This window comes from Trichomycterus rosablanca, chromosome 3 (genome assembly GCF_030014385.1).
Source record: "Trichomycterus rosablanca isolate fTriRos1 chromosome 3, fTriRos1.hap1, whole genome shotgun sequence".
NCBI classification, from domain to species: Eukaryota; Metazoa; Chordata; class Actinopteri; order Siluriformes; family Trichomycteridae; genus Trichomycterus; species Trichomycterus rosablanca.
This window is the reverse complement of record NC_085990.1, coordinates 2,809,003-2,953,181: the sequence shown is the minus strand read 5'-3', so window position 1 is coordinate 2,953,181 and position 144,179 is coordinate 2,809,003. Positions and strand designations below refer to the sequence as shown.

General features: G+C 41.6%; 4 protein-coding genes across 5 annotated transcripts in view; 1 reads left to right on the top strand and 3 right to left on the bottom strand.

Moving 5' to 3' along the window:
• The window catches only part of mroh1 (maestro heat-like repeat family member 1), a 52,587-nt gene extending 50,454 nt beyond the window's left edge, over positions 1-2,133 (bottom strand). For both annotated transcript variants that reach the window (XM_062992437.1, XM_062992439.1), the window contains exons 1-2: positions 1,945-2,133; positions 1,606-1,690 (exon numbers count right to left, since the gene is read on the bottom strand). In XM_062992437.1, coding sequence (XP_062848507.1) covers positions 1,606-1,636 — 31 coding nt within the window. In that variant the 5' untranslated portion in view covers positions 1,637-1,690; positions 1,945-2,133. The remainder of the gene's footprint in view (positions 1-1,605; positions 1,691-1,944) is intronic.
• A 34,610-nt stretch (positions 2,134-36,743) lies between these two features.
• scxb (scleraxis bHLH transcription factor b) lies at positions 36,744-46,167 on the top strand. The gene is made up of 3 exons (XM_062991563.1): positions 36,744-37,298; positions 42,047-42,073; positions 46,030-46,167. Exons 1-3 carry the CDS (start codon positions 36,744-36,746, stop codon positions 46,165-46,167), a joined length of 720 nt encoding a protein of 239 aa, XP_062847633.1.
• A 21,993-nt stretch (positions 46,168-68,160) lies between these two features.
• Positions 68,161-96,602, bottom strand: csnk2a1 (casein kinase 2, alpha 1 polypeptide). Its single transcript, XM_062992436.1, has 15 exons — positions 96,494-96,602; positions 86,948-87,046; positions 82,983-83,040; positions 80,140-80,268; positions 77,641-77,752; positions 77,413-77,514; positions 75,762-75,812; positions 75,402-75,461; positions 74,646-74,729; positions 73,370-73,480; positions 73,179-73,280; positions 71,139-71,239; positions 70,905-71,053; positions 68,811-68,900; positions 68,161-68,734 (listed from the first exon to the last, which is right to left on the bottom strand). The coding sequence occupies exons 4-15, from the start codon at positions 80,238-80,240 to the stop codon at positions 68,613-68,615; spliced, it is 1,185 nt and encodes a 394-aa protein (XP_062848506.1). The 5' UTR covers positions 80,241-80,268; positions 82,983-83,040; positions 86,948-87,046; positions 96,494-96,602; the 3' UTR covers positions 68,161-68,612.
• Positions 96,603-106,911: 10,309 nt separating this feature from the next.
• Positions 106,912-121,979, bottom strand: ptp4a3b (protein tyrosine phosphatase 4A3b). The gene is made up of 6 exons (XM_062991704.1): positions 121,777-121,979; positions 119,024-119,559; positions 117,381-117,473; positions 111,324-111,454; positions 108,827-108,901; positions 106,912-107,508 (listed from the first exon to the last, which is right to left on the bottom strand). Exons 2-6 carry the CDS (start codon positions 119,126-119,128, stop codon positions 107,391-107,393), a joined length of 522 nt encoding a protein of 173 aa, XP_062847774.1. The 5' UTR covers positions 119,129-119,559; positions 121,777-121,979; the 3' UTR covers positions 106,912-107,390.
• Positions 121,980-144,179: the final 22,200 nt, after the last annotated feature.

Genomic DNA, 144,179 nt, shown 5'->3' with positions numbered 1-144,179 from the left:
TTATTTACTCCATTTACTGGATTTACTCTGTGCTGGAGATGCTTTAACGCTCGAATTTCCAATCAATGCAAGAATCTTACATTAAAACAATAAGGAATAAATTATATTGCAGATATCTTCAGCCACAAACCCAGTCGAACTTTGCATACTATTTCATATTAATGTAAAACAAATGTACACATGTAAAATGTAAAATTATGTATGCAGCCATGGAGGAATTAGAATGTAGAACCCACAGGCTACAACAGTCAGGAGTTTTACTAGTCACACTAGTAATCGCCACGCTTCCTAAGCATTCACATCTTACATAAATACAGTTTATTACCACACAAGTCACCAGAATTACAGCCTATATTTTTATAATCTAGAGCCTTAAACAGCACTGTGTACATGACGTTTTATTAAACAGATTAAAATGTGAACTAGAGAGAAGCGCATTACCCAGCAGTAGTACGTTAAGGATGTCAGGCGATGCCATGAAGCCCTTCTTCTTTCTGTGTATGACCCGAATTACAAATCATAGTTCCTTTTTAACGTTCATGACCAGCCATGTGACCTTCAGCCGGCCGATAGCGAGAGATAGCGATGAGGTTTATTTCACATCACCGAACACAAACGTCAAGGACTGCTTGATGATGAAAGGTCTCGGACCGAGACGCAGGCCGTGGGCGTGAGACTGTACCCACAGGGCAGGGGTCTGACACAAAGCAATTCAAGGAACCCTGGGTGGAACCTGCCGGAAATGACATTTCTAATCAATCTGACAATTAATGGATGATCTGTGAACCCTTAGCATGCCTAAATCAAAGCGATTAAAGCCAAGGGCCTTCCTCAGGGGCCCAAAAATGGCAACTATGTCATTCCAGGTACAGAATCCAAACCTCTAAGCTACCACCACCTCGTCCACTTCACCTTCGAGGTGTTCTATTATTTAATTTCATAATTAAGCACCTTTTTATCCTGGTCAGGGTTGCAGTAGCTTCTCAGACACAGCCAATCACGTCTGTGTAGACGCCCGGCCGGCCGATAGCACCGCTGAGATTCGAACCCAATTTAAATGACATGTTTAACCAACAACATTAACTAACGGCTTGACGACTTGACACCTAAATCGAAGTGATTAAGGTCAAGGGCCTTGCTCAGGGGCCCAAATATGGCAGCCTGGCAGTGGTCACCAGTGATCTTGTGATTCCAGGTACAGAATCCTAACCTCTGAGCGATTGGCTACCTCTTTATCCTGGTCAGAGTTGTGGCTTCGGCCGTCCCCTTCTCAGCCACAGCCGATCACGTCTGTGTAGACGCCCGACCAGCCGATAGCACGGCTGAGATTCAAACCCTGATCTCAGAGGTAGTGGGATAAGAGTAATAGACCGCTGTGCCACCCGTGCACCCCTTTCAGATAGTCTGAAATATTAACTGCGAATGTCACTCCTCAGAAATGCTTTATTAAACAAAATGAGTCCAAATTCTCACAGACAGACTCCAAAATCTTGTAGAAAGAGTCTGTTTTAATGCCCATGGGTTTGCAAATCTCTCAGTCAGGTGTCTAACTACTTCTGGCTTCCTCTTTAGGTGTACCCAACACACCCACAATGAGGTACTCACGCTGCACGTCGCTCTCCTCGATGAGCCCCATGTCGCCGCACCGGAGATCATTTATCCATCCATAAGTGATATCAGCTCGACGGCGCTGGAAAACACAAAAACACCGGAATTTAGGCGACACGTTAACGCACACCGTTAAGCTCCTGCTAGTCATGTGACTCGTGCTTCCCTGTCGTGTATCCATGTAACCAGGATGTAACACATTTTCACAAATGCAAAACCAGTCAGAACACCACAAGCTACACTGACAGCTAATGAGCTAGCTGTTTACTTCCACTTTCTCATCATTTAAATAAAATTAAATATTAAACACTTATAACGCACTCTTCTTTACATTACCTTCTCTTCCTACTGCAGTACTCACTGGCTGGTTTGGCAGGCTGGTCCTGAGTAAACAGCGAGGCGGAGCATAATAAATCCTCAGCTTTTCCTGCGTCTCTGTGCTTTTACTACATTATACTAAATAATGAACCAATTAATTAAAGCCGCAAAAGTGAAATAAAAAACAAAATCTAGATATCTGTCGGAACTGAAGTGTTGTAACGTGTGTCGTGGTAAACACCGACGGTCATGTGCTCCTGGACTACCGCTCACACAGCATACTCAGCATACTACCCTACTAAACAGTACGCAGCGCGTCCGGGTGCATACTACTTTCTCCTACTATGTAGTACGCTAGTATGCACGGTAGGACCTCCTCCTCGATTAGCCTGAACGTAGCAGGTGGGCGTGAAAGAATAAAACTAATAATAAAGAATAAACAACATTTAATATAAATAACAAAGAATTAACAGCATTTATCAAAAATAACACTAAAGAATGAACAACATTTATCTAAAATAACACAAAAAAATTAACAACATTTCATTCAAATAATAAAGAATTACCATTTAACAAAAATAACATTTAACTAAACAATTAACAATATTTAATACAAATAATAAAGAATAAACAACATTTACTAAAAATAACACAAAAGAATTAACAACATTTATCAAAAATAACACTAAAGAATTAACAATATTTAATACAAGTAATAAAGAATTAACATTGTTTAACAAAAATAATAGAATTAAAAACATTTAACATAAATAATAAAGAATTAAAAACATTTAACAAAATAATAAAGAATTAAAACATTTAACAAAAATAATAAAAAATTAAAACATTTAACAAAAATAATAAAGAATTAACAACATTTAACAAAATAATAAAGAATTAAAACATTTAACAAAAATAAAAAAAAATTAAAACATTTAACAAAAATAATAAAGAATTAAAACATTTAACAAAAATAATAAAGAATTAAAACATTTAACAAAAATAATAAAGAATTAAAACATTTAACAAAAATAATAAAGAATTAACAACATTTAACAAAAATTATAAAAAATTTAAACATTTAACAAAAATAATAAAGAATTAAAACAGTTAACAAAAATAATAAAGAATTAAAACATTTAACAAAAATAATAAAGAATTAACTACATTTAATACAAATAATAAAGAATTAAAACATTTAACAAAAATAATAAAGAATTAACTACATTTAATACAAATAATAAAGAATGAACAACATTTAATACAAATAATAAAGAATTAACAACATTTAACAAAAATAATAAAGAATTAACTACATTTAATACAAATAATAAAGAATTAAAACATTTAACAAAAATAATAAAGAATTAACTACATTTAATACAAATAATAAAGAATGAACAACATTTAATACAAATAATAAAGAATTAACAACATTTAACAAAAATAACACTAAACTAAATAATAAACATGTATCTAAAATAACAGAATTAACAACATTTAAAAAAAATACAAAAAAAGTAACATTTAACAAAAATAACATTTAACTAAAAATAACAACATATAACGAAAATAACGCCAATGAATAAACAACATTAAAAAAAAATACCACTAAAGAATTAACAATATTTAACAAAAATAACACTAAAGAATTAACAACATTTACTAAAAATAACGCTAAAGAATTAACAAATAATAAAGCATTAAAACATTTAATACAAATAATAAAAAAATTAAAACATTTAATACAAATAATAATAAAGAATTAACAACATTTAATACAAATAATAAAGAATCAACAACATTTATTAAAAATAAACTAGATAATTAAAAACATTATTATTAGTAGTAGTATATAAATTACAACATTTAACTCAATTTTAACTAATGTTATGTTATGTAACTTGTGTTTTACCCGTAGGAACTGAATTAATAAATCCTGTTAATTCAATGTATGACAGAACTTTCACTCTGTGACTAAAAAGCTGGGTTCAACCCAATTAACCTCTGAGATCATTTTATTATATTATTTTCAGCAACCACTTTATTACATGTTCACAGACACACTACAATGAGTGAAGACTGTTATAGGTGCAAGGGGGACATGGTTTTGAAATGGAAAGTCCACAAAGCTCCTTTAAAATGACAGTGTTGAGGTGAAAGCACATTCAAGGATCGGATTCTGGAAGTTATTGAGTCTGAACGAACGTTTCTTAAGGTCAAAAGTTTGTAAGAATTTTGCACACAATAAACAGTATTTAAAATAAATAAATCTTAAAAGACGTGATGTGAAAGTCCATCTGTTACTGTGAACAGAGAAGTATTATTTTCTTCTATTTAAAATTCTGCTGGTTCACTAGAGTTTCTCTCTGATCCTATTGGCAGGAAAGTACATTACACTGTAGTCCGCCAAAATCAGAACCACATGTAGTTCCCCGGCTCGACGTATTCGCTCGGATTTAAACCTGTAGATGTAAAACGACCCTAAAGATTCTTCGCTTCTGGCTTTGATCGCCGGGTTTTCGTTCCATCTGCAATCAACGGAGAATTAGATCTGATTTACACTGAGGGAAGCTAAACAGCTTCAGGCAGCTCTCGCATGCTGGAGAGTCAGGAGCGTCAGGGGTGTCGGGGGTGTCGGGAGTTTATTCCTGCCCGTGCCAAGGGTGTCAAATTTAGTTCTTGGATGGATGTAGCAGAAGAGAGACGTGTTTTCTATCTTCTAATAATTTCATTAAGCCTTTTTAATAAGCTAATGAGTTAAAGCAGGTGTTTTTAATGCTAACCTCAGTCCTGTGGACCTCTAGGACTGAAGGCGTCGACCACTGATCCATACAGTAAGACAAATTCAACCTTCAACAGCCATTCATATTTTTCAGGTCATTATTTCACTTCAACCTTACATCACTTTTATCTAAATTATGACTGAATACATTTCTCAGGGGCCCAACAGTGGCAGCTTGCATATTTCTTCCTCTACAGTGCATAATATCATGGAAAGATTCAGTTGGTGCTCAGGTGACATCTCAAACCTGGATACCGGAGGGGATTCCTCATAACTGCTGCAATTACGACCTCTGCTGGCTGATCGATGCAGGTGAAAAGAAGCGGTTGGCTACTGTGTGTGTTAGTTACGGCTCTCCTCGGTCGGGAGTGGAGCTCAGCAGCAGTAGAGGGGAAGCGAAATGCACACGGGTAGTTGGATACGACTGAATCGGTCAGTATAGTGTAACAATCTGTTACTGGGCAGTACTGGTTAATGATTAATGCGCTGGTATATAAGTACTGGTGTATGCAGGGTAGAAATTAGTTAACAGCAATAAAACTTAGAACCAGCAAGGCGACTTACAGTACTGTGACAGTATACAGTCTAAGCAATGAAGGGTTAAGGGCCTTGCTCAAGGGCCCAACAGTGGCACCCTGGCAGTGGTGGGGCTTGAACCAGCGGCCTTTTGATTACTAATCCAGTACCTTAACCAGTAAGCTACAACTGCCTGTAAACAAGGACCAGTTTAATTTTCCATACCAGTCTCAGGACCAGTCTCAATCTTCTATGGGGCAGATGTAGCCTAGCGGTTAAGATACTGCCCTAGTAATCAAAAGGTCACTGGTTTAAGCCCCACCACTGCCAGGTTGTCACTGTTGGGCCCCTCAATTGCTCAAATTGAATGTAGTCAGTGATAAGGGCAGTAGGGCATTTGTAGCCTAGTGGTTAAGGTACTGGACTAATAATCAGAAGGTTGCTGGTTCAAGCCCCACTATCACCAAGTTGCCACTGTTGGGCCCCTGAGCAAGGCCCTTAACCCTCAATTGCTTAGACAGTATACTGTCACAGTACTGTAAGCCACTTTGGATAAAAGCGTCTGCTAAATGCTGAAAATGCAAACTAACAACAGTTAAGTATGTGGCAGTTGTACCTCAGTGGTTAGGGTACTGGACTAGTTATCGTAAGGTTGCAGGTTCAAGCCCCACCATCACCATGCTGCCACTGTTAGGCCCCAGAGCAAGACTCTTAACCCTCAATTTCTCAAATTGTGTTCAGTGATAAGGGCAGTAGGGTAGTTGTAGCCTAGCGATTAAGGTGCTGGAATAGTAATCAAAAGGTCAATGCCAGTGTTGGGCCCTTGAGCAAGGCCCTTGACCCTCAGTTGCTTAGACAGTATACCGCCATAGTACTGCAAGTACAGCGTCGTACCAACTTTTGAATGCTGTCAGCAAAACCGTTTTCGGTTGAGCTCATAGCCACTGATGCGCCGCTGCTTTCACATCATCATCACATGAAAATCTTCTTTCTCTTAAAGCTTCTCTGAACGTCCAAAAAGGCTGATGGAGCTAAATCCGGACTATAAGCTTCTCTCAGTCTCTCGGTCTCTCATCGGTTCTGTTTTTGCATCATCCGTGTAAAATTGGTGCAGATGGAGGTGTTACCCGACCCCGGAGCTGTTTGTTCAGCTGAAGGAGTGGAGAAAGGCTCTCGGCGGACGCGTCGTCCTCGTAGAGCAGCACCCGGCGGTCTGACGTCCAGCTGATGCCTGATGGGAATTCCTCTGTTTGTTTTTCGTGAGCTGCCTCGGGCGGGATTTCTACGGGTATCAAGACGGGGGAGAATTAATTACAAGTGAAAAGACAGATGTTCGTTTATGATTTTGTCTGTTAAGCGTGGAATATGCGCGCTCTTTAAGGTGAAAATAATAGCTAATCACTGACCAGTGTGTATTTGTGGACACTGAAAAAGGTTTTATCATCTAATAAATACAGAGAATCAAAAAACGTCGAAGACCACACCCTCTTTTTAAGTCCCACACAGCAGACTAGAGACCAATTTTGTCTGCTGCACTGTCTGCACTGCCAATTGTGCCCGCTAGGGGGCGCCCAGCCAAACAGTAGCTCAGAGAGTACAGAATCCCAGCACTGGTGCGCTAGCGGAATATCCCCAACATCCTTTTATTTATTATTCATAAATCTTTATTAACACCTGGAACTCTATCTCGAAACGTTGGGCATAAGGCAGGACTAACATCTGGACACGGCGCTACTCTGTTAATCTATTACACACTAACTCACACCCAGCATTTAGAGTGATTTTGTGAGGTGGAAGAAGGCTGGAGTAGACAGATAAAACCTTCACAGACACAGAGGTTGCCATAACATACTTTCATTAGGGATGTAACGATGCACCACTAGACAGTTAAAAATCGATTCACATGTGTAACAATTCAAATCGGTTTACATGTATAATGAATCGATATTCACTTTAAACAGAGGGCGCTGGAGCAGGGTTGCCAGGTTCGGAATTTTTCAGCCAAATGTATTTATGTGAGGATACTTTCTTTATTTGTATTATTCATTTATTTAGTTAATGTGGGATTTATTTCATTTCAGTTTTTTTTTTACACAAGAAGGGAAACGTGCAGCATTGTTTAGCATAGTTTCTACCTCAGAAATAAAAGGGACATTCATTATTTAGGTAAATAAAAGATAAACACAAATACAGTATTTTATTTTATTTCATTTTAAGAGAAATAATAAAAGGAAACTTTGTCATCGTTTGTCTCCAATTTCATTTTGTTTAAAAAATCAGGAAAAAATCGTATCGTGAACCCAGTATTGTGAATCGCATCGCATCGTGGGTAGAGTGTATCGCTACATCCCTGACAAAGTGCTGGTACCAGTTGCAGTCAAACCTCGGTTTTTTTCTACCTCGAGTTTCGAATGCTGACTCGGTTTTGCCAACGTGAACAAAGACTCGTGCGTCCATATCGGGGGTATCCCTCTGCCTTCCTCGCCGCCTTCCATACGCCAACAGGACTCCTCAATGAAGGTAAATGTGATGTTAAATGTTCATTTATCCATTTCATTACTTAATTATAATAATTTCTCATTGTTTTCTGTATTTAAAACTACATTTATTCTCTATAAAATGTATTTTTTGTTAATATTTTTGCCTTTCAGGAATGCATTAATTGTATACTTTATTCCGTATGGGAATTATTGTTTCGGTTTTCGTATGTTTTGACTTTCGAACGGCCTTCTTGAACGGATTATCGACGAAAACTGAGGTACCACTGTACTAGCGAACCTTTCAAGAACAGACTGACCAGATGAATTATTTTTATGCAACAGCCCAAGATTTATCCCTCCTAAACCTACCAGCACTCAATCCAAGAAGGGATAAGCGACCATAAAACCGCCTGTAATGTCTGATTGTGAAATGTCCCGGTGGAATTTGGCTTGTAAGAAAACAATGAGATCAGAATTTTGAGGTCATTCTGAATAACAGGTGAATAAAAAGTCTCAGCTCTGATTTCTCATCGTTTATGATCCTCTGTGTTGTGCTTTAATTCAGGGGTGTCCAAACTTTTCTTGTTGGGGGCCAGATGGAGTTTCTACCTCCATGTTTCTACACTGACTGTCCATATAGAAGCACTTTGTAGTTCTACAATTACTGACTGTAGTCCATCTGTTTCTCTACATGCTTTGTTAGCCTTTTTTCATGCTGTTATAAATAACACCACAGAGCAGGTATTATTTAGGTGGTGGATCATTCTCAGCACTGCAGTGACACCGTGTCCACTCACTGTCCACTCTATTAGACACTCCTACCTAGTTGGTCCACCTTGTAGATGTAAAGTCAGAGACGATCGCTCATCTATTGCTGCTGTTTGACCTTCATCAGTGGTCACAGGACGCTGCCCACAGGGCGCTGTTGGCTGGATATTTTTGGTTGGTGGACTATTCTCAGTCCAGCAGTGACAGTGAGGTGTTTAAAAACTACAGCAGCGCTGCTGTGTCTGATCCACTCATACCAGCACAACACACACTAACACACCACCACCATGTCAGTGTCACTGCAGTGCTGAGAATGATCCACCACCTAAATAATACCTGCTGACCATTGAAGAACAGGGTGAAAGCAGGTTAAAAAAGTATGTAGAGAAACAGATGGACTACAGTCAGTAATTGTAGAACTACAAAGTGCTTCTATATTGGTAAGTGGAGCTGATAAAATGGACAGTGAGTGTAGGACAGTGAGAGCGCACTGCCCACCACCCACCTTAGAAATTAGCCAATCATGTCCATGCCGATGCCTGACAGGCCGATAGCACTGTTTAGATTCGAACCCTGGATCCCCAGATCTCAGCAGTAGTGAACTGTCTAAAGATATGAATAAGGATTGGGTTTTTCTTCAATACAGTTTTTCTCCTTTTATTCCTGAGTGCCAGTCCTAGTGCTTTGCTTACCAGAAATACAGACCTTAACCATGGCCAAAACAATTAACTGTCTATTTTATTACATTTAATAGCTTATGATTAAGTATCTACCTAATTCATGGGCCGTGAAAAAGCAGTTTCCTGTGTAATATGCAATCTGCTGTGAAATTCTAACATTAAGGTTTGTGTTAACCATTTTAATGTTTTTCATTTACGTAGTGTTCAAGTGCCTCACGTTTACTGGTTAATCTGCACTAGGAGGCATCCTAGCAATCCTACGGCAATTCAGTTAGCAATCACTTAGTCAAAATGTCCAAGATGTCGAAGTAAAGCAGCTAAAAACACGACTCAGGTAACTGAGTTTGGAAAACTCACAACCAATTCTGTGGATGAAAACACAGACGAGAATTTTGGTATTTGAGACAGAACATGAAGCCTCACACCATCGCTGGATGTTCTAGGTTTACATTCAACTATTAAGGGAGCTGTGCTGTGTATCGTAGCTCCATTTATTCTCACCTACACTTTGACGAGTGCAATGCAGCTCAGCGTTGTGTTCGGAGAGACACACCCTGAGAGCACTCTTTTCTCATCTCTGTGCAGGCGCCATCAATTACCCAGCAGAGGTCGTAATTGCACCAGTCATGAGAGAGACCCCATCCGGCTTAGTCCCGCCCATATCTGAACAACAGGCCAATCGTTGTTCATGTGGCCGCTCAGCCTTAGCCGGCAGGCAGAGCTGAGATTCGATACGATGTATTCGAGATCCCAGCTCTGGTTCCAGCGTGTGTTTTTACCGCCGCACTACCTGAGCAGCCAGCTCCATTTATTCTTACATTTAATGTACGAGTGGAATTTAATGACTGATGTGAAATGTGGCTCTTTTCTGTGACTTTTAAATCACATTTTCCCGTGAATTTAGAAGGGCCGTACTAAACAGCAGTAATTATTGACAAATACAGTCTAACAGTATTGGAGAACCATGGTCTAATCTTTATACACCATGTGGAAGTTTGGACTTTGGACCCTGACTGGGCCGAATGACAGATTATGTGCCGATGGGAACCAATAAACATTTGCGTTCGGGTTTTTCACCACGCCGTTATTGCGCAGGACATTTTTCTTCCTGAGCCGAGGTACGTCAGGTTATGTACAAACTACAAATCCCCTGGCACAGACCGCTACTGTTGTGTAAAGCGGTGTGTGATCATGGATGGATTACAGCTGCTGCGGGGGAGTCCGGTGGATGTTTCGGGCCTGATGTAAGCACCACACGAAGCACCAGTAAGAGATGGAAGGAGCAGAGAGGCGTACGTAGGGATGTGGTAAACGACGTGATAATGGATCGATCCCTGCGCTCGTTCACGCAGGCTGCCAACGTAGGATAAACATCCTGAAACCCTCGTTTTACACCGGGCATTTAGCACAGGACGATTGGGCATGTTGACATGTAACTTCTGCTATACAGAGAAGACAGTTAGCTGGTTTTGTTAATTGATTCTCATTACACTGTCCTGCTTTTTACCCTACATTTAATTAAAATGTATTTTACACTAACACACCACCACCATGTCAGTGTCACTGCAGTGCTGAGAATCATCCACCGCCTAAATAATACCTGCTCTGTGGTGGTCCTGTGGGGGTCCTGACCATTGAAGAACAGGGTGAAAGGAGGTTAAAAAAATATGTAGAGAAACAGATGGACTACGGTCAGTAATTGTAGAACTAAGTGGAGCTGATAAAATGGACAGTAAGTGTAGAAACAAGGAAAGAAATAAAGAAATAAAAACACAACAAACATGTTCGATGATTTTCTTTATTCATAAAGCAGGTAAGAATGTGAGGGGATGGGTGAGAACACAAACAAGGGGTCTGAGCAGTCAGCAGGAGAGGGGATCCTCACAGTGTTAGATGTTCTGATGGTAGGGGGGCGTGTACGGTGGGTAGGTTCGGGGACGGGATGATTACGATTGTTTAACTGATGGGTTAGCATCGCTACACATTCTAATGAGTTTTTCTAGAGCAGGACACGCCCCGTTTCGGTCAGTTTTCAGCTCCTTAAGATGTTGATTTATCGTCGACGGGGTGAACTGCTCATCGTCTTGTACCTCTGTCTCCGCACACACACTCACACACACACACACACACACAGCCTAACAGACTAGCTTGTAAACCGAGCCAGGCGCTAAACGCTCACCGGGGACGTTACAGAACTAACAGTGTTAAACGACTGTACAGTCAGTGGTCGGTGACTATATCAGCTCGAAGCAGCTAATGCTGACACCGTTAGCACGGCGAGCGCTCGCGTTAGCTGGCCCGGTTTGCAAGCTAGAGAGTTAGGTAGGAGCTGGAGAGGCCGTGCTAGCTGGCTACTCCAGCATTAAGATGAGGCGAACCTCAATGAGATCAGAGCTAAAAGACAATGAGCGGTTCACAGATCGGTCAACAATAAACGAACAAGTAAAGCGAGCGGAAAAGCCGACGGAGGGAGGAGCGTCCTGCGCTAGAGAGGCTCGGGGCGAGTGGTTAGCCCGAGAGCACGTGAGAGTCATGAGCATGTGTAGCAAAGCTGGCTAAAAACATCACGTCGTTTAAACCAAAATATAATGAGATATAATAGAGAATTTAAAGATCTGGGCCGCTGGATCCCCCTGACTCCTGCTGACTGGGGTTTTGAGGCTCTGGTCAGTAGCAGAACGGACCACACGAGCGGTCATATTCATCGACGAGCCTCCTGATGTGCGCCAGCTTGTACTGGAGGTAAAAGTAGCGAGTGCAGTCTGAAGTGTACTCTGGGTGGCGCTGCAGACACACAGAACGTTTCCGTTCAGCTCAGGTTTAATAATCGGCGAATATAATCAGCGTGATGTGTTTTTATATCTGAACTCACCTGTAGCACATCCTGGTATTCACACCATATCAGAGCACTCGCCTCCTGCACAGGGAAACGATTCAGAGCTGTTTATTATCCACAGAAAATAATCCACTTCATTTAAAATAACAATACGAGGTTATATAGTCCCGCCCAGTATAGTCATATACAATTCCCTGTTCGTATTTGACCACTTTTGACCCAGGAGGGCTGTGATTAACACACTTTCCCTCCGACACATGTGCATATGCTTCGTATGGAGATCTGTATAGCGCACAGAGAGTCACGCAACGACCGCAGTTATCCCCCGTCTCAGTGCAGCCCCATTAGTAGCAGTTATGAGGAATCCCATCACTGTCCATGTCCGCACTGGTGGGCTAGATAGTGCATATGTTTCGTTTGGGGATCTGTATGGCACACAGAGAGTCCCGCACTGATCTCCATTATCCCCCATCTCAGTGCAGGCCCATTAATAGCAGTTATGAGGAACCTAGACATTGTCCATGTGTGAACTGGTGGGCTAGCGAGAGCATATGATTCATATGGAGATCTGTATGGCGCACGGAGAGTCTCTCATTGTCCAAGTCCACACTGGTGGACTAGCGAGCATCACTGCCACACCCCCCGAGTGCCCAATACAAGATTCTCTCACATTTGTTAAGATCTGTTTAACATTTAGTCTAGAAAGAATTCATCAGGAGTCCTGACCTGAAACTGCTCGGATCCCGGAACCATGGACCTGCGCTGTTCCTCTCTGTAATGAAAGTGCTGCAGGGTCCTTCCGATCCGAGCGTACAGGAAGTTGTATTCGTCTTTAGCGGCCATGAAGTCGGCTACGTACTGTTCCCTCTGTTCCAGCGATAACACCGGAGTGTACCGACTGTGGAGGACAGAGAGAGCAAAAGTTTACACACCCCGGGGTAGGACGAGGACCACGGAGCGTGAGGAGTTATGAATAGAGTCGAATCTGACTCACAGTCTGTATGTGGGTATCACAGGGCGGGGCAGTGGAACCGGGTTAACGCTGCTTGTCGTGTCTGTGGAGAGAACAGAGGATGTAAGACGTCTAGACCTTGTACAGGTTCATTACATCAGAACCAGAGATTTTCCTAAATCCTCACCTGCAGCTGGGTAGTGGCTTCGCTCCGCCGCAGGGCGTCGCCTTTTGCGGGCTCTTTTCTCACCCTCGGCTTTCCTTCTCCGCCCCTGGCCTCTTGCTTTTCTGCTCTTAGGCTCATCGTCCAGCTCCGACAGATCTTGCTCTATTTTGATCGGTCTGCTGTCGTCCAGCTCTGGCAGATTTTGCTCCTGTTTGACAGGTTTGCTGTCGTCCAGCTCCGACAGTTTTCTCTTTTTGTTCCGTTTGCCATCGCCTCCTGCCGGTGAGGCATCGGCGGAGGGAAATGAGTATGACTCGGTGCTGGGGGGGAAGGCGTGGCTGGAGGAGCCCTCGGATGAGCATGGAAGGGTGGCGGCCGTGTCATGGTCTGCGCTGTTCGACTGAAACGACATTAATAGACGTTAGTGAAGGAAATGAAATCGCTTTGCTGTATTGAAATATAGTTTCGTATTGTGACGAAGGTCAGGTGGCACGGCACGGCAGTGCAGTAGGTGGCGCTGACGCCTCACGGCATGAAGGGCCTGGGTTCTGCTCTGTTCTTTCTGTGTGGAGTTTGCATGTTCTCCCTGTGTCTGTGTGTGTTTGTTTGTCTAAGCTTTTCCTCACACATGAACCCTCCCAATTTTTGCCCCACAAGCCTGGATTTCACCTCTCAGCTCAAAAGGTTCGTATTAACATTAATATCCATTAATATCCATATCATGATCATATTTATCTCTATAATGAACCAGGCTGGTCGGTGTTTATCGATCGGTTAGCGCCCCCCTTTCATTAATCACAGGTCAAGGTCATTTGGAACTACAGTTGTGTTTCCTTACCAGCAGTGATGTTTGTTCTGCAGCGTCGAGCGACAGTAATTTGTGAAGTCTCTTCACTTCACTGCAAAAGAAATAAAAAAAGGACTGAATTTAATCAGAAGCCTCCGTTTACCCCCACATGAGTTCAGGTCGTGTCTGTGTGCTTACCGAGCCACCTTCTGCTCCACCTGAGCCATCTGAAAGTAACGGGGCCATTCGCCCAGAACCTTGAAGAACGCGTAGTCCTTCAGAGACTGAGAGACAGAGAGACAGAATATATTGTAATACAGGAAGCTTTTTGGCTCTCGGTGCAGAGTAGCTGCTTATTTACACACAGAAACCTGTTAGTCTGTGAAAGACGAGTTTTAAGAATAAAAATCACGTCGATTTAACATTGTTTGAAGCCTGTGTTGATCTAGCGAGTGATTATTAGAGTTTATTCGATCTCAGAAGCAGCACGAGGCCTTACAGCAATATAAAACCTTCCAACCCAGTAAAATTCACTTTAATTTCCACACAAGCAGCTTAAACTTCTATAATAAATAAACCATCACAAACTGAAGCTGATCTAACAGTTCTGACCTCGTCCATGTCGGCCGACCGCTAGTGATTTAGTTCTTTTGGTTACACAGGTAGATAAACGTGCTGCTCTCTGCTCAGTGCTTCAAATGTAAATGAGCCGGTTCTGTAAGAGACCCGAGTCTCAGCATCACAGAGTTCCGAGGGTCTTCGGTTACCGTGGAGATTCGGAACTCTCAGGTACAGCTACAGCATCTACAGTACAGAGCCCCACACAGCTGAGCTGAAGGGTCTGGGTTCAGAGCCCAGGCTTTTTATTTACTGTTAAAGATTAATAAATCAAATCAAGTTAAAGTTTATTTCTCACATACAGAGTCATACACAGTACAACCACTGAAATGCTTCTGTAACTGCTCGGCCACATTAGTAATTACAGTAATGGAAATAATAATATTACTAAAGAAATATAAAAGAAGGTGTAGAAAGCAATTTAAAGTTAAAAAAAAAAGGAAACAAATGTGCAAAATGACACAAAACTGAACATAATAATGTGCAACATAATGCTGTAAAAGTTGTGATTATTATGTACAAACATACACTGATCAGCCATAACATTAAAACCACCTCCTTGTTTCTACACACAGTCAATTTTATCAGCTCAACTTACCATATAGAAGCACTTTGAAGTTCTACAATTACTGACTGTAGTCCATCTGTTTCTCTGCATGCTTTGTTAGCTCCCTTTCACCCTGTTCTTCAATGGTCAGGACCCCCACAGGACCACCACAGAGCAGGTATTATTTAGGTGGAGGATCATTCTCAGCACTGCAGTGACACTGACATGGTGGTGGTGTGTTAGTGTGTGTTGTGCTGGTATGAGTGGATCAGACACAGCAGGGCTGCTGGAGTTTTTAAACACCGTGTCCACTCACTGTCCACTCTATTAGACCCTCCTACCTAGTCGGTCCACCTTGTAGATGTAAAGTCAGAGACGATCGCTCATCTATTGCTGCTGTTTGAGTCGGTCATCTTCTGGACCTTCATCAGTGGTCACACAGGACGCTGCCCACAGGGCGCTGTTGGCTGGATATTTTTGGTTGGTGGACGATTCTCAGTCCAGCAGTGACAGTGAAGTGGTCAAAAACTCCAGCAGCACTGCTGTGTCTGATCCACTCATACCAGCACAACACACACTAACACACCACCACCATGTCAGTGTCACTGCAGTGCTGAGAATGATCCACCACCTAAATAATACCTGCTCTGTGGGGGTCCTGTGGGGGTCCTGACCATTGAAGAACAGGGTGAAAGGGGGTAACAAAGCATGTAGAGAAACAGATGGACTACAGTCAGTAATTGTAGAAGTGCTTCTATATGGTAAGTGGAGCTGATAAAATAGACAGTGAGTGTAGAAACCAGGAGGTGGTTTTAATGTTATGGCTGATCGGTGTATATATATACAGTATATGCTAGTTTTAATATAATCCTTACAATGCTTTAAACTTAAATATCTGATTCACTACAAGAGGGAAAAATGAAGATTGAGAAATTAATTTGTGCATTTAATTAATCGGTTTAACCACACAGTGTTGATGTTTTTTATATAATTGTTCTTTTTCTCTTCTCTTATTTGGTGATGGATTACGATGGCAAAAGGTCTGAAGTTGGTAACGACTGCAGAAAAAAGTACCGCTGCAGTTTTTCTTGCTTTTTAAATGACAAAATGACATTTGTAATTAATTTGGGGCATTTTTATAACATCTATCCACACAGAAACAGTTTTGTGTTTGTACAGCTGTTCATTACTACTCCACTTCTCCCGGGAACACTCAACACTTACTCACAATATGAGCAAAATATGAGTTAACGAGCTCCTGGTCAGTTTTGCTAGTTTGTAAACTTGTAAATTTCTGTATTTTATAATCTGGTGTTGAAATGATCGACCAGTCTGGTTTCAATCTTCCATGAGTTCGTGTTTAAGGTTCCGGTATCACCGTGTTTAATACATGAGGTCAGCACATAAAGTTCATATTATTATTATTATTATTATTATTATTATTATTATTATTAACCTTTATTTAACCAGGCAAGACATTAAAAACACGTTCTTATTTACATTGACACCCAAGGGAAGAGAATGCAAAGAGAAGAGTGAAACATCACACAACACGTCTAAAACACATATAAAACAATTAAGTATAATTAAATATGCCTATAATTAAATCATTTTAATTGATATTACACAATACGCATTGCTGTTAGTCTTGTATTTTAAACTTATCTCCATTATTATTTTTTACTAAACTGATTAATAACTTGGAATGACCAGGACAACACCCCGATCATACCTAACACAAATATGTACAATCATTATAACTAGTACAGTTTAAACTGGTCTCTCTCACATCCTCACGTACTGCTTTTTCTCAGTTGTGGGGTGGATTTTCTCTCCAGTATGGTGTTCATGGAAAGAGTAAGGGAAGGATTTGTTAGTATAAAACCCCCCAACCCACTTCAGGCCATTTCCTTTAGAGTTAGTTTAATGGACTGCAGTTATCTAAACACTATTAGAGGAGACCGGTGTGAACAGGGACGTATCGGGTGTTTAATTGAGTGTTTCATGACTTTAGTGTTTATTTCTGCTTTATAAATCTGTCACAGTTCACAGCGGCATCGAGTTTATGAGGGTAAAAGTAAACAAATAAAATACAGGCATGTCATGAGAGTCTGAATCCTGCTTCCATTGTTGTTATTGTTAATATTATTATTAGTAGTAGTATTAGTATTATTTGTAGTAGTAGTAGTAGTAGTAGTATTAGTAGTGGTAGTTCTAGTAGTACTAGTACTTCTAGTAGAAGTTTTAGTAGTACTAGGACTAGAAGTAGTAGTAGCAGTAGCAGCAGTAGTAGTATGAACTCTAGTAGTACTAGCAGAAGTAGTAGTGTTAGTATTAGTAATAGTAGTAGTATTATTAATAGAAGTAGTAGTAACAGTAGTTCTAGTACTAGTTCTAGTAGTAGTTGTAGTATTAGGAGTAGTAGTAGTAGCAGTAGTAATAGTAGTAATTCTAGTAGTAGTAAGATTTGTAATATTACTAGTAGTGGTAGTATCAGGAGCAGTAGTAGTAGTTCTAGTAGTAATACCAGCATTATTATTACTAGTAGTGGTAGTAGCAGGAGCAGAAGTAGCAGTAGTAGTAGTTCTAGTAGTAATAACAGTATTATTATTACTAGTAGCAGTAGTAGTATTTGTAATATTAGTAGCAGTATTAGTTTTCCATTGAATCCACCTGTTTAAGTGCTTTACATATAAAGCATTAACATGGACTGGTGACCTGTCCTGAGTGTTTTCTGCCTCTCACCCAGTGAATCAGACCCACTGTGACCCTGACCATGATGAAGCAGTGGTAAAACAGACAATGAATGAATGAATGAATGTTTTTTAAGCTGTGATGATTATTTTTTCTGTGGGTTTGATGAAACACAAAGTGTGAAGTTTATCCTTTTATTGTTATAATAATAATAACGATAATAATAATAATAATAATAATAGACACTTTACGATATATTAAGTAAATATAAAAGCTCTATAAACTATATAAATATAAACTGTATCACTGAGAGAATTTATGGGACGACACCTCGGGCCAGATCATCATCAGTTCATCTGACCAAGGTTTACAAATTTCACATTTTATTATACTGGCATCTTTCTAGTTTCTAGTTTCTTGTTTCCTACATGAGCTCTTAAACTGGATGTTTTACTCCAGCGTGGGTTTTGGCGGAGAGGACGGACGATATTTCATTTCATAGTTATAGAGCTCTAATAAACAATAAAGGTCACGGATGGGTTGCTGCAAAGTTTTTTATTTTTGGACGTAGCTGAACAACCGTCTGTGTTAGTGTTGAATCAATAAGAAATGTGGACATTATAATAATATGGACAGCTTTAATTCCATGAGATATCGGAGTGTGGGAATTTGTCCCCATTTCATTAAAAATCATCGTTCAGTGTTAAACCCCATCATGACCAGTTCACCTCACTTACACGTCTTTGTACAGACACGAGGAGAACATGCAAACTCCACACAGAAAGGAAACCTGGGAATCAAACCCAGGACCTTCTTGCCGTGTGCTACCATGGCGCCCACTTTTGGTAATACAGTGTATAAATATCATACTATATATTGACCATGTTGATGATGCTGATATCCGTTTTGCTTAGCCAGCCGAGAATGCTAACCATCGAGTATCCAAAAAGACAATATCAGACAATATCAGTTCTAGTAGTAGTAGCAGTAGTAGTAGTAATAGTTTTAGTAGTAATAGCAGTAGTAATAGTAGTAGTAACAGCAGTAGTAATAGCAGTAGTAATAGTAGTAGTAACAGCAGTAGTAATAGTAGTAGCAGCAGTATTAATAGTAGTAGTAATAGAAGAAAAAAGTATTTGTAGTAGTAGCAGTAGTAGTAATAGTAAAAGTAGTAGTAGTTGTAGTAGTAGTAGTAGTAGCAGAAGTAGCAGTAGTAGTACTTCTAGTAGTAGCAGAAGTAGCAGTAGTAGTGGTAGTAGTAGTAGTAGTAGTTCTAGTAGTAGCAGTAGTAGTGGTAGTAGTAGTAGTAGTAGTAGTAGTTCTAGTAGTAGCAGAAGTAGCAGTAGTAGTAGTAGTAGTAGTGGTAGTAGTAGCAGCAGTAGTAGTAGTAGTAGTAGTAGTAGTGGTAGTAGTAGCAGAAGTATCAGTAGTTCTAGTAGTAGCAGAAGTAGCAGCAGTAGTAGCAGTAGTTCTAGTAGTAGCAGAAGTAGTAGTAGTAGTAGCAGTAGTAGTAGTAGTAGTAGCAGTAGTAATAGTATTATTAATAGTACAGAAAGGACACCCAGGACCTTCTTGCCGTGTGCCACTATGGCGCCCACTTTTGGTTATATAGTGTATAAATATCATACTATATATTGACCATGTTGACGATGCTGATATGCGTTTAGCTTAGCCAGCCGAGAACGCTAACCATCGAGTATCCAAACAGACAATATCAGGTTTTAAGACGAGGCAGAAGGTTAATAAACGTCCAAAACCCAAAAGCATCATCGTAAGCCGTATTACACTGTTGACACAACCCGTGTAGACCTCAGAACATGATGGATCAGCCATGAAGAAAAGAAGAAGAACGGCTTCCAGACCTGCTCATGGTTTTCTGTCTGCTCGTGTTGCCACTGGCAGCCTGGATGAGAACATCTCACTTCTCACGAGGAACCTGATTGTCCACGCATGTGTGCGCCCACTTTACGAGCGCTGTAGACAAAAGTGGCGGCAGCACATTTCATCTGCTGGACCGAACTTCTGTCTGCTGTCAGGCTGATGTACGCAGTGTGTGTTCGAACCCGAGCGTATCTGCACCGGAGGAAATAAACCGGGGAAAACTCTTCCTTTAGTGTGGTAGAATGAATCAGAAGGTCAGTAGCTCGAGTTTCGGACCTTCAGTGTTTAAAGCAGAACAAACACGGAACCCTGAAGCTGAACCTGCAGACCCCCTGCAGCAGTGATGTTTAAACTGAGCACGACTTCTAGACTTAAATAAGCAGAATTATTATTATTTTAATTTTAGAAACCTGTCTGGTCATGTGAAGCAGGTTAGAAGGTCCCAAAAGCAGCACATGATGCCACGTTCTAATAAGATGTTTTTGGAAATTCCCAGGTGGAGCGGTCTAGGGTATGTAGGGGAGTAGAAGGGTAGGGTAGTGGGTAAAGTAGGGTAGAAGAGGAAAGATTAGAGTAAAGTAGGGGAGTAGAAGGGTAGGGTAAATTAGGGTAAAGTAGGGGAGTAGAAGGGTAAAGTAGTGGTTAAATTGATTAGAGAAGTAGAAGGGTAGGGTAGGAGTATGTAGGATAGTGGAGTAGAAGGGTAGGGGAGTAGAAGGGTAGGGTAGATCAGGGTAGGGTAAATTAGGGTATGGGAGTAGAAGGGTAGGGTAGTAGAAAGGTAGGGGAGTACAAGGGTAGAGTAGGGTTAGGTAGGGGAGTAGAAGGGTAGGGTAGTGGGTAAAGTAGGGTAGGGTAAATAACAGTAGGATAGGAAAGATTAGGGTAGGGTAGGGGTAGGGGAGTAGAAGGGTAGAGTTCAGTAGGGGAGTAGAAGGGTAGGGTAGTGGGTAAAGTAGGGTAGAGTTATGTAAGGGAGTAGAAGGGTAGGGTAGTGGGTAAAGTAGGGTAGAGTTATGTAGGGGAGTAGAAGGGTAGGGTAGTGGTTAAAGTAGGGTAGAGTTATGTAGGGGAGTAGAAGGGTAGGGTAGTGGGTAAAGTAGGGTAGAGTTATGTAGGGGAGTAGAAGGGTAGGGTAGTGGTTAAAGTAGAGTAGAGTTAGGTAGGGGAGTAGAAGGGTAGGGTAGTGGGTAAAGTAGGGTAGGGTAAATTACAGTAGGGTAGGAAAGATTAGGGTAGGGGTAGAGGAGTAGAAGGGTAGGGTAGATTAGGGTAAAGTATGGGAATAGAAGGGTAGGGTAGTGGGTAGAGTAGGGAGTAGAAGGGTTAGGTATAGGGGTAAAAGGGTATTGGGAGTAGAAGGGTAGAGAAGAAAAGGGGTAGGGGAGTAGAAGGGTAGGGTAGCTCAGGGTAGGATAGATTAGGGGTATGGGAGTAGAAGGGTAGGGTAAATTGGGGTATGGGAGTAGAAGGGTAGGGTTAGGGGAGTAGAAGGGTAAAGTACATTAGAGTAGGGGAGTAACAGGGTATAGTTAGAGGTAGGGGAGTAACAGGGTATAGTTAGAGGTACGGGAGTAACAGGGTAAAGTAAGGGGTAGGGGAGTAACAGGGTATGGTTAGGGGTAGGGGAGTAACAGGGTATAGTTAGAGGAACGGGAGTAACAGGGTATAGTTAGAGGTATGGGAGTAACAGGGTATGGTTAGGGGTAGGGGAGTAGAGGATTAGGGTAGCGTAATGGAGTAGAAGGGAAGAGTAGATTAGGAGAAGGGGAGTAGAAGGGTAGGGGTAGGGGAGTAGAAGGGTGAAGTAGTGGGTAACGTAGGGTAGAGTTAGGTAGGGGAGTAGAAGGGAAGAGTAGTGGGTAAAGTAGGGTAGGGTAGATCAGGGTAGGGTGGATTAGGGTAGGGGAGTAGTAGGGTAAAGTAGATTAAGGTAAGGGAGTAGAAGGGTGAAGTTGTGGGTAAAGTAGGGTAGGGTTAGGTAGGGGAGCAGAAGGGTAGAGTAGTGGGTAAAGTAGGGTAGGGTAGATTAGGGTGGGGGAATAAAAGGGTAAGGCAGATTGGGGAAGGGTATTTTAGGGTAGTGAGTAAGGTAGGGTAGGGTATATTGGGGTAGGGTATACTAGGGTAGGGCAGATTACAGCCACACACACACACATTTGTGTATTTTTTATTTCAGTGGTCGAAGTGTTTTTGTATAAATTCCACGTCAGGTTTTATAAACCATGTTGACAGGTGTTATTAATTCCAGAACTCTAATCGACTCGGATTCCTTTAGTTTCACCGTTCGAACGTTTCGTTGCTTAAATTACGGAGTTTCACTGAATTTTCTGGCCCTGTGAACACGGCTGAACCCGGGTGCCAAAAATCATAAAGAAAAGCGAGCGTGAAGCCAAAGTCAGAGCGAGACCAGACGTAACTGCGCATTACGCTCCAGTTATTTCCCTGCGTAATGAAACGAAAGCTGATTACCGAAAGCTCTAATCTGCACTAGCATGAGCTCACAGCCAGAAGTACGAGCTCATGCGTCCTGCAGTGGTGATGATATAAGCCAGGTACCAGGTAGCTACTGCTTACACTACAAACTACCACAAGCAACAATCTGCACGGCTCTAACAGATTCAGAGCTGGAGTCCGTCACAGAGTAAAGGGGGTCTGGGTAGGATAGTGGGTATAGTATGGTAGGAAAAGGTAGGGTAGGTTAGGGAAGTAGAAGGGTAGGGTTATGTAAGGGGTAGAAGGGTATGGTAAGGGTGTGGGTAAAGTATGGTAGGTTAGGGTAGGTTAGTGGGTAAAGTAGGATACATTAGGGTACGGGAGTAGAAGGGTAGGGTAGGGTAGTGAGTAGGGTGGATTAGGTTAGAGGAGTGGATAAAGTGATTAAGGGTAGGGTAGATTAGGGTAGGGAAGTAAGTAAAGTAGGGTGGATTAGGGTAGCGTAGGGAAGTAGAAGGGTAGGGAGGGGTAAAGTATGGTAGATTAGGGTAGCATAGAGCAGTAAAAGGGTAGGGTAGGGTAGTAGAGTGGGCAAAGTAGGGTAGATGAAAGAAGGGTAGATTAGGGTAGCGTAGGGAAGTAAAAGGGTAGGGTAGAATGAGGTAAGGGTAGAGTAGGGTATGGGGAGGACAAAGTAGGTTAGATTAGGGTAGTGAAGGGAAGTAGAAAGGTAGGTTAGGTAAAGGGGTAGGGTAGGGTAGATTAGGGTAGCATAGAGCAGTAGAAGGGTAGGGTAGGGGAGTGGGCAAAGTAGGGTAGATTAGGGTAGTGAAGGGAAGTAGAAAGGTAGGTTAGGTAAAGGGGTAGGGTAGGGTAGATTAGGGTAGCATAGAGCAGTAGAAGGGTAGGGTAGGGGAGTGGGCAAAGTAGGGTAGATTAGGTAAGGGTAGATTAGGGTAGGGTAGGGGGTAGAAGGGTATGGAAGGGGTGTGGGTAAAGTATGGTAGGTTAGGGTAGGCTAGTGGGTAAAGTAGGATAGATTAGGGCAGGGGAGTAGAAGGGTAGGGTAGGGCAGTGAGTAGGGTGGATTAGGGTAGGGGAGTGGATAAAGTAGGGTAGATTAGAGTAGGGGAGTGGAAGAGTAGGGTAGGGTAGGGAGTAGGGTGGATTAGGGTAGGGGAGAAGAAGGGTAGGGTAGGGAGTAGGGTGGATTAGGGTAGGGGAGTGGATAAAGTAGGGTAGATTAGGGTAGGGGAGTAGAAGGGTAGGGTAGGGTAGTGAGTAGGGTGGATTAGGGTAGAGGAGTGGAAGAGTAGGGTAGGGTAGTGAGTAGGGTGGATTAGGGTAGGGGAGTAGAAGAGTGGGGTAGGGTTGGGTAGGGGAGTAGAAGGGTAGGGTAGGGAGTAGGGTGGATTAGGGTAGGGGAGTAGAAGGGTAGGGTAGGGAGTAGGGTGGATTAGGGTAGGGGAGTAGAAGGGTAGGGTAGTGAGTAGGGTGGATTAGGGTAGGGGAGTGGATAAAGTAGGGTAAATTAGGGTAGGGGAGTGGAATGGTAGGGTAGGGTAGTAAGTAGGGTGGATTAGGGTAGGGGAGTGGATAAAGTAGGGTAAATTAGGGTAGGGGAGTAGAAGGGTAGGGTAGGGTAGTGAGTAGGGTGGATTAGGGTAGGGGAGTAGAAGGGTAGGGTAGGGTTGGGTAGGGGATTAGAAAGGTAGGGTTGGGTAGGGGATTAGAAGGGTAGGGTAGTGAGTAGGGTAAGGGTAGGGTACATAAGAATAATGTAAATTGGATTCATTTGTTCCAGACCCCCAGATTGTTGCTTATTTAAATCTTTATGATAAAACGTAATTCTTAATATTATACATAATAGATATAAAACCAGTAAATGTACATGAAATAAATAAAAATTTAACTGCACTTAGCCAGTGTTTAAAATACTATAGATATATTTATACCCCCTCCCCAGGATTCCCCTTTACCCAGAACATTCATTTGATCTGGTGTGAGTGGGTGGGTGCTGCGGCACCTGGAGCAGGAATACGAGGTGTTCTCATCAGAAAGAGTGAATCAAGAAGACAGAACTGTTCAATTAAAACAAAATAAAAGCATTGTTAGCGAGGCCGCCGCCCGGTTCCAGAGCTCCACTTCAGAGGCCCTGCGGTGGACTTTACAAGGCCAGGCTGAAGGGCCCGGATGGTTCTGCCCGTTCCAGCTGCCCTCGTTTACAAGCCACACTTCAAACGCAGGGTCCCGACTCAGACCACACCCGGCACCTCATGGAGTCGGAGCGAAGCCTGAAGGGTAACGGGTCAACTGTGACTTTTATAGTGGAACAGGAAACCTTAACCTGTGTGTGTGTGTGTGTTTGTGTGTGTGGAGGGGGGGTTAAAGTCTCTGCTAATGGGGTTCAGACTCGACATGGCTCACGGTGACAGGTGAAATGTGGTTTAGCTCGGGGGTGGGGAGGGCAAATCTGAGGGGTAATTAGTAGTTAAACATGTGGAGGTTAATTACTCTAATTACTCGGATATGTTTTTGTGTACAGGAGCCGAGAGCAGACGTGAGAGGAAACCTGCTGGAGATTAAAATCTGTGCAGAGGAACCATTGCTTTGTTTTGATTAATTAGTAGGTGGATAAACAGACAAACAGACAGACAGACAGACAGACAGACAGACAGACAGACAGATAGACAGACAAATATAAAGATTGACAAACAGATAGATAGACAAACAGATATTATAGATAGATAGACAGGCAGACAGAAAGACAGACAGACAGGTAGATAGATAAATAGATTGAAAATAAATAGACAGACAGAAAGACAGACAGACAGACAGATAGACAGGCAGGCAGATATATTGATAGATACAGACAGACAGACAGACAGACAGACCGACAGATAGATGGTAAGATAAATAGACAGACATATAGATAGATAGATAGATAGATAGATAGATAGATAGATAGATAGATAGATAGATAGATAGATAGATAGATAGATAGATAGATAGATAGATAGATAGATAGATAGATAGATAGACAGGCAGATAGACACAGACAGATATATCTATTTATCTATATATCTATCTGTATATCTATGTCTGTATGTATCTATCTATCTATCTACAGTGTATCACAAAAGTGAGTACACCCCTCACATTTCTGCAAATATTTCATTATATCTTATCATGGGACAACACTATAGACATGAAACTTGGATATAACTTAGAGTAGTCAGTGTGCAGCTTGTATAGCAGTGTAGATTTACTGTCTTCTGAAAATAACTCAACACACAGCCATTAATGTCTAAATAGCTGGCAACATAAGTGAGTACACCCCACAGTGAACATGTCCAAATTGTGCCCAAAGTGTCAATATTTTGTGTGACCACCATTATTATCCAGCACTGCCTTAACCCTCCTGGGCATGGAATTCACCAGAGCTGCACAGGTTGCTACTGGAATCCTCTTCCACTCCTCCATGATGACATCTGGAGGATCTGGACAGCTGGTGGATGTAAGACACCTTGAACTCCTCCACCTTCCACTTGAGGATGCGCCACAGGTGCTCAATTGGGTTTAGTCCATCACCTTTACCTTCAGCTTCCTCAGCAAGGCAGTTGTCATCTTGGAGGTTGTGTTTGGGGTCGTTATCCTGTTGGAAAACTGCCATGAGGCCCAGTTTTCGAAGGGAGGGGATCATGCTCTGTTTCAGAATGTCACAGTACATGTTGGAATTCATGTTTCCCTCAATGAACTGCAGCTCCCCAGTGCCAGCAACACTCATGCAGCCCAAGACCATGATGCTACCACCACCATGCTTGACTGTAGGCAAGATACAGTTGTCTTGGTACTTCTCACCAGGGCGCCGCCACACATGCTGGACACCATCTGAGCCAAACAAGTTTATCTTGGTCTCGTCAGACCACAGGGCATTCCAGTAATCCATGTTCTTGGACTGCTTGTCTTCAGCAAACTGTTTGCGGGCTTTCTTGTGCGTCAGCTTCCTTCTGGGATGACGACCATGCAGACCGAGTTGATGCAGTGTGCGGCGTATGGTCTGAGCACTGACAGGCTGACCTCCCACGTCTTCAACCTCTGCAGCAATGCTTGCAGCACTCATGTGTCTATTTTTTAAAGCCAACCTCTGGATATGATGCTGAACACGTGGACTCAACTTCTTTGGTCGACCCTGGCGAAGCCTGTTCCGAGTGGAACCTGTCCTGGAAAACCGCTGTATGACCTTGGCCACCATGCTGTAGCTCAGTTTCAGGGTGTTAGCAATCTTCTTATAGCCCAGGCCATCTTTGTGGAGAGCAACAATTCTATTTCTTACATCCTCAGAGAGTTCTTTGCCATGAGGTGCCATGTTGAAAATCCAGTGGCCAGTATGAGAGAATTGTACCCAAAACACCAAATTTAACAGCCCTGCTCCCCATTTACACCTGGGACCTTGACACATGACACCAGGGAGGGACAACGACACATTTGGGCACAATTTGGACATGTTCACTGTGGGGTGTACTCACTTATGTTGCCAGCTATTTAGACATTAATGGCTGTGTGTTGAGTTATTTTCAGAAGACAGTAAATCTACACTGCTATACAAGCTGTACACTGACTACTCTAAGTTATATCCAAGTTTCATGTCTATAGTGTTGTCCCATGAAAAGATATAATGAAATATTTGCAGAAATGTGAGGGGTGTACTCACTTTTGTGATACACTGTATCTATCTATCTATCTATCTATCTATCTACCTGTCCGTCTGTCGAGCTATCTATTTATCTGTCTGTCTGTCTGTCTATTTATGTATCTATCTATCTACAGTATATATCTATCTGTCAGTCTATCTGTCTATATACATGACAGAACATTGTAATATATATAAGAAAAGCACAGGTACAAAATACAGATAAAGTGACAGCGCACTGTAAACAAAACCAGTATGAACAATTTGCGTCCACTGACCAGGTTAACTGACCAGGTTAACTGACCAGGTTTACTGACCAGGTTAACTGACCAGGTTAACTGACCAGGTTAACTGAGCTGTTTGTTTTCACTCCCCCAAGTTGCTGAAATGCAATAAAATTCAGATGAAGAAAATAAAAGTGGTACCTGAATCCTGAAACCTCCTGACAGGCACTAACACACTTCTTACCCTCATATTTAATCCTGCAGGACCTGGTAACGTCCAGCCTTAAAATCCCTGAATCTGTTTAGTCCCACACTCAGTAAAATAAATCGAACCTAAACTCCGTTAGTGGGGAGTGAAGTTCAGTCTGGTGTTACACAAGCAGATCAGGTTCTGAACTAATTCACTTTAGTGTAAGTGCTTTTCATTTAACTACATTGTTTATAATACAATTATTATAGAGCACACCTGGGCATCGTACGGGCCCCGGGGCCACATCCGGCCCGGGGGAGGTCAGTGGGGATTAGAAATCCGACGTAAATAAGTCTACATCATACATGAAATATAATAGCATTGTTTTTATTTTGAAAAGACGTGTGTGTGTGTGTGTGTGTTCAGCTTTTGAGTGTGATTGACAGAGATTGATGGACATCTGAGTGTTTATGTACTGAAGTTGAGTGTAAAGCCGTGTGTTTAGTTTATGGTGAACAGACCGCTGTGTTTAAGAATTATAAATCACCAGAGAAATACAAGCACAGATAGACGGACGGACGGACGGACGGACGGATGGACAGACGGATAGACAGACATATATGATAGATAGATAGATAGATAGATAGATAGATAGATAGATAGATAGATAGATAGACAAATAGATAGGCATTTATTAAAGACAGACAGTTGATAGTAAGACAGACAGACAGATACAGTAGATAGATAAACCCACGAAGACACGGGGAGAACATGCAAACTCCGCACAGACAGGACCCGGACCACACCACCTGTGGATCGAACCCAGGACCTTCTTGCTGTGAGGCGACAGTGCTACCCACCGAGCCGCCATGCCGCCCCTGTAATAAAACAATGATGATTATTTTATATTTGATCTGATTTAAAATGTAAATATAATCTAAAGCTGTAGTTTATTTTTATTTATTAGTATAATAATTAATATTTGTTCAAATCTAAGCAGCATGTTATTTTATTTTAGTCGAGTTAAATTCCTTTAGATTGTTTTTTTTTTATATAATTTATCATTTTTAATAATTAAATTATCCCTAGATCTGAGTTTACTGACTTTATTTAAACAGAAAATCTTAGTAAATCATGATTCACATAAAAACAGATAGAGCGTTTTTTAAAAACGAAGTCATCAGAAGTGTCAAAGACGATCAGACGGGCACCGAATTCCTAAGGTTGAGGAACGTCTCACTTTTTCCACCCGTCAGGCTCGGCGACCTGCTTACCGTCTGAATTCTTTGTCTACTGAGTAACAGCACAATTACAGCATGGAATTTCGGCGAGGACTGACTTCATCCCTGTTCCTGAAATAGAACGACTGGAAGTCGAGAGCGAGGCCGCGGATAGGCAATTACCGCGAGGGTTCAGACCAGAACGTTCGGGTTGCCAAATTATTCCTCTGATTTCCACTGAAGATGACGCTGACCTTGTGAGGGTTTGTTTCCGTCCCGCTGTTCCGTTTACGCTCGTTTCGTCTAGTCGACGTGGTTTAATCTTTCAGAACTGATTATCCGCTTTAAAACGACTGAAATCGTACGTTCTCTTCATCCTGCGTTACGACCAGTAGTGTATACAGTATAAAAGTACAAGTATCTTACCAGAAACTTACTTTAATAGAAGTAAAAGTCTTGAAGTATCTGATGTTTAATGTAGTTAAGTTTCAACTTATATTATATCTGATAATAATTTATTTGTTTATTAGGATTTAAACGTCATGTTTTACACTTTGGTTACATTCATGACAGAACACGTAGTTACTCATCACACAAGATTCATCAGTTTTCAAGTTTAATATCAAACACAGTCATGGACAATTTAGCTCCCGGAGGAAACCTACACAGACACAGGGAGAACATGCAAACCCCACACAGTAAGGACCCGGACCGCCCCGCCTGGGAATCGAACCCTGGATCTTCTTGCTGAGAGGCGACAGTGCTACCCATCGAGCTACCGTGCAATTTTCTGATATTAAATGCAGCGGTAAAAACACACGCTGGAACCAGAGCTGGGATCTGGAATACATCGTATCGAATCTCAGCTCTGCCTACCGACTAAGGCTGAGCGGCCACATAAACAACGATTGGCCTGTTGTTCAGATATGGACGGGACTAAGCCGGATGGGGTCTCTCTCTCATGACTGGTGCAATTACGACCTCTGCTGGCTGATTGATGGCGCCTGCACAGAGATGAGAAAAAAGTGCTCTCAGGGTGTGTCTCTCCATACACAACAAACAAAGATTTTGAGTTTAGGGGTCGTTGAGTTACAAGGTATCACTGTATAGGGAAAGTTCCCCTGTTAAGGTGGTTTATAGGCTTAGTGGCTTGAGCGGTAAAACCTCATCAAAGTGTGAATATGAGACAATTCTGAGTTTGTGTGGAATAACCATCCACGTGTATCTGTGTTTATCTGGATTCTCCTCCCTGTTTCACTTTTTAACTTGTGTTACAGCTCCAGCTTCTGAGAAACGGTGAGAATCAGAATCAGCTTCTCCCAGAGTCTAAAACGCTTCTGGTTCAAAATAAAGCTTAACGTGGTTTAATGTAGTAAAAGAAGGAGACAGGAGCACTAAACTTCTCTTCATTATTACTGCTCATAAGTTCCTCCACTAATCACATTCCTCACTCGCTGTTTTAGTTTAATATAAAAGTCTATATAAACACACTGAAATACAATTAAAAACTGTTAAAAATCAATAAAAAATTAAATAAAAGCTGCACTTTAGTTTTACTTCTTTGTTGTTTCCTTATGCTTCTTAATCATGGAGATGCTAGATCTTGGAATACCGTATTCCGCTCGGTACCGGCGCATTCACAGGCAGTGCACAAATGGTGAAAAAAGAAGAAAAGCGCAAAAGCTATTTTGTCACTTCTCGTGTGAATGCGCCGGTACTAAATGGAATACGCTATTTCAAGATTAAGCATCTCCACGATTAAGAAGCATAAGGAAACAATAAAGAAGTAAAAGCTAAAGTGCAGCTTTTATTGATTTTTAACTGTTTGTAATTGTATTTCAGTGTGTTTATATCATATTTGTGTTATTTTCAGTGTATAAGAGTCAAAAACAACCTCATTATTTTACATGAGCCTAAAATATATGCAGGTCCACGGGAGCATGGACGCATTAACAGGTTTCACAAACATCCTTATGGGAAAAAATACCTTGAAACTCCCAGAACCCACTGACGCTGAGTTTCAAGGTACCGCTGTACTAATATTCTTAGTAATATTCTAAGAGGCGACTTTAACTTCTATTAAAGTACATTTGTGGTAACATACTTGTACTTTTATACTTTATACACCACTGGTTATGACAGACGGACGTAAAATCCGTCTAGTCAGACGTGGGTGCGTGTGGACACGGCCTGTCCACAGCTGAGGATAGACGGTCCCGTCTCTGATCCCGTCTCTCAGCGCTCTGGTCGTCCACCCGGGCCGTAATGAGCCGCTCGGGCCGTCTGTAGTGCTGCGCGACGAATTAGTTCTGAACTCTGACAGCAGCCCAAACCCTGGCAAAAAAAAAGAGGGGGCGTCTCAATGAACAGCTTTGAGATTTCAACAGTGGAAGGGAAGGAGGAAGGAAGGTAAGCCGGGGGAGTAAAAATAATAATAATCAGACGCTGGCGGCATCGCTGGGCTACTGGCTTCATTCAGATACGGAGTGACGATACTCTGCTGACAGGAAACGTGTGTTCAACTGTAAAATAGACTCCTGAATTTCCAAAAGTCATTAGTCACTGCTTTTACACAGAATGTATGAATATAAAAGAATATAAACATCAGGGGGTTTAGTAGCATTCACGCTACCTTCTGTAGAATGAAACCCGAGTCTGTTTAGTGCTGGGCGATGAAACGGTCTCGATTTGTATCATGATAATCATTTTTTTTCGATTAGGATGATGAGCTTTGGACGTATTTTTGTGTCTCACTAGCGCCAAAAAGCCACAGAAAGCAGGAAAGCCAGCGTAGGGCCTACACAGAGGTCACTAACAGGCGGACCGCGGTCCGGGTCCGGACCCAGAAGCTGTCCCATACGGACCCGGACCTACAGCCAAAACAGAAAGTTATGATTTGAAACCTGACGGAGCGCTTCTATTTTAACCGGCGCAGCTTCTGTAGTCTTTACGGTAGCGGTTTAGCGGATGAGAAAACGCACAGACCAATCACGTGACACCACTCAGCCAATCAAGTCTGTGCATTCCAGCCGGTAAACACAGCGACTCTACAGTGCAGACAGATGAGAGAGTTAGAGGCGAGTTACATGTGGAAAGATGGTGGAAAGAAAAAGAAAGATAGAGAACGTAGAAAAAACAAAGGGAGAGATACAGACGACTGTGCAGGAGAAAGTTGAGAAAAAGACGAGTGAGACAGGAGACAAATAGCGCTCTCCAAAAAAGAAACGTGTACAGCGAAATTACAGCATTTAATCCGTGATGGAGAGACTCATTTCTGTTCTTACTTCCCACTGGAGCACAATTTATTTTTATTTTCTCTTAATTTGATAAGAGAAAGGTTTGATAAGGTGGGACGGTCCGGGTCCTCTCTGTGTGGAGTTTGCATGTTCTCCCCATGTCTGTGTGGGTTTCTTTCGGTGCTCCGGTTTCCTCCCACAGTCCAAAGACATGCAAGTGAGGTGAATTGGAGACACTAAATTGTCCATGACGGTGTTCGATATAACCTTGTGAACTGATGAGTCTTGTGTAATGAGTAACTACCGTTCTTGTCATGAATGTAACCAAAGTGTAAAACATGACGTTAAAATCCTAATAAACAAACAGACATCTGATTTGACAGTCAGTTATTGATTACATGCAGATGTTGATACAACTACTAGGCTATTTATATATAATATATATCAATATATATGTTTATATGTTATATCTGTTTATATGTTTTTATATATATATATACTGTATATAGTTTAACATTCTGGACCTTTGCTTCAAGAAATTTTCTCTAACTGGACCTCTTTAAATTTTAGTTGAATACCCCTGGCCTACAAGGTGAGGAACAGAGCTTAAACAGCAGCCAGATAGGAAGCCCAAAATGCAAAATATATTGCCGTCCAGAGCTGACACAGTCTAAACCCCAATACTAAACTTCTCTCACATGACTAACCAGGGTGTGCTGACCATAAACTGACCAATAACGGGTGCTACTAGTGTTTTAGAGCTGCAGCTTAGCATTTCAGACCTCTGACTAAGGAAAAAAACACCCCCCATGGACTGGACAATTTTGGGAGAGTTTTTGTAACCCCGAGTTCAGTAAATGATGTCATAACATCACAGTTACTCACACCATCAACACCAGTACAGCTGCACCAAGGGTGAGTGGTGACGTCTGTGTGTTTCTCTACACACAAACTCACACACACACTTGCACACACACATACAGTACTTACATGCACAGTCACAATATACAAACTCACACACACACACACATGCACAGTCACAATATACAAACTCACACACACATGCACAGTCACAAACACACACACTTGCACATACACACATGCGCTAACACACAAAACTCACTCACAACCACACACACACACACACTTGCACATACACATACACACATGCACACTCACAAAATCACAAACACACACACACTTGCACATACATACATGTACACACACACACTTGTACACACATAATACACAAACTCACACACCTGTACACACACACACTTGCACATACACATATACACTAACACACAAAACTCACACACTTGCACATACACTTACACACAACTACACACTTGCACATACACACACATACATATATACACTAACACACAAAACTCACACACACATGCACACATATGCAGTCACACACACACAACCACACACACACAACCACACACATGCATACACACAATACACAAACTCACACACACTTGTACACACTTAATAGACAAACTTACACACACATACATTCATATACACAATGCACAAACTCACACACACATTTGTACACACACAACCACACACATGCACATACACATAAATACATGCACTAACACACACAAAACTAACTCACATATGCACACACACAATACACAAATTCACACACACTCGTACACACGCACACTCATACACACACCCAAACAATACGCACAATACACAATACACAAATTCACACACATACTTGCACAAACACACACACACACGCATACACACAAATACACAAACTCACACAACCACACACGCATGCACACACACAATACACAAACTCACACACACTTGAACTTACACACACACAACCACACTCACACACTTGTACATACACATACTGTACATACATGCACTAACACACAAAAAACAGACTTGTACATACACATACATACACACACACACACACATAGCCAACACAGTCTTGCTCCCTGAACTCTAACAGCTCCAACACACACAACTACTCAGTGACTAGATCACTTGCATCTTTGCACAATATTATTGAGTATGTCTGCTGCTATATGAACTCTATGCTGCTAATTCTGTATCAGAAATGTTTTTACCTCACTTATCATTTACTCAGGACCATGTACTGATCAGTGGTGATTTTTCTAAGACTGCAAGGGAAGCTCAGCTTCCCCTAAAATGTCAAAAATGAAATAGTGAAATATGTACAGTTGTGTTAACATTTCATTGACTACAAATGCGTTAGAACACGTTCATCTCGAAGACGAGTTTGTTCAGAATCAGCTACTTATCACAAATGGACTGACTCGATTTTGTTAACTTCTCATACATTCCCGTAGCGTCAATGCATTTGCCCGCAGAAGCTGAGCGTCTCTTCACTTCAACAGGGCTGCATGGAACAGTTTTTTCATGGCTTCGAAACTCACCGGTCATTGGATAAATGCCACGATTCTGTCCCGCCCCCGGCCGTTGAGCGTCTCTGGGGGGTGAATGGAGCTGTGGGCGGGTCTGGACGCGGCGCTTCTGCAAGATGATTGGAGGATCAGTCGAAAGGCTGAATCCCGTTTTGATTGACAGCTATTTGCTGGCCATTGAGAGGACACTGGTCAAGTCCCTGGAAAAGACGCCTACTCGGTACGATAGGATCACAGGCCATTTTCTTGAAAAGGAACGGAGGGCAGAATTTAAGTATAAATAAATTGACAAATTTTATGATGTAAGCCGACAATGAGCTTCCCCTCTTTGAAAGACCAGCAGCCGCCACTGGTACTGACCAACACTACACTTATCCTTAGATTAGAAATGTCTCTGTATTTATTGTACTGTTTTTTATCTGCACTGTGTCTATTGTGTTGTTGTGTGCTGTGTTGCACCCTGGTCCTTGTACTGGAGGAACGTTGTTTTATTTTGTTTCAGTATGTACTTGTATAAAGCTGAAATCACAATAAAAGCCTCTTAAACCTTGAATCTTGTAGCTTGAATGCTCTGAGGTCTGAAACATTTCAATGTCCAGTTCTAACAGTTTGAACTTGATGATTTTTTGAGCGATTTATTGCTAAATGAACGCAATACTGAACGCATCAACTCTGTATTATTGACGTCTGTAATCAGGCAATCAGACGAAAAAGAGTATTAACAGCTACGATTAAGTCCGAGTGTTTTGTCAGCAGTGTTTAGCTCCCGAGAATTGAAGTTCGGCTAATAGCTTAGCTACTTGAGGCAACACATGGTGAAACGTGACATAAAGGTTGATTAGCGTCCTTCTCCAAGCACATTCGCTCGGTCCATTACGCTAAACGCGCTGCAGTTTTAAAAGATCATCAAGAACACCAAGGTGCGCCAAAGCCCAGAGTCAGTAGCTGTAGGTCAGTGAAAGAGGCTCAGTGGGTGAAAACTGGCGACGGCTAATTAGGGAGAAGAAAAAAGAACATAAACATCATTAAAAAATTAGCCCACCTTTCTTCATTAGTACTCATTTAAACCGCTGCTGTGACATTTCCAGAAGTATCGTCCACTCTTCGGCTATAAACCCAGCCATTTCTTTCTCACCGTCTGAGTCATTATGGCCTCCAGTGATCTTCTAATCACCGAGCGGCCGGTGAAACTGGAGCCGGTGCGCTCACGCTGGCCCGAATCCGTCCAGCTCTGCTCTCCATCTACGTTCAGAACCTTCCAGTTGCCCTTGAGCACTTCCTTTTTAATCAGTGCTGATGTAGCGCCCGGCCAACTGCTCGTTTTCCACATCCAAAAGTGGACGCTACATGTAATATCAGCTTTCATCAGTGCAGCACTGAATATTAAATACTGAACAGGATCTGTGCTGATTGCTGATTAGATGATTAAAATAATGTAGCTGTTGTACGTTAAAAATTATACCAAAACAGTTCATAGAATGTACAGAATAATGGAAATCTATCTGTCTATCTATCTATCTGTCTGTCTGTCTGTCTGTCTGTCTATCTATATATTTATCTGTCTATCTTTCTGTCAGTCTATCTATCTATCTATCTATCTATCTATCTATCTATCTATCTATATATATATACTGTATATATATCTGTCTGTCTGTCTGTCTGTCTATCTATCTATCTATCTGTCTATCTGTCTATCTGTCGATCTATCTGTCTATCTGTCGATCTATTTATCTGTCTGTCTGTCTGTCTGTCTGTCTGTCTGTCTATCTATCTGTCTATCTGTCGATCTATTTATCTATCTATATCCACTGATGTGCCGCTGCTTTAACATCATCACATGTAAATCTTCTTCCCCTTAAAGCTTCTTTGAGCTCTCTCAGACATGACCGATTAATACCCCCCCCCCTCCCCCCACCGCTTATAACCACGATATAAAAGTAGGAACTGGAACCAGCACGACCATGTGACCAGAATAAAGCTTTAGTGCGAATGAATGAACAAACGCACAACAGATCAAGTCCTATTTTCACCAGCGTGGTCCAACATTAAGCAGAAGTGGCTCCTGCGTTCTGTACCCAGAGCTACTGCTGTTTCTCACCGGATTAATAATTGAGGCAATTTCGGAGGATGGAACGGTCACATGCGAGAGCGACCATTCATCCATCCCGTTTCGAGTCTGGATTTTGCGTTACAGTGAGAGAGGGGGAGCGGAGCCCAGCCCCCCCCCCAACACACACACACACACACACACACACACACACCCCCACACACACCATTACGCTTACTCACACACACATCCACGCACTATAAAGCCGAGGCATAAGGAAACACTCAGCCGTAATAACACGTGGAAGCGTTGAGGGGATGAACGCTAGTGCACTTACACTCTTATTTACTTACTCACTCGGTCTGACTGCCGCTCGACTCTCCGGTCGCTCAATAACCAACTGTAGAAGAGGAAGAACCATGAAATTATAACTCGATCATCATGCAGTGACCAGCAGCACAGGATCGCTTGCAGACAGTCATGGATTTACGTTATCTGAGTGTTTAGATGATAAACTGGACTTATTTTGATCTGGTCTGAGATCATTTAGAGTTTTGGGCAGAAATAAGGGACGCAAACAAGAATCCTTGCGAGTGGAAAGTAGGACCGGCTGATTTTGAGAGACTGAGCAGGTGAAGATGTCCTTCGCCATGGTTCACCCGTCTCCCGCCCGCTTTCTTTACTCGGACATCACTCCTCTCTCCGAGGACGACGAGAACGGCAGCGAGAGCTCCGGATCCGACGACAAATCCTTCCGTCTCTCGGCGTCCAGCTACGCAGCCGACTCTCGCAGACGGAAATGCGCCCACAAACCGGCGGTCGGCTGCGTGGACCGTCGCTCGCCCGTCCCGGAGGTCCCGCAGCGCAACACGGCGAACGCTCGGGAGCGGGATCGGACAAACAGCGTCAACACGGCCTTCACCGCTCTCAGGACGCTCATACCCACGGAACCGGCGGACCGCAAGCTGTCCAAGATCGAGACCCTACGGCTGGCCTCCAGCTACATCTCTCACCTGGAGAGCGTACTGTTAGTGGGGGACGGGTGCGCTGATGGCCAGCCCTGCCACAAAAACCACGGGGCTCCGGACGGCCGGCTCTTTAACCCCCAGAGGACCACGGACCCGAGCTCGGACTCAGAAAACTCGCAGCCCAGACAGATCTGCACCTTCTGCCTCAGCAACCAAAGACGGCTGGTAAGTAGCAGACAGTCGGGTAGGTTGTATATATATATATATATATTACAGCATAGTTCTTTTATTTCATTTTAATCGACCATGTTATACTGGTCAGGGTCACGGCACTGGGAAACAACGGTGCCGGTCCATCACAGGGCTTCGGCTACCCACCCTCCCCAGACGTAGCCAATCAGGTCTGAGTAGACGCCCTGCCTGACGCCATCCCAGTGCTAGTGGGCCAGCGTTTTTTTTGGCCGCTCCACCCAAGCGCATCCCAATATAACATTTTATTCACTGGTGTTCTTTTCAATTATCAGCGCAGATTCATTAGAACTTCTTAAACTGGTTCCATCCAGGCTTCATAGAACCTTGGTGCTTTTTAGAGAACCGGCTGTGTTTGCACCCGTTTTTGGGAGCCAAGGATGCGTCATCGACGGTGGGTGTGGCACAATGGAAGTAAACAGTAGAAACGTAATGTGGGAGCGTGTAGATTACCTGTGAGGATTTGAGCTGCTGTTACAGATGTTCGTTTCATGCAAAAAAAGCATCGATCAGCTATCAGTGTTAAAAAGGTACATGAAACGGTACATGAAACGTTTTCATTTGCAGACGTTGTAGGGCAGTTGTAGCCTAGCGGTTAATGTACTGGACAAGTAATTGAAGGGTCACTGGTTTAAACCCCACCAGGTTGTCACAGTACTGTAAGTCACTTTGGATAAAAGCATCTGCTGAAAATGTAAATGCAGATGTTTAGTACACAAGTAAAAGGAAAACTAGCAGCCAAATAGTCAGTGTTTAGTTTTTTTAGTATTTGTATACTCACACAAAAATGGACGTTTATATTTTTAAGTTTATTTTATACTGTAAACTTTACAGCCAGTGTTGATTTCTCTCCTCTAAAAGTTAAAACGCCCACAAATGACGCCACGGTTCGCTCTGAAAAACTCTAGATTCTTTGGTTCCAGGTGCAAACGAACGTTCACAGTTAGGAAGTTTTTTTTTATTTTGGTGGAACTGAGCTGGACAGTTTTAAAATCAAGTTCACGGACTGTAACAGAGTCTGTTCCCCATTGGTCGGGACCCCCAGAGGACCCCCACAGAGCAGGTCTTATTTAGGTGGTGGATCATTCTCAGCACTGCAGTGACACTGACATGGTGGTGGTGTGTTAGTGTGTGTTGTGCTGGTATGAGTGGATCAGACACAGCAGCGCTGCTGGAGTTTTTAAACACCTCACTGTCACTGCTAGACTGAGAATAGTCCACCAACCAAAAATATCCAGCCAACAGTGCCCCGTGGGCAGCGTCCTGTGACCAATAACAGCAGCAACAGATGAGCGATCGTCTCTGACTTTACATCTACAAGGTGGACCAACTAGGTAGGAGTGTCTAATAGAGTGGACAGTGAGTGGACACGGTGTTTAAAAACTCCAGCAGCGCTGCTGTGTCTGATCCACTCATACCAGCACAACACACACTAACACACCACCACCATGTCCATTAAAGAACAGGGTAAAAGCAGGCTAAAAAAGCATGTAGAGAAACAGATGGACTACAGTCAGTAATTGTAGAACTACAAAGTGCTTCTATATGGTAAGCGGAGCTGATAAAATGGACAGTGAGTGTAGAAACAAGGAGGTGGTTTTAATGTTATGGCTGATCGGTGTATATAGCTAATTCTTCTAAATCACAATAGAAGCCTTGTCCTCTAATCGCCTTGTGCCTGTGTGGTGTCCAATTAGGGTTGAAAATGTGTGTTGACACGTTTTCCTTGGACCTTAATGCTCCAGAACACCGCCAGAACGCTCCAGCCAACGTTCAGGGTTCGTCTGAACCTCCAGTCACCCTTAATTTCCAATTTCCACCACAAACTTTAAGGCTTTTTGCGACTAACAGTGGAAACCACATGTTTGTGTCACACTTTCCACTCAGATTTCATACGTTAGTCCAGACTACAAACAAAACCAATGAACGAGCTTAAAGTTGGCACACGAGAGACTTTTTTTTATAACGTCGCATTTCCTGCACGATAAAACCAAACCGACTGACGGCAAATGAAAGTCAGGAATGCGATGGAGTCCCACACGCTGGGCTTGGTGGAGCAAATTTCGTTGATCAGTGGACGTTCCTCATACCGTAATGAAGAGCAGCATCACAGTAGGAGCTTCTAAGTCACCCGATCGTACGTTCTCTGAGAAATATAACTGGATGACCCAACCCTGCACAGAAACTGTGCGCCCGGTGTTTCTCAGTGTCTTTTCATGACATCCAGTTCTCATTTCTGCTCTGTCCCTTTTCTATCCACTTTCTCTGTTGCGTCTGTTTTATTGTTGTTGTTTCTATTAATTTGGCCACCTTGTTCACTGCTCTTGTCGTCCAAAAGCGCTGATCGCTCATCGTTCTGTGTTCGCACCGTCAGCGTTATCATCGCACCGCCTACGGTCGCTTGATTGTGGTCGCCTGTGGTAACGCACCGATCCCGTTATCCCCCGTCTCTGTGCGGGTGCCATCGATCAGCCAGCAGAGGGCGTAATTGCAGCAGTTATGCTCCCTCAGACAAGCCAGTCACGCTATTCGCAAAGCTGAGATTCAAACAGCTTTACCACTGCGCCACCTGAGGAGAACGAAGCTAACCCACGCCCCCTCCGACACGTGGGCAGCAGCCGTATGCATCTTATCACCTGCACTTTGACGAGTGCAGTGCAGCTCAGCGTTGTGTACGGAGAGACACACCCTGACAGCACTCTTTCCTCATCTCTGTGCAGGCGCCATCAATCAGCCAGCAGAGGTCGTAACTGCACCAGTCATGAGAGAGAGACCCCATCCGGCTTAGTCCCGCCCATATCTGAACAACAGGCCGATCGTTGTTCATGTGGCCGCTCAGCCTCGGCCGGCAGGCCGGGTTGAGATTCGATACGATGTATTCGAGATCCCAGCTCTGGTTCCAGCGTGTGTTTTTACCGCTGCGCCACCTGAGCGGCCGGATGCAAATTCTTCAGGAATAAGAGTAAAAAGCATTCTGACAGACTCGGATGTTTACTGGAAGAGTAGTGCAGGGACTTGACCAAACTCTGCACGAATATTGAACGGAGCCATTAATTAAACCCGGGAGATTGGGAGGTCAAATCTATCAGGATGGGGGCATCTAAAACATTCCTGCCCTACCAATATTATTCCGTAATATTACACAAAGCTAGGGCAGCTGTAGCCTAGTGGTTAGGGTACTAGAACAGTAATCAGAAGGTTGCCGGTTCAAGCCCCACCATTGACAGGTTTCAACTGTTGGGCCCTTGAGCAAGGCCCTTAACTCTCAATTGCTTAGATTGTATACTGTAAGTCGCTTTGAATAAAGGTGTCTGCTAAATGCCGAAAATGTAAATGTAAAATGTAGTGAGTGGAATATGTTTATTCATCATTTTTACAGTAGTATTAGTATATTGGGGGGGGGGGCCTTTTGGGCGTCTCTAAGTATTAAGGGGGCTTGTATCCCCCACAATATACTGTATATTGTATTTACGACCTTGCTGAAACTACAGCATGGCTCAACACACCAGCACCAAACTTCCATCCCGGTTAGTCTTCAGTTCCCCATTATCACACACCCAGCAGGACGCAGATTAACAAACATAAACAGGGTGCGCTAACAGTTTAAACCTCAGTTGGCCCGGCAGTGTGAACGCCATTAATTCACGCCAGCTGGGTCCCCCGGCACACACGAACGAAGGTGGAAAAAGTGAGGCGCGCCGCCCCCCTCCCGGCTGACGTTGCGGCCAGACGTCCTCTACCTCAAGCAGATCGGGTTTCCTGAAAGCACTCGATTACAGATAAACCCCATAATTACTTCTCACAGCGCTGGAGAGAGAACCTGATTATTTACGCTCAGATAAGCCAGTCAGGGTTCAGACGTCTGCACCCATTCAGTGTTTGTATTAGAAGCAGAGACTCTACACGTTCAATACGTTTAGGTTTTGAAGACTCACTGTCCATTTTATCAGCTCTACTTACCTTATAGAAGCACTTTGTAGTTCTACAATTACTGACTGTAGTCCATCTGTTTCTCTGCATGCTTTGTTACCCCCCTTTCATGCTGTTCTTCAATGGTCAGGACCCCCACAGAGCAGGTATTATTTAGGTGGTGGATCATTCTCAGCACTGCAGTGACACTGACATGGTGGTGGTGTGTTAGTGTGTGTTGTGACACAGCAGCGCTGCTGGAGTTTTTAAACACCTCACTGTCACTGCTGGACTGAGAATAGTCCACCAACCAAAAATATCCAGCCGACAGCGCCCCGTGGGCAGCGTCCTGTGACCACTGATGAAGGTCTAGAAGATGACCGACTCAAACAGCAGCAATAGATGAGCGATCGTCTCTGACTTTACGTCTACAAGGTGGACCGACTAGGTAGGAGTGTCTAATAGAGTGGACAGTGAGTGGACACGGTATTTAAAAACTCCAGCAGCACTGCTGTGTCTGATCCACTCGTACCAGCACAACACACACTAACACACCACCACCATGTCAGTGTCACTGCAGTGCTGAGAATGATCCACCACCTAAATAATACCTGCTCTGTGGTGGTCCTGTGGAGGTCCTGACCATTAAAGAACTGAAGAACAGCATGAAAGCAGGTTAAAAAGTATGTAGAGAAATAAATGGACTACAGTCAGTAATTGTAGCTAATAAATTGGACAGTGAGTGTAGAAACAAGGAGGTGGTTTTAATGTTATGGCTGATTGGTGTATCTCTCTCTCTTACTTTGTTGTTTCAGAACAAAGACAGAGACAGAAAAATGGTTGTGAGACGTTAACAGAAGAAGGACGTTCTGCACGTTCACCTGAAGTACAGGATGTGTATATTTTGCATCGTGTTGTACGTAATCTAGTTCTACATAAACGTGTATTTATCCTGTCAGTCATGAACTACGTTTTATTTATTTATCTGGACACCTCTGGAGGACGTGCTGCACCGTGGATGGGAGCATTTACTGCGATTTACTGGTTTAAATCTGCATTCGATTCGAATACAGACGTCAGAATACAGTGGACGGCGGAGGAATACAATTTTGTACATATTTAGGAGTCGCCACAGCAGACCTGGCACAGTTTTAACGTCAGATGCCCTTCCTGACGCAACCCTCATGATTCTACCCGGGCTTGGGACCGGCACTGAGAGCGCACTGACAAGATATCAGCCAATCACTAAGATTCGAACCCTGGATCCCAAGACCTCAGCAGGAGTGGATTAGCGCAGGGTACCTGTACGTGATCGCCCCCTTGTGGAGGCTTTATGTTACATCTTGTACACCACAGTGGGAACAGACTGAGTAAGATGCATTGTTTGTGTTGACTGGGATGTGTAAAGAAATATAGACATAAAAAAAACATATATAGACATAAAAAAATACCCTGGACTAGCGTGCATTACTGCTGCACCACCTGAGCGCCCCCTGGAGGACTACGCCTGAATCACGACTGTAATAAAAGGAAGAAACCAGCACTGATCCGATAAATGTTATATAGAAAAGACTGTTTACTTACATTAAAAGTCGGGAGTTTACAAATAAAATACAATAATATAATTTACACTATATGGCCAAAAGTATGTAGACACCACTTTTACCTAATAAATTCTGTGTTGCTAAAAAGTGTATGCAATCAATTTATTTCTGACATATCGCAGTTCAAACTTCGGCTCTGCTACCTGCACGGACATCCGAGGGAGGGACGGCATATGGATTCCTCATAACTGCTGTAGGTACGACCCCTGCTGGCTGAGATGGGGATAATTGAGATCAGTGCCTGACTCTCCGTGCACAATACGGATCTCCTGATGTCTTGTGTTTCAGGTTTCATTTCTCAATGCAGCGGCGGACTGTGTTAAGTGACAACGGTTTTCCAGTCCTGATCTCTCGTCCATGTCGATATATTTATTACAGTAGCCTGACCGTTTCTCATACAGTGCCAGCTGAGGGCTCAAAGGTCACACATATACCACAAACAGTGGTTTCCAGCTTTGTCTTAATACCCTGAATCTTTTCACAATATTATGTACGGTAGATGGTGAACGACCTAAATTATGTGCTTTTTCTCTCTCTGTTGTGAGCCATGATCTGATAAAGTTGATCCATGAAAACATTAAAAGTAATTTTTGTAGCGTTTCTGATTCTGATTTTATTGAATTTCACAAAATCTCCCAACATCTGGAAACAGGGTTCATATATAAAACATCGGAAAGCTAAACTGCCACCGTCTACTTAAAGGAAATCATCCGGATGGTCGAATGTAAATCAACAAATATAAAATGTTATGAATACAGTAATATAAGTATAAATACTGTTTTACCACCGCTTTATTCTGTTCAGGGTCACAGTGGGTCCAGTTCTTCATGCGAAAGGTAGGAAACGTCCTGTACAGGTCAGCAGTCCATCATAAAACAGTTCTGCTAAGAATTAGTGTTGAACCAAGGTCACATAAGCAGTGCGCTTGTATTTCCTCCATGCAGAGGGCGCCATCACGAGCTTTCGGCCATCCCCAAGCCTGCCGAAAGCACCTGCCGGGATCCGAGCCCTAATTTCACTGGTGGTGGGCGAGGGTAACAGACCGGATCCTTTCTGTGTGGAGTTTGCATGTTCTCCCTGTGTCCACAAGGGTTTCCACCAGAGGTTCCGGTTTCCTCCTACAGTACAGACGTGCTGTCAGGTTAATACTAATATGGACCTAGGTGTGTGTGTGTGTGTGTGTGTGCTTGCTGTGATGGACCGCCAACCTGTCCAGGGTGTTTCCTACCTTTCACCTGAAGAATCAGACCCACCACAACCCTGACCAGGATAAAGCGCTGGTACAACACACAATGATTAAGTGAATGATTGAGAATAAGCATGCGACATGTCCACGTCGAGCACTGATTGGCTTTATTAATATAAATATTCATACGTATTTTACTTTATTCATGATATTCACACCATGGTGATTTAAATGAAAAATAATAATAATAAAATGGATTAAAAATAGAATAGATATTTTAAACCTGCCAGTTTGTATTTTTCTCACACACACACACCTGCATGGTGGACTAAATCCTCATCTGGATTTTGGGTTCCTGCCACTTAACCCTGTCACCGTTCCAGCAGGCAGAGAATGGCCCCTCTCTATCTCTACTGGCTATCTGGGAATTAAGACGGCCAGGGTCGAGCCGAAGCCCTTCTCGATGGTCGGATCACTCTCCATCCTGACGTAACCGGGAGAGGAACAGTCGCGCATTAAAACGACATGCTGACTTGTAGCGCAAAAAATAAAAAAACAGATTTAAACTCACTGATATCCAAGAACGGATTTTAAGTGAACGTTAGCAGGGTGTTCGTCCACCACAAGCTGTCAGAACATCTTCCATCCTGGAAATGTGACTTTTCCTAAAGTGATCCCGGATTTTCACACATTTCGTGATGAACGACGGGCTGTTTCAAAAGCTGGTCAAAGCCAAAAATGGACCAGCCCCAAGCTACCTTCGGGGTCTAATCAAAGCCCGCTCTGTACCACGCAACCTCCGAGCCTCTAGTCTAGCTCGACTTGAGCCTCCATCCAGGACTAAAGGAAGACAAGCATCAAGGCTGTTCTCTGTTCTAGCGCCCAAATGGTGGAACGAACTTCCTCTGTCTGTCCGAACAGCTGAGTCTCTTGCTGTCTTTAAAAAACGATTAAAAACCCACCTTTTTACTAAACACTTAGGCTGATTTGTACTTATTTACTAACACTTTATTCCAATCTTTTCCATAAAAAAAATAAAAATAAAAAAAAGGCACTTTGGTTCTAACAGGTTTTAGCAGAGTTGTGTTCTTCGACTGTTGTCTATCTAAACTTAAGGAATGAAATGTTCACTATGGAAGCACTTCTGTAAGTCGCTCTGGATAAGAGCGTCTGCTAAATGCTGAAAATGTAAATGTAAAATGTAAATGTTTCTTTAGCCCTCGGCTGGCACTGTATGAGAAACCTTCAGGCTATTATAATAAATATATCGACATGGACGAGAGATCAGGACTGGAAAACCGTTGTCACTTAACACAGTCCGCCGCTGCATTGAGAAATAGAGACATTAGGAGATCCGTATCGTGCACGGAGAGTCGGGCATCGATCCTAATTATCCCCGTCTCAGCCAGCAGGGGTCGTACCTACAGCAGTTATGAGGAATCCATACAGCGTCCCTTCCTCGGATGGGCCAATCGTTGTCCGTGCTTTAATTTAGGCATAAAAAACATACTAAGGGGCAAATGAGGAGCCAGGAGGCAGGCACGGGTCGGTCCGGTGTACCGTTCCTTCCCAAATAGTGTTCAATTAATATTACAATTTACAAATCAATTTATTGCTTATATCATTTTGCTAACAGAGTGTTTGAATTGGTTGAGTATTTTGATTTCAGATAAAAATAAAAACTTCTCTAATTTCAGTGGGCCAGAGTCCCAGTCGGTGGTGTTCAGTCTACTGCTTAAAGTTTTCCTATATTTTCCACCATACTGTTGCCTGTTTCTGATATTGTGCCTAGAATAAATATTAATTAAGCCTTTTTAACTTCACCTGTTAGCATGTCTCATGTACCCACTCACATACACCCCAAATCACATGAGCTGGATACACCGTCTCTCCTGCACTATCAGATTCCCCCTCAATCTGCGCCCAACCGTCCCAAATCTTGAACTCGGGACGTTAAAAAGTTAACACGTTTTAATGGTAAAAACAAACCTCCGGGACTCTCCGTCAGGTCTCGCTGGCTCATTACAGGCACAAGCCAGCGGGAGAAAAAGAGAACGAGTCGGAGAGACGAAGCCCGGAGCCAGCAGCGGCAGCCGAGCGCCAGATCCCAGCGCGCTCCGTCCCGTCCAACCGGCCTGGGTTTTAATACTGGAAAAATCTTCCTTAGCTGTCAATCACAGGCTTTAATAAAAACACGGCATAACGCTGCGGTCTCGCTCACTCTCCCTCTGCCCCTCCGAGAGGCCAAACACGAGGGGCGTCTGCAAAAAAACTTCCAGCTTTTATTAGCCGCAGCTTGGACTGGAAAATTGGGATGGAGGTAGAGCTCATCTGGTGGAGATTAGCGAAGCACCTGGAGCTTCAGTCAATCATAAAATTAAGCTCGGGTATTAAAGACAAATGAAAAAAGACAAAAAAACGACTCCCAGACAAAGAGGGATGTCGCGTCCGCTGCGTTTAATCAAATTGCCTACAGGCGGCGCGGGTTTAACGCTCAGGCCATCCATCAACACCTCGTGGGCAGGGTGGGTTTGTTTTCTTTTTAACAGGGTGCATGAATGATGTTTTGGGGTTGCTTATTTGCTTTTCCAATGAGCTCTTAAAGGGGCTGAAATGAGGGATGATTGTCGACGATCAAAAGCACAGCGCAGCCTGAAACTAAGCAGATTAGCAAATTAAACCATTAATACTAGCTTAGCAGTCTGTATTTTTTATTTATTTATTCTTTTTTGCCTTTACTACTATTATCAACTCACATCTATCTCAACATGGACACAGAGAAACACAAAGTCATTGTAAACAATTCAGTTGTTGTATTCATATTCTCACATTCATCTGACTTCTATTAAGGTTTACATGCACGGCTACAGTGACATTATAATATATATATATATATATACATTTACATTTTCAGCATTTAGCAGACGCTTTTTATCCAAAGCGACTTACACAATGAGCTGAACACGATGAGCAATTGAGGGTTAAGGGCCTTGCTCAGGGACCCAACAGTGGCAACTTGGTGGTGGTGGGGCTTGAACCGGCAACCTTCTGTTTACTAGTCCAGTACCTTAACCACTGAGCTATCACTGCCCTATACATACACTAATCAGCCATAACATTAAAACCACCTCACTGTCCATTTTATCAGCTCCACTTACCATATACAACCCCTGGCAAAAATTATGGAATCACCACTCTTGGAAGATGTTCTGTCAATTGTTTAATTTTGTAGAAAAAAAAGAAATCACAGACATGCCACAAAACTATCATTTTTCAAAATGTCAACCTTCTGGCATTAAGAAACAATAAAAAAAAAGAAACAAATATAATAGTTGTGGTCAGTCACAATTGCTTTTTTTTAGATCAAGTAGAGGAAAAAAATATGGAATCACTCAAATCTGAGGAAAAAATTATGGAATCACTCTGTAATTTGCAGTTTAAAAACAAAACATCTGCAGCAGATTAGATTTGCTAATTATTCTTCAGTTTAAAAAGAGTGCTTACACCTCGGAGAGCTGTTGCACAAAGCAGATTGTCATGAATCATGGTTCCAACACAAGATATGTCAGTTAAAACAAATGAGAGGATTATAAAACTCCTTCAAGAAGATAAATCATTGTGGAATGTCGCAAAAGATGTTGGTTGTTCCCAGTAAGCTGTGTTTAAAATCTGGACCAAGTACAAACAAAATGGGAAGGTTGTAAAAGGGAAGCATACTGGTAGACCAAGTAAGACATCAAAGCATCAAGATAGAAAACAAAGCAATATGTCTTGAAAACAGAAAATGCACAACAAAACAAATGAGAAACAAGTGGCCGGAAAGTGGAGTCAATGTCTGTGACTGAACTGTAAGAAATCACCTAAAAGAAATGGGATTTACATACAGAAAAGCCAAACAAAAGCCACCATTAACACCTAAAAAGAAAAGAACAAGGTTAAAGTAGGCTAAAGAAAAGCAATCGTGGACTGTGGGTGACTGGATAAAAGTGATTTTCAGTGATGAATCGCGAATCTGCATTGGGCAAGGTGATGATGCTGGAACTTTTGTTTGGTGTCTGTCCAATGAAATTTATGAAGATAACTGCCTAAAGAAAACATGTTAATTTCCACAGTTGTTGATGATATGGGCCTGCATGTCGGGTAAAGGCACAGGGGAGATGGTCTTCAATAAATGCCAAAGTCCACATTGAAATTTTGGACGCTTTTCTTATTCCATCAGTTGAAAGGATGTTTGGTGATGATGACTTCATTTTTCAAGATGATAATGCATCTTGCCATAGGGCAAAGGACGTGAAAACTTTCCTTCAAGAAAACATATAATGTCAATGGCATGGCCTGCAAATAGTCCGAATCTCAATCCATTTGAAAATCTCTGGTGGAAATTGAAGAAAATGGTCAATGACAAGGTTCCAACCTGCAAAGCTGATCTGGCAACAGCAAGAGACAGTTGAAGGCAGATTGATGAAGAATACTGTTTGTCATTAGTTAACTCCATGCCTCATAGAGTTTAAACCATTATAAAAGCCAGAGGTGGTGCAACAAAGTAATAATGGTGCAGTGTTTTCTAATGATTCCATAATTTTTTCCTCAGATTTGAGTGATTCCATATTTTTTTCTTCTACTTGATCTAAAAAAAAGCAATTGTGACTGACCACAACTATTATATTTGTTTCTTTTTTTATTGTTTCTTAATGCCAGAGGGTTGACAGTTTGAGAAATGATAGTTTTGTGGCATGTCTGTGATTTCTTTTTTTTCTACAAAATTAAACAATTGAAAGAACATCTTCCAAGAGTGGTGATTCCATAATTTTTGCCAGGGGTTGTAGAAGCACTTTGAAGTTCTACAATTACTGACTGTAGTCCACATGCTTTTTTAACCTGCTTTCACCCTGTTCTTAAATGGTCAGGACCCCCACAGACCACCACAGAGCAGGTATTATTTAGGTGGTGGATCATTCTCAGCACTGCAGTGACACTGCCATGGTGGTGGTGTGTTAGTGTGTGTTGTGCTGGTATGAGTGGATCAGACACAGCAGTGCTGCTGGAGTTTTTAAATACTGTGTCCACTCACTGTCCACTCTATTAGACACTCCTACCTAGTCGGTCCACCTTGTAGATGTAAAGTCAGAGACGATCGCTCATCTATTGCTGCTGTTTGAGTCGGTCATCTTCTAGACCTTCATCATGGTGACGGGGCACTGTTGGCTGGATATTTTTGGTTGGTGGACTATTTTCAGTCAAGCAGTGACAGTGAGGTGTTTAAAAACTCCAGCAGCGCTGCTGTGTCTGATCCACTCATACCAGCACAACACACACTAACACACCACCACCATGTCAGTGTCACTGCAGTGCTGAGAATGACCCACCACCCAAGAACAACATTGAAGAACAGCATAAAAGGGGGCTAACAAAGCATGCAGAAAATCCAATGGACTACAGTCAGTAATTGTAGAACTACAAAGTGCTTCTATATGGTAAGTGGAGCTGATAAAATGGACAGTGAGTGTAGAAACCAGGAGGTGGTTTTAATGTTATGGCTGATCGGTGTATATATTTTATATTTATAAAAAAATAAGGCACCCAGGTGATTAATTTGACTGCAGGTCTTTGGACTTGTGGGAGGAAGCCGGAGCTCCTGGATGAAACCCACACACAGGGACACAAGGAGAACATGCAAACTCCACACAGAAAGGACCCTGGAATCGACACCCTGGAGTGATAGAGTAAAGCTGCCACTTCATCACAGAGTGTCGAAAACTGGAAAAACAATCCGCCTGTACTCGTGGATGTGGGAGATTCTGGCTGCAGGTCGGTACAGTCGCTGGTCTGCCTGCCGTCGGTAGGAGGTTACAGTGACTGATCTCACATCACTCCATCACCGGGCCTCATTTAAAAGCACGGCGCCTCTTTAGTGCCAGTATGGAGTCGATCACTGGTCAAACACTCGCTGAAGCGGGCTGGGATCCATTAGCTTAACAAATGATCCACACACACTGTCAACAGGTTCATTTTTTATTTGTATTATTTTTTTTACAAGTTACAGTTGCTGCATGCAGTCATACATTTACCCGGGCCTTCAAATGAGAAGTAATGAGGTCTAAATACTTCCTAAATACCCGATCAGGTTTGCAGTAACACGGCAATTTACCATTCATTGCCGGGCCTCGGCCACCTCTCAGACGTTGCCCGTCATCTCCGTATGCAGACACCTGACCGGCCGATGGTATCGTTGGGGGATTCAAACCCTACATCGCAGCGGTGGTGGGCCAGTGTAATTTCCCACTTGGCACACACAATCACCTATCTGAGCAAAAGTGGGGCGGCACGGTCGCCTAACAGCAAGAAGGTCCTGGGTTCGATCCCCAGGGGGAGTTTGCATGTTCTCCCCATGTCCAAAGACGTGCAAGTGAGGTGAATTGGAGGCACAAAATTGTCCATGACTGTGTTCGATATAACCTTGTGAACTAATAAATTGTGTGTAATGAGTAACTACCGTTTCTGTCATGAATGTAACCAAAGTGTAGAACATGACGTTAAAATCCTAATAAACAAACAAACTAAGCAAAAGTATTCACACCCTTATTAAATACATGCTTGCACACACACACAATCACCTATCTGAGCAAAAGTACCCCATCCCCTTGATCTCCTGCATAAATATACTTTATTATATTACAAATACACACACACACACAACCCACCACATAACCTACCACTGCTGAGCTGCTATCACATTCGCATTTTCTTCAGGAAATGAACCTTTCTAGTCTTCAATCACCATTTCATCCAATAAGGGGGGGCGATGGGTCCAGCAACTTAGTGCTTCTCCAACTTTTTAGACCAAGTACCACCCCTGATGAAACCAAGGCTTCCATGTACCTTTTAGTGTCATGATCACGGTTATTTTTTGTGTTTTATTATAAATAGAGGAATGATTTCCACAAGCCGCTCTCCCATTTGTAAAGAATAAAGATACTTCTGTGTATTTTTATGTAATCTGGATCATTAAAGTATTTGTACTTTAACGTGGGTAATAAATAAGCCGTCTGTGCAGAAAACATTTTTTTTTTGTCCTGAATGAAGTTCTTAAATACGGAATATGTGGAAGCCTGCGAGCGTCGAGGAAGTGGACGTCCGACAGGAGCCACAGCCACCTCACCACGCCTTTTATCAACTTTATTCGAGCTGACATATGGAAAAGCCATCGAAAAAGCAAAACCCTCTTCCTCCCACAGAGGCTCAACACGAACCCAGAGCGCTCGCACATGTTCCTGCTCAGAGCTCAGAACCAGAAACAGCTCTCACTGCCAGTCGCTGACAGAAATACAGACCGGTCTGGAACACTGGTTGGTTTTCTGCGTCACCGGGGCTTCCACAATCAGAATTCAGCCAAACCTGTTATAAAACTAAAAAACGGTAGTCTAAAAACAACCGAGACGCTTTTGTGAACATTAGATCAGTCTCTGTAGTAAAGCTTTACAATATGCTGCGGCAGACGAGGTCCCAAAAGTACATAATACATTTCATTTCTCTGGACGGGGCGCCAATTCATTTATATGAATGTACTTATAGATTATATAATGAACAATTTAACTTATATGCATCAAATGCATACAATAGAAAGCTGTTTCGCACCACTATGGAGTCTGATTGCACAAAAATGATGTGGATATTTTGCATCATGCCCCATTATAAAGGTAGAACTCTTATCATCTTATAATAACTCCACCAGAGTTGTCAGCAAGAGCTTGTACATACCGATTACATCTATATTATTTTAGTAGCATGTTTAGTTAGCGCTTTAATGTTATTAGCATTGTTCGCATAAACTCTGCTATGCAGCCACTGCTGGACCCTTGAGCAAGGTCCTTAATCCTTTCAGCTCCAGGGCAGGCGTACAATGGCGGAGGAAACATACCTGGAGGAAACATTTCACTGTACTGTAAACATGTATTTGTATATACAACAAATAAAGGCCCTAGATTATTATTATTCGTAGTATTAGTATTATTATTATACATGAGTTTGACCAGAGGTGTCCAAACTTTTCTGTAAGGCTGTAACACGTGCATGGAGCACTTGCCACTAATTATCTGTGTTAGTTTATTAGTATTTAAAAATGTATAACTGCTAAATATATATAATGTTAAACTTTATAGTTTATATACGTTACTGTGTTTTACAGTAAACACTGAATTAATAAGAATTTTATTACTAATCAGGTCAGTAAGATAAAACACACAAATTCAACTGGTATTTTCTCATTTTCTCATGTTCTCTGTAAACTCAGACATACCAACAATAAATAATATTATACAAAAATTATTAATAAAGTACAACTGTGCGGAACACTGTGACATGTAATTAGAGAGCAAACAATAGATAAATGAACTTAGCTACATCGGCTGAAAGAAGCTAAACTGGTACCTTCTTCTCTTCTGTTCGTGTGATGGTTGGAATTATAAAACATTTAATAAAAATAAAATATAACACGACTGAGGAAAATGAATCACGCTAATTAACCCGAACACATTTCAGTGTGAGGAATCGATTCCTAAATTCTCGAGTCGATTCTCGTGTTCTAAACGTATGAATTCTAAGAATCGACTCCTAGCCCATGTATTCGGTACACGTTTAAACTGAATAAGGTTGGCGATTTTTTGAGATACGTCCCAATTTACAGGAATTTGAGGCTTTACAATGACATATTACCTGGTACTTAAAAAGACCACTGAACTTGAACAATAAATAAAGCAACCACGCTTTTATACATGGTCATTATTTGTGAGTTTTTGTTTTACCATTTCTGATGTTATGCTGTCATTTCAGTGTTCTAATGTTTAAATCTGGGGGTTTTTTTGCTAATTTTTAAGCTAAAAGCCCAATATTATGTAAAAAAATATATATCACTAATGCCAAGTTCACACTACACGTCTTTCCAAGCGGTCGGGTCGCTGTACGGTTCACTCTACACGACTGGATCTCTTGTAATCGGGAGTCTTTTTCAAGTCGGTGTGTATTTCACACTACACGACTGATGGGTGATAGGGGGTTTCACACTACACCATCTATCACCAACTGGAATCACAGGCGAGCTTCTCTGGTCTCCCAAACTACGTTTTGTCTTAAAAACAAACGCGAGTGCTGATGTGCAGCGTTAAAGCAAAGAGGAAAAATAAGTGAATCTGAGTGGATTTGGCTGCGTGACCAGCATGGATTGTTCTATAGTGAGTTGGAGGTTAATAAATATTTTTTGCAATGCAGCGTGGGTGTTTTGTAGAGAACGATAAGGTCAGAAATACTGTAAAACTTGTGTGTGTGCTGATGTATTCTGATATAAACTATATTAAGCCCCTGTACCACCTTTTTACACTCCTCCCCTGCGTTTCCTCTCACACCGTATCTTGCGTTCTCATTGGCTGTTCGACACCGTACTCATTGCCAGTCGGGCAACTCAGATCCAGATATTTGACAAGCTAGAAATCTCGCTTCAATCGAGTTGTTGAGTAGCTCACACATAGCGATTGAGAGCCGAGTTTCGATCAGCGAGTTGCTCCCGAGCCGGCAAATCTAGCGCCGACCAGTCGCAGAGCGAAAATCAGGGCAAAAATCTTGTAGTGTGAACTACGCATAATTTGTTCATCAGCTTAAAGTACGTTCTTGGTCAGAGCTGTAGGAGGAAGCAGCAATTCATAATAAATCTTCTCAAACGTGCTGACATCTCTGACGAGATGGAATTAAAGACTCTCCGAGGCACGTTAGAGATGATAAAACCTGCCACAGACGTGAGGAGCTACGAAATGTAAGGTCTCACACAGACGTGGACAGGTCAGCTGTAGACTGCTTTATCCTGGTCAGGGTTGCAGTGGGTCTGATTCTTTGGGCAATTAGATTGCCTAATATAATTTATTGGATGAAATGTAGGAAACACCCTGGATAGGTTGCCAGTCCATCACATGGCACACACACACACACACACACACACACTTGAGGCAATTTTAGTAGCTCCAACTGGCTTGACTACATGTCTCTCGAGCACCTGGAGGTAACCCACACAAACACAGGGAGAACATGCAAGTCTACATAGAAAGGAGCCTGGCCACCCGGCTGGGGAATCAAAACCAGGCCCTTTTTTTCTGTGAGGCGACAGCTCTACTCACAACCGTAACCCTGACCACTGTGCTGCCTCTGACTACATCATGCCAAAAAAGTGGTAGCTCAGTGGTTAGGGTATTGGACTAGTAATTAGAAGGTTGCTGGTTCAAGCCCCACTCCAGCCAGGTTGCCACTGTTGGGCCCTTGAGCAAGTCCCATGAATCCACAGCTGCTTGAATTGTATTTAATAACAACTGTAAGTCGCTTTGGATATAAATGTTGAAAATGGGATGATGTTACACAGCTACTTGTTTAGGGGCCGTGGTAGCTCAGTGGTTCAGGTACCTTAAACCTCAATTACTTAAATTGTGTTTAGTCATTATGAATAAAAGCGTCTGCTAAATGACTTAAATGTAAAATGTCAATCGTTTAACTACTACATGTGGTCAGTAATAAAAAATATCATATAAATCATGAGAACGTGACTCTTAACAAATTAAAACAAGTTTATTAAAATATAGCAAGAGAAAACACATTAAAACACAACAGTAAGAAATACTATGGTCATACAGAGGCAGAGGTGAGAGGAAAACAGAGTTGTAACAGGAATTAAAAATAGTAATCCTTAATATTAGGAATTTGTGCACTTCTACCACTCTGTACGTAAATATACTAAGCAATGTAATTATTTTGTACGGTCAGACACTTTACAGACAACAGCTGGTCATATCCTGAGAGTCTCCTGCTGCAGAAACAGCGCCCTCTAACTACAGAGGAAATAAATATGTGTAGGTATCTGCCCTGTATGGTAAAAAATAGTGGTCAGAGGATGTACATGTATCGCACCGGTGTCCAGTTAAGCTGTCGTACATGTGATGGAATGCAGTGAGGACCTGAGTATGAATTCATTGGTAGAAATTAAATAAAAAACGCTCACAGGGTCAGTACAGGAATCCCTGCGTCACTTGTCTCGTTGCTGTTGTCTCGGTCCAGAGCTTCACTGTCCACCCGGTCTGTACTGCCCACATTCAGCTTCCGTGTGGAAACGCTTGCTCTCATTCCAGAGGCACATATTCTCCTCGGCCGGCTCTCATAGCTCGTGTTCTCCTCAGTGTTGCCGGACACCTCCGTGCAGTCCTGACCCTGATCCGTAACGCTCTGGCTATCGTTCACCACGTCACTGGCTTGTACGGCGTCCACCGTCGTGTCCATGATCCTCTTTCTCTCCTGGTGTGTCTCGTGATCCAAACGTCCGTCCATCTCCTCGCTGCTCCTGTCCTCTACGACTGGATCTTACAACAAAAACCACATTTATGATAAAGAGATTTTAAATATCTCCTCAAATATAAAAAACGTGCACCCATTCCTCAGAACGTCCACTAGCACCGGGTTCTTCAAACCCTTGGGTGGGTCACGAGCCAAAAATGGGTCGCGGAGCAAAATAATAATAATTAAATAAATATTAAAAACTTGTACACGGACGCCCCCTTGTGGAGGCTTTGCACTATATCTTGTAAACCACAGTGGGACCAGATTGCCACCACGTTTATTAATGAAGTGTATTTCATTTTGATGCGTTGTTTGTGTTGCCTGGGTCACGCCCACACCGATTCATGCTAGATTTGTACTGTTACATTAGGAATTTGTGCACATTTATCACTCTGTACCTAAATACTAATGAAATGTACTAAGCACTGTAGTTATTTTGAAAGGTCAGACCCTTTACAGGCAACAGCCGGTCGTATCTGGTGGAGGAACGGCCAAATTGGGAGTCTCTTGCTGCTGAAACAGCGCCCTCTACCTGATAGAGGACTACAAAGGAAGTAGATATGGTGACAAATAGTGGTCAGTGGCTGTACATATATAATAGGAGGTTTGTGCTTGCCTGAACCACTTATTTTCACCTGCACGAGGTGGGTTCATATCTCCATTATCCCTATCTCTGTGCAGCACCATCGATTATGAGCAGTTGTGAGGAATCCCTACAGCCCTCCCTCCCTCAGACCAGCCAACAATTGTCTGTATAAGCACCCGACTGGCTGTTAGCAGAGCTGAGATTCGAACTCACGAGCTCGAGGTGTTAACACTGGTGTGCTATCGAGTCTGTCAGACATGTCTGAGTAGTGATTTGTGCATAACAGAATCTTATGAATGAATATCAGTCAGATTTAGATATTTACCTTGTGTTTTGATGGGCTGCTTCTCAATGCCCGCGTTCTGGTGTTTGTTCTCATTTGTCCTTTCTGCACTGTGACTCTCTGCACCAAAATAGTAATTAAAATACATTTTGCTACCAAAACATATCAAGTTTACCTAATAACATGCACTATATGGACAAAAGTATTGGGACGCCCCTTCTAAGTATCGAATTCACGTGATTCAGTCACAACAAGGTGTAATAAATCAATTATATAAAGGAAATTATATGCTTTAAATTCTCCAGTTCCAAAATAAGTGAACGACAATGTTGCTTACCAGCAGAATCCTGATCTGGTGACAGTCCAGAAGTTTCTGTTGTACAAATAAAGCAAATACACACAAATAAATCATCATTTCAGGTTACATTCACATAATTTCTGTATAAAAACAGAGCATACCGTGTGGTTTGGAATTTTTCTTTGATCCGGTGTCATCATCTAAAGTATCATAAATATTTAGACACCAGTCAGTTATATTATAATGACACTTAATACAGCGGTACCACGTAACTCGACGTCCAACGAACAGCCGCTTTGTTCAGCGCTCGGCTTGTAAATATGAGCTGAATCTGCATTAGTGTGGAATAAGCGTCAGATCCAGGGTTACAGCTCCACATGTATCTGTGTTTATCTGGATTTTCCTCCCTGTTTCACTTTTAAACTTGTGTTACAGCTCGAGCTTCTGAGAAATTGTGAGAATCAGAATCAGCTTCTCCCAGAGTCTAAAACGCTTCTGGTTCAAAATGAAGCTTAACGTGGTTTAATGTAGTAAAAGAAGGAGACAGGAGCACTAAACTTCTCTTCATTATTAATGCTCATAATGCTCTGTTTTAGTACAATAAGTCACGATAAACTTCTCATGTGAATGCGCTGGTACTGAACGGAATACGGTATTCCAAGATCAAGCATCTCCACCATTAAGAAGCATCAGGAAACAATAAAGAAGTAAAGCTAAAGTGCAGCTTTTATTGTATTTTTAACTGTTTTAATTGTATTTCAGTGTGTTTATATTATATTTGTGTTATTTGCAGTGTGTATAAGTGTCAAAAACAACCTCATTATTTTACAGGAGCCTAAAATATAAGCAGTTCCACAGGACCATGGACGCATTAACAGGTTTCCCAAACATCCTTATGGAAAAAAATACCTTGAAACTCAACGCCACTCCCAGAACCAAGTGACGTCGAGCTTATTCTGTATGATTATAATGCTGTGACCCTCTGTGTTAAAGGTTTATCATTATGGTACATCTTCCCAACCAAAAAAGTGCACTTATTTTATGAATAGATTTATATTTTATTTATATGATATTCATTTTGTGAATGCATTTTCTCCCCTTTTTCTCCCAACTTTAGCGCGTCCAATTGCCCGATTGCATCACGCTTCCTCTCCACCAATGCCGATCCCCGTTCTAATTTAGGAGAACGAAGCTAACCCACGCACCCTTCGACACGTGAGCAGCAGCCGTATGCATTTTGTTACCCACACTTTGACGAGTGCAATGCGGATCAGCACTGTGTACGGAGAGACACACCCTGACAGCACTCTTTCCACCGATCAGCCAGCAGAGGTCATAGTTGCATTAGTTATGAGAGAGAGACCCTATCCGGCTTAATCCCACCCCTATCTGAACAACAGGCCAATTGTTGTTCATGTGGTTGAATATGATGTATTCGAGATCCCAGCTCTGGTGTTCTAGCGTGTGTTCTTACCGCTGCTCCACCTGAGCCGCCCACCACAAATTATACTTACCCGTGTGATCCGTAGAGTCGCTGTTCTCTTCAGATTTCTCATTAGCAGTTTCTGAGAAGACAGAAAACATTCATTCATTTATTGGTGCTCAGTGATGGATTGTTTGGAATCACATCATTAAAAATAGTCGTATTTATTGAGGTAGAGGAGTAAATAAAGGTCACTGTGTGGTCCGAAGCTTTAATAAAAAACTGATCTTTCATAACTGACCTGAAACTTCACGTGAATTAGTGTCTGGAGTGACGCTGAGTATTTCTAAAGAGAAGAAAATATACAAATGAATTATTGCCAAGAATAGAAATGAAATCCGATGTTACACGTGAGGATTATAACAGACCAGCAGAGCTGTCCACTGCACCCGACGTCAAACACACTGTAGGGAAAGAAGTCATCAGAAAGCTGCTTAATACTGTATAAAATATACATGGGGGGGGCACATCCTACCCAATATTTAGATATGCTCAAAATAGATATGCCCCCCCCCAATATATCCAAGTAAAAATTACTAAACATGTTCCACTTAGTAGCTTTGTGTAACGTTTGTATCCGCCAGTGTTCCCATCAGTTGTTAATATGCCAATGATGTTTCGGAATGGCAGGACTGGCAAAATGACCGTCCGGTTGCCTAGACGGACAATGATTAGCTCGTCTGAGGGATGTATAGATTCCTCATAACTGCTGCAATTACGACCTCTGCTGGCTGATAATAGCGCTGCACAGAGACGGGGAATAGTGGAGATCAGTGCGTGACTCCCCATAAAGGTAAAAAGAAGCAGTCGGATACTGGGGCGTGTTAAATACGGCCCCCCTTGCTCAGGAGTAATCGGGTGATTAGATACGACTAGATTGGGATGAAAATCAGGGGCAAAATGCATCAAAATACAAATAAATTGTCCTACATTTCTTTGCCCCACTACCATGATGCTGGCACTCACCTTCTGACTGGTCTGGGCGATCTATAAGATAAACAGAAAAATGTCAAATATTTAAAACAATATGTGCTTTTTACATGTTCGGATTAGTACACAGATGAGCCAAAACATTAAGACCACCCCCCCTTCCAAAAATGTCCCTGGTCGCATATGATGAACCGCCGACAGGTTGTTGGGCGGCCAGGACTCGTTGCTGCCAGGACATGAAGGCTGTGGCATCTGGCCAGGACCACAGCGGAGCTAATGTGGCTCAAATTACAACTGGGCATCAAAGCAATGAAAGCGGGTCGACTGATCTAACAAATCTTGGTTCCTCATCAGCGGGTAAAACACACCAGCACACCAGACCCGACACCTCACGAGTCACAAACAGTGATTGGCTACTCCGAGGGTGGGAATGCAGGAGGGGATTCATCATAACTGCTGAAATTACGCCCTCTGCACAGTGAGACAGGTGATAATGGAGATTGGTGCGTGACTCTATGTGCACCATACGGCTCTCCATTGAGAAAATATGCATTTAAAAAAAGGTAAATAGTTATATACAAATTATAGTTACGAGCCACGTTCATGTACAGACTAAATGATTTAGATGAGAAGAGCTGCGGTGGAGTTACGTACCAGTTAAGACTTTTGATGCCTCTGAGTTTTTCATATTAAAGGCATCTGTTAAGAAAGGAAAATATTAATGTATATAGCAACATACGTATATGCTTTTAAATACATACATATGATACAAAATTATTAATGGACATTTTATGGCCAAGGTATTTGGTCATCCATAAAAGAAGCAATATATGATTCTTTTCTTTTTCTCATGAGTAACCTTTTCTTAAATTAACGGCACTGTGGTACAACGGGTAGCACTGTTGTCTCGCAGCAAGAAGGGCCTGGGTTTGATTCCCCAGCCGGGCAATCTGGGTCCTTTCTGTGTGGAGTTCGCATGTTCTCCCCGTGTCTGTGTGGGTTTCCTACAGGAGCTCCAGTTATTATAATATATATAGGTTGTAATGATCTATATCATTGCTTCTATTGTACAGTATATATTTATTCCTATGTCCAATATTTGATTTCTATATTTGGGTGATTCTTCAATTGCGGGCTCTTTTGACTATCTTAACTTTTGAAAAATAAAATTAGGAATAATTTAGTTTTAATTATGTCAAGATAATGCTAGAGCAAAGACTTAATGGTGGCTACAATTGAGCTTATATAGAATTTTAATATTTCATATTTATTTGCGAAGTGGCATAGCGAAATGTCATCATGTGTTGGTAATGACGTGTTGCGGTAATGACAATTTTTACTTTTTTTAAGAAAAAAACTAGCTAGGCCATGGATTTGCTAACGCTAGTCAACAGCTAGTACAAGATGCACTTTAAATACATATACATAATGTGTAAATTTCTTTTTTTTTTTTTTGGTAAAGTACTGCCGTACTGATGTAAATGGTAATGACGCTGAATAAATATACTCTATGATCAGGAGGAATACATGATTAAATCACTCACATTTCCAGACATTAAAATGTTAATCTTCTCTCATGGCTGGCATGTGCTTCCTTGCGAGTCTTTGTTTCCATGGTTACAACATAAACAAGTGTTACCTTCAAATGATTCCCTACAGAAACCGTACACTGCTGTGGTAATGACGATAATGCTGGGGACAGTAATATATTGCTCAAAAATATGCATAGGTTGTACAAATATGAAAAAAAAAATACATTTTGTTTCTTTTTAAGTTATTATAAAACTCATATTGGGATGTTTATAATGAATTGATCACTTTTTTAGCATTTTATTAGAGCAGAGAAGTTTTAAAGTCTGGGTTGGGGACAAGGCCAAAGTAGCAAAATATTGATGTTTAAATCATCATAAAAAATGAAAATCATAATTATTTTGGTATGTAATTTTTTTAGTGATGCAATGAATGATCCTTTTAATACCTAAAATATTTGTTTTGTAATAAAGTATTTTTAACACAAATTTATAACTTAGGGACGTAAAAGTTCCCCCAATTGAAGAATCACCCATTTACATTTATACACTTACATTTGTATATATCATTGTATATTCATTTAGTTTTAGTCTGTGCCATTTTGTCAGAATCATTAATTGCACATATTATTTGTTTACTGTATATTGTTTATATGCATGTTGCACATTTGCTACACCCTCTTTAAATCATTTTATATTTGTATTAGTTCTCCTTTCTTTCTTCTTTTTTTATTTAACTACTAAAGGGCAATAATTTTCACTATAAATAAGGTATCTACACAATAAATCTATCTTTGTAAAATATGCAGTCATGGTTCGTTGGTGCTTAGGTAAAACAGGAGGACACTCACCATTCAAAAAGCTCAGAAACTCTTCATTTTTACCTGCAGAGGAGCAAAATTACAGCCCATTCGAGACAAAATATCAATCGATAATTGGTTTTAAAAAGACAAAGACGTATTTAAGAAACAGAGAGATTAGTAAACGCATGCTGTATTAACATAGAAACTAGCAAACACCTTAAAATAGGCCTAGTAAATCAAACATAATAATTATATTTAGACAGAAAGAATGACCTTTTATTGCTGCTGAATCCACAACGGAGAGGAAAAGCAGCAACATCGAGATGGACGAGCAACAAGATCTGAATCAGGGACAGAGGAAGCAAACAGAGGACAAGTTCAAGATATAAATGTCAGTATGTTGGGGGGGTCAAACACCTTTATATATAAATAAATCCACTTCACATACACACACTTGACTGTCATCTGACGTTATAAATATGAACAAAAAGTATGTTTAGGTAAAAAGTCTTTATTAGCAATAAGGGCGACTGTTATATACATTTATAGTAGAAGTTTTTATCCACGTATTTATGCATTAAACAAATGGCATTAAAACAGAGCTAGAACAACAGCCACTGCTCTGAGAAGGCTTCTCACAAAACTTAATTATGTCTGTGGGAATTTGTGCCCATTCAGTCAAACAAGCATTTGTATGGCTGGGCACTGATGTTGGTCAATTAAACCTCAGATGTTCTCCTGCAGCTTCTGCAAAAAAGTTACAGAACCACAGTGGAATCGTTCATAAAATCTACACTGGAATAGTTCATGGAACCACAAGTTTTCCCCGGACAGGTGCGCCATACAAGGTGTCACAAACAACCCTCTCAACTAATAATAATAATGAAAATAAAAGACGTATCTGCTGAGAAATGACAATGAACAGAATAAATGTAAATATGGGCGACACTGCGGCTCAGTGAAAGAATGAATTTAAATATGAACATAAACTTTAAATAACATAAAGGACATCAAGGATTTATTTGACTTTAGAAATCATTACAATTCCAAACCTGTCATGAGGATATAAAACGTTTAGTTCATCAGTATTTAAAATAGTTATACAACGACTTTCTAAACACAAAGCAGAATAAAAAGGTTCTTACTCACAGCAGCATGTTTACGGTGGAGTCCACAGAGAGGTAATGATCAGATCCCCTTCACCCCGAGTACCTTTATACCCCAGCTGATCACTGATCTGTAAACACCAGCAGGTAGAACAATGCGCTCTCAGATGAGCTGTGGTTGCTGCTTAAGGAGAATCCGGTTACTTACAACTTACTGCTTTTGTTTAGGACAAGAATAGAAATGTAATCAAGGAGGAAAGTCGATCAGGTCAATGTAGGGAGGAAAGTTCCAGGACTGAAGTTACATTCATATTCGTATATTATAGTTATTAACAGTTGGTCTAGATCTATAAAATTTGTATGATATTGGACTGCTACTAAAAAGCATTTAATTTTAAATATTCAGTTTTAAATATGTAGGTATTTATATTTTTTTACAAATAAATTGGCTTGATTTAGACTTTATATATATTTGATATATTTATATATTCAAATACATTGGTGTGAGTTTGATTTTACATATTCTATATATTTATATCTTGAAATAAATGGGTTTTACTTTGATTTTATACATTTTATGTATTTATATATATTTAAGTAAATGATTTGATTTGGATTTGATATATTTATATATTTAAATAAATTGGTTTATTTTTGGTTTTATATATTCTATATATTTATATATTTAAATAAATTTGTTAAATTTAGATTTTATATATTTTTTTATTTATATATTCAAATAAAGTGGTTTGATTTCAATTTTATATTATATATTTATATTTTCAAATAAATTGGTTGATTTTGGTTTTAAAGATTCTATATATTTATATCTTCAAATAAATTGGTTTAATTTTGATTATATATATTTTATATATTTAAATAAATTGATTCGATTTGAATTTTATATATTTATATACTCAAATAAATTTTGATTTCATATATTTTTTATAATTATATATATAAATAAATGAGTTTGATTTTATTTGTATATATTTTATATATTTATATATTCAAATAAATTGGTTTGATTTAGATTTTATATATTTATATATTGTAATAAAATGGTTTGATTTTAATTTTATATATTTTATATATGCATATATTCAAATAAATAAGTTTGAAGTTTTGAAGCTAATTGTTAATCTACTGTACAGAGAATAAAGCAAGAATTTACAGTGCAGATTCTGCAGGACACTATAAAATCTTTTTATTCAATTTTTATTTATTTTATTTTTATTTTATTTCCTCTGTGAACTGAGTTACTTTGAACAGAATACTCATCAGAAACCAGATTCTTTCATTCAGATCTCTCTAACTGTGTAACCTCACTAGAGCGGTGTGAGAATGAGGGGGGTATATACTTTTGTTCAGATATGAGATTGTGTGTATGCAAGCAAGCATGTATTTGCCTACTGCAATCAGATGAATTAATTTAGATTTATATTATTTTAAATTCTGTTTGTATACATTATTTCTGAGCCTGAGAGAAAATGTATCTGTGAATTATTTCAGCACAGACCACATGGGATCACTCGATCCTCAGCCAGATGAGACCACCTGAGTTTAAGCACCCAGATCACAAAGGCCTGTATCGAGTCGAGCTGAACGGCATCGTATTAACCTCAGGGTGATGCATGGGTACCTCCGACCTCGGGCACTTCCTGCCTGTGAGAAAGAGAAGCTGAATGAACTGATTTATAACCCGAAAAGGACACCGGAAACAAAGAGACAACACAAATGTGCATCCATGAGCCATGGACAGGTCAGTAATGTCTTTTTGTGTTCAAAATTCTCACACGAATTCTGTAATCACTACAAAAGTTGGCATCACTTAAAAGATAAAACATCACGGGAACGTATTCATCAGTCCACAAAGCGTTTGGAGGTCAACACGGCGTTTAGTACATTGTGCTGCCATGCATCTACTGTTGGGCCCTTGAGCAAGGCCCTTAACCCTCTCTGCTCCAGGGGCGCCGTACGATGGCTGACCCTGCGCTCTGACCCCAGCTTCCAAAACCAGCTTGACGAATAAAGGCATTCATTCATTCATTCACTCTATTTTCCTTTTTTTTTTGTTCTGGCAAATGTGAGACGAGGTTCGGTGGGTAGCACTGTCGCCTCACAGCAAGAAGGTCCTGGATTCGATTCCCAGGTGGGGCGGTCTGGGTCCTTTCTGTGTGGAGTTTGCATGTTCTCCCTGTGTCTGCGTGGGTTTCCTCCGGGAGCTTCTCCTGAATATACGCATATATTTTCATAAATCCGATTATATTTGTTTAATGGAAGATCGTCTGATTGTGGTGATTACGTTTTAATTCACTGATCAACAGCAATTACAATTATGATATATAATCTGAAAAGTCAGAAATTATATACAGTAAATGTAAATTGCAATATAAGTTAGTCTTCGAGCAGCCACTGGATGGTAGCAGAGCACCTTTCTGACCATTTGGCCAGTTTTGTGTCTGCTCAAACTATGAGATACAGAAACAAAAAAGCTGCTCTCAGTGAAGAACTGAGTCAAGGGGTAACTAACCTTGATATAACCAGCCTGAATATCCTGAGCATGAATCCCCTGGTAGCAACCGTATTCCTATAAGAGACAGCGAGAGCTCAGTGGTTAAGATACAGGACTAGTGATCTGCCAGGTTGCCACTGTTGGACCCCTTAAACCTCAATTGCTTGGTTTGTCTACGATCACAATTTTTGGATTAAAAACCACCTGCTAAATAGGTGAAATGCCAAAAACGTAAATGTAGACTGTATGGAATGTACATTCCCAAAGTGGGTGTTTCAAAATAGACGTCAGGAGGTGGATTGTGTACAGTATGTACATGACAATAAAACTGTCAACACAATGACTGCACCATCGGACAGGCCTACAGGTTCCCATGAAGTGAAAACACCTCATTCAATGCTTTTGAGCCAAGTTAATCAAAAATTTCTTATATTTCATCTGATAAGCTACTGAAAATCTCTCAAATATTATATTTACATTCATTTCTACATCAAAAGCGACTTACAGTGTGACCGTATACAATATAAACCGTAGACAGACCTTGCTCAAGGAGCCAACTAGTAGAAACCTGGCAGACGTGGAGCTTGAACTAGCAACCTTTTGATCACTAGTCCAGGTACGACTTCTATAAAAAAATATTTAATATCACTGAGCAGTTATTACATTAGGTTTGTCATTTTGCAGACACTTTGGCTAAAGTGACTTACAATAATGACCGAATACATTTCGAGTCGTGCTCAGGGGTCCAACAGTGGCAACTTGAACTTTGAACCAGCAACCTTCTGATTACTAGTGCAGTACCTTAACCACTGAACTACTGATGTATTACAGACTAAAAGTATTGATTTGTAATTTTGTGTATTTATTTATTAGGACTCGAAGGTGATGTTTTACACTCTGGTTCCGATTTTGTATCTCCAATTAACCTGACTGCACGTCTTTGTACTGTGGGAGAAAACCGGAGCTCCCGGAGGAAACCCACACAGACACCGAAAGAACCTGAAGCGCTCTACCTGGGAATCTAACCCAGATCGCTGTGAGGCAACATTTACATTTTTGGCATTTAGCAGACGCTTTTATCCAAAGCTACTTACAGTAGTGCGACGGTTTGTTTATTTATTAGGATTTTAACGCCACTTTGGTTACAGTCACTCATTACACAAGGTTCATCAGTTCACAAGGTTAATATAAAACACAGTCATGGACAACTTTGTATCTCCAGTTCACCTCACTTGCACGTCTTTGGACTGTGGGAGGAAACCGGAGCTCCCGGAGGAAACCCACACGGACACGGAGAGAACATGCAAACTCCACACAGAAAGGACCCGGGCCGCCCCACCAGGGGATCGAACCCTGGACCTTCTTGTTGTAAGGCGACAGTGCTACCCTCTAAGCCACCGTGCCACCCTAGTGTGCCAGTAAACAGTCTGAGCAATTGAGGGTTAAGGGCCTTGCTCAAGGGCCCAAAAGCAGCAATCTGGCAGTGGTGGGACTTGAACCAGCAACCTTCTGATGACTATTTCAGCACCTTAACGACTGGGCTACAACTGCCCTTGATTATGATAATTACAGAAAGGACCAGGACCACCCCAACTAGGGGATCGAACCCTGGACCTTCTTGCTGTAAGGCGACAGTGCTACCCACTTAGCCACCAGGCCACCCTAGTGTGCCATTATACAGTCTGAGCAATCAAGGATTAAGGGCCTTACTCAAGGGCCCAACAGTGGCAACCTGGCAGTGGTGGTGCTTGAACCAGCGACCTTTCCATTACTAGTCCTAGCCCATTACTAGTACCTTAACCACCACGCTACAACTGCCCTAATTGGCAGTCAATTGTGTCTAATTGGCTTTTATAGAATGTTTACTCACATTTTTATGAGAGTAATGTAACGTATGTAAATACGTAATGCAGCTGATTTATTACCAGTAGTTACAGTCAAAAACCCAGAATCATTTAAATTTGTTCCTCACAAAAAGGCAACGTTTGTTTAAAAGGGATTAAATCCATTATATTTATTTTCTATTTTATTTATGCATTTTAGCGTAGTCGATTTGTCTTCCGCTGCTGGTGGATCCCTGATTGCAGTCGAGGTGGGTATATTGCTGCTCACGCCTCCTCCGACCCGTGCACAGCCCTTAGCGGAACCATTTTTCACCCATAAATTCTGCACAGACACCTTTATATCTGATAATCAGATCACATAGTCCGGCCATCCCGCCCTAGCAGAACCGTGTCTGCTGCAGGCACTGCCGATTACGCCCGCTAGATGGACGAATATCGTACACGTGAGCGAGGCAGCCTCGACTTTCCTGCCGCGCACCGGTCTCACAGCAAAATACTGTACAACAAAGCCACTTTCATTTCTAAACTATATGTTTCCTCAGCGAACGAGGGTTACGATTCAATTTGCGAAATACACAAAGGTATTCTACAGATTTAATCTAACCACAGTTAATAAGACAGTGTGTGTTTTCTAATTCTGTACCTTTAACACATCGTAGACTTCAGCGAGAGACGACAGGACCGAAGTAAACAATTTAGATTGCAATTAAGATATTAAATTATTTATCCACGTGGAGCAGAAAGGCTGGGAGCCGCAGGGAGAGGAAATCAGAGGGGAAAAAAGAGGGAAAGAAACAAATCTCTGTCCCCGATCATTTCAGTCACAGAGTAAAAATGACATGCAGCTCTAACGAGATTTAGTCTCTTATTTTAATAGCTTTAATCATGGAGTCGAGAGACATTTCACTGGATCATTAAGAAAGAAAAGAAAACAACTTACAAAATTCTTCATGGTATTAAACAAATGAGTCAGAAGCTTCATTTGAAAAATTAAAATTAAAATAAAAGACCATTTCAGTTCTGTGAGTAACACAAAATTGGCAAACGACTGACTCGGGTACTCGGCCGCTTGTACTCGTTCTAAACGTAACTACCGAGTGTCTATAAAGTTCACAGCCAACTCCAATCGACCTGCCATCAACTCCCGATACATGTAATAAAGCAACGAGAACTACAGCTTCTACATACTGATCAAGTTTAGTACACACACAATGGTTGAATAAACACCGTCAGTAAAGTCTGCCGTCGGTCCCCGTCCGATCCGGCGTCCCGCTCGCGTCTGCGCCGCCTGTAATCGAGTTTCACAGTGTAAGGACACCCAGAGGTGAAGAAATCATAAAACGTCGAGCTTTCCCCACGCGTCAGGGAACCAGAAGTGTTATTCAAGCACAAGAATACTTAAGGGACATAAAAAATTCATTTTTATTTTCCTTCTTCAGTTCTACATGTGTGTGTGTGTGTGTGTGTGTGTGTGTTACGGTGAGGAGAGAGAGAGAGAGAGAGAGAGAGAGAGAGAGAGAGAGAGAGAGAGAGAGCACTCGCACCCTTTCGGGCCTATCTGAGCTCACCCGGGCGGGTGCTGGCTAAACATAATAATAATAATAATAATAATAATGAGTCCACATCCCTACAGAGCAGAACTGAAGAGAAGACGGAAAACGGGGCGACTTTGCATTAGTTCTGTGTTACGATTCAACATAATAATAACAACCAAACAAAAAAAACAAAAAAACGACGTGTCGGCGACTCCGCCCACGCTGCCGATAGAACAAACAGAAGGGAAGAGGGGACGGAGGCTCGGGGGGGGGAAAGGGAGAGGAGGAAAGGGACGGGGGAGGGAGGGATGAGGCTTATGGTTGGGCTCCGGCAGCAGCGGGTACTTGTGTGGCCAGCGCGTTGGGAGCAGAGATGACGGGAGAGCCGGCGGCGATGCTGCCTATCGGCTGTGTGCTGGCTGCCATCGAGGTGATGCCTGCGGGACGGGAACTCGGTCAGCAACGTTCTCACATCTACAGCACCCGTCACATGATCGAATCCCAAAAACGTACCTGCCATCATGCTAGAAGAGCTGACGGGAGTCGAACTAGCAGCCATTCCGGTAGCAGGGGGTCCTCTGCCCTGGTCCTTCACAATGGGGTCTAGCAGAAAACAAAACACGCACATACAAATAAGGCCTACGGTACACTACATGGCCAAAAGTATTCGGTCACCTGATCATGAGCTTTTGAAAGAAGAGTGGCCTCACAAGACTCAACGTATGTCTGTGGGAACTCGCGCCCAAATTCCAAAACGTTTCTTCATGTCTCTATAGAGCTTACTTGGTGGACAGAGGCATAAATCATGCTGGAACAGGAAAGGGAGGAAAGGGCCTTCCCCAAGCTCTTGCTTAATGAGACGTGGCTACATCTAACTATTTTATTCCTGCTATAAGTTTAAGCACTTTGCTTTGTGTACGTAACTTAAGAGCACCTGAGAATTTGATAATATGAACATAAACCCTGTTTACATTTAGTTTTTTGGCATTTTATTATGCCGTACAGTTCGTTGTTAAAATAAAAGAAGCTTCAATGAGATTCTGAAATAAATGTTTGGAGCAAAATTAATCGTTAGATTAATCGACTAATCTGTCAAATAGTCTATAGATTAATCGATAGAAAAATCTCTTGTCTCTGATCCTTACGTATCAAATATTTGTCCCTTTAGCTCAGAGTCTTGAGGTGTTAAAATAAAGAAATCTAAATATTTAAAGACCCTGTAAACACGAGCATTAAAAGTACAAGACTGACGCTAGCTGTAGCGACAATTCACTGAATTCTGAGCTAAATATGCTTCAAAGACGATCATTACCACCAAAGAATGAGAATATTACTAGTAAAAATGTTCCATTAATGTGGGCAAAATAAAAATCTTGACTTGCAGTTCGCTCAATATTTCCGTAACAGGATGATAAAGATCCAGGAACGTTCTAAAAGGTTCCATTTTCATGATTGCTGGAACAGGTGGAATATGACTGTAAAATTAACCAATTACTGTGATATTTATTAGGGATGTCCCGATCACGTTTTTCTGTTCCCGATCCCGATCATTAATTTTGATCCCGATCCGATACCGAGTCTTGTGTTTTCTAGATATCGTCTAGATAAGAACTAGATAACACTGTTCACACGGTGCGCACTTCAAGTACATTACAGTTATTCAGATTAATCCAGTGTACATGTTTAACAAGTGAATAGCTCTGCATCCAAGCTATTGCTTAATGTTCTTTTATTTTGACAAACTTATTGCAGCATTGTAGTAGTAAAACTAGAACACTCAAAATTCTAGAACGATCTTTTTGAGGAAAATCAGCGTCTCTGGCGTGTTAGCGGAGAGCCGGTTCCTCTTCTCATCATATAATAATAAACTCGCTGTATTCGGCCGAGTGTTTATTTTTTAGGTGCCGTATCAAATTGGTAGATCGTTTGGTTAAATGATAATCTGGTTTGTTTGTTACGAGCCACCGTACTTGTAGGCGTGTTGTAACTAAGCCAATCGGAGTGCTTGATACTGAGATGTCGTTCAGTCTTGTAACATGGTAACGCTGTATGTTAGGGTCCTTTCATACTCGGATTAAAAATTCTACAGTAATGAACGCAGCTCTGCTCGCACCGCCTCGTGAAACGCTCGCATTGCAGACGTTACACTTCACTGTTGGACTCTGCGTTTACGACACCTGCTTGACCGCTGACATAAAACGAAGGATCGGGCTTAGAATCGGGCTGAGTAAATGCCTTGATCGGGCCCGATTCTAATCTTTGAGATCGGATCGGGACATCCGTAATATTTATAATTACAAGCGACATCTTTTAACCAGTCCTTAACATAAACGTTTTAGGTCGCAGAAAAAAACTAAATAAACTAATTTTAACTGGTACTTGTACACGAACGCCCCCCTGTGGAGGCTTTACGTTACATCTGATAAACCACGGTCGAACCAGATTGCAGCAGTTGTGATTGATTAACTATATTTCGTTCTGTGTTAAAAATCATGGACAGATGGGCGCCAACCCTGAATTACACCGCATCTTACAAATACACCCACTGAACGGACTGTCGGTCGTCGCGTCTGCGAGCCGAGTGACGCTATGATGCCGTTGGCTTACAGAAGTAGGGGTGATCCATGGCCTCTCGTGCGGTCAGCCGAGCTTGGTGGTCGTAGCGCAGGAGCTTGTCCAGGAAGTCCAGAGCCTCTGTGCTGACCAGATGCTGGTTCTCGCTGTGCACGAAGCGTTCCCATCTCTTACGCGAGTGCCTGCACACGCATGAACACAAAACCCTCATGAAATAAAAACACAATACGAACAGAACCTGCTAAACCCAAAACGAGGAGATCGTACCTTCCCAAAATGTCGTTAAAACGTGGGTCCAGTTCGATGTTGTACTTGTCGATGTAATCATACAGGTCCTCGGTACCCAGGACTTTCGCGATCCGTACAAGCTGTTAAAATCAAACATACGAAACCAGATACATGAGCAGCATATAAAACATAGATCTACGATATTTAAATCTATGAAAGGGGTTAAAAATTACATTCAGTACATTTTTGTTTGTTAAAAAAAAACATGCAGTGATACAATACATTTTTTAAAGAAAAAAATAATACATTGAATCCTGATGTATCCAAATATGATACAAAACAACCCAAATATTGTCGCTGTCCGTTTACTTTTCTTCATTGCAACCACCACAGGCTTTTTTTGAAGGCTCAGGCAAACACACACGTACACGCACACAAATGCCAAATCTACCTCATGTAGGAGATACAATCCTGACAGAACCTCCTACAAACGCCACAAAGCCTCCCAGCTAAATATTAAAGCTTTATGTTCTGCGTGAGCTGTAGCTGAAACGTTTAGTTCTGAAAGTTGCACAGATTAGAGGTGATGTTTATGTATTATTGTTTATTATTATTTATGCCTTAGTTTTAGGTTGCCTGTATACATTAATAATTTAACAACTAATCTGATTTATTTTTGACGTGTTTGTTTTTGCATTTTAAAAATGTTCTCTTTAAACTGTCCTGTATGTAAGGAATACAAATGTGCAGTTTGTTTAAAGAGACGCGTCTTGTTTAATCTTATACGTATTTATTTTTTGCTCTTTATTATAGCAAAAGTATTCTATCGATAGAATACTCGATTACAAAAATAATTGATAGCTGCAGCCAGCCCTAGTTAGGATACGCAAACTCTATTCGACCTTCGGTGAAATACAAAGAAAAAAAGAAATTAAAGAATTTTTGGTTCATGTTTTGGTGGCTTTAGGCTTTAAAGGGTTAATTATTACTGCTCATTAGTTCTCTCCACTAATGAAATTCCTCGCTCGTCGTTTTAGTACATTAAGTCATGTTAAGCTTCGCTCGTACGGCCTAGGTCGCTTTTACAGCCTCGTATCAAACAGTTCGTCTCATCGGAGGAGCTTTAAAAAGTTCAATCAGGTGAACAAACCCAAGTTTCATCACTACATCGGTAGTTGTATTTTGTTTGTTTATTTTAGTTAGTGTTTAGTTTTTAACGCCATGTCTGCCCTTTTATTTACTTATTTAATTTGACTTAGAGAAGTTATGTCTGTTGTCTATGTATGTTCATTTATATGTGTTGCTTCAGTTTTGTTAATGACTTTTAGGAGTTTTAGGAGTGGTGTTGCTTTTGTCTTGGTAAAGAGTTCTTTTATGGTTTTTGCTGATAAGATTTGTTGTCTTTCATGGTTATAGATGATACTCTCCTTATGTACACTGTCTGGTCCCAACGGTTTTCGAGGTAGGTCTTCATTTTTTCCCCCAATAGTGGGATTAGCTTCGTACAATTTATTATTCTGGTGTGTGTTCCAGTCGTTTTGCCATTTGTCCTTGATATACGAGTTTATTGTATGTTTGATGTCCATTGGTGGGATTTGGTACATTGGATCCGGTATGCATGTGGCCTTTTCTGCTGCTTGATCTGCTCTCTCGTTGCCCAGGAGCCCGCAGTGTCCTGGTATCCAGCATAAGATGATGTTGTAACTGTGGGTGGTTGGTTTCTAGAGCTTGGAGTGCTTGAAGACAGGATTTTGAGTCTGTGCATATGAGTGTTGTTGAATAGATTCTGCATACTCTAATGCTAGGAGTAGTGCTTGGGCTTCTGCTGTGAAAATCGAGCTTTGTTTAGGGAGGGTTATTCCTTTTTGTTTGTTCGTTTATTTTATTGTTTAACGCCATGTTAATACATCGGTTACATTCATGGCGGGAACACTGAAGTTTTTTATTTATGTATTTATTTTTCCAAGTCATAGTCTTTCTTGTTTCATTTTTGTTTTATTTATCTTCGTATGCGAGCCCTCAGTTTTACGCTCGTGAACAATTGGTTGACTGAGGGGTACTAAATCAGTAATGCACTACCTGATCGTAGTTGTCATGTCCGTGGAAGAACGGCTCCTTCCTGAAGATCATACTGGCCAACATGCAGCCCAGACTCCACATGTCCAAACTGTAGTCATACATCTAAAACGTCAACGTTAAATTACGGTCAGTGAAGATCTGCACGGTCATACGAGGCTTTTTAGGATGAAGGTGATGGATCCTAGTCGTACCTGGTAGTCTACGAGCAGCTCCGGGCCTTTGAAGTACCGGGAGGCGACTCGCACGTTGTACTCTTGATTCGGGTGGTAAAACTCGGCCAAGCCCCAGTCTATCAGACGAAGCTTTAAAGAGCAGAGAGCCGTTCTTAATCACAGTGTTCAGCTTCAATACTTCGGCTCACTAGATTCCTTCATTAATGCTTTAATATAAATAATATAAACAGTGGAACACATCTCTGTTGGCTACCTGCTCGCTCTCCCTTTTAGTTAAAAATCAAGGGTTCCGGAGTCTATATATATATATATATATTATTATTTTTTTCTTTATGCTTTTTCCCCCTTTTTGCGCGTCCAATTGCCTGATTGCATCATGCTTCCTCTCCACCAATGCCGATCCCCGCTCTGATTGAGGAGAACGAAGCTAACCCACGCCCCCTCCGACACGTGGGCAGCAGCCGTATGCATCTTATCACCTACACTTTCACGAGCGCAGTGTAGATCAGCGTTGTGTACGGAGAGACACACCCTGACAGCACTCTTTTCTCATCTCTGCGCAGGCGCCATCGATCAGCCAGCAGAGGTCGTAATTGCACCAGTCATGAGAGAGAGACCCCATCCGGCTTAGTCCCGCCCATATCTGAACGACAGGCCAATCGTTGTTCATGTGGCCGCTCAGCCTTAGCCGGCAGGCAGAGCCGAGATTCGATACGATGTATTCGAGATCCCAGCTCTGGTTCCAGCGTGTGTTTTTACCGCCGCGCCGCCTGAGCGGCCCCCATGATTTAACATTGTAACTACATCTTCGGTTGTTTTACCCCGAGGTTAAAGCCTGCAAGTCGAGACTGCTGTGCCGACAATGCTGCTCCTACTAGATGTGACGGAAACCTGGCTTGTTTGCACCAAAAATGTCAAGAACTCACTACGGACTTTATCACAGACAGATCATGAAGAACGCCGATTAATTTTTGCTAGTTATAGCTTCTAGTTCAATTTAATTCTGTGTGTGTATGATGTGTAAATCTTATTTATTTAAAGTTTCCTCCAGGCCACCCAAGGAGGACGTGGGTCCCTGCTAAGTCTGGTTCCTCTCAAGGTTCCTTCCTGTATTATTAAGGGAGTTTTTCCCTTGCCACTCTCACCCTTGGTTTGCTCAATAGGGGTTTTTGGTCTGTTGGTCCTGGATTCTGTAAAGTCGCTTTGAGACGATGTCCATTGTAAATCTGACTTGACCTGACTGGCTAGAAGTTTCTAGAAAGCATGACCGAACAGGAGAATGAGATAAACGTACCTTTCTGTGCTCGTGGTCAATCATGACGTTGTGTGGTTTCACATCCCTGTGCATAATGCCCATGCTATGACAGTAGTCGAGAGCCTGGTAAAAAATAACACAAAGGCATCACACGTTTGTCACCCTGCACTGTTCCAGTTTATCTGACTTCCTCTACACGTGCACGTTTAATTGGAAATGCTCAGGCGCACACACACACACACACAGTCAAAATTCATTCCCAGGAAATGAGCCAGCTGATATAGCACAAAAACTGTGTAAAAGAATAGCCGTCTGGACTGATTTTAAACCCTAAAGGTTCCCACTGATCATACAAGAGACAAAAATTATTATTATTATTATTATTATTATTATTACAACCTTATCTCCCAATTTAGCGTAGCCAGTCAGCTGCTGGGGACCCTGACAGCGTCCAAGGAGGGTGTATATTCCGATCTCTGCACTCCTCTTCACCTCTGTGCAGACATGCTGGGCAACCAAGGTCCTTACACAGCATTGATGACCCCCACCTTAGTCCAGACCCAGCAGACTGGAGGCCAATTTTGTCTGCTGCAGGCATTAGCCAATTGTGCCTGCCAGAGGGCGCCCAGCTGACCGGTAGCAGAGCTGAGATTCGAACCCGGGAGCTTAAATGATACAACACAAACGCCAGACGATTACCTAATGGTAACCCAGGCTGAGTGTGAAAGTGGCTCATGACTTAAATCTATTAGACGTGTTTTCTAGATGCAAACACAGGGATTCATGACGACTTACCTTTAGGATTTCGTACATGTAGAACCGAATGTCATAATCCGATAACGTCTGATACAGTTGCTGTGAAAGACAAACAGTTCGAAATGACCAGCAATACAAAAGAAAATATAAAAAGCTAAAATATAGACACGCATTTTCAGTTCTTAAATGCTGAAACACAAAATTTTGCTCAAAATGTTTAACACAATGCGTGTACGTTTACAAAAAGGTGCATGCAGCAAATAATATTAATGCAACATACATGAATTATTCATTAAATTAGATGACAGGTTTATTCACAGTATTTACGCATCATTAAATCATTACACATCACAGTAAAAATAAAAAATATTATTTAAATAAACATTAACAACTATTTACCTTGAAGTCTGTGTTGTTTACATGCTCAAAAACAAGGGCAGGTGTACGGGACTGCAGGAGAAAAAGATTACACTGATTTTAATGCTTTACTTTACTAATGACTTTTTAGAAGTTGAATCGAATTACGGTAGTATGATGATCAAAGGCGACTCTCATCCATGGATCTCTGTATAAATGCAGAAGTACAAAATTTCATGCAGGTTTTTCTTTTATAGAAGAGTGGCTCCTCTGTATGTATTTATGTACCATATTGTACATCAAAAAAGGGATGTCTGTAGTTTTGCCCATAACTAATATATGTATATATACACATTATACTCTGCACTTTATTCTTTATTTATTATCTTTATTTTCCCTATGGTTGTGAACTATAGGTTTGTGATGTGTGGAGTTCTGTGTTCCTGCTGCTGTAACAAAATTTACTTTGGGATTAATAAAGTTCTATCTATTTATCTGTCTGTCTACCTGTCTGTCTATCTATCTATCTACCTGTCTATTGATCTATCTATCTGGCAACCTACCTATATATTTGTCTGTCTATCTACCAATCTATCTGTCTATTCATATATCTGTCTATCTATCTATCTCTGTCTGTTTCGATGTCTGTCTGCCTATCTATCTGTCTGTCTCTGTGTCTGTCTGTCTGTCTCGGTGTCTATCTATTTATCCGTCTACCTACCTGTATATCTATATATCTCTGTCTATCGGTCTACCTACCTGTATGTCTGTATACCAATCTGTCTATTTATATGTCTTTCTATCTATCTACCCGTCTACCTACTTGTCTATCTATCCATCTAGTTACCTGTCTATCTACCAATCTATCTGTCTATTCATATGTCTATCTCTCAATCTGTCTATCTACCAATCTGTCTATCTATCTATCTCTCAATCTATCTATCTACCAATCTGTCTATCCATCCATCCATCCATCCATCTAGCTGTACCTCTGTCTAACTGTCTACCCAGCTGTATGTCTATCTACCAATCTGTCTGTCTATTCATATGTCTATCTATCTATCTATCTATCTATCTATCTATCTATCTATCTATCTATCTATCTATCTATCTATCTACCTACCTACCTACCTACCTACCTACCTACCTACCTACCTACCTACCTATCTACCTACCTACCTACCTACCTACCTACCTACCTACCTCTCTCTCTCTCTCTCTACCTACCTACCTACCTACCTACCTACCTACCTACCTACCTATCTATCTATCTATCTATCTATCTATCTATCTAGCTGTACCTCTGTCTAACTGTCTACCAAGCTGTATGTCTATCTACCAATCTATCTGTCTATTTATATGTCTGTCTACCTGTCTATCTATCTAACTGTCAATTTGTCTGTCTGTGGCAAATAGTGATCGATTTATAAAATTCTTTCACATGAACACTAACACACAATTACAGAAACAGATCATGTGTTTTGAATGTGGTTTTAAATTGGCACATTTATCGTTTGTGGTTAAAGCTGTCGTGTATCATCACGGTGCTTATTGTGTGGTGAGCAATATAATAATAGAATAATCACGACGCTGTAAATGTAAATCTGAACAGTAGAAATACAGAGGTCTTTTTTTTTTTTTTTAAACACAGTGTGAATCTGCAGTCAAAAAAGAAAAACCCAGAAACACTCACCACAGGATCCTTGACGATGTCTAAAAGTGAGATGATATTTGGGCCTCCTCTCAGGTTCTCAAGAATTTTAATTTCTCGCTTGATTTTCTTCTTTTTCACAGGCTGTCGATTAACCACAAACAAAAGTGCACTCAGACAAGGCTGCCACCAGGCCAACACGGATATTTCATCACTTATCAACAACTCACGCTCATTACACACAGATACACACGGTGTATGAGTGAGTACCTTGAGTATTTTGACCACCACTTTCTCATTGTTAGTGATGTTTATGGCCTCGAACACTTCACTGTACTTTCCCCGACCCAGCTTCCGCACGAGCTGGTAGTCATCCTGATTTCTGCGGCACAAAAACACCAGACAAATTTAAGCAATAGAACACGAGAGGGAGTGTGTTATCGCGAATAACATCACGGCTGTGATTTGGTCGAGCCGAAGGCGAGTGCCGTAGATCATCACGGCCGTGATGTTATTCGCGATAACGCACGACCTCAAGTGTTCTATTGCTTTTATACAACAGTTTTTACAAAATAAAGAAAGAAAATAAATCAAAGAAGCCCTGAATTTCATAATAAATATGCTTTAATATTGACAATACCTTCCGCCAAAAAGTAGTTCCACAACGAATATAAAGTTTAACACTACAAAGCAGACATCCCAAGTTGCAAAAACTCATTTTAGGGAGGTAAGAACAACAAGAAGAAAAAGGCCAGAACCTCCGAAGGGAAAAAAAGAAATAAAAAACCTCTCGCACACACCAAAGGATTATGGGTGATAACAGAACTTTTAGGAGCCGTTAACTGGGCTATTAAGCTAACTGTTCGCGTTACAAACACATTAATGTTCCCTACATAGTGCACTAGATTGTGTATCAGATCACGGATTTATGTTACCTACATAGTGCACTAGATAGTGAATTAGACAATTGATTTATGTTCCCTACATAGTGCACTAGATAGTGAATTAGACAATTGATTTATGTTCCCTACATAGTGCACTAGATTGTGTATCAGATCACGGATTTATGTTACCTACATAGTGCACTAGATAGTGAATTAGACAATTGATTTATGTTCCCTACATAGTGCACTAGATAGTGAATTAGACAATTGATTTATGTTCCCTACATAGTGCACTAGATTGTGTATCAGATCACGGATTTATGTTACCTACATAGTGCACTAGATAGTGAATTAGACAATTGATTTATGTTACCTACATAGTGCACTAGATAGTGAATTAGACAATTGATTTATGTTCCCTACATAGTGCACTAGATTGTGTATCAGATCACGGATTTATGTTCCCTACATAGTGCACTAGATAGTGAATTAGACAATTGATTTATGTTCCCTACATAGTGCGCTAGATTGTGTATCAGATCACGGATTTATGTTCCCTACATAGTGCACTAGATAGTGAATTAGACAATTGATTTATGTTCCCTACATAGTGCGCTAGATTGTGTATCAGATCACGGATTTATGTTCCCTACATAGTGCACTAGATAGTGAATTAGACAATTGATTTATGTTCCCCACACAGTGCGCTAGATTGTATATCAGATAACGGATTTAAAACGCGATCGGGAATAAAGTCTGTGTCGCCTGCGAGCGCGTGTGTGTGCATGAAGCTCGTCGTTACTGGCAACGCGTCAGCGGAGTAATACAGTTGTGGTGTGAAAAGGTTACAACGCTTCTCAACCAATCAGATCGTAAGGTCGGAACTAACTGTTGTATAAAGATAAATGACACACAGCTAGCTCGGAACACCTAGCTCTCTCTCTCTCTACACAGACGCATTTACGTCATCCTGCACTCCCGAGAAGAGGGCGTGTCTAAATTCTTAGATCCCCTAATATGCACCTACTGAGGCGCCTTAATTCTGAGTGATGATCCGACTGAATGACGAGGGAGCGTCCGACGCCTCCTCAGCGCTGAAGGCAATCCCAGCATTCAGTGCGGCACGACTTTTCTCACCAAAAACTACAAACATGGAGAATGACAAATGCGGAGCAACCAACGGAGTTCTTTTCAAATGTAAATAAACTCTCATTGATGTTTCATTTGTATAAAGGTGTGATTACAGAAGTGTCGTTTATTTGTAAATTCGAGCTCGTCAGGGACGGTTTAACAGTTTTCGGTACACGGAGAAGACGTTAGCCCTCCTGCTAGCGGGTTTGAATGACCTGAGGCTAACTGTGTTATCTTAGTAAGCTAAACCTACGGTGACGTAAGTAGAGCCTCTAAATAATCCGCCTTATGAGTTCCATGACTTATTAGAATCCTCTCTAATGAGGCAGCTGATCAGGTAGGTAGTAGGCAGCAAGGCAGCTCACTAAGTTTTCGGACAGACCCAGAATTTTCGTATTTGTGACAGAACGTGAAGCCTCGCACCGTCGCTGGATGTTCTAGGTTTACATTCAACTATTAAGGTAGCTGTGAACTAGAATAAATAAGTAAATTAATTAATTAATCAAACAACTAATATTTAATTAAAGTTTCAGTCCTTCTGTTCAAGTGAAAGCCCTAAAAAAAACCTGTTAACATGGTTATCTGGTTGTTATGGACAAACTAGGCTGGTATTTGGAAGTGAATACCAGTAACACTCTGGAACAGTTTTGATTACTCTTACATCTGAGCTCCATGTGAGAAGGGCACCGCTATCTATAGACGCTGTTAAATATAGCCGTGTTCGGATGCTCAGCGCGTGAATAGTGCTACTTACCCCCACTCTACCACATGGGACTCGTAGTCCCAGTATTCTCTGGGTCTCTGTGTGTTTACATCGGGGTAAACTCGAGAGCGGCTTGAGACAGGACCCGACATATTCTACACGGGATAATCCCAGGAGCACCTGGAGAACCCGGGAAAGAGAAAAAAAACGATATTATACACCCATAGTTCACTGATAATAATAAAAGTTCAACAGCTAAACCTTAAACAAGACAAGAATCACGACTGTGCTGTTACATGACAAACCACATAGAGGGCAGTGATTATGGGAGGCCTGTGTTTGTGTTATGATGGGGGATTTAAACCCATCTGTGGCTGAGGTTAAATCCCCCAATCATAACACAAACACAGGCCTCCCAAAACAGCAACACATGCTCATTCACTTTAAATCAAGCTTCTCTTTTTTTACATTTGATTATTGCTTTTTTATTATTTATTTGATTTGTGCCTTTTCTGTTCTGTAAAGCACTTCAAACTACTGCTGTATAAATAAAGATTATTATTATTATTATTATTCAAAAATATTTACACCTTTTTTTCTGTAAAGCACTTCAAACTACTGTATAATTTTATTTATTTATTTATTGAATGTGTTTACGCCACTTTATACACTTGATTGTGTTATTTATGACATGATCGATGTTATGTTAAACTAAGTATAAATAAAGATTATTATTATCATTATTAAAAGATATTTACAGCTTTTCTGTTCTGTAAAGCACTTTGAACTACTGTATAATTTTATTTATTTATTTAATTTGTTTACGCCACTTCATACACTTGGTTGTGTTAATTATGGCATGATCGTTGTTATGTTAAACTAAAGTATAAATAAAGATTATTATTATTATTATTATTATTATTATTAATAATAAAAAGTATTTACATATTTTCTGTTCTGTAAAGCACTTCAAACGACTGCTGTATAAATAACGATGATGATTATTATTATTATTATTATCATCATTCTAAAAAGATATTTACACCTTTTCTGTTCTGTAAAGCACCTTGAGCTTCCGTTATATAAATAAAGATTATTATTAAAAAATATTTACACCTTTTCTGTTCAGTAAAACACTTCAAACTGTTATTGTATAAAGATTATTATTATTATTATTATAATTATTATCATTAAAACATTTAAACCATTTCTGTTCTGTAAAGCACTTTGAACTACTACTGTATAAATAAAGATTATTATTATCATAAAAAATATTTACACCTTATTAACACCTTTTTTGTTCTGTAAAGCACTTTAAACTACTGTATAATTTTATTTATTTATTTAATTTGTTTACACCATTTTATACACCTGATTTATTTATGGCATGATCTGTGTTATGTTAAACTAATGTATGAATAAAGATTATTATTATTAATAAAAATATTTACACCTTTATGTTCTGTAAAGTACTTTAAACAACTGCTGTATAAATAAATATTATTTATTTATTTAACTTTTTTACGCCTCTTTATACACTTGATTGTGTTATTTATGGCATGATTGGTGTTAAACTATGTTAAGTTTGTTAAACTAAAGTATAAATAAAGATTATTATTATTATTAAAAAATATTTACACCTTTTCTGTTCTGTAAAGCACTTTAAATCACTGTATAAATAAAGATTATTATTGGTATTTAATATTATCATTAAAAATGACAACCTAAAAAAAATTTTTTAATATAAAAATGATTTAATGGATTAAAGGTAAAAGAAGCACCTTCTAACCAGGATAAACATCAAGGCTTGGCTCACATTGAGCAAAACACACCTTGAGGACCCTCATGGGATAATGTTCTGTGAAACTGAGAACTTCTTGGAACACAGGTTGAGTCACATTCCACGATAAGAACACTATGCCAACAGTCAAACATGGCGAGGGGGGATGGTGTGTGTGTGTGTGTGTGTGGGGAAAGGGGGGTTGAATGAATTGCTATGATAAAACCAGGACTTTTACTTCCAGTTAATTTATTATAAAGCTCAGGTGTGATTGAGTTCCTTGTTCCAGTCTTCATTATTAAGATGGAACAGGGCTTTTGCTGATCTCCTTTCCTGAGGAGTTTGTCCGCTTGATCCTTTTTCATATATTTATTTATTTATCATGATTTTAACGTCATGTTTTACACACTTTGGTTACATTCATGACAGGACAGAGGTAGAGGTAGTTACTGCTTACACAAGATTCATCAGTTCAAGTTTTTTTAATATCGAACAGTCATGGACAATTTTGTATCTCTAATTCACCTCATTTGCACGTCTTTGGACTGTGGGAGGAAACCGGAGAACCCGGAGTAAACCCACCCGAGTAGGGATGTAACGATGCGATGTGATTCACGATACTGGGTTCACGATATGATTTTCCCTATTTTATAAACTGAAATTGAAGACAAATGATGACCAAGTTTCCTTTTATTATTTCTCTTAAAAAATAAAATAAAATACTGTATTTGTGCTTATCTTTTATTTATCTAAATAATGAACGCCCTTTTATTTCTGAGGTTTGGTACAAACTATGCAAAACAACTTTGAATCAAGCCCAATTTGGCAAAAAAAAAAAAAAAAAAACCCGAATCTGGCAACCAGCCGTATAGCGCCAGTGACGTCAACCAGGCGAGGTGAATAGCGCCAGCGCCCTCTGCTGTTTAAAGTGAATATCGATTCATTATACATGTCAAATCGATTTGAATCGTGGAATATTAGCTAACTGTCCTGTGGTGCACGGTTACATCCCAAATCCCGAGTGGATCCGAGCATCGAACACTCCGGGTAACAAACGAGTACGTGTGACAACACCTCTAGCATCGGTCGTGACCGCGTTCTGTTCCGTTCTTACCTTGGAGCTTCCCTCCAAGCAGTAGATGAGAGGTGGAGCTGATGAAAGCAGATGATGGCTTCATGGACGATCACAGGATGCAAAGGAAAGATAAATATATATATATATTAAAAAGGGCCAAACATTTTTCAATCATTCTCTAAGGGAAATTCACATCGATTTGTTTTTATTTTGTGTACATGGTGTCAGGAGCAACACGCTACCGGCATCCACGTTCTAAACCGGCATTAAAAAGGCAAATATTTAATGATTGTGTTTTTCGAATAAGAAAATGATTAATAATCCAGAAATAACCAACAGTTACTAGTTACGTAACCATAAAACAGATTCAAACCCTAGTGCATCACATTCAGACCCCCTGAGCTCCTGCGGATTTGATTTTGAATGGCTAGAATTGCTATTTTATTTATTTATTAAGACTTTAACGTCATGTTTTGCACACTCTGGTTCCATTCATGACAGGACAGGTAGTTTCTGCTAACAGATTCATCAGTTGGACACCCATGCAGACATGGAGAGAACATGCAAACTCTACACTGAAAGGACCCGGACCGCCCCACCTGGGGATCGAACCCACTTAGCCACCGTGCCGCCCCTGAATTGCCATTTTGACCCCTCAATCTACACCTAATCAGCCGTAATACCAGTTACTCAATACTTTAAAAAGCTCCTTTAAAGAAGCTTCTGGGATACGTTTCAACCAGCTGTGCACATCTGGATTTGGGCAATTTATACCATTATTCATAACGAGCATCTGTATCCAACTATATTTAGGTCTCTCTGCTAAAGTTTGGGCCACTCAAGGACCTGAGACTTGGTGGGAAAAGCTACCCGAGTGTGGTTTTGGTTATATGATTCGGGTCATTATTGTGTACCGAGTTTGTTTGCGGCTGCATATATCTGTCCCTCGATTCCCACCAATCTTCCTGTCCCTGCCGTTGGGAAACACCCCAGCAGCACGATGCTGCCACCAACACGTTTCACTGAAGAGAGACAAGTGGCCAGCTGATGCACAAAGTCTGGTTTTCGCCAGACATTATACTTGCCGTTATGACCAAAGATGTTAAATTTTGTCTCATTTAAATGATAGAATGGGGCTAAACGTTCTGACCCTGTTCGGTTCACGTAGGGATTTCACTATTAGATTAGTAACAACATACAGTCAATAATCTGATATGGTTGGTTGGTTGAGTTTTATCGCCATTATAAGCTCTGTATTTATATTTGTGTGTTTTAAAACATTCTTATAAAAAAAAAAAGGATGTTAAAACCATGAAAAGGGTTTTAGGATACAGAGATATATGTTGTTTACATGTGCATCAAAACTGTTGAGGTGTTTCAATGTTTCAATTTAATGCTTTTCTTTAGAGATGGACCGATCGGGGTTTTTGGAACCGATTCCGATCTCCGATCTCCTTTCAGGGACATCGGCCGACAGCCGATTCCGATGGGGGGGGGAGGGGGTGGGGGGGGGTTGAGATTAGCAGTAAATAAACTTAGAGCCTCACAGTAAAGATAAACCGGAGCAGCGCGCGCGCGTGTGTGTGTGTGTGTGTGTGTTTGTGCCTTTAGAAGATACGCTGTGTTCACAGTATCGCTATAAGTGATTCATTGATTCATGAGTTGATTCGTTTTTATGTGAAGCGTAAGTTTCTCTTCTCAGTTATCTCTCCGTGTTTACTGTTATTAATTAAATGTCGTGGTTTTAAATAAACACCAGCTACTACAGAACATTCTGTGTGACTCTCTTACATTAAAAAGCTTCATTAAACTGCTATTAGCACAGATCTGTGACCGAGTCAGACTCGTTCCGTCTAAGGAGCTAAAAGTTTTCTGATCCTAAAAGTTCAGCAGATGATCCTGAACTAACGAATTTGGTAATGAATAAACTTTTGCCTCTGATTGGCTCTGTAACGTCTTCTGTTCTCATCTACATCACAAGTAAGAACCGCTCACGATTTACCAAAGTGAACCAGGAGTTTATATAACGTGCTGATAGAATCGACTCAGATGTGACCGGGTTGAATTATCTTTTTAAAGTAAATATTACAATCAGCAAAATTACATCGTATGTACGATGCACAAAGTTAATGCTGTTATTTTAGGTCATGAAGAGCTTTCACTATGGTTTCTGTACGATGGTTGATGAATGGTGATGTGATGGTTGGCGCGTCGTAGCTCAAAGTCTGGATCGATCCACTGAGCTGTTAACTTAACGTGGTCTTTATATATCACACGATCGGATCGGCTACTTTTAGGAAATATCGCCGATCGCATATTTTGATTAAAAATCGGCCGATACCGATTCGTAGCCGATCGATCGTCCCATCTCTACTTTTCAGATATTTTAAAATCTTAAAATGAGCAGTTTTCCTAAAAATTTATGTCATTTATGTCCGATCCCATCAGGTACAGATTTCTGTCCTGGGTAAAAACTTCGCATTCACATAGAATACGTTTCATTGATAGGGTAGTTGAGCAATGAAGGCACTTTGGGGCCTGTTCTCCTTTTAGTAGGTGTCCGTGTGTGAGTCTCGAGTGTCCTATCTTGCATCGTGTGAGGGCTACTTGGTCCCCCCTCTTCTGGATATAGCTCATTTAGTATGGTTGTACGCTTTGTTGAATTTTCCTGAGTTCGATATTGTCTTGTAAGTCCCAGTTCTCTTGCCATTTCTCATGTACATAACTCTTTATGAGGGGTCTTAAGTCTGTTGGTGTGACTGGTAGTTCTGCTGCTCTTTTGGCTATGGTATCCGCTTCCTCATTTCCTCTAATGCCCCTGTGGCCCGGTATCCAACACAGCCTCAAGATTTAGTTTGATTGTTCCAGTGTTAAACATCAAAGTAGGGGATCGATTCGCTTAATGAAAGGTGGTATATATTTATTTATTTATCTATTTGGTTTTGGTTGTATGATTCGGGTCATTATCGTCTACGCTGCATTCATCTGTTCCTCGATTCCCACCAATCAACCCAGCAGCATGATGCTGCCACCAACACGCTTCACTGAAGAGATACAAGTGGCCAGCTGATGCACAAAGTCTGGTTTTGTCTCATTAAAATTAGGGCTGTCGAAGTTAACGCGATAATAACGCATTAACGCGATTTCAATTTAACTCGATTAAAAATAATAGTGCCGTTAACGCAAATTCTAGTTAATGTTGAGACTTGACTGGTAGAACTACAACGCTCGGTTACATTATGTTAACAAACCGCAAATGAAAAACGGTGGCAAGTCCGACATTAAAAAACATAATGTAACCGAGCGTTGTAGTGATGCACTTATAAAGAAATAAATACACGCTATATTCACAAGTTGTCGGGAGCAGAACACTTTTATTAACTTATTCTGTTAAGGTGCCAAATACCGGAAAGCTGAGTCAAGCACGTTAGTCCATGCACTATGGAAGCCCCAAAGGGTCAAAACACACTCACTTCGTGTAGAAACGGCCATCAAACCATTGTCACGATACAACCACAGAAAAGTCTGTTACAATAACTACACCTTATCCCACCTAAAGCACCGCTGATCTACAATGTTTGCTGATGGAGAAATTCTAACCTACAATCTGACATTTACTGCCTAGTATGTGAGTGAATAAAACTCCCTTACAGTTTTCTCTTGTCCCAGCAGTTTTTAACATAAGTACATTTAGCATAAAATGTGTTCACCATTTTAATTGTAACATTTCACTTAAAAATCCTTGTTTTCTATAACATTTACACAGATTTTTTTTAATGCGATTAATCGCGATTAACTATATGAAATTCTGAGATTAATCGCGATTAAAAATTTTAATCGTTTGACAGCCCTAATTAAAATGAAAGAATGGGGCTAAACGTTCTGACCCGGTTCGGTTCACGTAGGGATTTTACTATTAGATAGTAACGTACAGAACATACAGTCAATAATCTGATATGGGGACGGTATGAGACACGTTTGACATTTGAACACGGTAAACCCACCTGGTTGTAGCTGCTATAAGAGGACATCCAGCATTTTATTCCGGAGGCGCACCACTCCAAACGGTCATCCCCTTACCAACTCCTGAATACTGAATGGCCCTGCGCGACAAAAGCAGAGCGTTAAGTAAACAAACAACGACGTTACGTCGGAACTTTCAACATCAGATCATGGAATTTACTTTATTAATAACAGAGGACACCAACTACACAAATAAGCCTTAAGACGCCATCATAGTACATCCTGGTGGACTGAATAAAGCTTCTGTGTGAATAATAAAAGCTTTTAAATAATAAAAACTGATAATATGCACAACTGGATCACCAATCAAGTATATATTTACGTTTTCAGCATTTAGCAGACGCTTTCATCCAAAGCGACTTACAGTACTAAGCAATTGCTCAGGGGCCCAACAGTGGCAACCTGGCAATGGTGGGGCTTGAACCAGCGACCTTTTCGATTACTAGTCCAGTAAAAGAGGTCTGACTCTCTGAGACATGGACTCCACAAGACATCTGAAGGAGTACCGTTTACATTTTTGGCATTTAGCGGACACTTTTATCCAAAGCGACTTGACCATATACATTGCAAGCAATTGAGGGTTAAGGGCCTCGCTCAGGGGCAGATGTGGGGCTTGAACCAGCAACCTTCTGATTACTAGCCCTGTACCTTAACCGCTGAGCTACCACTGCCTTATAAGTATACAATGTATTAATATTTAAATACCTCATTTAAATATCACGATCATTTGCAAACCAGAAAACGGTTGCTTGCGTAGCTACACATAAATAAAAATATAATTTAAGTACCGCTGTACCACCAGAGTAAATAAATTATTAGTAATGCGCATAGATCAGGGAGTGTTGTTTATTCTTTCATTTACATCTTCGGCATTTAGCGGACGCTTTTATCCAAAGCGACTTACATATCTGTGAGAGTATACAGTCTACGCAATTGGGGGTTAAGAGCCTTGCTCAAGGGCCCAACAGTTGTAACCTGGAAGTGATGGGGCTTGAACCACCGACCTTTTGATTACTAGCCCAGCACCTTAACCGCTAGGAAACAACTGCCCTCAGACTGTATACTGTCACAGACATGTAAGTCGCTTTGGATAAAAGCGTCCGCTAAATGCCGAAAATGTGAATGAAAGAATAAACAACAACAAACAATAGTGGTACAGCAGTACTTAAATTATATATACAGTGTATCACAAAAGTGAGTACACCCCTCACATTTCTGCAAATATTTTATTATATCTTTTCATGGGACAACACTATAGACATGAAACTTGGATATAACTTAGAGTAGTCAGTGTACAACTTGTATAGCAGTGTAGATTTACTGTCTTCTGAAAATAACTCAACACACAGCCATTAATGTCTAAATAGCTGCAACATAAGTGAGTACACCCCACAGTGAACATGTCCAAATTGTGCCCAAAGTGTCAATATTTTGTGTGACCACCATTATTATCCAGCACTGCCTTAACCCTCCTGGGCATGGAATTCACCAGAGCTGCACAGGTTGCTACTGGAATCCTCTTCCACTCCTCCATGATGACATCACGGAGCTGGTGGATGTTAGACACCTTGAACTCCTCCACCTTCCACTTGAGGATGTGCCACAGGTGCTCAATTGGGTTTAGTCCATCACCTTTACCTTCAGCTTCCTCAGCAAGGCAGTTGTCATCTTGGAGGTTGTGTTTGGGGTCGTTATCCTGTTGGAAAACTGCCATGAGGCCCAGTTTTCGAAGGGAGGGGATCATGCTCTGTTTCAGAATGTCACAGTACATGTTGGAATTCATGTTTCCCTCAATGAACTGCAGCTCCCCAGTGCCAGCAACACTCATGCAGCCCAAGACCATGATGCTACCACCACCATGCTTGACTGTAGGCAAGATACAGTTGTCTTGGTACTTCTCACCAGGGCGCCGCCACACATGCTGGACACCATCTGAGCCAAACAAGTTTATCTTGGTCTCGTCAGACCACAGGGCATTCCAGTAATCCATGTTCTTGGACTGCTTGTCTTCAGCAAACTGTTTGCTGGCTTTCTTGTGCATCAGCTTCCTTCTGGGATGACGACCATGCAGACTGAGTTGATGCAGTGTGCGGCGTATGGTCTGAGCACTGACAGGCTGACCTCCCACGTCTTCAACCTCTGCAGCAATGCTGGCAGCACTCATGTGTCTATTTTTTAAAGCCAACCTCTGGATATGACGCCGAACACGTGGACTCAACTTCTTTGGTCGACCCTGGCGAAGCCTGTTCCGAGTGGAACCTGTCCTGGAAAACCGCTGTATGACCTTGGCCACCATGCTGTAGCTCAGTTTCAGGGTGTTAGCAATCTTCTTATAGCCCAGGCCATCTTTGTGGAGAGCAACAATTCTATTTCTCACATCCTCAGTGAGTTCTTTGCCATGAGGTGCCATGTTGAATATCCAGTGGCCAGTATGAGAGAATTGTACCCAAAACACCAAATTTAACAGCCCTGCTCCCCATTTACACCTGGGACCTTGACACATGACACCAGGGAGGGACAACGACACATTTGGGCACAATTTGGACATGTTCACTGTGGGGTGTACTCACTTATGTTGCAGCTATTTAGACATTAATGGCTGTGTGTTGAGTTATTTTCAGAAGACAGTAAATCTACACTGCTATACAAGCTGTACACTGACTACTCTAAGTTATATCCAAGTTTCATGTCTATAGTGTTGTCCCATGAAAAGATATAATGAAATATTTGCAGAACTGTGAGGGGTGTACTCACTTTTGTGATACACTGTATATTTAAAAAAAAAAAAAAAAAACTTTTTACAGTTATTTAAGAGACAGTTTGTTTCTTTATTTAATTCTTAAGGCCATGTCTGCCGCTATGGCTGTTATCATGGCTGAATAATAAATTAGTCTTAATGAAAGGTGGTATATATATATATATATTAGAGATGCATGAGTACGGATACTAGTATCGGGTATTAGCCCGATACCGCGCTCATTAACTCGTACTCGTACTCGCAAACGAGGCTCCAATACTAAACATCCGATACCTTGTGCCTAGTGCACGTTGCTGCGTTAACGCAGGGATTTTCAACCTGTGGGGCGCGAGTGCCTGACCGGGGGGCGTGACATTGCGAGATTTTTTTACTTCTAAAACTAAAGCAATTCATTTTTCACCCACGGGAGACAGGTTGAATTATTCTCACTGACCACGCTCACACGCACGTTTAATGTTATTTAGTTCCGTTTGGAAAAAAACAAAACCTTCAAAATAGAGCTAACAGTGAAGATAACCGGTTACAAAAGCAGCGACCGCTGTTATAGGACGTGTTTGTGTTCAATACTCTGTTCACAGTGTCGATACAAGTGATTCATATATCTGTCTTTTTTATCTTGTCTTTATCTTTTGGTCCATTTTTTTAATAATATTTTCATTTTTATGGCTTTTTTTTTTTATTTTTTTTATGGTAGGTTAGTACCGTTCTTGTGTTGTCTTGTGTAAGGATTTCTTTCATGCTTTCAGGCATGTGAGAAAGGTGTTATATAAATAAAAATAAGGATTATTATTGTTTACATAATATGGCATTTGATTATTGCAGAGGTCGTCAAACAGTTACATGTTACACAAAATCATTTCCATTTCAAATTGGAAGAAGAAAAAGGGATTGAGTGAAATGTTTAATAATGAAAAACACAAGACAAAAATAGTTAAAGTTAAGTTTAGCTCCGTGCAGGAATCCAGTTTTTTTCCCCTGAATGTTTTTATATCACCTCCGCATGCGTGCGCTCCACACAGACATGAACCTTCTACAGCATGTAGTGAATTTTACACCCACCACAGCATCTCAGATCCGGCCTAACATTACTAAAATGAATGCCGTGGGAAGAAGATGGCAAGTGGTATAAAAATGTACAGGCTATTTAAGGATTTATTTATTCATCTATCTATTTTCAATAAGAAGCTTTTTATTCTGATTAGAGTTACAGTTCGTTTGAAGCTCGAGCTGAGCTATATTTACGCTGTTTAAGGGAATTGAACGTTTACACTATATACATTGCAACAAATGCAAATCCTTCCTTGTGTTTTTATACCTAATTATACTATTTTCTTGTTCGTACAGTCAAATACTATTATTTCAAAATGGGTTATATCTAACTGGCACTAACAATTCATATGCCGCAGCATCTACATTCAATAAAAGACACTTTCCTATTGTTTTATTTAGATCTTTTTATTTTAGTATTTCTGGAAATGGCTTTGGCCTTGTCAGTACACAAGTACCGCATAAAACACTTGAGGTTCTTTTCCTAAAAGCAACAATTAATTAAATTTAAATCTATTATTTGTTGGTTATGCAGCCTGACAAAAAAAAGAGCCTATGACAATTAGCCATGATCATTTCTATGACTGACTAATTATTCTTAAAAATTACTTTATATTTATACTTTATATTCATATCAGTGGCATGTTTGATCACTCACAACACCTTACGAATTTTAATATGCAAAAACCCCTCAAATCAATTTAATAAATACATTTATTTAACACGGCGTGATTTGACAGTGTTAATTACTTTAGTTGTTAGAGATACCACTATACTGTTTATACCACTATGTAGTTACATTATTGGTCCAATGCATTAATCTGTAACTCAACATCTTAGATAACTGAAACTCATTTTAGTATAGAACATCTTTACTCGCCATATATACACAACATATAGACGTGTACAGTAAAACAATATTCTTTTTTTGGTATCCCAGCTTGTTTGGAAGCTGGGGTCAGAACGCAGGGTCAAGCCGTTGTACGTGGCCCCTGGAGCAGACAGGGTTAAAGACCTTGCTCAAGGGCCCAACAGTGGCTGCATGGCAGAGCTGCGATTCGAACTCTCAACCTTTCAGTTGATAATCAGTTGTGGCCTAGTGGTTAAGGTACTGGACTAACAATCCAAAGGTTGCTGGTTAAAGCCCCGCTACTGCCAGGTTGCCACCGTTGGGCCCTTGAGCAAGGCCCTTAACCCTCACTGTATACTGTCACAGTACTGTAAGTCGCTTTAGATAAAAGCGCCTGGCAAATGCCGAAAATGTAAATATGCCTGTATTTTTAGGGCCAGCTGTAGCCTATTGGTTAAGGTACTGGACCAGTGATCAGAGGGTCGCTGGTTTAAGCCCCGCCACTGCCAGGTTGCTGCTGTTGGGCCCTTGAGCAGGGCCCTTAAACCCTCAATTGCTCAGACTGTATACTGTAACTGTACTGTAAGTCGCTTTGGATAAAGGCGTCTGGAAAAAAATGCAAAAAATAATCCAAGGCTACCACTGTCCATGTGTCTCATTTTTATGAAAGACATAAGAGTGGACAGTGGTAGCCTAGTGGGTAGAGCTTTGGGCTATCAACCGGAAGATTGGCGGTTCAAATCCAGGCTCTGCTATGCAGCCACTGTTGGGTACTTGAGCAAGGCCCTTAACCCTGTCTGCTCCAGGGGCGCCGTACGTTGGCTTACCCTGCGCCCTATACGTATATATGACAAATAAAGTATATCTCCTCTCTTGTTCTAAATGTTTGGAGGAAATAATGATTTCACCAGCACTTTTAACACTAATACATTCATGCAGTTTACAATTAGAATAAACTTAGACAAACTTTATTGTCATTCATTACACACGAGTGTACGCAGAAGGAAATTTCGTGGCAATTAGCTCGCATGGAATTTAAAAAGTAGGTGAAGAACGCATTGATACAGGGTAGCACAGAATTTAGGATATAAAAGTATATGAAATTAAATGTACAGCAGCACACATTTAAACTAAAAAGTATATGAATATATAGATATATAGCAGCAGGAATCTAAATATAAAGATATATATACAGTGTATCACAAAAGTGAGTACACCCCTCACATTTCTGCAGATATTTAAGTATATCTTTTCATGGGACAACACTGACAAAATGACACTTTGACACAATGAAAAGTAGTCTGTGTGCAGCTTATATAACAGTGTAAATTTATTCTTCCCTCAAAATAACTCAATATACAGCCATTAATGTCTAAACCACCAGCAACAAAAGTGAGTACACCCCTTAGTGAAAGTTCCTGAAGTGTCAATATTTTGTGTGGCCACCATTATTTCCCAGAACTGCCTTAACTCTCCTGGGCATGGAGTTTACCAGAGCTTCACAGGTTGCCACTGGAATGCTTTTTCACTCCTCCATGACGACATCACGGAGCTGGCGGATATTCGAGACTTTGCGCTCCTCCACCTTCCGCTTGAGGATGCCCCAAAGATGTTCTATTGGGTTTAGGTCTGGAGACATGCTTGGCCAGTCCATCACCTTTACCCTCAGCCTCTTCAATAAAGCAGTGGTCGTCTTAGAGGTGTGTTTGGGGTCATTATCATGCTGGAACACTCCCCTGCGACCCAGTTTCCGGAGGCAGGGGATCATGCTCTGCTTCAGTATTTCACAGTACATATTGGAGTTCATGTGTCCCTCAATGAAATGTAACTCCGCAACACCTGCTGCACTCATGCAGCCCCAGACCATGGCATTCCCACCACCATGCTTGACTGTAGGCATGACACACTTATCTTTGTACTCCTCACCTGATTGCCGCCACACATGCTTGAGACCATCTGAACCAAACAAATTAATCTTGGTCTCATCAGACCATAGGACATGGTTCCAGTAATCCATGTCCTTTGTTGACATGTCTTCAGCAAACTGTTTGCGGGCTTTCTTGTGTAGAGACTTCAGAAGAGGCTTCCTTCTGGGGTGACGGCCATGCAAACCAATTTGATGTAGTGTGCGGCGTATGGTCTGAGCACTGACAGGCTGACCCCCCACCTTTTCAATCTCTGCAGCAATGCTGACAGCACTCCTGCGCCTATCTTTCAAAGACAGCAGTTGGATGTGACGCTGAGCACGTGCACTCAGCTTCTTTGGACGACCAACGCGAGGTCTGTTCTGAGTGGACCCTGCTCTTTTAAAACGCTGGATGATCTTGGCCACTGTGCTGCATCTCAGTTTCAGGGTGTTGGCAATCTTCTTGTAGCCTTGGCCATCTTCATGTAGCGCAACAATTCGTCTTTTAAGATCCTCAGAGAGTTCTTTGCCATGAGGTGCCATGTTGGAACTTTCAGTGACCAGTATGAGAGAGTGTGAGAGCTGTACTACTAAATTGAACAAACCTGCTCCCTATGCACACCTGAGACCTAGTAACACTAACAAATCACATGACATTTTGGAGGGAAAATGACAAGCAGTGCTCAATTTGGACATTTAGGGGTGTAGTCTCTTAGGGGTGTACTCACTTTTGTTGCCGGTGGTTTAGACATTAATGGCTGTATATTGAGTTATTTTGAGGGAAGAATAAATTTACACTGTTATATAAGCTGCACACAGACTACTTTTCATTGTGTCAAAGTGTCATTTTGTCAGTGTTGTCCCATGAAAAGATATACTTAAATATCTGCAGAAATGTGAGGGGTGTACTCACTTTTGTGATACACTGTATATATATCTGCCTGGCCAAACAAAAGGTCACACACTCTAATAATTGGTTGGAGCGCCTTTAGCTTTGATTACGGAACGCATTTCCACAAGCTTCTGCAACGTCACAACATTTATTTCTGTCCAGAGTTGCATTAATTTTTCCCCCAAGATCTTGTATTGATGATGGGAGATTTGGACCACTGCACAAAGTCTTCTCCAGCACATCCCAAAGATTCTCAATGGGGTTCAGGTCTGGACTCTGTGGTGGCCGATCCATGTGTGAGAATGATGTCTCGTGCTCCCTGAAGCTCTCGTCCACAATCTGAGCCCGATGAATCCCGGCATCGTCATCTTGGAATATGCCCGTGCCATCAGGGAAGAAAAAATCCATTGATGGAATAACCTGGTGGTTCAGTATATTCAGGTAGTCAGCTGACCTCATTCTTTGGGCACATAACGTTGCTGAACCTAGACCCTGACCGACTGCAGCGACCCCAGATCGTAGCACTGCCTCCACAGGCTTGTACGGTAGGCACTAGGCATGATGGGTGCATCACTTTAACCACCTCTCTTCTTCCCCTGATGCGCCCATCACTCTGGAACAGGGTAAATCTGGACTCATCAGACCACATGACCTTCTTCCATTGCTCCAGAGTCCAATCTTTATGCTCCCTAGCAAATTGAAGCCGTTCTTGCTGGTCAGCCTCACTGACGAGTGGTTTTCTTAAGGCTACACAGCTGTTTAGTCCCAATCCCTTGAGTTCCCTTCGCATTGTGCATGTGGAAATGCTCTTACTGTCACTATTAAACATCTCCCTGAGTTCTACTGGAGTTTTTCTACCATTTCATTTCACCAAACTTTTAAGTGATCGCCGATCACGATCATTCAAGATTTTTTTGAAAAACCCCCCACTGTCCTTCCACTTTTTAATAATGCGTTGGACAGTTCTTAACCCGATTTTAGTCGTTTCAGCTTCTCCTTAGATGTTTCCTCTGCTTGATGCCAATAATTTGCCCCTTCTGAATCAGATGAACATCTTTTCCACGACCACAGGACGTGTCTTTCCACATGGTCGTTTAACAAATGAGAAGCTACTCACTGCATCAGTTAGGGTTAAATAACTTGTTGCCAGCTGAAACAATCACCCATGCAGTAATTATCCAATGGGAGGCTCTTACCTATTTGCTTAGTTAAATCCAGGTGGTGACCTTTTTTGGACAGGCAGTGTGTGTATATATATATTTAGTGGATTTTATCTATTTTTAGCAATTTAATAGCAAATAAAACAACTGGAACTAAGTCCATGTAAAGCTAATGAAGTTTCTGGTCTTGTTTAACATGCAGTCGAACCATATGGAGCTTAATTAAACTCTTAATTAATATGCAAGCTTAATTAATACATCACAAAAGACCACACAAGGGGAAAGAAGATGAGATAATGAGCAAGAATAAGCCTGAAATAAAGAATGCACTGTGATGACTCTAGACTGCTGACAGGGTCACTAACTAGCTAACAGCTTTACTAGGTTAGAGTTAACGTTTGCCACGCCTTAAACACATCGCCGGTTAACTAACAGACCAATCATGATGCTTGGAGTTTATACGATTGCAAAACGATCGAATATTGAACCATATGTGGATATAAACGCAGGCTGGAGAGGATCTCTTGATATATAACGCAGCGAGATGTTGGTTATCTGCAGCTAAGGCTAAACGCTACATCAAAGCCGGGAACCGACAATAAGCAGCAAAATAAAAACCATATTAAAGATTTAACTTTGAGCTATAATAATATTATAATAAAACATATATACAGTTAGCCGATGTGATTTAATTATTTAATCTCACACACTGGAAAAAACAGCCATGAGTGGGCTAGCTAATAACACTGAAGCTAACACGCTAAGCTACATAGCTTTACCCTCTAATATTAGCCGCATTCGTCGATTCATCCAAAGCGCGCGTTTAAAATCCATCAAATATCAACATTACAAACCCGTGCGCGCTTTTACAATGTTAAAAATCGCGCGTTTGGGTGATTTTGGGGTCATTTTACCTCTTCTGGTCTTCTAGTGGAAAATATGGCGGATCCAGCCAGTGTATAATTCGACGCTAGTGCTGCTAGCACTGTCCGCTAGCTTAGCTACCTCGGAGAGAGCGAGAGAAAGAGAGGGGAGCTGCCGGGGGGCACTTCCGGTACAGACCGACTGTTACGTAGGCTGCGTCCCAAACGGCACACTGTTTACTATCAAGTGTGCTAGAATACCTAATCATAGCGCACACATTAGACAACATATTTAGTGCAAGAGTGAGCAATTTGGGACGCACCCATGTAGTAAAGCGCCTCTGCTTGGAGCAACTTTATTTACGTATATTTACATTTTATTAGCTTAATATACACATGTACATTTGTTTAATGTATAATCATATATAAACATTTGTATTTTAATAACCCTTTCAGATATCTTTAATATGCAGATGTGTCAGAAGTAGACACATTTCTTACACGGGTGAAATTAACAACATTAATAATAAAAACACCCAAAATACTGATCAAAGTATGATTTTATATTCTTATTCAGGTTAAAGTGCATACAAAAAGTGACGGTATATCATACACTGGACCTTTATTACTGACTTTTATATGGATTTTATGTCAGTCATTGAAACAAATCAACCTCCATAAGGTTCATTGTTTCTGTGGGTTGCATTATTTATTTATTTATATTTATTAGGATTGTAACGTCATGTTTTACACTTTGGTTACATTCATGACAGGACAGGTAGTTACTGCTTACACAAGATTAATCAGTTCATAAGTTTTAACATCGAACAGTCATGGACAATTTTGTATCTCCAATTTACCAAACCCACACAGACACGGGGAGAACATGCAAACTTCACACAGAAAGGACCTGGACCGCCCCAAAATCAAGACCAAACTCAGGACCTTCTTGTTGTGAGACGACAGTGCTACCCACTAAGCCACCTTGCCAAAATACTGGTCAAAGTATGATTTAAATGTCTTATTTTGGTTTAAAAAGTATCACAAATGTGTATAAAACGTCACAGTATTCTGTACAGTGCTCCAAACACTCAAGTGTCCCATACAGTGGACTTTTATTACTTATTTATTAGGATTTTGAGTTACATTCATGACAGAACAGGTAGTTATTTGTTACACAAGATTCATCAGTTCATAAGTTTAATGTCAAACACAGTCATGGACAAGTTTGTATCTCCAATTCAATTCACTTGCACGTCTTTGGACTCAGAGGAAACCCACACAGACACGGGGAGAACATGCAAACTCCACAAAGAAAGGACCCATTACGCTCCACCTGGGGATCGAACCCAGGACCTTCTTGCTGTGAGACGACAGTGCTACCCACTAAACCACCTTGCCGTCCGAGAGAAGTATACACATTTCTTACACTGGTATACTTAACAAATAGCCACCCAAAATACTGGTTAAAGTATGATTTAAATTTCTTATTTTGGTTTAAAAAGTATCACAAAGGTGAGACGACAGTGCTACCCACTAAACCACCCGACAGATGTATACACATTTCTTATATTGGTAAAATTAACAATTAGCCACCCAAATATTTATTTAGTTTATTATTTTGGTAAAATAAAGTAATTGGCCAATTATATTATGTGTGAAAATTACAGCTTATCATAAATAACGACTGTTTTTATACGTTTGGTCACTCAGTTATTTCTTGGACGGCTGTGTTTGTTGTCGCACAATTAGGTCACACACAAGTGAGCTAACAGTTCCTGGGCTCTTTTTTCTTTTTTCTTTTTTCTTTGTGGCATGTGCGTCTGGAGTTTGTTACTACTGTCACTGAACAACAGGGTCAGAGACGTTTCAGCAAGAGAATCCAGACTACAGTAAAGCTGAAATTAGAATAACACACACAGGCACAATATTACTTGTGTCAAAAACATTGGCTGGATTTATTAGAAAGCAAGGACGCAGTTTAGCAACAGAAACTCACCTGTTAAACATTTGTTATAGATTGTACGAGGGATCTTCAAAAAGTTTCCTCACTTTTATATTTTGGTTTGAAATGGTGATGGTAGGAGTAGTAATCAGTCGTGTCTGAGAGACGCTTATAGTCTGGATTTAGCTCCATCTGATTTCCACCCTTTTGAATGGTCAAAGAAGCTTTAAGGGGAAGAAGATTTTCATGTGATGATGATGTGAAAGCAGCGGCGCATCAGTGGCTACACGTCTATTGATAAATAATTAATAAATGGAATAGAATAATAATAAATAGAGTTAAAAAAAAGTGCAGAAATGCTTTGAGTATTACAGTAGAAATAAAGAACATGTACGACAGATTGTCAGCACTGGGCACTTTAGAACTCACCAGTATTTACTACATTTTGACACTTGCACACAGCAGATTTGTCCTAGATTTTCAATTTCTACCATTACCTAAATTAAGCGCTCGGGTGGTGCGTCAGTAAAGTAAAACCCACGACTGCTGAGATCTGGGGATCCAGGGTTTGAATCTCAGCAGTGATATCGGCCAGTCGGGTGTCTGCATGGACATAATTAGCTAATGTCCAAAGGAGGAAGGGGTGGCTAAACTGCCCAGCCGTTGGGAGGTGCACTTGTCAGTGCATTCTCAATGCCGGTCCCAAGTCCGGATAGAAATAAGAGTTGTATCAGTAAGGGATCGGATGTAAAACCTGTGCTAAGTCTGTTATGCAGACCAAATATTTATTGTGTAATCTGTATAGTTTGTGTTTGTGCACTTTGTATTTGCACTGTGCTTCTAAGTTTGTCTAGATATACAGTATACACTAATAAATCCATAACATTAAAACCACCTCCTCATTTCTATATTCACTGTCCATTTTATCAGCTCCACTTACCATATAGAAGCACAATTACTGACTGTAGTCCATCTGTTTCTCTGCATGCTTTGTTATCCCCCGTTCACCCTGTTCTTCAATGGTCAGGACCCCCACAGGACCACCACAGAGCAGGTATTATTTAGGTGGTGGATCATTCTCAGCACTGCAGTGACACTGACATGATGGTGGTGTGTTAGTGTGTGTTGTGCTGCTAGGAGTGGATCAGACACAGCAGCGCTGCTGGAGTTTTTAAACACCGTGTCCTCTCACTGTCCACTCTATTAGACACTCCTACCTAGCTGGTCCACCTTGTAGATGTAAAGTCAGAGACGATCGCTGATCTATTGCTGCTGTTTGAGTCGGTCATCTTCTAGCCTTTCATCAGTGGTCACAGGACGCTGCCCACGGGGCGCTGTTGGCTGGATATTTTTGGTTGGTGAGCTATTCTCAGTCCAGCAGTGACAGTGAGGTGTTTAAAAACTCCAGCAGCGCTGCTGTGTCTGATCCACTCATACCAACACAACACACACTAACGCACCACCACCATGTCAGTCACTGCAGTGCTGAGAATTATCCACCACCTAAATAATACCTGCTCTGTGGGGGTCCTGACCATTGAAGAACAGGGTGAAAGCAGGCTAAAAGGTATGTGGAGAAATAAAGATTTCAAAGATTTCAAAGATTTCAAAGCTTTATTGTCATATGTACAGTAGGAAACGTGTTTCCCTGTACAATGAAATTCTTATTTTGCTGTCCACACATGATGTAACAAAGTACAAAGATAATAATAAAATAAAATAAAATTAAGAAATAAAAGTTAGATATAGTAAAAAAAACACACGCTGAGTATAAGTTATGTACATTGTGCAAGAAGATACATACAAAAAGAAAAAAAAAGTCGAAAAAAGTTACATCCTTGTGCAGAGCGAGCAAACACGTCCGCCTCGGGGGGCGCCATGCTTGGACTACAGTCAGTAATTGTAGAACTACAAAGTGCTTCTATATGGTAAGTGGAGCTGATAAAATGGACAGTGAGTGTAGAAACAAGGAGGTGGTTTTAGACCAAACAGATTCATTATAGAGATTTATTATAGTTTGTAGTTTATTCTCTTCTCCCCAGACCAAATTATTGACATTTCTAAAGAATTAATCATTTAAAATATTCAGAATTTAAATCATTAAGTTGGTTTGGACAATATAACTATAACAAGTAAACTTAACTTTATATCTACAACAAAATCTCAGTCATTTAAAGAAGAAACCACCTGATTAAGTGAGCAGAATAACATGTGCTTATACTCAGTGTGTATAAAAACATGTCACCATGCCAGCCTGAGCAGTGAATAAACGACATTCCCTTCTGCACCTCACACTATGGTAACCACACTACAGGCACCACTGGAGAGGAGCAGAACCTTCTGGGAGTCCAGCTCACCTCCAGTGAGAATCTTACTGTAGCTTTATATACATTTAAAATCTCATCCGAATGATACGGTTTAATCCCATTGTGGCTAAACAGAGACATAATAGAGATGCTCTACCTCATACTGTACATATCTGCACTATTATATACTCATTTAGACCCTATGTGTAGTTATTTATTTTACATTTTATTATTATACATACCTAGCTATTCACATTCTTAAGCTTATTATAGATTGATAGATAGACAGATAGATTATAGACAGATAGACAGACAGAGATATAACTATTATGAATGATGAAGTCCTGTAGACTTCTATATGTATTACTGTTTATAGATTTAATACCATATATGTAAATACTTAGTTACTGTATTATTATTTAATTAATCATAGATATATAAGTTTACTGCTCAATGCCACTATCTGTCTGTCTGTCCGTCCATCCCATGTCTGTCTGTCTGTCTGTCTGTCTGTCTGTCTGTCTACCTACCTACCTACCTACCTACCTACCTACCTACCTACCTACCTACCTACCTACCTACCTACCTACCTACCTACCTACCTACCTACCTACCTACCTACCTACCTACCTACCTACCTACCTATCTATCTATCTATCTATCTATCTATCTATCTATCTATCTATCTATCTATCTATCTATCTATCTATCTATCTATCTATCTATCTATCTATCTATCTATCTATCTATCTATCTATCTATCTATCTATCTATCTACCTACCTACCTACCTACAGTGGTGTTCAAAATAATAGCAGTCCAACACCATTAACTTGATAAATCACTGTTTTTAGTAGAAGTGATATTTCTACATAGCAAATAATTTACTTGAAAGTGTAGTAGAGTAATGAAAACAAAACAAACCCAACAATTAGGACATGCATGCCGTTCATTCTGAGTAATTGAAGCATTGATTGAAAGGGGGTTGTTCAAAATAATAGCAGTGAGGAGTTCAATTGGTGAAGTCATTCATTCTGCAGAAGAACGGGTGTCAATTTTGGCCCTTATTTAAGGTACAGTGTATCACAAAAGTGAGTACACCCCTCACATTTCTGCAGATATTTAAGTAAATCTTTTCATGGGACAACACTGACAAAATGACACTTTGACACAATGAAAAGTAGTCTGTGTGCAGCTTATATAACAGTGTAAATTTATTCTTCCCTCAAAATAACTCAATATACAGCCATTAATGTCTAAACCACCGGCAACAAAAGTGAGTACACCCCTTAGTGAAAGTTCCTGAAGTGTCAATATTTTGTGTGGCCACCATTATTTCCCAGAACTGCCTTAACTCTCCTGGGCATGGAGTTTACCAGAGCTTCACAGGTTGCCACTGGAATGCTTTTCCACTCCTCCATGACGACATCACGGAGCTGGTGGATATTCGAGACTTTGCGCTCCTCCACCTTCCGCTTGATGATGCCCCAAAGATGTTCTATTGGGTTTAGGTCTGGAGACATGCTTGGCCAGTCCATCACCTTTACCCTCAGCCTCTTCAATAAAGCAGTGGTCGTCTGCTTGTGTTTGGGGTCATTATCATGCTGGAACACTGCCCTGCGACCCAGTTTCCGGAGGGAGGGGATCATGCTCTGCTTCAGTATTTCACAGTACATATTGGAGTTCATGTGTCCCTCAATGAAATGTAACTCCCCAACACCTGCTGCACTCATGCAGCCCCAGACCATGGCATTCCCACCACCATGCTTGACTGTAGGCATGACACACTTATCTTTGTACTCCTCACCTGATTGCCGCCACACATGCTTGAGACCATCTGAACCAAACAAATTAATCTTGGTCTCATCAGACCATAGGACATGGTTCCAGTAATCCATGTCCTTTGTTGACATGTCTTCAGCAAACTGTTTGCGGGCTTTCTTGTGTAGAGACTTCAGAAGAGGCTTCCTTCTGGGGTGACAGCCATGCAGACCAATTTGATGTAGTGTGCGGCGTATGGTCTGAGCACTGACAGGCTGACCCCCCACCTTTTCAATCTCTGCAGCAATGCTGACAGCACTCCTGCGCCTATCTTTCAAAGACAGCAGTTGGATGTGACGCTGAGCACGTGCACTCAGCTTCTTTGGACGACCAACGCGAGTTCTGTTCTGAGTGGACCCTGCTCTTTTAAAACGCTGGATGATCTTGGCCACTGTGCTGCAGCTCAGTTTCAGGGTGTTGGCAATCTTCTTGTAGCCTTGGCCATCTTCATGTAGCGCAACAATTCGTCTTTTAAGATCCTCAGAGAGTTCTTTGCCATGAGGTGCCATGTTGGAACTTTCAGTGACCAGTATGAGAGAGTGTGAGAGCTGTACTACTAAATTGAACACACCTGCTCCCTATGCACACCTGAGACCTAGTAACACTAACAAATCACATGACATTTTGGAGGGAAAATGACAAGCAGTGCTCAATTTGGACATTTAGGGGTGTTAGGGGTTTAGTCTCTTAGGGGTGTACTCACTTTTGTTGCCGGTGGTTTAGACATTAAAGGCTGTATATTGAGTTATTTTGAGGGAAGAATAAATTTACACTGTTATATAAGCTGCACACAGACTACTTTTCATTGTGTCAAAGTGTCATTTTGTCAGTGTTGTCCCATGAAAAGATATACTTAAATATCTGCAGAAATGTGAGGGGTGTACTCACTTTTGTGATACACTGTAGGAGGGGGGCAAATGTTGCACAGGTTGGTCATAGCGCATTTCCTTCTGAAATACTGGGTAAAATGGGTTGTTCCAGACATTGTTCTGATGAACAGCATACTTTGATTAAAAAGTTGATTTTAGAGGGAAAAAACATACAGAGAAGTGCAGCAAATTATGGGCTGCTCAGCTAAAATGATCTCAAATGCCTTAAAGTGACAACCAAAACCTGAAAGACGCAGAAGGAAGCGTGGAACTACTGTTTGAATGGATCAAAGAATAGCCAGAATGGCAAAGGTTCAGCCAGTGATCACCTCCAGAAAGATCAAGGAACATCTAAATTTACCAGTGAGTACAGAAGATGATTAAATGAAGCCGATTTACCAGCAAGAACTCCTGCAAAGTCCCGTTGTTAAGAAAAAGACGTGTCCTGAATGGGTTAACATTTGCCAAGAACACATTGACTGGTCCAAAGAGAAACGGCTCAACATTTTGTGGACTGGTGAAAGCAAAATTGTTCTTTTTGGGTCAAGTGGCCGTAGACAGTATGTCAGACGACCCCCAAGCACTGAATTCAAGCCAAAGTTCACTGTGAAGACAGTAAAACATGGTGGTACAAAACTATGATATGAGGATGTTTATCATACCATGGTGTTACACCTATTTATCACATACGAGGGATCATGGATCAGTTTAAATATATCAGAATACTTGAGGAGATCATGTTGCTCTATGTCGAAGAAGAAATGTCCTTAAAATAGGTGTTTTAACATGACAATGACCCAAAACATCTTGGTTACAGACAAACAAGATTGAGGTAATAGAGTGACCAGCACAATCCCCTGACTTCAATCTCATACAGAACTTGTGGGCTGAAATCTGAAACGTGTTTTTTTTTAGGCAAAACCCAAAATTGCAGAAGAACTGGCACTGCTATTATTTTGAACAGCCTAATATTCATTTTTCTTAACTTTCTGTAAAGGATTAACACAAACTGACAAAATGTTGTTAATGTTTTGATTTAGAATTAAAAGTGTAGTATTTTCAGTGCTAAAAGTTATTATAATGATTTTGTGCATTATTCACTTTTTTAAAATCACTGCTATTTTCTATCTATCTATCTATCTATCTATCTATCTATCTATCTATCTATCTATCTATCTATCTATCTATCTATCTATCTATCGACTATCTGTCTGTCTGTCTATTTATCTACAGTCTATCTGTCTATCTATCTATCTACAGACTACCCGTCTGTCTATCTATCTATCTGTCTGTCTGTCTCACAATTTCTCAGAAGCTGGAGCTGTAACACAAGTTTAAAAGTGAAACAGGGAGGAAAATCCAGATAAACACATATACATGTGGCGCTGTAACACTGGATCTGATGCTTATTCCACACTAATGCAGATTCGTCTCATATTCACACTTTGATGATGTTTTACCACCCAAGTCGAGTGCTGAGTTTAAGGGTACAAATTTCTTGACGAAGGGTGTTGAGTTTCCAAGAGTTGAGTTACAAGGTATGACTGTAATCATTAAAAAAATAAAACCATAATATTTAACCTTGCACATGAAAACACCAAACACGATCAACAATCCCCTTTTAAAAATGACTTTATTACTTCATAAACCGTGAACAAAACTGCTTTAATTTAATATCCTGAACAGTATGACAGTGTTTTCATTATTTAATTAAATCTCGTAACAATATTCCACATCCTAGTTGAGTGTCAGCAGTAGGATCTTCACCCTGATGAACATAAAGCTTTTCCTACATCACACTATTATTTTTATTTATTTTATTCCTTTCGTAGTTCCACGATGGCAAAACCAAGAGCACGATCAGCTGAAAATACTTCAAGTACAGTGCTTTCACAGTGAAAAAGCCAAAAAAACAAATATTACATTATATATATATATATATATATATATATATATATATATATATATATATATATATATACAAACCGATCAGCCATAACATTAAAACCACCTCCTTGTTTCTACACTCACTGTCCATTTTATCAGCTCCACTTACCATAGAGAAGCACTTTGTAGTTCAACAATTACTGACTGTAGTCCATCTGTTTCTCTGCATACTTTGTTACCCCCTTTCATGCTGCTCTTCAATGGTCAGGACCCCCACAGGACCCCCACAGAGCAGGTATTATTTAGGTGGTGGATGATTCTCAGCACTGCAGTGACACTAACATGGTGGTGGTGTGTTAGTGTGTGTTGTGCTGGTATGAGTGGATCAGACACAGCAGCGCTGCTGGAGTTTTTAAACACCTCACTGTCACTGCTGGACTGAGAATAGTCCACCAACCAAATATATCCAGCCAACAGCGCCCCGTGGGCAGCGTTCTGTGACCACTGATGAAGGTCTAGAAGATGACCGACTTAAACAGCAGCAATAGATGAGCGATCGTCTCTGACTTTACATCTACAAGGTGGACCGACTAGGTAGGAGTGTCCAATAGAGTGGACAGTGAGTGGACACGGTATTTAAAAACTCCAGCAGCGCTGCTGTGTCTGATCCATTCATAGCAGCACAACACACACTAACACACCACCACCATGTCAGTGTCACTGCAGTGCTGAGAATCATCCACCACCTAAATAATACCTGCTCTGTGGGGGTCCTGTGGGGGGCCTGACCATTGAAGAATGGTCAGTATGAAGGGGCTAACAAAGTAGATGGACTACAAATGGACAGTGAGTGTAGAAACAAGAAGGTGGTTGTAATGTTATGGCTGATCAGTGTATATGCAAAGAGCCACAAGCAGCATTGACAGTCGGCCGGCTCACTGACGATCGTCCGAGACCTAAATGTAGCCACAGTGTGCTAATAAAATCTAACGAAATAAAGTCAGCTCACATCCAGAGACAGTCCTGGTGATGCGGTGATGCAGTGTTCTTATCCCAGAGTTTATATCTTATATCACGATGCAAAAATAGAGCTCTAGTATAAATCCACCAGTCACCAAAAAATCAAAGTAAAAATTGATATAATGGGTCGGTTCATTTCTGAAGCGCTGAAAAAGAGAATCTTAAGAGAAAGAGGACGTTTAGTTGTCGTTAAAGCTGTACAGAATAAAAAACAGGTACAAATAGGTATTTATTTTACAATTTCACATATTTAAGCCCTGCCCGAGGGGGCTGAGAGTCTCTCTGTTGCGCGTGAGACGTACTCAGACGTGTTCAGACGTGTATATGACGTGCTAACGTACACAAATCAACACCCTTATATTTAATTCCATTTATTTCTGCACCTACTGAATGAATCCGACACGTCCTTTATGTGTGTATTTTATGTCAATACTATGTTTGTCTGTCCATTCTAACAGGGAGGAAACCGGAGCACCCGTAGGAAACCCACACAGAAAGTATCAGGATTGGTCGACCTGGGAATCGAACCTAGGAAAATGGTTAAATGTGTCATTATGTCCAGCCATCCCTGCCTCACACGCGTCTGTTGGGTGCCTGGCACCCAACAGACGCGTGTGAGGCAGGGATGGCTGGGACGTATCGAGAGACTTGAAAAATGTCTACGCGGCTGACAGGACTGCGCGATAGGGGAACTTGGACACAACAGGCAACCCGGAATCCTGGGTTCGATCCTTGCGCCCCGTGCTTCGGTTTCCTTCCACGCCATAAATTCCTCCGAGGTCTCCGGTGTCTTTTTTTGCCCCGCCCCGTCCCTAAATGGCATGGGACTCGACCCTAATCAGGCGTACACGCCAACACCGCCAACCGTGAGACGCAGAGGCTCGAGGTTTAAAGATGAATCTCATTAGGCTTGTCTTTTACCAACCCTGAGCTCATAAAGCCCCCGCGATAGGGGGTCTTCCGGAGATCCAAGAGGAGCCGAGTGTCCGAGGGTATAAAAAAACAACACAAAAAAAACATTATTTGTGGCATCAGGATCAGTTCTGCTCCGTGGACGAGTCCTAGATCGTTCCCTTTGGCGGCGGACGGGCCGAGACGGCTTCACATGAGGCAGCATTTGTTCTTGTGGTTGTTCGGATCTTTGAAGCGGAGTCTCTGCTTCGGACGGTACTTCTCTAGGTAGGTCAGCTGCTTGCTGTTGATGGCGCCCCGACGCTTCCTGTGGGCACAGATCACAAACAAAATCGATCATATACACAGACTGGGCATAACAGGTGAAGTGAATAACACTGATTATCTCTTCATCACGGCACCTGTTAGTGGGGGGGATATATTAGGCAGCGAGTGAACATTTTATCCTCAAAGTTGATGTTAGAAGCAGGAAAAATTAGCGAGCGTGAGGATCTGAGGGCCAAATTGTGATGGCTAGACGACTGGGTCAGAGCATCTCCAAAACTGCAGCTCTTGTGGGGTGTTCCCGGTCTGCAGTGGTCAGGAAGGAACAGTGGTAAACCGGCGACAGGGTCATTGATGCACGTGTGGTCCGATCCACCAGACGCGCTACTGTAGCTCAGATTGCTGAAGGAGTTCATGCTGGTTCTGATAGAAAGGTGTCAGAATACACAGAGCATCACAGTTTGTTGTGTACGGGGCTGCATAGCCGCAGACCGGTCAGGGTGCCCATGCTGACCCCTGTCCACCGCCGAAAGCGGCAACATTGGAGACGTGAGCATCGGAACTGGACCACGGAGCAATGGAAGAAGGTGGCCTGGTCTGATGAATCACGTTTTCTTTTACATCACGTGGATGGCCGGGTGAGTGTGCGTCGCTTACCTGGGGAACACACGGCACCAGAATGCAGTGTGATGATTTGGGCAACGTTCTGCTGGGAAACCTCGGGTCCTGCCATCCCTATGGACGTTACTTTGACACGTATCACCTGCCTAAGCATTGTTGCAGACCATGTTCACCCTTTCATGGCTGTGGCCTCTTTCAGCAGGATGATGCGCCCTGCCACAGAGCTAAAATGCTTCAGGAACGGTTTGAGGAGCACAACGACCAGTTTGAGGTGTTGACTTGGGCTCCAAATCCCCCAGATCTCGATCCAGTCGAGCATCTGTGGGACGTGCTGGACAAACAAGTCCGATCCATGGAGGCCCCACCTCACAACTTACAGGAGTTAAAGGATCTGCTGCTGACATCCTGGTGCCAGATAGTCCATGCCTCAACGGGTCAGGGATGTTTTGGCAGCAAAAGGGGGACCAACACAATATTAGGAAGGTGGTCATAATGTTATGCCTAATCGGTGTATGTAACGTGCAGTGTAAACACCAGGTCAGTTATAATAGGGTGACCTTACGTCCTCTTTTTTGGACCAAAAACGTCCTGAATTCGGCTTTTGTAGTCTGTGTGCGCACTGATTGGCTCGATCGAGAGGCTGAACTCATTCATTAACACGCTTTGCCACCTTCGTTTGTATTTTTTCTCCTGTTTGACGAGCTCGGGGCGTAACGCCGTGCAGAATGTGTACTACTCACTGTCTGATAAACTGGATGGCGTCTTCATACTTCATTCCACTTTCTATTAGCGCCAGGGCCACCAGTACTGGAGCTCTGCAACACAAACAATACATTCAAATTGAGGGAGATCGGAGCATCGCAATCAGAGCGGATCCCGGAAAGAACCAAAGGTACCAAACGTCCCAGGATTTAGGACCCGACCCCCCCATTTTATCCTCTCTAATCTCTCCTTTTCTCTTAGGTCTCCTTGTTTCTACACACACTGTCCATTTTATCAGCTCCACTTACCATATAGAAGCACTTTGTAGTTCTACAATTACTGACTGTAGTCCATCTGTTTCTCTACATGCTTTGTTACCCCCCTTTCATCCTGTTCTTTAATGGTCAGGACCCCCACAGGACCACCACAGAGCAGGTATTATTTAGGTGGTGGATCATTCTCAGCACTGCAGTGACACTGACATGGTGGTGGTGTGTTAGTGTGTGTTGTGCTGGTATGACTTTTTAAATACCGTGTCCACTCACTGTCCACTCTATTAGACACTCCTACCTAGTCGGTCCACCTTGTAGACGTAAAGTCAGAGACGATCGCTCATCTATTGCTGCTGTTTGATTCGGTCATCTTCTAGACCTTCCTCAGTGGTCACAGGACGCTGCACATGGGGCGCTGTTGGCTGGATATTTTTGGTTGGTTTTAAAACTCCAGCAGCGCTGCTGTGTCTGATCCACTCATACCAGCACAACACACACTAACACACCACCACCACCACCACCATGTCAGTGTCACTGCAGTGCTGAGAATGATTCACCACCTAAATAATACCTGCTCTGTGGTGGTCCTGTGGGGGTCCTGTGGGGGTCCTGACCATTGAAGAACAGGGTGAAAGGGGGCTAACAAAGCATGTAAAGAAACAGATGGACTACAGTCAGTAATTGTAGAACTACAAAGTGCTTCTATATGATAAGTGGAGCTGATAAAATGGACAGTGCACAACACAATTCCAGTCTGAATCGTTTAAGGCATTCAGTCAGCGCCACCCCGAACAGGCCCCCTCCGGATCAATGGCATAACAAACTCGGCCGAGTAAAACAAACATTGGCTCCTTGTCAGGACGTGCAGAGGCTCCCTGAGGGCCTGCAAACTACGTCAGAGAGAACTGGTGCTTCACCAGCCAGAACGACAGACACTAAAGAGAGCAGAGCTGCTCCTCGTTCCCTCCGAGACCCGGTCGCCAACGCTCGAACGGTTAAAGCAGACGCCCCACGATCTTACTTAGATACCGACCGTGTTCGGCGTCACCAGTAGCACCGCATCAGCTCTACGTCAGCAGTAATCACTTCCTTTTACATCCTCGTACGTCAGATTCAGAGCAGGGATTCATATCGCCCGAGTGAACCCTAACAAACAGTCGATTCTGGCAGGGCTGAATAAAGCTCACTGAACTCGACGTGATCCAGATCAGAGCGGCGACTCGCAGGGACCGACGTGCTGGGTTATTTAGGGTGAGAGCGAAAACTATGAGAATGAGTCCGACCCTCCGGAGTTCGACTCCAGATTCCCACACATCAGTATTCACTCTTATAGAGCGACAGATCAAGCAGAGCGGAGCCGCGACCCATTTCAGGATCAGAGACCAACCCGAAATGCCCAGAATTTAGAACACCGATCAGCCACAACATTAAAACCACCTCCTTGTTTCTACACTCACTGTCCATTTTATCAGCTCCACTTATCACATAGAAGCACTTTGTAGTTCTACAATTACTGACTGTAGTCCATCTGTTTCTCTGCATGCTTTGTTAGCCCCCTTTCATGCTGTTCTTCAATGGTCAGGACCACCACAGAGCAGGTATTATTTAGGTGGTGGATCATTCTCAGCACTGCAGTGACACTGACATGGTGGTGGTGTGTTAGTGTGTGTTGTGCTGGTATGAGTGGATCAGACACAGCAGAGCTGCTGGAGTTTTTAAACACCTCACTGTCACTGCTGGACTGAGAATAGTTCACCAACCAAAAATATCCAGCCAACAGCGCCCCGTGGGCAGCGTCCTGTGACCACTGATGAAGGTCTAGAAGATGACCGACTCGAACAGCAGCAATAGATGAGCGATCATCTCTGACTTTACGTCTACAAGGTGGACCGACTAGGTAGGAGTGTCTAATAGAGTGGACAGTGAGTGGACACGGTATTTCAAAACTCCAGCAGCGCTGCTGTGTCTGATCCACTCATACCAGCACAACACACACTAACACACCACCACCATGTCAGTGTCACTGCAGTGCTGAGAATCATCCACCACCTACAGTCAGTAATTGTAGAACTACAAAGTGCTTCTATATGGTAAGTGGAGCTGATAAAATGGACAGTGAGTGTAGAAACAAGGAGGTGGTTTTAATGTTATGACTGATCGGTATGTGTATATATACGTACATATATTTAAGTATATTAAAATATATTTAAGACACCGTAAGACAGGCACAAGACACGCCCCTCTCTACGCTAATTTCACTCACCGGCCAAGTCCAGCCACACAGTGCACAGCAACACAGCTGCCTGGATCCTCACAGAACTTATTCTTCAGCAGTGAAAGCCAGTCGTCCACTATCTTAGTAGGTGGAGGAGCGCCGTCATCGAATGGCCAGTCCTGCCGAAAAAAAGCACACATTTAATGATCGTTTCCATTTCCAAGTGACCCATACTGTACCCGAGCACCTGTACTAAATCTGGGGTCCCTTCCAAGCGTATCAAAGCGGGGCACAGTGGTGGACTGAGTAACGGTGACGACCACTGCAAACACCGAGATGCAAACGATCTCATTAAAGGTTGTTACATTAAATTTACATTTGAAAGTGATGTTCAAGTGTAGGACAAATACACCATATTGCCAAAAGTATTCGCTCGTCTGCCTTCACACACACATGAACTTGAGTGACTCCCATTCTCAATCCATAGGGTTTAATATGATGTCGGCCCACCCTTTGCAGCTATAACAGCTTCAACTCTTCTGGAAAGGCTTTCCACAAGGTTTAGGAGTGTGTTTATGGGAATTTTTGACCATTCTTCCAGAAGCGCATTTGTGAGGTCAGGCACTGATGTTGGACGAGAAGGCCTGGCTCACAGTCTCCGCTCTAATTCATCCCAAAGGTGTTCTATCTATCTCGCTCATCCACGTCTTCATGGACCTTGTGCTTTGTGCACTGGTGCACAGTCATGTTGGAACAGGAAGGGGCCATCCCCAAACTGTTCCCACAAAGTTGGGAGCATGAAATTGTCCAAAATCTTTTGGTATGCTGAAGCATTAAGAGTTCCTTTCACTGGAACTAAGGGGCCGAGCCCGACTCCTGAAAGACAACCCCACACCATCATCCCCCCTCCACCACACTTTACACTCGGCACAATACAGTCAGACAAGTACCGTTCTCCTGGCAACCGCCAAACTCAGACTCGTCCATCGGATCGCCAGACGAAGAAGCGTGATTCGTCACTCCAGAGAACACGTCTCCACTGCTCTAGAGTCCAGTGGCGGCGTGCTTTACACCACTGCATCCAACGCTTTGCATTGCGCTTGGTGATGTAAGGTTTGGATGCAGCTGCTCGGCCAGGGAAACCCGTTCCATGAAGCTCTACACACTGTTCTTGAGCTGATATGAAGGCCACATGAAGTTTGGAGGTCTGTAGTGATCAACTCTGCAGAAAGTTGGTGAACTTTGTTACTCAGCATCCGCTGACCCGCCCTGTCATTTTACGTGGTAACACTCGGTGGCTGAGTCGCTGTCGTTCCCAATCGCTTCCACTTTATTATAATAGCACTGACAGTCGACTGTGGAATATTTAGTAGTGAGGAAAGTTCACGACTGGACTTGTTGCACAGGTGGCATCACGATACCACGCTGGAATTCACTGAGCTCCTGAGAGCGACCCGTTCTTTCACTAATGTGTGTAGAAGCAGTCTGCATGCCGAGGTGCTCGGTTTTATACACCTGTAGCCATGGAAGTGATTGGAACACCTGAATTCAATGTTTTGGATGGGTGAGTGAATACTTCTGGCAGTATAGTGTAGGTTAGAGTTGTGTACATTTGATTTCTAGACGAGATAAAAGACCTATACTGGAGGTGAGAACGTGACTACAGTACAGAGAAGAGACAGAAACCTCCACAGGCTGCGGCGAGTGTAAGTGATATCTGCTGAAGGAGGCGCTATCTCCGAGTGAACAGACTCTCTACTGTCGCTGAATCACACCAAGCAGTGAAAAGTTTCTGATGACTTCAGTGTGATTCTCGCAAGCTGTGCCACGGCGAACACAGCGTGTACCGTGCTATTCCCACGGCCGTCAGGAACGCCAGAGCGCTGAATCAGACGCATGTTAGTCAGGACAAAACCTCACAAACAAGATCAACACAAACCTTAATGAAAGAGATTTGTGAACAACTTGATGATGGCAGAACAATATCTGGCCAAAAGTAGAGCTGTTGGTTACCAGCTGACAAGTTGTGGGTTCAAGTCCCAGCTCTGCCACTGTTGGGTCTGTCGGCTTCGGTGCTCTGACCCCAGTGTAAAGAATTTACTGTTAATTGCACTGTACACTTGTATCTGTATATATCACAAATTAACACGTCCCATCTACCGTAAATGATCATTACCACCAATCCACCACAGTGAGCTCCTTCATCCTTATTCTCCTTATTCCGCGCGCAGCCCTTAGCAGAACCCTTTTCCACCCATGCATTCTGCTGAAGGCACTGCCAATTGTGCCCATTATAGATGGCGCCCATCTGACTGGTGGCAACGCCGAGTTTCGACCGAGGAGTTCAGAATCTCGGCGCTGGTGCGCTAGTGGAATATCCCGCTGCGCCACCCGGGCACGTTATTACTATTATTATTACTAATTTTATTATTATTATTATTATTATTATTACTATTATTATAATTTATATTATTATCATTTTATTATTATTATTATTACTATTTTGTATTATAATTTTATTTTTTTATTACTATTACTATTTTTAGTATTTTTATTATTATTATTATTATCATTATATTATCATTTTATTATTATTATTATTATCATTATTATTATTATTATTATTACTATCTTTTAGTATTTTTATTATTATTAGCATTCTATTATTATTATTTTAATTAATATTTTTATTATTATTACGATTTTTATTATTATTATTAGCATTTTTATTATTATTATTATTACTATTTATTATTTTTTATCATTATTATCATTATTATTATTGTTATTATTATTATTATTATTATTATTATTTTGTTATTATTATTATTACTATTATTATTATTATTACTATTATATCTATTATTTTTATTATTATTATTATTATTATTATTATTAATGCAAGAGGATCTGATAGGAACAGAAAAGCACCTGAGGACAGCAGAGTAATGGTGTAAACATGCCAGGACAGTGAAAAAACTGCAACCCAAAACAAAACTCCGGTAAATACAAACATTTCCTACTAAATTCATCCCGTTCCAGAGTTACCATGAACCACTAAACCCAGTAAGAGGTTCATAGTTTCCCCTGCTCGTCTGGTTTGGCCACAGTAATCTCATAATTCCATCAGCTCATGTTGTGTTGTGAGTGCTGCCTGCTCCAGGAAAGCGGTTCTGTCTCCAGTCCCAACGCTGAGCTCTAATTGCAGCGAACGCCGCGGCCTTTTCCTTGAATCGCATACCTGCTAGTTCTCCAGCAACCTGACCCTCCGGTTACAAGAAAAGGGAGAAGCTTCGGGCACCTGTTTCCCATCAGCAAGTGTTTCCATGAGCCATCTCTTACAGATACATGCTCAGAGATACGCTCAGAGACACGCCTTCCTGCCGTTTTCTTTTTAACAATACAACCGAGAGATCCAAACACACAGCAAATGCTAGCAGCTAATTAAATAACTAATATATCTCAGTCACAGCCACATTAATCACTAAAATAACTCGGCGATCGTGCGAATACCAGGAAGCCCGAACACGTTGCCATGCTAACTCCACTTCTATCCTTCAACACCGCCAGCCGAGTTCTATTTTTATCTCTAAACTGGGATTAACTTCTGCCTATTCTGAAGGGCGACTTTGTTTACTACGGCTCGCTGTAGTGTTTTCCAGATTCCGCTACCTGCCCGCAAATAGAAGCTGGAAGCCCATCAGACACAAATCCACAGATCAGAGGGCTATTCGGAGAACACACTGCACCTCTTGTCGAACCAAAACAGTGACCATGCCAACGTGTCTGACTCCAGGTAACCGCGGTTCGGTCCCTGTGGCTTTATTCCTGAAGGATGGTGTGTGATGAGTAAACTTGGGTAGAAAATGAAGAATTCTGTAGCGCTGACACATCTGGAACTGGAATTATTTAAGGTGACATCTAATGATAATACAGTCTTAATAATTTAGTAATTTCTCTATACCTGTAGGTACCCTGTATTTGTAGGTTTGTTGTAATCAGTTTTCCATCTGTTAGTCTTCAAGACTGAACACCACAAAGAGGGAATTAAGACACTTTGTTTGAACTTGTTTTTGTTGGTAATTGAGTGTTTGTTTTTGTAACGCCATGTTGTCATATCTATGACATTCACGGCAGGAATCGGTGTTTCATGCTAGTTTTATTGGTAATTGAGTGTATTTAACAAAACGATTCAATCAACCAGCCCAGCATTTTTTTTTTTTTTTTATTATTATATATTATGCGTTTTTCCTCCCATTTTCTCCCAATTTATCGTAATCAATTTTTCTTCCGTTGCTGGGGGATCCCTGATTTTTTGCAGTTGAGGTTGATACATGATAAATTCTAGGTGACAAAAGTCGATCACGAGAGTTAAACAAAGTTGAGACGTCATTTAGTTGTTTGTAATGTTTATAGAGAATGAAATGCAAGGAATAAAGCTATAGTAGAGAAGAGTGGACACTATTAATATGGACCATCACATACTTTCAAATACATGTAAGATATCGGCAAGCCGACACGCTTAAGCGTCCCAACAAAGTGTTTCATATAAACACGTCATTATTTAATGAAAAAAACAGTGAAAAACGTAGTGAAAGTGTAAAGCAGCGTATCTGCAGGTATGGGGAAAAAGACTTTAGAAATTAAGACCATTTTCACAATAACAAAATGGCAAAAGCATGCACAGTGTTTGAAGACCCCACCCACTTAGTCCGATCATTCCTCCTTACAGGCAGGGCCAACTATGGCCGTCGGCAACGCCGAGCTTTGAACCGAGGAGTTCAGAATCTCTGCGCTGATGTGCTAGCGGAACATCCCGCAGCGCCACCTGGGCGCCCAGTTCAAGTTTTTAATGTCAAACACAATTATGGACAATTTTGTATCTCCCCCGGAGGAAACCCACACAGACATGGGGAGAACATGCAAACTCCACCTGGATTGCTCCACCTGGGAATCGAACCCAGGACCTTCTTGATGTGAGATGACAGTGCTACCCACCGAGCCATCCTATTATAGGGTAAGTTTAATCATGTGCTGCTAAGTTCTAAACAACATTGGCTATATAAATTCAAACCTAAGTTAATAATCTGCTGCCCAGCTTTCACTAAATTAAGCAGTTAATCAGCTAGGACTGTTTACACCTTGCCCGAGCTGACAGATGTCGGGCTTGAACCAGTGACCTTCTGATTCCTAGTCCTGTACCTTAACCGCTGAGCTGCCCCTGCCAGTTAATCTAATCAAAACATTACTGGTTCCTAAAAAGAAAATGACTAAATTCGCTCTTCAATTCGGGCGGGTTCTGTCTATAGTGAGTTTCCCTCCCAAAGTTTAGCACAGCAGTGAGAAGGAGGCCATGAGGAGGCCGTGTGGAGGCCGTGTTACACAACTGCGTCTCAGATGCACTTCGGCCAAACTGGGAAAATCCACCCGGAATCCAGTTCAGTGCAGCTGTATGAATCTCCTGCAGGACTGGGAGGGATTGGGAGCAGGGTGCAGGGAATCCCTCTTTACCAGAGTAACAAACACAAACACACACTCAGATCAAATTCACCAAACATTCAGGCCTGTAAAACTGTTCCTCAATCAGAACAGGAAACATCTGGGCCTGAACGAGTCTGCATGGTTCAACGCCATCAAAACTTGTTTTTGTTTATCTGACAAAACGGTTCCGCCAATCAGTGAAGCGTTTTGTTTTTCTTCCTCTTATAACATGATGAAGTCGATCATGAGAGTTAAAGATGGGACGCTGTTTGGTTGTTGCCTTTTTTCCCCCTCTATAAACTTAACAAAGAATAAAACTACAGGAGAGAAGAGTGGACATTATTAATATGGACCATCGTATATGTTTAAATATATAGAAAAAGTGTTGTTTTGTTTGTCTACCTATCTTAGAACGTGACTGATTGTAACAGTGTTCCTGCAGAAGCTAGTCCAATGTTGAGACAAACATACCAAAGGTAGAATCATGTTTTAAGCTCAATACAGATGTTGAATACCCACTCATTTTTTATATAAATAAAATACCAGTTTATATAATGTGTTTATTTAATGAAGATGTAATAAAATTTAGCAATACTGGTAACTCAGGCTCAGGAAAACACTCACCATGACTGTGATTCCATCCTTCTCCAGTGGCGTCTTGTCATAAGTTATTTCACAAACACGCACCACTGTGGTCGCTCCATATTTCTTTAAATCCTTAAAAAACAAAACAGAAAAAGACAGTCAGCTTACTCAGCAGCTTTCTATTGATTTATTTTACCTTGTCTTTATATTTTAGGTCCATTTTATATTTCACATTTTAATGGCTGTGAGGTAGAATAAAACTCTTCTTGTGTAAGTAAAGTAAAGAAAGTAAATTAATTGGGAAAGAGTGTTATCTGACTTGGACTCTAGCCTCAAGACTTGTGACTTGACTTGGACTCTAGCCTCAAGACTCGTGACCTGACTTAGACTCTAGCCTCAAGACTTGTGATTTGGACTCTAGCCTTAAGACTCGTGTCTTGACTTGGACTCTAGCCCAAAGACTCGTGACTTGACTTGGACTCTAGCCTCAAGACTCGTGACTAGACTTAGACTCTAGCCTCAAGACTTGTGATTTGGACTCTAGCCCAAAGACTCGTGACGACTTGGACTCTAGCCTCAAGACTCGTGACTAGACTTAGACTCTAGCCTCAAGACTTGTGATTTGGACTCTAGCCCAAAGACTTGTGACTTGACTTGGACTCTAGCCTCAAGACTCATGACTTGGACTGTACCCCAAAGACTTGTGACTTGACTTGGACTCTAGCCTCAAGACCCGTGACTTGTCTTGGACTCTAGCCTCAAGACCCGTGACTTGACTTGGACTCTAGCCTCAAGACCCGTGACTTGACTTGGACTCTAACCTCAAGACTCATGATTTGACATGGACTGTAGCCCTAAAATTTGTGACGTGACTTGACTTGGACTCTAGCCTCAAGACTCGTGACTTGTCTTGGACTCTAGCCTCAAGACCCGTGACTTGACTTGGACTCTAGCCTCAAGACCCGTGACTTGACTTGGACTCTAACCTCAAGACTCATGATTTGACATGGACTGTAGCCCTAAAATTTGTGACGTGACTTGACTTGGACTCTAGCCTCAAGACTCGTGACTTGTCTTGGACTCTAGCCTCAAGACCCGTGACTTGACTTGGACTCTAGCCTCAAGACCCGTGACTTGACTTGGACTCTAACCTCAAGACTCATGATTTGACATGGACTGTAGCCCTAAAATTTGTGACGTGACTTGACTTGTACTCTAGCCTTTAAGACTCATGACTTGACATGGACTCTAGCCTAAAGACTCATGACTTGGACTGTAGCCCAAAGACTTGTGACTTGACTTGGACTCTAGCCTCAAGACTTGATTGCCGCAAGATTTGTGACTTGACTTGGACTCCAGCCCAAAGACTCGTGACCTGACTGTCGCAAGACTCATGACTTGACATGGACTCTAGCCTCAAGACTCATGACTTGGACTGTAGCCCAAAGACTTGTGACTTGACTTGGACTCTAGCCTCAAGACTTGATTGCCGCAAGATTTGTGACTTGACTTGGACTCTAGCCCAAAGACTCGTGACCTGACTGTCGCAAGACTCGTGACTTGACTTTGACTTTAGCCCAAAGACTCGTGACTTGACTTGGACTCTAGCCTAAAGACTTGTGACTGAGGAGCAGTCGTGTGTGTGTGTGTGTGTGTGTGTGTGTTTCGTTGATACTTCTCACCTCGATGAAGGCGCTCAGGGTGGCGTTGGTTGGGTTGTGCGTGATCAGAAAGCGCATGTTTTTGTAGCACAGTTCGACGGGGGCCGGTCGGTTCATCCTGGTCATGCCGCAGTGCCAGCCACACTGTAAGCTGGGCCGGTGTCCTGTGACCAAACACCTCTAAAAACACACCCACCGGCAGGACTACACGAGCCCTCTCTACTGTAACAGAGGATCCTGTGATCTGTCCGTACAAACAAAACTAGCTGCCTGGTTCTCCGAGGCACCAGGAGAGCACCGGTCATGGGCCGGAGCGGGGTGGAGCACTGTCCGAAAGCCCTGAGCCCCGGCGCTACTTAACCCATCTGGTGCGAGGTCGGTTCTGGGAGTCAGTGGGACCGGAGTGAGCCGGGCAGGACGGGCGTTTCCGCTGGCATTCAGCTGTCAGAGACGGGCAGCGACACCCGGGCTCAGGCCTGGAGATGTTGGGCGTGGCAGTAGTCGCCGCTACCTTGCAAAAACTCCATCAACGAGGGAAATGATGCTGATGAGAAGAGCTAAAGGAGAAACAAAAGGGATGGAATTACTGATATGTACACCTTTAAGACACAGCATAAGCTTGTTTACACACACACACTGACCCTAACAAGTATTAAAGTGCTGATACAAGGTGTGTTTTAGATGGGGTCAGAGTGCAGGGTCACCTATTGTACTGAGAGGGTTAAGTGCCTTGCTCAAGGGTCCAATGGTGTCAGCATGACAGAGCTGCGATTCAAACCCACACCTTCCAACTGCTAGCCCAAAGCTCTACCTACTACACTACCACCGTCTCCAGTTTACTCATCATACACTTTAAAATCAACAACATGCTTCATATAGCTTCATTTTCCATATAGACACCAACACAAACAGATTTTCTTCATTTACTTTTAATTTCGCTGCCAAATTTGTTTATTTTCTAAGCTAAAATAGAATTACTGAAAACGTCTGTACTAGGCAACCAGCATAAACAAAGCTTACTGTGGTAAATTACTGCAATTAAAGTGAGAGCAAAGCGCAACCTAGTGAATCAGAGTAGACAAATAACAGTACAAAGCTGCAAACATTAACAAAGTTACGAGTAATCTGCACTACGAGGCGTCCTAGCGATCCTACGGCAATTCAGTTAGCAATCGCTTCATCGAAATGTCCACGACATCGTAGTAAAGCAGATCAAAACACGACTCGGGTAACTGAGTTCGGAAACTCCCAAGCAATTCCGTGTCAAAACACGGACGAGAATTTTGGTATCTAAGTCAAAACATGAAGCCTCGCACCGTCGCCGGATGTTCTAGGTTTACATTCAACTATTAAGGAAGCTGTGCTGTGTATCGTAGCTTCTATTTATTCTATCATTTAATTTACGAGTGTAATTTAATGACTGTGGTGAAATGTGGCTCTTTCCTTTAAAAATCTGTGAAATCTTTGATTTGATTTTTGAAAAATGAGGTCCTTGAATTTGTTAGGGCTCTAGTTATGGTATTATCTGGGTGCCCAGGGTGGCGCAGCGGGATATTCTGCTAGCACACAAGCGCCGAGATTCTAAACTCCTTGGTTTGAAACTCGGCGTTGCCACCAGTTGGCTCGGCACCATCTAGCGGGCATAATTGGCAGTGCCTGCAGCAGACACGTTTCTGCTAGGGCTGGATGTGGGTGGGGTCTTCAAACGCAGTGTAAGGACCCTGATTGGCAGATAGAGGCACCAGTGCAGAGTGCATGGGTAAGGACTGCACATGCATCGGAGGAGGCGTGAGCAGCAATATACCCACTTCGACCGCAATCAGGGATCCACCAGCAGCGGAGGACAGATTGAATATGATAAATTGGGAGAAAATGCAGAAATAAAATTTTAAAAAGCTGAAATAATAATAATGAAATAAACTTGTAAGCAAACACCCCCTTGTGGAGGCTTTATGTTTCCTCTTGTAAACCACAGTGGGACCAGATTGTACAGATGCTTTGTTTGTGTTATAAAGTACTATTAAGTTCTGTTTTACAGGGTCCTAAACAGGTTCAACAAGGTAAACGTCACATGATTAGCAGTCCGGTGCTTTTGTGGCTGACATGGCATCTTGTGTAGTCAGTCGAGGGAATAACAGCGCTCTGTCCTGTTTACGTACGCTGGGATTTAAGGTGGTAAGTGAGTGTGAAGTTCTGGGATTAATTCAGCTAATACTAATCCGCCAGAATGCGCCTGACATCGTGACATCACTGCTGTAAACGATTACAAACCGATTACGTTAAATACCGCTGAGTAAAATACTGCTTAATGTCTCTGTAAAATCGTGTAACGACTTAAGGGGCGGTCAATTTTATTTGGAAATTAAAATGGTTAATATTGGACTCAACACTTAATCCATACCTTCAAATATGGACAAAATATTTAAGGTAGATTGATTTTCAGTTCAAACGTTGGGTTGCAGTTCTAATAATAAAAATAATTCCTAAAAATTAATTGAACATATTTTCCACAGAGAAATCAGGAATATTAAATGATAAATATTTGTGAATATTGATATTTAAGCTTTGTTTTATTTTTTTTAAATATTGCAAATCAGAGAAGAACAAACTATTATACCTTTAAAATACAAGAACAAGTTTTCCAAGCGCAGGTACAAACTGATATGCAAAACTTAACTAGATAAACAAGCACGACGTGAGAAGCTCCCAAAAACAGCCGAACAGAGAGAGAGAATGAGAGTGAGAGCTCCTCTCGAAAATACAACCCCACTCACCTGTACAGGCCGATCGAACCAGATCAAAGAGATTAAAACCCCAAACGAGAATCAGCCGCCCGTCCTTATTGAAAAGGCATTAAAAGTAAATCACGCCGGCTGTAAGACGAGCGGTGAGGAAGCAGCAGGAGCAGGACTGAGCCGGTGTCAGTCAGTGGTGGAGTACAGAGTGCAGAGTAAGCTGGAATGACGCTCACAACCAGTTCGATCTGCCCTCGCCGTGTCCATATGACACTGACAGCACAGAGCTGCTAATGTCATCAGCACATGGACTCGTTCTCTAACGCTCTGGGTGTACGTGTACCAGCTACACCGCCCCGTTACACCCCTCCCTCCCCTCTGCACGCGCTCTCTCGTGCTTTCTCTCAATCCCTCTCGTAATCTCTCTCTCTCTCTTGCAATCCCTCTCGCACTTTCTCTCTCACAGAAAGGACCCGGACCACTCCACCAACCTTCCTTCTTTTTCTCCTTCACTCTCGGTCTCTCCCTGGCTCTTTTTGTATTTGCCTGTCTGCCTCACAGCCACAATGTAGTGCATAGTACTGTACCGTAGTGTACTGTACCGTAGTGTAGTGTACCGTAGTGTACTGTACCGTAGTGTAGTGTACTGTTCTGTAGTGTACTGTACTGTAGTTTACTGTTCTATAATGAACTAATGTAGTGTACTGTAGTATACTGTACTATAATGTAGTGTACTGTACTATAATGTACTGTAGTATACTGTACTATAATGTAGTGTACTGTACTATAATGTACTGTAGTATACTGTACTATAATGTAGTGTATTGTACTATAATGTACTGTAGTATACTGTACTATAATGTAGTGTACTGTACTATAATGTAGTGTACTGTAGTGTACTGTACTATAGATTACTGTACTATAGTTTACTGTACTATAATGAACTAATGTAGCGTACTGTAGTTTACTGTTCTATAATGTACTATAATGTAGTATACTATAATGTAGTGTACTGTAGTATACTATAATGTAGTGTACTGTACTGTACTATAACATAGTGTACTGTACTGTAGTATACTGTACTATAATGTACTGTAATGTAGTGTACTGTAGTTTACTATACTATATAGTATAGTATATATCTTCTATATCTTCTAATGTAGTGTACTATAATGTATATGTACTGTACTGTAGTGTACTATAAAGTAGTGTACTATAATGTAGTGTACTGTACTATATTGTACTGTACTGTAGCTACTGTACCATCATGTACTGTAGTGTAGTGTACTATAGTGTAATATACTGTAGTATACTGCACTATAATGCAGTGTACTATAATGTACTGTACTGAGATTCAATGTAGTATACTGTACTATAGTGTAATGTAGTGCACTGTACTGCACTGTAGTGCAATGTAGTGTAATGTAATGTACTATAGTGTAATGTAATGTCGTGTATTGTAATGTAGTGTACTATAATGTATTGTACTGTAGTGTAGTGTACAGTCGTGTACTGTGCTATAATGTACTGTAAGGTAGTGTACTGTACTATCATGTACTGTAGTGTATAGTGTACTATAGTGTAATGTACTGTAATATACTGTACTATAATGCAGTGTACTGTACTATAGTGTAAAGTAGTGTACTATAATGTACTGTACTGAGATTCAATGTAGTGTACTGTAATGTAGTATACTATACTATAGTGTATTGTAGTTTACTGTACCGTACTAGAATGTTCCAAATTTTATACAGGCACTTTTATTAACATTCATGCTGGGGAAGCTTCACACAAGAACTATTTTTAATTTTAAGAATGTTAAGTGTACTATAGGGCGCAGGGAGCGAGTGTGTAGGGAAGAGATCAGAATTGTTTCCGGCTGTGCTCATGTTCTTCTGTTGTTTTGCACTGAGCTTGTGTGACATTAAATATAGCGTTCTCGTTTAACCCCCACCTCACATGTTTGGACTTTATACACTATTTTACATCACCGTCGCCACAACATTAACATTTACATTAATATTTTCTTTTACCGTATAGAACTCAATTCTGTAATACAGGCAGAACTAATCGTTCATGTTACTGTGTAACAATTACAACCTTTAATGCATTTTAATCAGCGTTCTGCTTCATGCACTTTATTATTATTTAACAGCTTTATTTGTCGTTTAATTGCTGTTTGCTCCGTGTTTACTGCAGAGTTAGTTCGTGCAATTTTGTTAATTTTTGGATGTTTATTGGCTGAGAACAAGAAATACTATAATACGAGATAAATAAATAAATGAGTCTTGGACGTCGGGCGATCATCCAGTATAAACTAACACGACCACGTACAACATCCAGTACAGAAATCACTCCCCATAATGTTAGTTTTTTGCAGATAGAGCAAATACATGTACGTCAAATATACAAACAGAAGAATCAGAACAACCGGGGATGCGTAGTTACGTTATTATTACTGTTTATTACACTTGTGCATGATTTACACGCTCTATATATGAAGTAAATACGTGCTTTGGCAGCGCGTGCACGCGCTTGTATGTTTATTTCCGTTTTCCCATTTTCAATATTGGGTTTTGAAATGAAGACGCCCCGTTTTTCTTGTTTTCTAAACGCAACATACTCTACGTGTATATCGATATAAACGATATTGTCTCATCTTATATCTCGTATGAAAATATATCGATATTTCTTTAAATCTCGATATATCGACCAGCCCTATACTGTACTATAGTGTAATGCAGTGTTCTGTGGTTTACTATACCATACTATAATGTACTGTACTATAGTGTAATGTACTGTAGCATACTGTACTATAATGTAATGTACTGTAGTATACTGTACTATAGTGTAATTAAGTGTACTGTAGTATACTGTACTATAGTGTAATGCAGTGTTCTGTGGTTTACTCTACCGTACTATAATATACTGTACTATAATGTAGTGTAGTGTACTATAATGCACATGGTACATCATGAGGAAGCAGCGGGTACAGCAGGCACAGTTACTAGAGCACATCATTTTTGTGAATCATTTTTGAATGAGATCAGTCCTGCTGTACTGTACCCCGTGAAGAGGTTCACACACCGTGTTACCTGCAGCCGCTTCACAGAACTCACGGCTGAGCTTCAAACAAACTCGCTGTAATTAGACGCTCGCATGCTGGTGACAACGCGGTGAGAGGGTTTACGGGAACGATCAAAGAGAGAGAAACAAATAACGTGTGATTCATTCAGTCAGGATCATAAACACACCAGGAAACTGAAATTAGCCACCAGCCTCGAGTATTTAAATTCTTATCAGCTACTTTTATCAGGATAAAAACAATGTTTGTTTTTTTTTTACTATTTTTTTTCCCTTTTTCTCCTGATTTTTAGTAGTCAGTTAGTCTTCCACTTCTGGAGACCCTGATGGCGTCCGAGGAGGGTATATTCGCTCCATCCGAACCCTATTAATTCAACGTACTTCGGTGGATTCGCACATGAGGCCAGTCTCTCGCATGGAGAGTCACGCACTGACCTCCATGTTCCTTCACTTCTGTACAGGCGCCTCAGGCTACTAACCAGGGTCATTATACAGCGTCAAAGACCCTGCCCCTTTTTTAGTCCCATCTTTTCCCACCAAGCAGACTAGTGGCCAATTTTGTCTGCTGCACTGTCTGCACTGCCAGTTGTGCCCTCTAGGGAGCGCCCAGCTGACCGGTAGCAGAGCTGAGATTCAGAACAGTTTTTTTTTGACAGATTCTTAACCCTTGTGTAGTCTTTATAACATTCTGTACACTCCCAGTTGTAGCCTAGTGGTTAAGGTACTGGACTAGTAATCCAAAGGTCGCTGGTTTAAGCCCCACCACTGCCAGGTTGCCACTGTTGGGCCCTTGAGCGAGGCCCTTAACCGTTAATTGCTAAATGGCAAAAATGTGTACATTTCAAAATCCAAACCTTTTATGCATAAATTGTCCTTCATCACTTTAAGCTTTATGAATATCTGGGGTCACTCTAGGAAAAGTCACATCTCAGCTTGAAATGAGACGGAGAATCTTACTGGTGGGTCATTTTTTACTCCAAAAACACCACAAGGGTTAAAACATTTCACAGAACCAAACAATTCTGTTTATTACAGGTTATACAGACCAGCAAACCCAGTAAACCCAGTACGCCATGCCCGGGCTGGCAGAGAAAGCTTTTAGAGTTAAGTGGGTAACGAGGACAGGAGCACAGACCCGGTCTTAATCAGAAACACGAGACAGATAAGAAGCTGTTTAAGCTGCCGTGGTCAGACTGAATCATCTACAGATAACATGAACCTTCTAAAAAAATCAGCCTAAATATGGCCGGATTTAACAGACCTTCTCCTCAAGCTTTAAAGTAATACCTACAATTTAATACTCAGCAGGTTTGTTCATTCATTCATTGTCTGTTTTACAGCTTTATCCTGGTCAGGGTCTATATCCTGGGTCCGATTCACTGGCCGAAAGGTACGAAACACCCCGGACAGGTCGCCGGTCCATTACAGGGCAAACACACTTGTACACGTTCACACACGGGATACCGAAGCTACCAGAAGTAACCCACGTGGACACAGAGAGAATTTTCTATGTGCCTGTTCAAATTAGTATATTTATTATTATTATTATTTTTGTCTTCAACCTATTGTTTTGGCTCACGACCCTTGGGTGAAAAACCCTGGTCTAGCATATTGTGCGCCATCTGAGCGCCCCCGTTAATGTAAATATAACACACATAGAAAAATATACATCATTCCAACAATTAATATACACTGGATCAGCCATAATATTATAACCACCTCCTTGTTTCTACACTCACTGTCCATTTACCATATAGAAGCACTTTGTAGTTCTACAATTACTGACTGTAGTCCATCTGTTTCTCTGCATGCTTTGTTAGCCACCTTTTTAATGCTGTTCTTTAATGGTCAGGACCCCCACAGGACCACCACAGAGCAGGTATTATTTAGGTGGTGGATCATTCTCAGCACTGCAGTGACACTGACATGGTGGTGGTGTGTTAGTTACTGCCCACGGGGCGCTGTTGGCTGGATATTTTTGGTTGGTGGACTATTCTCAGTCCAGCAGTGACAGTGAGGTGTTTAAAAACTCCAGCAGCGCTGCTGTGTCTGATCCACTCATACCAGCACAACACACACTAACACGCCACCACCATGTCAGTGTCACTGCAGTGCTGAGAATGATCCACCACCTAAATAATACCTGCTCTGTGGTGGTCCTGTGGGGGTCCTGACCATTGAAGAACAGCATGAAAGGGAGCTAACAAAGCATGTAGAGAAACAGATGGACTACAGTCAGTAATTGTAGAACTACAAATTACTGACAAATTACTACTATATGGTAAGTGGAGCTGATAAAATGGACAGTGAGTGTAGAAACAAGGAGGTGGTTTTAATGTTATGGCTGATATAAACTATATTAATTATATAATTATATATATTTTATATAATTGTGGAATTTTTAGTCTTATTCTAATGAATTTATTGATCTTTTTTAGTCCTGCAATAGAGAATTCCCTCAGACACACTCCAAAACATTGTGAAACAGCCTTCTTAAAACAATGACTTCATATTCATGCCAACGGAATTAAAATAAAACTTCCAACACGTTCATGGTCGGACATCCACATACGTAGAGTATCACCAGTCTCTGCGGGTTGCCAGATCAGTGCATAGAAAACACTGGTAGAAAACATTCCAGACGTAATGCGCAGGTCACCAGGTGAAAGTGGATCAAACAGAGCTGACAGGAGCAGCAGCGCGGCTATAAATAATCACTCATTCAGCACCCACAGTTTCCTTTTATTAGTTATTAGATCACATGGGCTCTATATAGCAGAACCTCGTGCCCTTTATGCCTGACAAATGGCATCATATCGCTGACTGAATGTCACCTATTCGAAAGGGTTGCCAGTTCTCCCAAAAACGTTCACACAGGCAGCGATTTTTCACCTCTTGTCGCCCGATTTGCTGATCGACCTGTGTTCACACCAGCAGCGTCATTGTGGCCCGTGGGAGTTTGGTTGGCGTAGTTTAATTAACTGACGGCAAGCAAATTCCATGGCAGTACAGCATACTTAACCGAAAAGTATCTACAGAGCGTATGGACAAAACTATTTGAGCACAAATCAGACGTGTTCCTGCTAATAATGTAAATCCTGGAGGGAAATCACAAGCTTGACGCCGTAACAATGTTTTTATAACGTCACATTATCACGTTTACTATATTCATGGCAGGAATCAGTGTTTTATGTTAGTTTTATTGCTCTTATATTATATATATTTACGTTTACAGTCGTATATCATTAAGGAATTTAGGGATTATTTCTGTATTATCTTGGGTGACACCACGACAATGACAATTCCATCTCTAGTAGGAGTCTAGCAGAGTTTAATGGTGGCAGAGATAATGCACACACCGCACTGCTCAATGCTCAGTTCTTATCGCCACATCGCTAGGGTGGCCACATTCATAGCCACAAAAAGGAGGACATTACACCCAAAAGGAGGACGTCATACCAGGAACAGGGGGACATGATACTGCAACACACAGAATGAAACCATAACCCATATAACAGAGTTTTTGACCAATTTAAGCAAGAATTCTATAACAAATTACTGTTTTACTCACTAAATGTTGTGTCTACTTTTGATATTTAAGTCTGTTCCTCGCTGCCTCCAAAAGTTTACTTTCTGGCATTTTCACAGCGTTCCTGAGCATGAGAGCTGAGTAACTAACTCTACAGTATTAGAGGTGTTTACAGAACAGAACGAGCGGGTGAAATTCAACCACCCAATCACAGACTAGCATTTAGAGGGCGGACCTTCTGCGATTGGCCAGTGGTAGCACTACAAGCAGTCAAATGAGGCTGTTAAACCAATGAAATACAAAGCATTTGTTTTGATGTGTACCCGAGCCAATGACAGATAATATTGATCAAAAATGAAACCAGTTCACTCCAAAATGAGGATTTTTAAGTGTCCGTCCTAGCGTTGCGTGGATGGAGGACTGGCAGCTGAAAAGCCGGACTGTCCGACCTAAAACCGGACGGCTGGCCACCCTACACATCAATCACTTCTAATTTGCATAAAGTTAAACTTTGCTCAACTTTTTTTGCGTCGCTAATGTATAGTTCACACTACACGATTTTTGCCCTGAATTTCGCTCGCCGACTGGCTCGGAGGCAACTCGGCGATCACTCGATCAGAGCTGCTCGCCGACTGAAAAGCGATATCTAGCATGTTCAATATCAGTCGGGCGACTGGCAGGGGAGGACTTGTAAAATGTGGGACAGGGGTATAATATAGTTTCTATCAGAATACATCAGCACACACAAGTTTTACAGTATTTCTGACCTTATTGTTCTAGACAAAACATAACACCCACGCTGCATTGCAAAAAACTATTAATTAACCTCCAACTCACTATAGAACAGAACAGACCCGTGCTGGTCATGTAGCCAAATCCACTCAGATTCATTTATTTTTCCTACTTTTGTAGCTTTTATGCTGCACATCAGCGCACAAACAACTCAGATCGCTCACTTATTGTTGACGTGCATGTTTGTACACGGTCTCATTAAACCCCTCGTCACTTCTCGCGTGTTTTCGTGACTAAACGTAGTTTGGGAGACCGGACAGACTCATCTAAGATTCCTCCCGGTGATAGATGGTGTAGTGTGTGACCCCCTATCACCGATCAGTCGTGTAGTGTGAACTGATCTGAACAACTTGAAAGTCGTGTAGTTTGAACTTGGCCTCCTGACCACACCAGAAATTGCAGCTCTAATTAAAAATGAATGTCTGGAGGTCACAATAAGAATTGTGGAGCTCTGCTAATTACTTACATATTTATTATTATATTTTAGACTTGTTATAACTAGGGCCCTACTAAATATCTCATTTAAAATTTTAAAGAAAAGTTCCACATTTCACTGCAGTCATTAAATTACATCAATAAATTAAATGATAGAATAAATAGAAACCATGATACACAGCACAGCTACCCTTAATAGTTGAATGTAAACCTAGAACATCCAGCAGCGGTGCGAGGCTTCATGTTCTGTCTCGAATACAAAAATACTCGTGTTTGCTAACTGAATTGCCGTAGGATCGCTAGGACGCCCCATAGTGCAGACTAACCAGTAAACGTGAGACACTACGGGAATAAAAAATGCTCATTTCACGGTCTGTGGTGTGATTTTCACAGCCATAGAAATAATTAAACACATGAAACCACAGGTACACGGTTTAAAAAGGAACGTAGGATTACATTGACATACATCACAGCCTCCAGTGACATGAAAGTCGTGTGTTTCGTTTACAAAGAAAAGAAAGCGCTTTAACAGCTACTCAAAGCCACTCAGGAGAGAGAGAACGAGGTGCTGGAGTGTCCGACACAACTGCAGGCGTCCGGCTGCGTCCGACAGCACGAGGGCCGAGCTCGGCATTGTTCCGTCACGTTTCCACTCGCCACTTGACGGTGGAGCTGAGCAACAGGCCACCAGGCTCCGGGCTCTCATGACCACCGGCGGTCTAAATTTACCCCCCACCAGCTGCCACCTAATAAATTTAGCTGTGGAGAAACGGAGAAGAAAGCCCCGACATTTCGGACGCAGGAACACCGGAGAGCCTGGTCTTGTTTTGAAACAGGAGCGTACCCGAAAATCTGAAAGCCGCCCTGGACGTGCGCCACCTTTAAATAATCGACCGTGCGAACACGCAGACGTACGTGGCTCTGCATCGGTGTGACTCGGTACGGTTCGGCATTTGAAAGTGGATTCCCACACAAGTTCTTAAACAAAAAGAGAACGGCCTCGGTTTTAAAAGGTCACGACACGCTTGGAGGCTTTTCAAATGACTTGCAATGATGCAAATAAAAAAATAAATACCCCCAAGTCCTGGGGGGTTTAAACGGGTCTAAAAATACGCTCCCTGGTCAGATTACATTTAATTAGCTAACCAGAAAGCAGGGATTCCCAACTATTACATTATTTACAGATATCTCATAACTAGAATCAAATTAAAAGGAATAAGGTCTTTATTTATTTATTTATTAGGATTTTAACATCATATTTAACACTCTTCGGTTACATTCATGACAGGAACGGTAGTTACTCAATACACAAGATTCATCAGTTCACAAGTTTTAATATCAAAAACAATCATAGACATTTTTGTATCTCTAATTCACCTCACTTGCACGTCTTTGGACTGTGGGAGGAAACCGGGAGCTCCCGGAGGAAACCCACACAGACACGGGAAGAACATGCAAACTCCGCACAGAAAGGACCCGGACCGCCCCACCTGGGAATGGAACCCAGAACCTTCTTGCTGTGAGGCGACAGTGCTACCCACCGAGCCACCATGCTGCCATGTATGCCCTAAATCAAATATGAGGCACAAATATTGATCATTACGTCGATCTTTAAAATGACTTTCTCATCTTCCAGTCAAGGAATGAAAACAAGGCCCCACACACACACACACACACACACTCTCTACAGTGGTCTGCCAAGGTATTTCCTGGTAGTGGACTGGACACCCCAAGGTTCAGGTGTCAAATGGTGCAAGTTATTTCAAAACACGCTTGTAAAAATAAGTGACAATGATGAACTTTAAAAGTGTGTGAGGGCGATTAAGCAACTTCTCGTATAAGCACCTTAACCATTAAGTAAATGTTATGGCTATTCAGTGTATATCTGTAACAATAATTTAGACTGTGTTGAAGTGTGTTCACTGTATACTGATGATAAGGATGCAAAAACCAACACTAACCCTTCCATGTTGTAATTATTAATCATTTATTATTATTATTATTATTATTATTAAGTGCCATCAAGTCCTGGCGACTATATGTAGTGTTTCTCCAGAACATTCTACTTTCTGTTTGGATTTTCGGACTTCCTAATAGCTCGTCCATTGTTCCTCTAATTCTATCTATCCATCTCATTGCTGGCCGTCCTCTTCCTCTTTTACCTTCAACTCTTCCAAGCACAATTTTCTTTCCAACTAATTGGTTCTTCTTTGGTTGGGTTGGACAATACGGACGATATATTATTCAAATATCGTTCAGTATCATCGGTCCTCAGCAGTGTCCGAGTGTTTAGTGTTTTGACATGGCTAATATGTAAATCCACAAAAGCTGGAAAACAAACCTCAAACAGCTTTAATTTAAATGTAAATTTAAATTAAATGCACCTTAGTGTCGATTTAGAAAAGCTTCAAACGAGTTTTGCCAGCAAAGCCGAAGATAAACGGCTTCCCACAGCTTCTCCATGGAGAGCTGGCACACACGTGTGAAATACTTCCAGATAAATAAAAACTAAATACAGTCTAAGCTTCTAAAATAGATGTCTGAGCGTTTCTAACTAACCACGAGCATTATCTTTATCTCGTGTAATATGCAATTTGATAATGTTTCTAATTCGTGTAGCGTTCAAGTGCCTCACGTTTACTGTTTAATCTGGACTATGAGGCGTCCTAGCAATCCTACGGCAATTCAGTTAGCAATCGCTTAGTCAAAACGTCTAAGATGTCGAAGTAAAGCAGCTAAAAACATGACTCGAGTTTCTGAGTTTGGAAAACTAACAACCAATTCTGTGGACGTTCAGTTAGCAATCGCTTAGTCAGTTTTGTATTTGAGACAGTCACTGCCAATAATGCCCGCTAGATGGCACCCAGCCGACCAATGGCGACGCCAAGTTTCCAACCGAGGAGTTCAGAATCTCGCCTATTATTACTATTACTATTATTATTATTATTATTATTATTATGATTAAGTGCCGTCAAGTTGATTCCAAGTCCTGGCGACTATATGGACAGTGTGCAATTTGATGTTTCTCATTTACGTAGTGTTCAAGTGCCTCAGGTTTACTGGTTAATTCGCACTATGAGGCGTCCAACAATCCTACGGCAATTCAGTTAGCAATCGCTTAGTCAAAACGTCCAAGATGTTGAAGTGTAAAGCAGCTAAAAACACGTCACAACTGAGTTTGGAACTAACAACCAATTCTGTGGACGTGGGGAGGGGGTCAAAACACGGACGAGTATTTTCATATTGGAGACAGAACATGAAGTCTCGCACCGCTGCTGGATGTTCTAGGCTTACATTCAACTATTAAGGTAGCTGTGCTGTGTGTTGTAGCTTCTAATTATTCCATCATTTAATTTATGGGTGTATTTTAATGACTGCAGTGAAATGTGGCTAATATAATACCATACAACAGCTTCTGTTAGTACAGGACAGAGTTAAGAAGTAATACCGTGCAGCGCTAAACATGAGCGGCAGCTTCTAGAACAGCACAGACTTTGTGACAGTGGACCGTTATACACACACACACACACACACCCCAAAAGGTCAAGCGCGTCCCATACGATGAGTATAAACCTGCAAAACATCCTACTGCACAGACCAGGGTTCGGATAATATAAACTATCGCTGAATTAAGAAGAGAAGAAGAATACGGTACAATGGAATGCTTTTTTCAATATCCCAGCTTGTTTGGAAGCTGGGGTCAGAGCACAGGGTCAACAATTGTACAACGTCCCTGGAGCACACATGGTTAAGGGCCTTGCTCAAGGGTCCAACAGTGGCTGCATAGCAGCATAGAGAATGGATTGGAACAGACAATCCTCCGAAGCACAAAGCTCTACCCTGATCAGTTTATTTTAGTTTTAACTGTACAAATGAGCAGGAAATCTAACAGTGGATATAAAACAGGGTTTAGTCGTGCATAGACTACATTAGACTAGGTTTAGACTACATTTTGTAGTCCACGCCATGTTGTTATGCCCATATCTGGTAACCTGGGTCTAAGAGAAATTTTGAATAGGAAAAATAAATGGAGATTTGGAAAATTGCCTCTCTCGCATCCTGTAGTCATAAAAAATCTTCCAAAGCTGTTAGGTTTTGTTTTATTGAGATTCTTCTGTCTATTATCACTGGATCCTCTAAATTATGAAGTCGTTAAAGAGTCAAAATATGAATATTGCTACATGTAAGCTAATGCTACTGCGCACCGAATTGACGTCACTAGACTGGAAGCCTCTTAAATAACCGCACGAAGCAGCGCGATTCACCGGTGTAACAGTGGAGTGATATTCACAAGGTTTACTTTAGATTTTTAGTAGCTAGCTACATTAAAGTAGAAAGCGAGGATGGTTGGGTGTTACGCCTTTGGTTGCAGTCACCAAACTGGAGGCTCATTCCGTCGTAACCAAATAACCTGTTAACAAATAACATTTTTAATTGTTTTTTGAAATGTTATATTTGCAAATTACACGAATTGAACAAAAGAAAAACAAAACAGAAGCTGGTGTTGAGCTGGATTTTTCTGCGTGGACGGCGGTTACAGTGCAGTCCTTTATCTAATACTCACTGAAACGTGATCGAGCATTCCCTTCTGTTCATAGCTCGCTTTAACAAGCCCTACAAGATGACCTGCACTGAGGCTACACTGCTCAACATGACCTGACTGAAAGTGCTTTTCACCTCTTTTAATACTTGTGTAATCATCCTTGAAAAAGGAGGACAAACCACAAAGCGATACGACCACCACAGTACGCCTCGCTTTGGTGTAGTTCAGTGACGTCTAATTAATGCGCAGTAGTATTAGCTTTTGTGTAGCATTATTAGTATTACGACCCTTTAACAACCTCGTAATTCAGAGGATCCGGTGATGTACAGGAGAAAAATGTACATAGGACAAAACGTGTAGGGTTCTGAACATGTTTATTTAGCACAGGATGCGTTAGAGCCCATTTTTTGAAAACCCCGTTCATTTTTGCCATAGGAAATCGGGCTTAGACCCGGGTCTCCAAATATGGGCATAACGAGGACTACAGAATGACGCACGACTTCAGTGGTCTATGGCAGGTTTTTGTGATTGGACCAAGATCAATCGTTTGGGAACTTTTTCCACCTTTAATGTGACCAATAATCTGTACAAATCAATCGAAATGCTCTCTTAGTGTGTAGAGATCGTACCTGCGCTCTCGTTATCAATAACAGCTCAGAAGTCAAGGTACTGGACTAGTACTCATGGTTGCCAGATTAAGCCCGGCCGCTGCCAAGTAATTGTAAGTCGTTTTGGATAAAAGCATCTGCTAAGTGCTGTGAACATAAATGTTAAGCGTTAATCACTGACATCCCTGCTAGATTGTCGGCTAAATGTCATTGTTCGCGATTATAAGTTCATCCCAAATCATCTGAAACAAGAACTAGCTGACCACAGCTTTCTCTCGAGTCCCAGCAGACCGGAAGGGACGGTTCTGGGGAGACCCCGGATAATTTTCGGAAGCTTTGGGAACCGTGTGTTTTTTCCAGCTGAGCTGGATCTCTGGTGAACGTCACAGACAGACCCAGGTCAGCAGGGTGACGAGAGGAAAAGCTGCACAGATCTGTGAATTTTGCCTTGTAAAGCGATGGGACGCAGCCAGGCGAGGAGGCAAAGACTGATTTGCATGGGTCACTTTGAGTCAAAGTGAAAAAACTCAAAAGCTTAAGCGTGCAAGTCAGAAAAACATATTTATTAAGCCTAAAACCTTGAATCGTGGGGGTGAGGTCTTGTATTTTAATGTTATATTATGACTGTATACTAAATACTGAGTAAACTGGTGGATCAGTGATCAGGTCGAGATGTCACAACCCCTGGGTTCTTGCCTAAAATATACATTGAGCAGCCATAACATTAAAACCACCTCCTTGTTTCTACACTCACTGTTCATTTTATCAGCTCCACTTACCATATAGAAGCACTTTGCAGTTCTACAATTACTGACTGTAGTCCATCTGTTTCTCTACATGCTTTGTTAGCCCCCTTTCACCCTGTTCTTCAATGGTCAGGACCCCCACAGAGCAATTATTAATTGGTGGATTATGAGTGGATCAGACACAGCAGCGCTGCTGTAGTTTTAAATACCGTGTCCACTCACTGTCCACTCTATTAGACACTCCTACCTAGTTGGTCCACCTTGTAGATGTAAAGTCAGACATGATCGCTCATCTATTGCTGCTGTTTGAGTCGGTCACAGGACGCAGCCCATGGGGCGCTGTTGGCTGGATGTTTTTGGTTGGTAAACTATTCTCAGTCAAGCAGTGACAGTGAGGTGTTTAAAAACTCCAGCAGCGCTGCTGTGTCTGATCCACTCATACCAGCACAACACACACTAACACACCAGCACCATGTCAGTGTGACTGCAGTGCTGAGAATGATCCACCACCTAAATAATGGTTGCCCACAGGTTGCGGTCAGACAGTCAGTGTAAAGGTGTGACATTCGTTTTTTAATCAGACTTGGTGATTCCGGGCGACAAACACTGGCAACGCAAAATGGGCGGAGCTAGTTTTCCCTCAGTTTACCGAAAACGCTTAAACTGTCCCTGACGAGGGCAAATTTACAAATAAACAACACTTGTATAGTTACACCTTTATACAAATTAAACATCAGTGAGAATTTATTTACATTTGAAAAGAACTCTGTTGGTTGCTCCGCATTATATTTGTCCATCATGTTTGTAGTTTTTTGTGAGAAAAGTCGTGCCGCACCGAATGCTGGGATTGCCTTCAGCGCTGAGGAGGCGTCGGACGCTCCCTCGTCATTCAGTCAGATCATCACTCAGAATTAAGGCGCCTCAGTAGGAGCATTTTAAGGAATATAAGAATTTAGACACGCCCTCTTCTCGGGAGTGTAGGATGACGTAAAATGCGTCTGTGTAGAGAGATCAGACCCAGCATCTCAAACATTGTTAATAAAGATAAAGATAAATAAAGACGATAAACAAACTGTAGTCCTACCAGACCTTTCGTATTAGTGGATTTCTTTAGGATTGTACGTCTGATAGTCCTAGACTAGATTATTATCTTCTTTAGTCGCCTTCAGCAGTTTCATTTGAATCGCTGAATTTTAATCCGTTCACAGGAAACCATTTGCTTACGAAGAATTTGCATCATACACAGAACAACAAGGCCAAACAAAGAGCGGGAGATCTGTCGTACCTCTAATAGCATTACGAGGGAATTCCAAAACCCGACCAAAGCGGAGTCTTCATAACTCAACCAGTCAAAACTGAACAGGATTCAAATTAATTCTACAGAAACTGATAAATACACTTTATTGCCAAAAGTATTCCCTCACCCATCCAAAACATTGAATGCAGGTGTTCCAATCACTTCCATGGCCACAGGTGTATAAAACCGAGCACCTCGGCATGCAGACTGCTTCTACAAACATTAGTGAAAGAACGGGTCGCTCTCAGGAGCTCAGTGAATTCCAGCGTGGTACCATGATGCCACCTGTGCAACAAGTCCAGTCGTGAACTTTCCTCACTACTAAATATTCCACAGTCGACCCGTCAGTGCTATTATAACAAAGTGGAAGCGATTGGGAACGACAGCGACTCAGCCACCAAGTGTTACCACGTAAAATGACAGAGCGGGTCAGCGGATGCTGAGGAACATAGTGCGCAGAGGTCACCAACTTTCTGCAGAGTCGATCTCTACAGACCTCCAAACTTCATGTGGCCTTCAGATGAGCTCAAGAACAGTGTGTAGAGGAGGTGTTTTTCAGGAGTTGTGCTCGGCCCCTTAGTTCCAGTGAAAGGAACTCTTAATGCATCAGCATACCAAGAGATTTTGGACAATTTCACGCTCCCAACTTTGTGGGAACAGTTTGGGGATGGCCCCTTCCTGTTCCAACATGACCATCATAAACTGTTGGGGGCGGCACAGTGGCTAAGTGGGTAGCACTGTCGCCTCACAGCAAGAAGGTCCAGGGTTCGATCCCCAGGTGGGGCGGTGTTTCTGTGTGGAGTTTGCATGTTCTCCCCGTGTCTGAATGGTTTACTCCGGGTGCACCGCTTTCCTCCCACAGTCCAAAGACGTGCAAGTGAGGTAAACTGAAGGTAATAAATTGTCCATGAGTGTGTTTAATATAACCTTGTGAATTGATGAATCTTGTGTAATGAGTAACTACCGTTCCTGTCATGAATGTAACCAAAAGTGTAAAACATGACGTTTAAATCCTAATAAACAAACAAACCATAAACTGTTGGGATACAAAAAGTTCAGCGTACTGAGATAAAGCACCGAACGCACGACCTCATCCTGTCCCAACCCGACCCGGGATGAAACATGACGAGAGAGCAAATTTACACCCAATAAACCGTCCTAGCGGTTCATACCGGTTCTAAAAAAGCACTGGGGTTTCCCAGCGGCCCTGTGAATCCCTCTGTTTATCTTCAGTACGGACCACGCAGTTCAGTTCCGAGATGCATCTAAACCACGTTCAAAGAGACCAATTCCCACAATAAAACCAAGCCGCTGGCGGCGGAAGTCGGGAGAGAATCCCCACAGGAAGCGCTTCCTCTCATTGTGTATCTGTACACCGGCTGTTAAACCGGCGCTTCACGCTAAAATAAAAGCTCATTTCATGGACTGTAGGTTCGCTAGTGTAAAAGCTCAACTGGTCCTAATTTATACATGATAGTTACCACAGTCTGTTTTTTTTATCATGTATTTTAGACATAGAACAAAAAATTACAAACCTAAATTCTTTCAGCTGCTCCTGTATACAGGAGTCGTCACAGCGGCTCACAGCAGTTTTTTACCCCGGATGCCTTACATGATGCAACCCTCCTATTTCTACCCGGGCTTGGGACCTGCACTGAGAGCGCACCAACAACAAGCCATTCCCACTTCAGACAGTAACCAATCATGTCCATGCAGATGCCTGACTGACCGATAGCACCTTTGAAGCATTTAGCATAATAATAATATTATATGAACTTTATAATCTTATTTCCCCCATTCCAACTTTTTTTGATGTGTTGAGGGCAATAAATTCTACATTAGTTTCTATTCACAAAATACATTAATCAGTGAAACACTGGAAATCTAGGGTTAGGGTTACTCTTATCAGTTAAATAAAGGAAAATAATCATGGCACAGAACTACTGTTTTGTGTTTTTGTATGTACAGTGTATCACAAAAGTGAGTACACCCCTCACATTTCTGCAGATATTTAAGTATATCTTTTCATGGGACAACACTGACAAAATGACACTTTGACACAATGAAAAGTAGTCTGTGTGCAGCTTATATAACAGTGTAAATGTATTCTTCCCTCAAAATAACTCAATATACAGCCATTAATGTCTAAACCACCGGCAACAAAAGTGAGTACACCCCTAAGAGACTACACCCCTAAATGTCCAAATTGAGCACTGATTGTCATTTTCCCTCCAAAATGTCATGTGATTTGTTAGTGTTACTAGGTCTCAGGTGTGCATAGGGAGCAGGTGTGTTCAATTTAGTAGTACAGCTCTCACACTCTCTCATACTGGTCACTGAAAGTTCCAACATGGCACCTCATAGCAAAGAACTCTCTGAGGATCTTAAAAGACGAATTGTTGTGCTACATGAAGATGGCCAAGGCTACAAGAAGATTGCCAACACCCTGAAACTGAGCTGCAGCACAGTGGCCAAGATCATCCAGCGTTTTAAAAGAGCAGGGTCCACTCAGAACAGACCTCGCGTTGGTCGTCCAAAGAAGCTGAGTGCACGTGCTCAGCGTCACATCCAACTGCTGTCTTTGAAAGATAGGCGCAGGAGTGCTGTCAGCATTGCTGCAGAGATTGAAAAGGTGGGGGGTCAGCCTGTCAGTGCTCAGACCATACGCCGCACACTACATCAAATTGGTCTGCATGGCTGTCACCCCAGAAGGAAGCCTCTTCTGAAGTCTCTACACAAGAAAGCCTGCAAACAGTTTGCTGAAGACATGTCAACAAAGGACATGGATTACTGGAACCATGTCCTATGGTCTGATGAGACCAAGATTAATTTGTTTGGTTCAGATGGTCTCAAGCATGTGTGGCGGCAATCAGGTGAGGAGTACAAAGATAAGTGTGTCATGCCTACAGTCAAGCATGGTGGTGGGAATGCCATGGTCTGGGGCTGCATGAGTGCAGCAGGTGTTGGGGAGTTACATTTCATTGAGGGACACATGAACTCCAATATGTACTGTGAAATACTGAAGCAGAGCATGATCCCCTCCCTCCGGAAACTGGGTCGCAGGGCAGTGTTCCAGCATGATAATGACCCCAAACACACCTCTAAGACGACCACTGCTTTATTGAAGAGGCTGAGGGTAAAGGTGATGGACTGGCCAAGCATGTCTCCAGACCTAAACCCAATAGAACATCTTTGGGGCATCCTCAAGCGGAAGGTGGAGGAGCGCAAAGTCTCGAATATCCGCCAGCTCCGTGATGTCGTCATGGAGGAGTGGAAAAGCATTCCAGTGGCAACCTGTGAAGCTCTGGTAAACTCCATGCCCAGGAGAGTTAAGGCAGTTCTGGGAAATAATGGTGGCCACACAAAATATTGACACTTCAGGAACTTTCACTAAGGGGTGTACTCACTTTTGTTGCCGGTGGTTTAGACATTAATGGCTGTATATTGAGTTATTTTGAGGGAAGAATACATTTACACTGTTATATAAGCTGCACACAGACTACTTTTCATTGTGTCAAAGTGTCATTTTGTCTGTGTTGTCCCATGAAAAGATATACTTAAATATCTGCAGAAATGTGAGGGGTGTACTCACTTTTGTGATACACTGTAACTTAATATGATAAAACCAGGGTATTTTTTACCAAGGTTCTCATACTCTAAATGAATGAATGCCTAAATTGTCATTGTACATACAAGACAACAAAATTATTCTGTGCAACTCCTTAAATTACAGTAGACCCTTGCCTTACAAATTTAATTGGTTCTGAAGAACTGTTCTTAAGTCAAAATGTTCGTTAGTTAAACCTATTTTTCCCATAAGAAATAATGTAAACAGAATTAATCCATGCCAGACCTCCCAAACCCCCCCTTACCTAACCTCTCTAATGTCTTAAATGCTCTTTTTGTTATAAATACAAGAATATTTTCCCTTAAATCTTAAATTATAGAATAGATATTACTGTAATAAACAATAATAAACAACAATACACAGTAGTACTGTACTGTACATAAACACACATCACATTTCAGTACAGTACGTGTGCTGTACCATACACCATAATACATTTATGTATATATATATATATATATATATATATATATATATATATATATATATATATATATATATATATATAGAGAGAGAGAGAGAGAGAGAGAGAGAGAGAGAGAGAGAGAGAGAGAGAGAGAGAGAGAGAGAGAGAGAGAGAGAGAGAGAGAGAGAGACGGTTGGAGTCAGCTTGTTCGTGACATCACGTGTTTTGCAAATTTCTGTTCGTAATTCGAAATTTGTTCGTACATTAAGTTTCAAAAGATCGTTCGTAACCCGAAATGTTCGTATGGTAAACCGTTCGTAACTCAAGGGTCTACTGTACAAGAACATACACTGTCACACACACACACACACACACACACACACACACACTACAAGGTGAAATACTGTCAAAAAAGTGAATCAGTGCTATAGAGTTATTACACCCCTTCACACCCCTAATAAACAAATTTGGACCGGTCATGTCCATCCCTGAACTTCGGACTGGTGCTATAATCTGTGCGCACGTGTTTACAATCAGGTTCCTTTGACAGATGCAACAGCTCATGCAAACAGATGCAAACAAGTATTTACTGCTGTTCAAACTTCACCTGATTTACACAAAATCACACAAAAACAACACGTAACTCATCTACAGGAGAGGAAGAACATTCATTCATTCATTCATTCATTCATTCAGTAATGTTGTTTACATCTGTGATTAATTCCTGCCATGATTTTCCTTCTTGTTTCGACTTAAAATAAATAAATACATTAAATAAATAAATAAAAAATGGGATTTTCCCTGTTACATTTTCCCTTAAGATTTAAATCCACTTCCAACAGTAAAGCTCAGACTCAGACAGTGCCCAGTACAGACATTCGTACAGTAATCTAATTAAGGGCCTTGGTCAAGGGCCCAATGCATGGCAGAGCAGGGATTCAAACCCGCAAGCTTTCGATTGATAGTCCAAAGCTCTACACACTAAACTACCACAGTCCAAATTACTCACTCACTCACTCAACCGCTTATCCAATAAGGGTCGCGTATGTAGGTGCTGGAGCCTATCCCAGCTTTTCAATGGGCGCAAGGCACATAGTAACACCCTGGACAGGGCGCCAGTCTATTGCAGGGCAGACACACACACACTCATACACACACACACACACACCTATTGGGCAATTCAGTGACTAATTAACCTGACTGCATGTTTTAGTACTGTGGGAGGAAACCCGCGCAGAAACGGGGAGAACATGCAAACTCCACACAAAAAGGACCCGACCACACAAAAAGGTTTCATATAAGGTTGATAAAGTTTTTAGAGGGCGGGGTGTGGCTTGGTACTACCATTATTTCTTTTATTACATAAGGTGTACTAGTTCACAGTCTAATTAGAACACCCAGTCCTAAATGATAGTGCACCCTTACCCTTCATATGACCCACAAGAGTCTGTTTTTGCTTTATTTAAACATCAGATATGAACACGGAGCAACAGATGCAGCTGGTTAAATAACTAATGCAAGTCTTCACGACCTTATAGACCAAATACTAAAAAAATAATTGCATTTAAATGGAAAAAAAATACAATAGAAAACAATGAGCTTTCTGCCTCTGTGTGTGTATGTGGGTGAGTTCAAGTGTGTGTGTGTGTGTGGTTGAGTTTCCTCTATGCTGTCCGTCTTTACTTAGTGGTCTTAAAAGCCAGGGGAAGCACCGGAACATGGTGTGGATTCATAATGGAATCACGACCGAGGATCCACCATTTAATTATGATCTGAGCGCTCCAGGGTTCTCATGCCTCCACGCCTCCTCTTTTCTAACACACATAGCACACGGAACACACACAACACACACACTCGGACCTGCCCGGCAGCACCGAGTCAAATAAGGGAACCTGACTGTCAGCTACAATTACAGGTTTGCACACTGGCTTGTGGTATGTAGATGGTGTTATTATGCAGAACGCGGTAACATGTTCACACCCTTCACAGTCACCGCCGGCGTCGACGTGTTGGGAAACGGCGCGTCCTGAGCGGAGAGGAACGCCGGGTACGCGGGTACAGGATTGTTTTTAAGACATTAATCCGGTGCTTCCCCTGGCTTTTAAGACCACTAAGTAAAGACGGACAGCATAGAGGAAACTCAACCACACACACACACACAGGTTACAAAATGAACATAGAATTCGCAGCAAAGAAACACACATTTAAAAAAGCCATGAGCGGTGAAATAGGTGACGCCGAGTACAAATAAATATGCACATAAAACATTAGGACCACACCTTAAAATGTGCATGGCAAGATTTATATAGTAACAGCCGAGGCTTTTATCCAAAGTGACTTACAGTCACTAGGAACCTGGCAATGGTGGGGCTTGAACCAGTGACCTTTCGATTACCAGTCCAGTACCTTATCCAGAGAATATTTATTTATTTATTTATTTATTAATTAGGATTTTAACGGCATGTTTTACACACTTTGGTTACGAAACACAGTCATGGACAATTTCGTAAATTCACCTCACTTGCACGTCTTTGGACTGTGGGAGGAAACCGGAGCTCCCAGAGAAAACCCACACAGACACGGGGAGAACATGCAAACTCCACACAGACAGGACCTGGACCGCTCCACCTGGGAATCGAACCCAGGACCTTCTTGCTGTGAGGCGACAGTGCTACTCATGATCAGTATAAAGACCTGAGTAACTTTAATAGGCAGGCAGTCGTGGTTAGAACCTACTAACAGTGGTCTGAGGAGGGACAAGCCACTGATCGCTGACAGGTTGTCACTACCAAGAGAAATGAAGGCAAAGCCGTCCGGTACTGACCAACAGAAGGGTGGTGATACGCATGTGAATGTGTCTCTTCTGTGTATCAGGCCGCTTAATCGCAGGACAGGCGATGTGCCCGCGCTAACTACGGTCCAATGTGACCATGGGCAAGCAGGCATTGAAACCGGACATCACAGCAATGACAGAAGATCGACTGGTCCGGAGAACCCACCTCACAAAGTACAGAACCTGAACGACCTGCTGAGCGACTCCTTCAGCTTGCTTTGCAGGTAATCTACACGATCCACCATCTTGCTACTACTGTTTACTTCCATTGTGCAATGTCCTACGTTAATGATGCATCTTTGGTTCCAATAAAAACTGGTTCAAACGCGGGTTCTCTGAAAAGCACTTAGTAGTTCTACAATTACTGACTGTAGTCCATCTGTTTCTCTACATACCTTTCATGCTGTTCTTCAATGGTCAGGACCCCCACAGAGCAGGTATTATTTAGGTGGTGGATCATTCTCAGCACTGCCGTCACACCGACATGGTGGTGGTGTGTTAGTGTGTGTTGTGTTGGTATGAGTGGATCAGACACAGCAGC

Excerpts from the sequence above, each read along its gene's own strand:
- scxb (XM_062991563.1), top strand. The coding sequence starts at position 36,744 with ATGTCCTTCGCCATGGTTCACCCGTCTCCCGCCCGCTTTCTTTACTCG. Across the intron at positions 37,299-42,046 it reads TCAGCAACCAAAGACGGCTG|AACAAAGACAGAGACAGAAA; the intron begins GTAAGTAGCAGA and ends TTGTTGTTTCAG. Across the intron at positions 42,074-46,029 it reads ACAGAGACAGAAAAATGGTT|GTCTCGCTGGCTCATTACAG; the intron begins GTGAGACGTTAA and ends ACTCTCCGTCAG.
- csnk2a1 (XM_062992436.1), bottom strand. The coding sequence starts at position 80,240 with ATGTCGGGTCCTGTCTCAAGCCGCTCTCGAGTTTACCCCGATGTAAAC. Across the intron at positions 75,462-75,761 it reads TAAACAACACAGACTTCAAG|CAACTGTATCAGACGTTATC; the intron begins GTAAATAGTTGT and ends TGTCTTTCACAG. Across the intron at positions 73,481-74,645 it reads TTGACCACGAGCACAGAAAG|CTTCGTCTGATAGACTGGGG; the intron begins GTACGTTTATCT and ends TGCTCTTTAAAG.
- ptp4a3b (XM_062991704.1), bottom strand. The coding sequence starts at position 119,128 with ATGACCAGGATGAACCGACCGGCCCCCGTCGAACTGTGCTACAAAAAC. Across the intron at positions 117,474-119,023 it reads CCCTGAGCGCCTTCATCGAG|GATTTAAAGAAATATGGAGC; the intron begins GTGAGAAGTATC and ends TTGTTTTTTAAG. Across the intron at positions 108,902-111,323 it reads TGTGTGGCTGGACTTGGCCG|AGCTCCAGTACTGGTGGCCC; the intron begins GTGAGTGAAATT and ends TTTGTGTTGCAG.